Genomic DNA, 125,517 nt, shown 5'->3' on the forward strand with positions numbered 1-125,517 from the left:
CTATATGGTGCAAGGAAGCCTGAGGCTTACGCTGCACCAGCCAAAAAGAAGAAATTTCCCAGTTACCCTGAGAGAGAGAGAGAGAGAGAGAGAGAGAGAGAGAGAGAGAGAGAGAGAGAGAGAGAGAGAGTAAAAGGGAATCACAAAGAAAGAGAATAATGATGATATTCAGCTCAGGACCCTTGGTGTGCCAAACCCATATTACCAGATGTAAGCCCCTGGGGTTAAACATCGATAAGCCAAAACATTACGACCAGCGAGTCGTTATGAAAATCGAAGCAACTGCAGCTGAACTACGGCGCGTGCGCGGGTTAGGAGACGGTAGAAAAAACAGCTGATACTAAGCTCCATTAATCAGTGTTACTCTTGTTCTTCAGTTGGGAAAGGTAGCGGACTTAAGCGAGTTTAACAAAGGCCAAATTGCATAACTAAACTATTATATTTAGGCCACCCGAATAATTAAATTAATCTGTCGTGCTGTGTCTATGTCTGTTAATGGCGTGTATTCTCTGATCGATTTGCCCGTTTTGCTGGACGAAAAACCCCAGTTTTTGGTGGAAAAACCTTGTTATCTATGCCTGATACTGACTAACTCAGCCACGGAGTGAAAAACCCATTAAAGTCCTCGCGTCATCGACGGGATTCAAACCCGAGCCTTTTCACTGTGCTCCACGCGCAGACGGGTCAGAGAATAACTTTTTTTTTTTTTTTTTTATGTTCTTGAGTCAGGGCGGCACCTATAGGCAAATGCCCATCTCCACCTTGAACACCTGCGACAGCACAAATCCTCTGCGAAACGGCCTGAAACAAGTGTCAGACCTCTTCGAACTAACGAGCTGCCAACACGTGAGCAGCTCGCTAGTTCTGAGGGCACTCTCCCACCAAAGAGAGTCGAAAGCGCCCTCAAAATCCACGAAACCTATCAATACGTACTTACATGGAGAGTCAGAAATATAATTTAACACTGTGATAATTGCATCCTCTGTCGAATGCCCCTTCTTAAAGCCATGCTGGCAATCAAAACAGAGGTGGTTTTCCATGAACATATTAGTGATTCTAGCGGACAAAAGTGGCTCAAATAGTTTTCCCATGTTGGCCAAAAGAGAAATGGGTCTATAAGACCTGGGATTTGTTTTGGGTTTACCCGGTTCATGGAAAATCTTCAAAAATGCTTGTTTCCAAATTCTGAGGAAAGTGTCCTCCAGTAAACACTGGTTAAAGAAGCACTGCAGGATCATCTAGACAAGACTTCAATTATAGCTCGGACACAGCATGGTTTTGTTAAGGGAAAGCCTGACCAATTTGATTGGATACTATGATGGAGTCACAAAAGAACTGGATGCAGGGAATAACTTTGATATTATAACTTTGATATCTTAGAAAGTATCTTTTGATACTGTTGCACATGGAAGACTGCTGCACAAACTGGAGCAGTGTGGCATTGGAGGCAAATTGCTGCTATGGATAAAGGGGTGGTTGAGGGGGAGAAGACAGAGAGTGGTAATCAATGGACACTGCTCATCCTGGACTAATGTTATTAGTGGAGTCCCTCAGGGTTCAGTGTTGGGTCCATTATTGTTTTCTGTATTTATAAATAATATTGATGATGGTATATCAAGCTTAATGTCCAAGTTTGCAGACGATACAAAGATTGGCAGGGTTGTTAAGGACACTACTGACGCTATGCTGCTGCAACAGGATCTGGAAAGGTTGAGCAGTTGGGCTGAGTGGTGGCAAATGAAGTTTAACATTGACAAATGTAAAGTACTACATATGGGAAACAGCAACCTCAGAGCAACGTATCAACTCTATGGTACTGCACTGACAGTGATAGAGAATGAAAAGGACCTGGGGGTAATTGTGTAGGCAGATATGAAGTTCTCTGAGCAGTGCAGACGGGCTGCAAGAGTAGCTCATGGTGTCTTGTCAATGATATACAGGAATTTTTCTAGCAGGGATAAGGAGGTGATTCTTCCCTTGTATAAGGCAATGGTCAGGCCACACCTTGAGTACTGTATACAGGTCTGGAGGCCTCATTTCAAGAAGGATGTAGAGCTGCTGGAACGAGTACAGAGAAGGGCAACAAGATTAGTGAATGAAACAAAGGGTTGCTCTTATGAAGAAAGGCTTAAGTTTTGCAAATTACAGTGTCTGGAGACTAGGCACCGGCGAGGTGATCTGGTAGAGGTGTATAAAGCCTTGAATGGTTTGAGCATGCTCAATGCTGATGGGATTCTTCCTCTTGCTCAGAATAATCACCTGAGAGGGCACTAAATTCAAATTGAGGAAAGGCAGACGTAGGATAGATGTGCAGAAATTTGCCTTTAGCCAGCGGGTAGTTGGTTGGTAGAACAGACTTCCATCTCTTGTGGAAGTTGATAGCCTAAATAAATTTAAGGCTCAGCTGGACAGGTATTTCGAACGAACGGAGGGGTCAAGTGGAAGTGTTTTTTATTTTTTTATTTTTTTTATTTTGGCTGATGCGTCTTGCATCATATGCCTCTACTAATGCGCCTCTACTAATGCTAATGCTAATGCTAACACTTGTACAGATTAAGTAACACATTTGGAAAGAGTTCAAAAAATTTGACTATAATTTGATTTTCTATTAAATCTTCTCCAGGGAATTTTTTCGAATTTAATTTTGAAATTGCAGCTCCTAACTCAACCATGTTGAAAAGCTCAATGTCCGTGGATCCAGTATATCTCTCATAATGTTTAGGTGGTCATAATGTTTTGGCTCATCGGTGTATATGGTGGAACTGCAGTAATTTATCTAATCTTTCCTTAAATTGATTGTTCCAATTATTCATCAATCAATCAATTACTCTACTTTCTCAATCAATCAATTCAATAAATTACTCAACATTCTCATAACCAAACAATTCTCTCTGGCTTTCAGCCAGAGAATTAATTGGGTAACGAGAAAGATAATAATGAGTATCCGTATCTCCCTTACTCAGGATGGCACATCGTTGTTTAGATGATTCTTTGAAATGGCGAGACGTTCGATGACTTGGATCCAAGCGGTCGCAGGAGGAGGTGGTATGTTGGCTTAATGTGAAACGCAGTGTCGTCTCGGCACTATGGAAGCAGTTCTGAAAACTGTGCGCTGTGGGCTACTCTACCAGTTATCAAAGAGAAGGGTTGCCACCTGCATTGGCTTCACAACCCTGAGAACACCAGTAAAATCTGAGACACAACGGCTTACTGCATACCTACAACAAACGTGGTCGGCATCGACAAAACGGGCAGTGACACAGAAATTCTTCCCCGAAATTCAACAAGTTTACCCACGTTCTCCGGCCTGGTTTTCGTCTGGCCTCCATAAGATGTTTCTCATCACTGGACACAGTTCCTTCAGAAGAAAGCTCTACGACTTTGGCATCTCTCAGACTCCACGTTGTTCCTGTGGACAGGATGAAACTTGAGACCACATTACCCACGACTGTTCCTTATATGAGGATCTGCGACGCATATTAATTACGAAAATACACTTCTTGCCAAGAAACCAAGAACATCAGATTATACAGAATGAAGACCACTACTGTGCATTTAACCAATTTGCACAGGATCTCTTCGCAAGGCAGAGAGTCCTTCCACTCCCTTGAGAATCATAGACATCACAACCACGGACCGAATATGACACTTGCATAAACCAAGAGAACGGATCGTTTGACCTACTACATTTGGGAAATGATCTTGAGGTCTTTCTCAATGCAGTCTTTGTATAATGTGACCCATTGAGATGACGACACGACCATACTAACTACTGTGGACTTAACTGGTTTGAACGCAAACCTGGATGGGTCTCCGCTCCCATGCATGACCACTATTATTTTTTTAGGCCAATCGAATAATTAAATTCATTTGCCGTGCTGTGTGTCATATATCTGTTAATTGCATGTGTTCTATGGGCGATTTGTCTGTTTCGCTGGATGAAAAACCCCAGATTCTGTGGGAAAAACCTTGCTATCTGCGCCTGAGACCAACTAACTCAGCTACGGAGTGAAAAAAGCCCATTAAAGTTCCTCGCGTCATCGACGGGATTCGAACCCGGGCTTTTCCACCCGGTGTGGGGAGGACAGTGACGATACCACTGTGCTACCCACGCAGCCATGCATGACCACTTTCAACCTAAACTGAGACACCTTATCTGTGATTTTCCTGGATTTGACCAACCTCCACAAGACGTTCTGCAGCTTGCTACCTACACGCCATTTTGGCGATCTGGGCCGGGTGCCTTGCCTGGTCTCTTTCTTTCCTTCTTCCCTGTGAGGTGGCAGATGGGGGACGTTTTTTCGTCTCCTCTCCTCCTCGCCGCCCTTTTTCTTCTCCTGGTGGGGAATGGGCCTGCTCCACTGACCTCCTTGGGGGTACCTTCTCTATTTCCTCCATATTTCTGTCTTCCCCCCCGTCTTATGTCACCCCCTACTCTGTCTAAACCAACAGGGGAGGCCCCACACTTCAAAAATTAAAACATCAAAATGAAATGCTTGACATTTCAGCACTAATAATTTTCAGTGTACAAACTTCACAGCATGCTATCTTCTCTTTTTTTTTTTTAGGAAACTAGGTGGCAGAACCTGCCAGAGTAAAAATTTAAAACTGGTGTACCTGGTCAACCTCTAAGAGGTTCAGTAAATGTTGGGCCGCATCAGGGGCTCAGCAGCGAACATGCCTAAAGAATACACACCACAAGATCCACACACTTTTAAATCTCTGGCCTTTATAGCGTACCGTATCACATTGACAATGAAAACTACACGGAGATGGGAGAAACCCCTTGTGCCGTTTGACGCTAAACAAAGGTGACCAGATCCTTAGTATTCCAATGCTGGCCATCGATTTTAACTCCCCCAAAACCAATATATGCATACATTATATTTTTTAAATATTTTTTGTATATAAAGAATATTCACATACAAAATATAAATTAAAATATCATACCGGGTGCTTATAAAATAAGTTTCCCTATTCAAAAGACCCTAGTGTCAAAACGGTTAGGGATAGCGCTGTGAAAATCGATGGGTCTCCGCTCATTTAGGATATGGGGAAGCGATCTGCAGAAATTAGCTCAAATTTCCGCCACCAGGAGAGACATTGGCACTGTAAACATTAGATGGAATATTTAACTTAGGATTAGATTTTAATATCAGAACTTAGAAATCTACAGATATTGTTCTATGTGCTTTCCTTCACCTGAGATGACATTCTGAAAACGGAGGATTGCGTGCGACACAGTTTCGCGTAGCATCTCATTGGGGATGTCGGCTACATGCTGTTTAATGCTTGCTTTCAAATCGACAAGCGTCTGTATGCCTCCACGGTAAACTCTGTCTTTCAGGTATCCCCATAGCCAGAAATCACAGGGACTGAGAGAGCTAATGATCGGGCTGGCCAGAACTGCCGAAAGTCTCTAGAAATGATGCGATCATTTCCGAATATTAAACAGAGCAGTTCCTTCACTTGTCACGCACGTAGGGATGGGCACCATCTTACATGAACACTACGGTCTCCAAGCATTGACTTTCTTGCAGAGCGGGACTAATGTGATCCCTTAGAAGAGCGCAGTACCATGCACTAGTTACTGTGCACCTTATAGGGCCATGAGGTGTAGACTCTTCAAAAAAAAAGGTCCGATATAAACTCTGCTGTGAATCCACACCATACTGCAACATATGGACTTTGTAGTGCTCTTCATGCGCAACAGATGGACGAGAAGTTCCCCGTATTCAGCAGTTTTGTGCAATTACAGCCCCATGAAGAGTGAAATGTGCCTCACCAGACCACAAGATCATTCGAGCTCATATATTGTCAAGTTCCATACGAGCCAGATATCGTACAGCAAAGTCTATTCGTTGTTGCTGATCACAAGACTCTTGTACTACGTGAATCTTGTACGGGAACCAGCATATATTATTCGAAGCACTTTAGACCAAGGAAGGTTCAAGTGTCTTGACACACCTGTGGCAGGCACTACTGACTGTTAGTGTTTCGCATTCTGACCATTGCAACCGCCACTTCATCCATTACCTCCGTCCCGATACGTGGTCGTCCCCTGCCTTGAATTACACCTAACTTCCCGGTGGCTTCAAATTTCGTTATTAGTTTTCGAAGGTCCTTTAGGCAAACCTTTAAGTTTCCGATATTTATGTAGTGCTGCATTAGCGTAACTATTATTCTGGTAGAACAGTTTTCCTAAACGAGAATGTTCCTTTTGTGTAAGAGTCATAATGGTTATTGATGGTGGCATTGGCCTTTCTGCTTTTATCTAACAGGATGTCATTTGCGTAAGCAAATGACATCCTGTTAGATAAAGCGGTCATCACTGATCGGGCGCATAGATTTTGGGACCGCAAGTGGCTCGAGAGCTTGCGAATTAGTTCTACCGAGAAAAATATAAATAGAGATAGGGGCACACGCATTCATCCCCTCTTTGAGGCGGTAATCCTTGGAGGGGATGAACGTTTTTGCCTGAAACGCTCCCGAGCCACTTCCGGTTCTGACGGGAACAGTACACGTCCACGTGAGATGCACCGTGAACCTGCTGGTATTTAATGATGCACCGCAGAACAGAAATTACACTGTTGAGAAAGAAGGCAGAAGCCTTTGAAAGCTTCAGTTAGTATTTTAGCGATTTTAACCAGTATATTTTATTGCATTTTAAATTCGGCATTTTATTATTATCCTGTATATCACAGTTGTTTTAATTTATTTTAAAATTACTATTAGTAATATTGTTTGTAAATAATTTATTGTAAATATTAAATATTTTAAAAAATTTTGGTTTCTTCTTTCGTTTTATTCCATGGTTGGTGGAAAACACTAAAAAAAAAAAAATCACAGTATGAGTATACCCAACCCCAGAGGCCTATTTGAAGGATTTGCGTAAGCAGCCTGCCTTGAAGTGAATGACAACTTTCACATATGTGCAGCGCCGTTTTACCCCTGGTGGCGGAAAATTGAACTATTTTTTTTTTTCCTTTCTATAAACACCCATTCCCATACCCTAAATGACATACCAACCGATTTTCACAGTGGTAACTCTATCCGTTTTGACACTAGGGTCTCCTAAATAGGGAAACTTATTTTATAACCACCCAGTATTTGTTTTACTTCACAGAAATACCTATATTATTTAGGTATTTTAGGTAATGAAATAACAATTAGGTTATTTAGGTAATGAAATAACAATCAGAATAGTTAATTCTTTTTGAATTAAATACTAGGGGGCTTTGCTCGCCCACCCCCGGCGCTCACTTTTCTACGTAAAATGTAGAGGTTATACAGAGTATGACAAATCTTTTCTAAGTAAAATACACACCTGTCGATACGCCCTGATCGATTTCTAATCAGGAAATGAACTATGTAATTATTTACATGTGCATTTGTAGTGCTCGGCATTATCAAGGTCGAATAAATATCACTATGTAATTATTTACCTTTGTTTACCTAGGTCACTTAGGAAAAAGGCTTTTGCTTTGGGTTCCATAATGCATGAGGAATATTATTGCATCCGAAAGAGCAGGACTGAAATGCTTAAATATTTACAAACTATACAAATATTTAAAATATTTACAAATACTGTATACAATATTCATTAATATACAAAAAACATTACAATGGAACATCAAACTGTTAGACAGGCAAGCATGTGCACAAGGTTGGTGAACGTTATGGAGGCAGTTATCAATAGTTAATTGCATTTGTAGTGACGTAATTGCCTTGTCCTCTTCTCCCATTGGCTAGAATAAATATCGCTAGGAGGAAAACGTTTTTAATGTATAGAGAAATATTTTTCCGTGGAGTGAATTTTTCTTAATCATTTAATATTTGCTATTTCTTCGTAAAATTCTTCACAAGAATTAGCAAAATTGCACTTAACTAAGTTTTGTAGTATTGCTTTCACAGTTTCTACGGCCAGTTGTGTTTTTTTTCTGACAGCCACAACTTATTTACTAACGAAAAAGCTCTTTCCGTTGCACCACTGGTTCCAGGAAAACAGAATGCAAATCTAATTTATCTTTTTAAATGCCTGCATGGTATGTCACTTGTGTCAAAATGTTTAAATAATTCGACTCACCTGATATCTGTTGGCATTCTTTCGCTCATTCCATTCTTTTATTTCATATAACAAAGATGCAGAATAAAATGAAAAATGCAAAATCGTGATTCATGATATAAGTATGGAAAAAACAACAAAATCATGGCTCGTGATATAAGTATACATACTACATGTCCAATCCGGGACAATTTGCAATGCGGGGGGAAAATGACTTAAATACGAGACTGTCCCGCATAATCCGGGACGTCTGATCACTTCACCCTATACACACTTTACACTTATGGAATCAGTTTCAGGAGACAGGAACCATTACAAGGAGGGGTGGTCAAGGCCGTCCGAAAGCAACATCAACCAGAACAGACCGCTTTCTGGCTTTAACATCAAAACAGAACCCTAATATATCCTGTCATCAACTGTCTCTTGAGGTTGCTGCGGTCACAGGTAAAATATATCCAACTGGACTGTTTTAAGAAGGCTTAAAACAGTCCACTTAAAACAGTCCAGCTTAAAACTGGTGCCACGAACGTGTGACTTTGAGTTCTGACAAATGGGGTACAGTTCTGCTCTCTGCGTCCCGTTTTAGCTCACAAACAGATTTAGACGTTATTTCATCGGAAGACAACGAGGAATGCGGTACCATCTTTCCAACATCAGAGAAAGGGACACTTAGGATACGTGGAGGCAGTGTTCTCAAGTGCGGCGGAATAATGATCTATGGCCGCATCCCTCTTCAGGTTTTTGATAAGGGCCCGTAACTACGCAGTAGTACCGAGAACAGACCCTCATGCTCTCTGTACTCTGTTCTCTGTAACACTGCGCAGAACCCTGTGTGCAACTTTTTAAGAGCGCAGTTGGCCCAGGATTCTTCATGCACGACAATGTCAGAGCACATAGAGCCCAAGTAGTGGAGGTTTATCTTTAACCTGAAGATATTCAACTACTGCCGTGGCTAGCATGATCTCAGACTTAAATCCGATCGAACGTATGTAGCACGCCGTTGGGTGTCACATTGGACGCTGATAGCCAACTCTTCGATTACTTGATATGCTAAGGTGGTGGTGGTGGCGGAAGAATGGGATTTTAGCCACAGAATCTTACAAACACCATTACATGGAGTATGGTTCACCGTTGTCAGGCCTGTTTAGCCGTTGGAGGGAATCATTATAAATTACTGGAATATGTTACCTACATGAGTAGTAAAGGCTGACAGTTTGGGGGAATTCAAAGGTCAGCTGGATAATTACCTATGGGAGGAGGGAAACGCATAGGTTGTCTATTTCCCTTTCCTTTATTAATTATTTATTTTTTCAAATTTTCTTATTATTATTTTATTCTTTTTTTTTAGTCTGGTGCAGCATAAGCCATAAGCTTCCTTGCACCATGCGGCCATTGCTAATAATGGTCATGTGACCGTTTTTTCCAGCATCTTGTATCGACTTCTGTAATGTGACCTTTTTTTGGTAATTCTTATGCAACTCCTATAAATGTTCCTTATACCTGTCCGAAGTTTCTAGCTGTCTCGTTATTTCATCGTTATTCTACGGTACACCACCATACCAAATTTTGCCCGCTTCATCCCAAGCTGCACGAATTACTACACGTTTTCTACATATTCTATTAAATTTGTCAAGCAGAGTGTAGCAGGACCTTTTCCACGAATTACAGCCGGCACACATCGTGGTATGAATTCCACTACGAGTCTGCAGAAGACTAGCTCAACATTTGACTATTCTTCATGCAGTATACAGTGGCGGAGGACAAAAAAACTGCATCACCTTAAAAAAAGTAACATTTGTAGTGAAACGTATAAGGTATTGTTTGATTACCCTCATTTTGTTTGTCGCAAAGCAAAGGTATTGCGTCAGATAAAGCTTCTATTGCATCAGACAGTAATTACAAGGTATTGCACCAGCCGTTTCTATAAATACAGCGTTGGAAGGGTACACAAGCTCATTAGTATCCTGTTTTGCTGAGGTGTAAGCATGGCTCCATATGTTCAACTGATTAGTCAGTTGACACCAAGAAAAATAAGTGTAGCTGTTGCTCTGTCCAAGAAAGGGCTTTCTATGCATGCTATCGCTAATAAAATAGGCTGCCGCCAGCCAACAGTATCCCGGGTGCCGAAATTAAAGCGTGAAACCGGTGATGTGAAGAGAACACCTGGATCAGGCCGTTAGAGTGACTACGCCTTCCCAGGATCGATATTGAAACGGCTATGCTTTCGTAATCACCATGCTAGTACTCCTGATCTAATACTGGACTTTGAGTTGGCCTCTGGTGTTGAAACAAGGGCACGAACGATCCAAAGACGGCTTTCGGAATGTGGTCTGCATGCTTATCGGCCCAAGAAGAAGCCTTTGTTGACCCAATAAATGAGGAAGAAGCGACGTGCTTTGGCTAATCGCATGTTTCATGGACAAAAGAGCAATGGGACACCGTCATCTTTTCTGACGAATCGAAATTCAACTTACACGTGTGTGTGTGTGTGTGTGTGTGTGTGTGTGTGTGTGTGTGTGTGTGTGTGTGTGTGTGTGTGTGTGTGTGTGTGTGTGTGTTATGTCTTACGCAAGGCGGCCCCTAAACGTTAGTTCATCTCCGCCATGGTTCTCTGTGATGATATACAAGACTCTGTACAAGGGCCAGACATGAGTGTAGCGTTATGTTTGCATAGTGTGTGTGTGTGTGTGTGTGTGTGTGTGTGTGTGTGTGTGTGTGTGTGTGTGTGTGTGTGTGTGTGTGTTGTTGTTGTGTCGTCTAGCTGTTTCTGGCAGCTTTGTTACCAGAAAGCAGCGATCACCAGGAAAACTGCTTCCCAGAACCCGTCCACGCCACGAAGAGGCGGGCCCAACTATACACGTACTAAATTAGATAGTATGAATCAGAGCTGTACTACTCAATATGTTCTACGTTGATAATAATATTATTATTTTACTAACACGTACTAAATGTAATATTTCCAGCACCAGGAGGAATAAGCGCAAGTCCTATGGGAGCAGCAGTCTTCTATAATCACGTACGGTGTTGAATACCACAAAGAATCCCGCATCCACTGGAGAAAGTGTAATAGCAATGGATGCCAGCAGTTCCCGTACCCAAGAAGCCGAAATCAATCTGGGTACAAGCAGTTTAAAATCCCGTCTCTAATAAACTGGAGACCAGCGAATCCTGGCCCCTAAGGGACTAAGCATAAAAAAAAACTGTTCCCAAGGGACTAGCATAATAACAATTTTAGGAAAAAATTTAAAAAAAATAATAAATTCAATTAGATTAAATGTTAAAATAATAATTATTATTAAAGAAAAAGAAATTTATTTTTATTTTTTTTTATTAATAACAAGATACACAACAGGTAACCATTAACAGTGTATCTGAGATCAGAACAATAAACATAATAACAATAATATGAAATCCAACAGGAAGATAAACATTGATATAGATTCAAATATTAAAATCATATGTACAAAAGAGGATTGCATTAAAAACGCAGGTGGTAGATGACTCATCAACCGGTGCAATACCACCACTTTGCTTATTGGAGGCTTGAAGTGGTGAAACCCATGTTTAGTCTTTAGAGCAAAGTTTCCGGCCAATCCCCCCCCCCCCATACTTCTCTTTCAACCCAACCCATGCACGGAACAAAGTACTATAGGTTTTGATACCTTTCGTGTTTGGGGTTTTCATAAAAAAAAAAAAAAAAAAGTTAAGTTACCGGTAAAACAAGTAATAATTAATCAGTTAGAGAATAAAAAAATAATAAAACACATAATACTAATAAACTACAATAATTAGATCAGAGCTAGTCATTTTGCAGTTTAAGAGAAGAGGCAAACTTGTGGATGGAGTTCATCAGTGATTGGAAGTTGTCAAAGAAGTCAATGAGAGAGTCATTTGCTGATACTGTTCAGTGGACTGAACTTCATAAAGTCCGTTGTGGCAGAATCAAGGCGAAACGGTGTAAGGTTCCTGACTTGTCTACAAGGAGCACTGAAGTTGATTTTGCTAAGGATATCAGATACTTCATAAATTCCAGTGATTACTTTGGCTAGAAGGGTGATGTCAGCAGTAACCCTTCTGGTGCACAGAGGCCTCAGATGAAAGTAATCACACAGCGATTCATAATACACTGAGTGATAGAATAGAGGATTGCGGTACGTAAGGTAACGAACAAAATTTTTTTGGACTGCTTCAATTTTGTTAGTTAAAGTCTTTGTGTGAGGATTCCAGATGGGTAAACTGAATTCAAGGATTGGCAGAACAATAGTTTTATAAAGGATAATCGCATATCTGGAGTTTTTGAACTTGTATGTGTTCCGTTTGATGAATCCCAGTGTTTTGAATGCTTTGCTGGTGATTTTAAGGACCTGAGCATCGAATTTAGCACTGCTGGAGAAGAGAATCCCCAAGTCGTTAACTTGGTCACACCTTTCGATGATCACAGAGTTAATACTGTACTCCGTATTTATTAGTTGTGGAGATCTGTCGGAGGAGAAAGAGATTACTTTGCACTTCGACGGGGTTAGCAGACAAGCCATTCAGAGATAGCCACAGAGAGACTTTATTGAGAGCACATTGAAGCTGTTGAGAATCGGTAATCTCCTTCACTGCTGAGTAGATCTTAAGATCATCTGCATAGAGAGCAACTTGAACATTGGAAGTGTAGATGAAAGAAGGAAGATCATTTACGAAAACAATGAAGAGAAGAGGACCTAAGGGGGAGCCTTGTGGTACTCCACTTAGTGGTATAAAATAGTCTGAGTTCACTTGATTGATGATAACACTCAAGGAACGATGCGTAATATAGCTGCGTAGCCATGAGAGCAAAGGGTCACGGATATCACATAGCTTAAGTTTTTCCAGAAGTTGTTCGTGCGGGACTTTATCAAATGCCTTAGATATGTCTGTGTAGACTGCATCAAATTGAAGGTGGTTATCAAGAGCTTCAGAGGTGTATTGCCAGAAAGGAAGTAAATTTGTGACTACTGACTTACCACCGCAGAAACCATGTTGATTCTGATCAATGAAAGGCCTAAAGAATTCGAAGAGATGTTTGTGTACTGCTGTGTCGAAGAGTTTAGCCAGGCTGTTTTGCAAGGTTATGGGTCTGTAATCGGTTACATCATTTTTATCACCTTTTTTGAAAATAGGAACTATATTGACCTGCTTAAAGTGCTTAGGACACTTCCTCAGCCTGAGAGACAAGTTGAAGATGCGCAGTATGAGGGGTTTTAAGGTAGTGACAGTCATTTTCCAAAATAAGCCTGGAATGTCATCTGGGTCTCTAGTATAGTCATTTCTCATGCTTTTTAATGCCGAATTTAAATCTTCATCAGTGAAAAAGAGGTTAATGAGGATATCATCTTTAACAGGTGTGAAGTCAGGAAATGAGGCAGGTCTCAATGTATCATTTGTTTGAATTCTGGAAAAATGTTTGGCAAACTCTTGAGCAATACTGAATTCGTCCGATAAGAGAATTCCATCTGCGTTATGGAGTTGTAACTTTCTACTGGTTATATTCTTATGCTTCATGTAATTCCAGAATGGTTTGATATCTCTGTGAGTAAGCAGACTATCCTGAACTGACTCTGTATACATATTGTAAGAGTTTAATATGAGCGTTTTCACTTCTTTGCGGAGTTGGCTGAATATTTCATAGTATTGACTGTCACCTGATAGCTTATACGTTTATAGAATTCTTTGGATTTAATTTTATGTATTAGTTCCTGTTATACCAGTGCGAGTAGGTAGAGCGTGCGGTCAGATGGGATTGAGGAACAATGTCAGATATAACTGAGTGGACACAGTTGATCAGGTTGCTGGTGAGCACATCGATGTCATCCATAGCGTCAGAGAGCTGCTTGTCTAAGTCTAAATAAAATAATGAAAAAAAAAAAAAAATAGCTTTGTTGAGTACAGAAGTCAACTCAGTAATCTGCGTTGTCTGTTGAAAACGTGTGTAGCAAATTCCTGTAGAGCTGAGAAGGCATTTTGATTCGCAATATCTTTCACTTCCAGGAGAGAAATTATGCACTGTACTAGATAATGTTTGTCTTAAATCTTGGGAAACTGGGCAGAAGAATAAGACATGACTCCAGTTTTCGGAGGCGCCGCAGAAACAGGTATCTGATGTTGCTAGGTTGAATTGAAGAAGACGACCGTTCAAAGATGGCCACTTAGAACGTATGATGTAAGAAGGCTTGGGTAGAACCAAAACTGATTACTTTTTGAGGCAGTGAATTCAATATCAGGTATAAAACATCTGGTCACTGCTCCTTTGGTCGAGGAATTCCATCTCACTTGCCATCTTTTATGAAGCTCAGTCCAACATTTCGCTTTTTCATTCTTTGGATCGACAGTGGGACCATAGGTCAAATCGGAAAAAGTTAGAGGATATCCTTTACGAATACAGTATAGTAAATAAAGTCTTTGTACGTAAGATACAGATCCAGAGGTAATAAGTCTGAGATGGCTTGCAAAGATGAGGTTGAAACTGTTCTTTCAGGAGAGCTAGCAAAAAGGTCTGTTGGACACCGTCTAGTTTGGTTTGAACTGTAATAAGTTTGGTTCTGTAAAACCGCTGGCTGCATATGTAACGATTGGCATAAACACTGTGTTGTATAGAATTCTGAGGGTTCCCTTTTTTAAACCCCAGTCCTACCGAGAGATTTTGAATAACATGGCCATAAAGTTTTCACTTTTTTTGGAAAGATTCTGGATGTGTGGTAAGAATGACAATTTTTTATGAAATAATACCAAGATGCTTATGAGTGGTGACAAGTGGCAGAGATACTCCATTAAACTTGACAACTGGAGGTCTATTTAGGTCTAGTTTTCCATGAAGTATCATCATCTTGGTGTTAGATGGTGACACTCTTAATTTATTTTTCAGAGTTCAATCCAGCAAGTTATCGAGTACAGAGTTAGCCCGTTGTTCCAATTGGGATCTGGAGTTACCATGTATTAAGATGGAGAGATCGTCAGCAAAGGCAATCATTTGCGCATCGGCCATGTCGGAGGGAGAAGACAGCCAATCATCAAGGACGAGGTTCCACACAAGGGGGGCCAAGAATGAAACCCCGGGGACACCCTTGGGAAACAGCTTTAGATATCGATTAATGCAGTCAGGCGTACCATCCTGACTGCATAACACTGACTGTAAAGTTCTCCGCCGGTCAGATGGTCTAGGGATGCATAACAAGCAAAGGGGTGCGGCGAATTAAGTTTATTAATGGAACGGTGAATGCAGAAACCTACACTGCTACCTTGGGGGAGTGCCTGAAACCAGGGCCATACTTATAAATAGGCGCATGAGGCGCTAGCCTCGGGCCTCACGATAGAGGGGCGGACCTCGCAAGACCTTCGTATTCTAAAATTTTAAAGCGATTTCTTATTTTAACGCCCTGATCTAAACTAGGGCCCACTTGTACCTACCATATAAACAGAGACAGGTGGAATTTACTGAAAATGTGGATGACTTATTTCTCTGAAAGAACGGATTAATTTCCAGAATAAAGAAAAATCACTCTCCTAATTCTGTAATAGTGTGTAACAGTAGAACACAGGTTGACCACAGCGTATTATCTGCGTCTGGAATACGCCTTAATCTTTTCCACTGGCTATGAAAACAAGAAAGCAGTTGACCAGAGCGACGTCTCGGTATAGAATGTGGGAGAGGCGGTTGTAAATGTGTTACGAACACCACTAAATTGTGGAATGTTAATCCTTTTAGCTCTTAATTCGTGATTTCTACAGCAGCATCTCTATTGTCTAAAGGCCAGAGGTGCGAACAATGCGTACCCAGGTCTCTCGAAATCCGTTCGTTATATAGAAATTTTATTCGTTCTACAGAAACTATTTTAATTGGACCACCCATGGATTTGAGAATCTATATAAGTAGAGACATGAAATACAAATGCACAGTTAATAATGACATAGGTCATTTCCTGATTAGATATTGATCAGTGCGTTTCGACCGGTGTCTTTTACGTACAAACGATTTGACTTACTCCATCATACCTCTACATTTTACGTAGAAACGCGTGCGCAGGGGTTGTCGAGCAAAGCGAGCAAGGGACGAACCCCGATAGTAATATAATTAATAATGGATTAAGATCTACATTTCCCAATGTTGAAACAATATTAAAAATATTTTTCACAATGCCGGTTGGTAAAGCAAGCGGAGAACGGTTATTTTCTGTTCTCAAACGAGTAAAAAACTATTTGAGGAATAGTTTAATTCAAGATAAAATGAGCAATTTGTCAGTTATTTATTGAATCTGAACTAGTAAATAGCATTAATTACAATGATTTAATAGATATTTTTGCCAAAAGATTTAATAGATATTTTTGCCAAGGTGAAAAATATTTATGCAAATAAATTGTATGAACTCATAATTTAGCCATTGCATTGCTATTTTATAATGTACCTGTTATTATTTACTGCTGACAAACAAGATGTGAATGTTTTTATAATATTTTTGGTGTTGTTTTTGTAATAAAATTAGTAATTACACTAATTTGTCGTACTTATTTGTATTATACTTTATTGTTGTAAGAATAAGTTCTCCCCCCCCCCCTTAGCTCAGTTCGGACGGTGCAGGCAGCCCGGGATGGTTCGATTCCGGTGGTGGGTCCAAATTTATGGTGTTCACACAGCATCGTGATGTGAAATGAGGAGCTACTTGTGAAAGGGAAGTGGACGCTGGTCACGAAACATGGCGATGGACGTTGATTCGCTGACCGCGTGATGACCCGCAAAAGCCGCGTGGCTGATCATCATACCCTCACGGGCTGTTGCGACACGGTTTAGTTCAGTGCTCTTCTTTATATTTCGCAGTATTACAATGTTTGTGTTTAAACAGATCGGTATCGGCCCACCCACCGAAGAGAAGCCAACAAGCTTTGAAACGGTGCCGTCTGGGTGGTGGTATCCGCTGGGAATAAATAACAGTAGTCTTCTCCACTGGTAAAGTGTTATTTATTCGAGGTAGTACAATACCATGACAACTCGTTGTGAAGGCATTCACAATATGAGATATAACCAAAACGATGTCAATTTAATTAATTAATTTAACTACTTTGGTAGATGGCTACATTAAAATGATGCTTTTGCACTAACCTACATGATGTCAGGTTTTTATGGGCCTTTTTCACGACCTGGTTGAGTTAGTCCCTCTCAGGACTTACACACAGACTATAACACATATACAGACTAAGTATATACACAGTTCTATATATACGTATATACCAAGATAAACGTAAGCAAAATAATAGACAACATAAAAGGCCCAGTTATCACTAATGTTAACAGGAACCTATCTCTTCTCATAAGGGAACAACATAAAAGGTAAGGGCAACAAAATAGTTTTTACACTACAATCTTAATAGATCGCTAAGTTTATACAATTATATAACTTTTTCCCTTGTAGTCATGTAACAAAGCAGTGTCCCACATGATCACTTAACATAATACAAAGTACTTTATAGCAGTAAATCGTTCCTCCGCAGCAGAAACAGAAGAAGGAGAGTGGTACAATAGAACTCATACCAAGTGTAGTATTTAAACAGAAGTTTAAATAGTATCAGATAATGCAATCATTTTTAATGATGATGAAGCAGATGCAGCAGTGGTCGATGAAACCATAGTTGCAGTAACAGCTGAAGCTGTCAATTGTTGAAATGTTCACAGGAAAAGAATTTGTATTATTTAAGTTTGAATTCAGAGATAGTCTTCGAGCAAAGACATCATGTGCAAATAGTTGGAGTGCGTGAAAAGAGTTAACATTTGTACTAAGAGGGTCTCTTGACCAGGAGAGAAATTTTCAACAGAATGAGATAAGCCATCTCTTATATAATTGCACAGTTGACACTCATAGAGGACGTGTTCTGATTTTCAATTCTATCACAAGAACAGAGATCAGTTTGAGATAACCTAAATTTGTATAATTTCTCATTTAAAAATTCGTGTCTCGTTAATAAAAAAGAAGTGTGCAGATCCATAGAGAACTAGGTTTTAAATTTTCTTATTTGACATGAAGTAACGTTAGGAAAAAAATTATTTAGTAACAATACCCAGAGATGTGGTGTCCCAACGTCTTTTCCATGTTTAATAGTTCGTTCCAACACGTAGCTCTTTCATGTTTAACGTATGTTTAAGTATTGATGGTGATATTCAAAAAACTCAGTTGGAATCTATCTCTTAATACACCTGTACAGTATATTAGGTGTAAGTTAAGTCCAAGGGCAACGTGCCAGCGATAACCTGTAACGCCATTATAACCTGTTACAGCGATAACCTGTAACGCCAACGATAACCTGTAACATACTTTAAGCATAATTCTCTGTAAATTAGCTAATTTAGCTTGAAATTTACATCTTCTTGCCCTGTAGAACCATGCGCCAGTGGTATAAGTTGCCATAGCAAGGAAGATAACCTTGTAGTTATCCTGCATGGTCCGATGCGAAAGATCACAGTCAGTTCTGGAGATATTCACATGGTAAAGTTTCTAATTTTAGCAGTAACATGAGTAAAGTGTGAGAAGAAATTTAATCTACAGGCCACAATCACACCCAAATAATTTTAGTCTTCGAAACACCGATGGATAGTTTGTTGTAAAGAGTCTAACCATAAATATCTGCAAGAACAGTGTTAGCAGATACTCCAATAGCTGCAGGATAAACACCACTAATCAAAATGGTTAGGTCACTGGCATAGGCAATTATTTTGGTGTTGTCAAAAGATATGTAAATTCACTCCTGAAATGTTCCAAATGAGGGACTCAGGTTATACCCCTGGAGACACCCTCAATACACCTGTCTGGACATATGAAAGAATTTTGATTTCACAAGTACACGTCGGTTGTTGAAGTAACTTTTGAAGAGAAGATAAAGTTGTTAAGGACAGTGGGCGCTTTTCCACCAAAGGGAATCAAAAGCGCCCTCGAAGTCAACAAAGATATCGAGAGCATATTTAGATGACGAATTTTCTATATAAGAAACAAAGTCAACCAAGGCATCCTCGCAGGACCTGTCTGCCGAAAAACCATATTGATTGGAAGACGATAAATTCTGCGTCTTATGACTCTAAGATATCCACAAGACGCAGAGCCATGAATCGTTCTAACAGTTTTCCCTAGACTTGCCAGAAGGCGATGGGTTTGTAGGACTTTGGTTCCAAAGCTGGTTTGTCAGGTGTTTTTAATCAGTATTAGTAAAGTTTTTTTCTATAAGTCTGGGAAAAGGTCCTCTTTCAAACGTTTATTATAACGATTTATCAATACTGACTTTCTACAATAAGTACAATACAGTTGTACTACTGTCCAATAAGTCATAAATGAAGTTTCTGTTGTAATGCTGCCTATTTTGTTGTGGAAGAGTGTTTGTTGACAATTCTGAATTCTGTTCACATGAAACCTGTGAAAGGACAAAAATTTTGCTTACAGAAAAATTTGGCTTTCTATAATGCATTCGATATCGTGAACAAGATTAGGTTCGTTTATATTCTTATCCATTGTTTTTATTATTATTATTATTATTATTATTATTATTTACAATGCATTTTAAGTGAGACGACATTAATCAAGACCTTTCTGTACTGCAGTCTGCTGGTTTTCCTTGTGATTTAATCTGGAGTTTCAGCCTTTGCAAATGCAAATCGTCTTGTAAACGCGCACACACGAGCACAGATAATACATTAGCTGCTTAGCATAACAAAAATTATGATACGTTGTAAAATCAACAACACCAGCAAAGGAATAGGGAGCTGGTAAATCAACAATCAGTCGAACATCGGGCCGAAATCGGCTATCCAAACAAATCTATTATTCAACCATTCAATCTCCATTTAATTCTGATAATCAACTTCTTATTGTTCTAAATGTAAAAATAAAGCGAATTATCTAAATCGGTAATTCAGATTATTACCGATTTAGATAATCTAAAATTTTCTATGCTATTACGCACAAAACTAAATTTATGCTACTACTGTGTAATGAATACAGTGTACCTTCATATAGGAAAAAGTTGAAAAGAACTTACATGGTATATTTAAACAAATAAATAAACACGTTTAACTAAATTAATCACCCTTAAACAATCCTGTATTATGAATACTACAAAAAACCAAGCAGTACTTTTAATTCATTGGATTTTCCGCCATGTTAATTTTATATTTATAAAATATGCATTGAATTCTTTAATAACTTATGATTAACACTTTGTTCATAGTAGTCTATTATTTCTAGAAGTCAATAAAAAGGAAAGCCGGAAACAGCAAAAAATAAGGCGCTTGATCGAATCTTCAAGATTAACTGGTCAAGCAAGCTTCGATAAAGCATTTTTCAAGGTCAGTCCTTTCCCTCATCCCTTTTTTCCAAGATTGATGGTTATGGTTACCGTGTTAAAGCTCGTTGATTTATCGAAACGATGCGAATGAATGAATGAATGATGAATGGCTTTGTCAAAAAAAAAAGGGGGGGAGGAAGAAAAGAAGAAAACAGTCCTGATCACGTCCTATTAGAGGAGAGCAGAAAAAAAATCATTAAGAACTTTCTGAAAACTGAACACCACTTAAGCTTATTTACAAATAAAACCATGGAAATGCTGCGATAGTCTGTGGCGTGCAGGATTTGGAATGGAGGTTAGATTTTAAAATGAATTTTACTGAAGGAGATCATAAATACCGCTATTCGATATTTTTTTTAACTAGCAGAGTAATTTTTAAAAAATTTCATCCTTTCATTTTTGATTTCTTTAAATTCACGGTCAGGAATTTTCTAAGGGGAGGGATTTAAAATCCTTAATGATGATATTTTTAGATAACTTTATTAGAACTATATAAAACAGAATTAAGAACAAATTCTTAATTGTATTTTAGAAAAGATAACAATTAATTATATATTAAAAGAATTAATTGTAATTCTTTAATAATTTTATTAGAAGACCTAAATTATAACTTATTTTTTTCTCAAAATTTTGTTAACACGTCAGAAAACAAAATTTAGACGTACCTATAACTAAACTTAAATAAGGCACAAAATGAAGTTTCGAATTGAACAAAAACAATTAATAAATACCAAATAAACTGTATCGAAATAATCAAAACCATAGTTTACGTACAGCAGCAATTATCCCTCATACTATATATATTATCCACATAATCTTTAATGCAATGTTTCTTGCGATACAAAGCCCTCGTAGGTAAACAGTTAGTATAATCACTGTCCTCTCAACACCGGGCGGAAAACACCTGAATTCGAATCCGTCAATGACGCAAGAAATTTTGATGGGCCCTTTTCATAAAGTGACTGAGTTAGTCGGTTTCAGACGGAGTAGCATGGTTTTTTCTGCCAGAAACTCGAGTTTTTTGTTTAGCAAACAGAAAATTGACCACAGAACAGATGCAATTCACAGACATATTATTATATACAGAACAATATGGTATAAGTTACTGATGCGCCAAAAAGCCATACAACAATGTTGCATGCAAAACTATACAAGAAACACTGCATTAGTTAAAGATTTTTTTAGTGTTTTCCTGTGTATTTAAAGACTTGAAGATTTTAATGGAGGGAACCTCCCTCCCCCTCCCATAATCTGGCTACTGATGAGAATTTTAAGGTTCACTAAACACTAAGACTACCATTAGGGTCGTCGAGAGAGCTAACCCGGACCCTGATGCAAGTGTATGACGGGCCATCCCCTTTGTGTTTGCTGTATATATTTATGTGTGCGTGTGTGTCCACATATACATGTGAGAGTTAAAAAGCAACAAGTTAATACTGCGTTTTCAAGAACCAGTTGTCCATCTCTTTCTCTCTCTCTCTCTTTAAGGATGGGGCGATCATTGAATTATGATCGCCCCATCCGTAAAGAACTATGCTGCATAGCTCAGAGTATAAAAAGCCAAACAGTTTCATATGCTAGAGTAGTGGTAATTTGCATTTGGTCGTGCATTTTACCACTTTTCTGCACGTCCCAAATTACGAATGTCTCTACTACGTTAACATACCTTAATAGTTTTTCTATGAATAGAGGTTATTTGTAGGTACGCATTTGTCCGGATATTAATGGTATGCTGCTGTATGCTTTCAAAGGGCAACCAACATAAAATTACAAGTTAAAAACTAACTACCCTTCACAGATCCATGCTCCTCGTCTTACTTTGCCCCTGCACGGCTACTTTTCCTTTCTGCACTGCAGGTCATAGGAAGAGTTGATGTTGTTGTAGTAGTTGTAGTTTTAGGCGCATCAGCAAATTAGGTCATATTGCTCCATATGGTACATAACGTAAATTGCATATATTTTGCAGTCGATTTGTTGCTTGCTGGACGAAAAACCCCAGTTTCCGGGAGAAAGAAACATGCTACCCTCGCCTGAGACTGACTAACTCAGCCACATTTTGTAAAAGGTCCATAAAAATTCCTCCCGTCATTCACGGGATTCGAACTCTGGTATTTTCCAAAAATGTGGGGAGGACGGTGGTTATGCCAACTGTGTTACCCACGAGGGCCATAGGAAGAGTTCTTCCCTTCGATCTCCAGTTTGTCTATAAGGCACTATGCTATAGCACTAAACACTGTATTTCTTAAGAAATCATAGGTATAACAACAGATACTGAAGCTCACATAAAACAAGAAAAAATCAGTTAATGAAAAGAATTAAGGAATACATGTATTTCGCAAACACGATGGTTTAGTGGCCATACAGCACCATCACAACTGTTTTAACTCTCGACGTCACCTTTGCCACGAAAAAGGATATCAAAAAATGATTTACTTCCAGTCTTTATTATTCGTATTTATTAACAGGATATATTTCTCTAAACCTACTGTAAGCTCGGGCTTACCAAAAAAAAAAAAGGGGGGGGGGGGAATTCTGATTATACTTATCTTATAAAATATTGGATACTATTCCTGAATATAGTTTAGCTATATTCAGCAATCATTTAATTAAACACGCCAACAATTTGAATAAAATAAAAACGGGTAATTAATCGTCTAAGAAGGTGCGTAAAGGAAAGGAGAAATTCCCAGAAAAGAAAGAGAACTTTGACTCAGAGTAGGTCAAGACCGTTTTCCTCGAAAAAGGATTAGAGAAAAATAAGGGGGAAAAAAGGGAACGGTATAGAGATATATAAGGAGAAGGGCACGAATTTGAGGTTTCTTTTGCCTTTTTCGTTGTGTAGCGGTATCATGTGGTATGTAGAGAAGGAGTTGTGTATAGGGTTGTACGTGTGGAAGTTTTTGTGGAGTAATGGCATAAAATGTGAGGAAGGGAAATAAAGCCGAAGGTTGCTGGAGAAAAGGTTTTCGAGGAAAGGGAAAATAGGATCCTGTAACATCAGAGGCAAGCGATGGGCCCTTAAATATCCAGGACAGGTTAATTGGAGAGATTAAATTTTAGCAAGTTGATCAGGAAAGTAAATATACCAATTTTCCCCGCTCTAAACTTATTTGCACGAGAAAGATTTAGTATCATCTGGAAGTCCCTGAAGGCATTCAGCGTTCCTGAGAAGTAATATGTGTTTCATAAGACTATTGTAAAGGATAAAATATTAACTGCTGTGTGTGTGTGTGTGTGTGTGTGTGTGTGTGTGTGTGTGTGTGTGTGTGTGTGTGTGTGTGTGTGTGTGTGTGTGAGAGAGAGAGAGAGAGAGAGAGAGAGAGAGAGAGAGAGAGAGAGAGAGAGAGAGAGAGATGCTTAATATTGAGATTGTAGGTGTTTTTTCCCGGAAAATGTTCTTTGATATTAACGTGTGTCGGGAGTAAATTTGTCTTCACTCTACTCTATTCCAAAGGGACACAGAATCTTTTCAGCAGTCAGGGGCCCTAACAGAATTAAATTAAAGTAGGACAGTAGACATCACACGGTAGTACTTGTGTGAATTGTTATCGGTAAACCTAAAGTTGGCTTTAATCAGCCAGTACAAACGTAGCTACACTATACCAATTCCGCTTTGTTAATCCTAATTTATTTTCTTGTGAACTAGATGAAAACTGAACACATATACTTTATAAATGCCGTACACATGCCGACTTAAAAACCATGCTAGAGTCTGGCTTTATTGCTTTTGCACATAAAGGAAGGATCAGGTACGAAAACTTTACTAAAAATGTAAAAAATAGAATAAAGAGAAAAATAATTAATATTCCGTTGTAAATGCTTTCTTTGATTCATACTTTTCTTCATTTGAATATTCAGTACACCTGTAAAAAGAATAGCTGCAAGTTCTATTTTATTTTAATGTAGTATAATATAATTTATTAGTGATTTATATTGTTAAAAAAACTAGAATCAAGAAGGAAGCAACTGCCAGCAATTTCTTTGAATGCGTCTCACTCTGGAAACAATATCCTTTGTCTCTAAAACGTCTAATGATACTACTGACAACCAACAGGGTGGCAAATTTTATCCATACTTATTTATCAACCATTATAACTGTCATCTTCTAAATAATATAGGCCCTTGAATAACGCTATCCTGACCCAAGTTTAGTACAAATTTGTTTTATTTATCACAGCTATTGGTTATTCTGGACTGGATTCTTGCTGAACTTTTCCTACATCTTTGATGTACCCGTGATTGGAATTTATTTTTAAACAACTTGATTTATTCATCTGACAGGATTACTGTTTTTGATTACCTCCCATTCTTTTCCACCAAACAAGTAGAAATATTATATGTGATGATTGCAAATCTTAATAAAGAAACCTAAAACTAGATTTTGGATCTGCTTATTTGGAGGTAGCAATCCACAGCTACTGGAACAACAGAAAGCATGCACGAGTTGTGTTTTTAAAATCAAAACAATGTGTTCACATATTTCATTGAAGATTTTCCAATTCAAATTGAACATTATATCATGCCCGTCATAAACAAAATAACATGTTTCTTCGGCTGGGGTCTCATGATAATGTGCAAAAGAATGGTTAAAAGTAATGACAGACGCAATTTTCAGTGAAAACAAATTGCAATTTTAAATGCAGCTGCAATCAACCACTGAATTACACTTTTAATCAACCCTAAGGTGATTAATGTTTCCGTCTGCCCAAAAATCTCTGTGAAGTGCCCGCTCTTATCCCGATAGAAAAGGGACAATTACCTTTTAAATTACTGCCTTCGAAATTTAAAGATAAATACATTAATCACTGACTGAGGGTTACCTGATTACGGCTTTAGTTTATTCATGGGGTAACCTTCGATTCACCCCCTGATAGAATTTAATTCGTGTTCGTGAAGCTGTTCATGTCTTTATTAAAATACACTGATGGTCACCATTGCTTTGACATTTAATCTATAAAATAAACGAACTGCAAACTTTGTGTGAGAATTCTTCACAAGTTAAACAGAACACAGTAATGGAACTACTCTTCACGATAGTTCAGTATATAAGGCGTGGCTATTAAATAACGAGACTGCTGCAATAAAATAAATATAATGAAATATTTCGTACCTTACAAGTTATCTATCCAATTGAAAATAATTGCCTTGGGCTTGCACACACTGTTCCACACTTTTTTCCCAAGCACAGAAACATTTCTGGAAGTCATGTTCTGTAAGCGCTTTTAACACTTCGTCGTGTAGTTTTGAATATCTTCAATGGACTGAAAGTGGGTTCCCAGTTTTTTGGCCACACGAGCATCCAACTATCCTTCCACAATTCAGCTTCATTCGATTTTTTTTTTTTAACGCAGCGTTGTCAGAACTTCAATGTAGCATATTTGATTGTCAGTCTTATTTGGTGGGACGTATTCAGCCATAACAATTTCTTTAATATCGAAGAAAACAAGAAGCATGGTTTTAATTTTTAATTTTGACATTGCTTTTGTTTCAGTCTGCGGGATTATTTTGTGTTCCACCGCACTGACTGTCTTAGTTTCTGGATCGTACTGGAAACAGTCAACTTTCGTAGCAAATAATTACAGTACTGAGAAAGTTTGGATCATCAGTTTTTTCAAAAGATCTTCACAAACTTGGAGCCTTCTCATTCTTTGTCTTCATTTGGCACCACCTTGGCATACATTTTTCTCATGCCTAAATTTTCAATTAAATTGTGTTTAACTGTTTCTTTGTTCGTACTGAGTTCTGACAACCATTCTAATGCTTAAACGACGATCAATTCTAATCAATGTCCTTACCCGGTGTTCGCATTTTCATCAGTTTTCACGGATACCAGACGGCCTGGTCGTTCATTTTCTTCCACATTCTCTCTTCCTTCTAAAAATCTTTTATGCCATTCAAACATACGCGAGCTCTTGACATAGTATCTTCCCCATAAAATTGATGTGACAATCCATAACTTTCAGTTGGTGTTTTCTTTACATTTTGTTAAAAATTTGGGTTTGATTCGGTATTAGATTCTTTTGTCTGTCATTTTCCCGACAAATTGCAAAAACAGAAGGTAATGAAAACCTGTCTCACTGCAAAGCGAATGAGTGTGTTGAAATATGACTTGGGAAGACAACTAGGGAAAGGTTCAAGGTCAGTTATATGCTTTTGTTTCACAGGTGGCGCTTGGTGTGTAATGGTTACGTGCCCAGTCTTGTTACTTAATGGCCACACCTCGCACTAAAACTTTGTTTCCATTAACGCAAACATTAAAATTTTGATAAATTGATATAATTTCGTTGGCATGAACGCTTTCCACTGATGGTGCAAACACACAACGCCTATCATCAAAACTTATCATATGCGATAATATTACTATAAGGCAGGCGCATGCTGTATGGGCTTGTAGAAGCCTACTCTTATATTTTGGATGAGGTGGCAAGCCTATTATTATAATATAATAGGCCTGGCACCAACCATCCTCCATCGTCCAAAATATTATTTTGGATGATGTTCCAAGCCATTGTTAAGGCAATATCACATGTGATCAACAGTGGTCTCAGTTAGCGAGACCGCTGTTATACCGCAAATCTAGGTGACAATGAGATCAGCTACTGTTCATACTTCATATTCGGATCAGTCGCCAGGACAGGTGCATCTATTGATGAATTCGGAATGAGTTTTCGAAGGGAAATTCTTCCTCAGGGTGAAAAAAATTCTATAGCAGCATACAGAATATGTCAAACAGTTATGGCTTACTCCCTTCTCATATTAATCCTTCCTCTCTCCTCCCCCAGGGGTAAAAAAAAGTACGGATTCAACACTGCATACACAACTTGCGGGTCTCATGCATTCCTTCATCTTTTTATGCTGACCGATACTGGTTGTAAATATGTGATGGTTAACTGAGAAAATAAAACGTATATTGTTAGAACGTTGTTGAACGTTGTTTATAAGGATAGCCATATAAAATAACAGTATGATTATAAATAGACCCAGTGTAAATCACATAATTAAAGTAATACGCAAAATTTTGTCTTTTAATACCCTGACATTTCAGTTTTAGGCTTACCTAAACAGGGTAATTATCGAGTGCCAGACAGTTTTTTATACAAGAATCCCATATGCTTCCAAGTTGTTCAGAAGGTGCTCAAAATGTTATTACCTTTGTTATTACAAAATGTTATTAGGGCAGATATTACTAAGATATTACTATAACGGCGGCCACGATGAGCCGATTCATCTTGGGTCCCGAATGGAGGTAGAAATACGAGCTAGAATAAATGAATTTATAATTCATTTTAAGAATATGACATTATCATCCAAATCAATTATTACAAAAGCCTTTTTTTTTTATAAAACCATCTTCTCGTAGATAATAGTTAATAATAATTATTTCTTATGGTTTAATTATATTATAATTAATTGAAAAATATTAATTAACCAATATTATTATAAATTCATAATTTTTAAAAAAACAAAGGCGCATTTCTGATATTTAGCCACAGGTGTCAGATGCATAGTTACGCTTCTGCTGTAGCTTTTTCGTTGTGGTTTTTCGAATACTGGCACAGAGACCAAGATATAGCTTTGAATCACTTAACCTACTGACATCTGTATTCTAAAAGGAAATTTGTCTGAAGAAAGTAAAGTGGTAACCGAGAAATTTTCTTTGCCTCCACGCGAAACGAACTGAGTTGAGAATTTAGACCCTTTTTAATCAACACATCGTGGATCTTTGAATATTAGATAAAGTCGCAACGGAGTGGACTGAATATATCTGCCGTTAATTTTAAATCGCATTATATTGACATGATTGTATGCATACCAGATTGCTTTTAAATATAGCAAAAGAACGTAATGATATATATCCTTAAAATCTGTTAATGTGCATTAATACGTCACATAGCTCGAAGAAATAACTCGCATCTAAGAAAGTTTAACTTCCACCAAATGCAAACCAAATAGGGTGCCATTATATCATCCCCACCTCACCTCGAAGGAAGCAACATCATATTGATAACAAATATTATTGCAAAAGTTGTGTGTAATTTAGTTGTAGAATTTTTGTTTTCTTTATCTCCCTTCTTATTTTAGGGCATCAGAGTTTTCAACTGTTTTTGAACAGTGAGAAAATGAAGTAGAGCGAAATTTTTAAAATGGATAGTCACGGGGAAAAAAATCAAGTAAAAAATTCCGAGCAACGAGACTCACTGTCTGTCGGGGGGAAAGGTGGCGGACAAGCTGTCTAGACAAGTATGGGTGTGTGTGTGTGTGTGTGTGTGGTTGTTGCCTCGCCGACAAGATCAAATCGCTTTCCGTTGGTCGTTGGAGTACAATGCCGCTGACTTCTGCCTTTATAACCGTTGCCAACTTCGCAAACGACTCTATGTGTTCTTAACCCACTTTCACCCTTCATGGCAATTCTAATGCTTGTGGCCAAGCACGGAGAAAGAAAGAGGTTAATCAATTAGAGGAGCAAGCGTTTGCCTCCACCAGCGCTTTAGCACTATAAGAGGAATGAAAGGTAACGCGCCTCTTTAGACGCATTCACAAGCTTTTGTTGCATAATTCCTTTCTTTTCTTTTTTTTAATTCTACGCAAGAAGATCCCATTATCCATCGGAAGCAAACTTTTCAAACGATCTCCGACAACTTCAGAAGTGCTTAAATTAAGCGCCTGACTGATTCTCTGGATGTGCTGAATTTCAGTTCTGCAGGTGATGTAGACTCGTCCTGAAGAAGGAAAAGGAAGCAGAAACAAAAAAACAAAAAACTGGTTCAAGATCTGGGAGAAATTTCTCCATTCTTACGTTAGGAGCAGCATCGCAGGCATCGGCGTTGACCTCACGTGTATTCAAAGACTGCCTTGTCATGCAGTTAATGGAAAGTTGGGTGCAAGTCAACAGACGACTGCGGATGAAGAAGTAAGGTGAGTCTACAGAAGAAAAAAGAAATAAGCATACACAAAAGGTGAACGGCCTTCGGCCTTTCTTCCTGACGGATTAGTTACACACGCACACCGTTGTCCAGAAGCGTGAGGTTCACAGCAAACCTCCTAATGCATACAACGAAGTCAACATGAGATATCTATATTAGGGAGAAAAGGTGTGATTTACAAGACATACTAGTTCCTTAGAATGGCAATAAACTTTAATGCAAATCACCATCTGGAAGGTGGAATTATAATACAAACCACGTGACTAAAATTTAGTTAAGTACCTAATTTAAATTAAATTATTATAGCTCATAGCAGGATCCTCATAATGACATCAATGATTTGCATTTTGCTGTATATCCTTGGAACTGTTGGTCAAAGTGTTGCTTTTGAACCGAATCAAAAAGGTAAGTAAATAATTAAATTCTTTTAAAATATCGCATGAGTTACTTTCTCCGTTAATTATTTCACAGTAAAGCTTAGAAAGCAATGATACAATATATGGACATTATCTATAATTCTGGTTTGAACATCCTATAAAAGGGTCTCTTCGAAAAAAATTCTGTCAGTACTGTATTATTTCTGATGACAGAAACAATCAATATTTGATAAGAAAACCAGTTCATATTTTATAATGTCGAAACGAGTTTAAGTAACATTTGTCTCCAAATCCGGGTGTAAGCACCACTACAGTGTTGTCCAACTCTTACTTTGATTGAGATAATGAGTTGCTAAGCCTTCCACAATATTGAAGTTTGAAGGGAATTTTTTTACTGGTAACCGAAAAAATATATTAATGATTGATTACCATAATACTACATTAATAAGCTACACCGGGAGTGAAATAATTAACAAGGTGTTCCTGACTGATTATTCTTGTTTTAATGGATTGCATCCTTTCTGGAGCAATATGGCCTAAGATACTGATGAGCCGTAAAACCACCACTACCACAGCGTCCTCACGGGCCTTAAAAAAAAAAAAAAGTTCCCATTTTACTCCTCTTGCTAATACACTTGACCTACTAGGCTCTGAATTCGAACACGTGACTCCCGATTTAAATGTAAGTTGCAATAGCATTAATGCGTTGAAGTGGATTAATTACTTAATGAATTGGCAATTAATTGGCGATTAATTACTTAATGAATTGGCAATTAATTGGCGATTAATTAGTTAACGAATTGGCAATTTAAATCAATTTCAGTTTTTATTCACTCAGGTGTCGGGCGCATTGAATAATTCAATGCGCCCGACTGTACATTGAATAATTCAATGGTATAAATTCTTTATAGTCCGGTAGTGATATAACAAATATCATGTATATCGATTTTTAAAAAATCTACTTTATATAGAATTTATACCATTGAATTATTCAATGTACAGTATTATTGTGAGTACTTGGCTTACATAATTATAACTCCAGAAAATTCTTATTTACTTCGATCGAGATTTATGGAAACATAACAACTATTAAAAAAAATTGGAATATAAATAATTTATTTCTTTTAATACACTTAATGGATATGTTTGATTACTAGAATAAGTTAACTACAATAGGTTACATGTACTTAAAAGCTAAGTTTTCCAATATGCAGTATTTAGACTTTCAAGCTAAACGTAGCTATGGCAGCTTCATATATTGGAAGAAGAGGAAAAATAAAAATAAAATAAAATAAATAAATAAAAATAAATAATAAGAACGAGTGGAATTCAGCGAGTGGGCGGAACCTTCGAGTAGAAGAGTTACAATACTTTTAAATACCTTTTTATAATTTTAATTACCAAAGACCTATTATAATATAATTCGAAATTCAGCAACTGGAAACGCGCACTCAAAACGAAGTTTCTCACAACTCAAGAAGCAAACAAGCCCTTCCGAAGCGTCATTCTGTCCATATATACCTCGAACAGGGTGTTTCAATTAAAAGGCATCGGTCTAATTGGGCCTGAAATTTTTGAATTTGATATTAAAATTGGACTAAATATTACCGTTTCAATTTTGCGGTTTCTAAATTTAAAATATTGTCTAAGCAGCAGCTTTTTTCATGATAGGAAAGTTGTTCCCTGCCTCAGTTTAGTCGAAAAAAACGAGTAGTTTGACTATCAGTGTATTTCTGAAAGGAAGAAAAACGATTTTATTTGAATAAAAATAAACATAACGGTTACAGAGTGAAAAAACGAGACATATAACTGTCCTCATGCATAGCGAACATCACCTACAGTTGTTGGTCGTAGGTGAACAATCCAGGTTTCCCCTTGCCCTTCAAATAAAATAGGTTTATGTTCGTTTCAGAAGTACACAGATGACGTCTTTTTAAGATTAAACTGAGGGAAACAACTTTCCTATAGAGAAAAAAAAAATAATAATAAGAAAATACATAATTATACAAAATTAAAATTTAGAAATCGTAAAATCTGAACGGTAATATTTAGTCCAATTTTAATATCAAATTTAAAAAAATACAAAAAGAGGTCAAGACAACAAATAGCCTACACATAAAAATAAGCGAGTATACCCCGGTGCCTTTTAACTGAAACATCTTATATACGTTTATTGCAATCGGCAGTAATACTAATAAAAATATTACAATGATCATTAATGCAAGTCCATAACAACACTAAAGCTGGGTGTTCACTGTGAAAATCAGTTCAAGAATTTAGGTATATTTCGAAATAAATATTAACAGACAAAGTGTAACGGGAATTTCAATGAAAAAAAAAAAGGGTGGTAAGCGATTTAAACAAAAAAAAATTCTATATTTTCAAACCATCGGTCACTCACCTTAGCCATTATAATATGACACTGTCATACAAAATAGGCTAAGATGGTACGATGTAGAACATGCGACATACACTGTTTGTTTTGTTTTCTAGGTTAGGGTGTTGCTAAATATATACACTTTGGGTGTCTTCGGATCGGTTTTCTTACAAGACAGATCTTTCATGCTAATGCACTTGCGCTTCTCAACCTTCCTAATAACAAGGCTCATCTAGACTTCAAGAAATTTCTTACCGTCCGTCTATAAATCATATTTATAATAATTGAATTGTATACTTATATTTTTATCGTTAATAGGTCTATTCATTGAAATATTTTAATCAGCCTTAAATCACCTGGAATTCCTTGAAGTTCATAATTGCTGCTGTCCACAGGCTAAGAAAATGATAGATTAGACTGCACTTGAAGTTAATGAAATTCCAAATCTATTGAAAGAGTTCATACTACTGTTAATAATATAATAGAAAGCAATATAAATTTATTTTGTCATAATAATAATAATCTTTGTTAAAACAAAACTATAATACATATTGCTTCCTATTAGCATCTAGAAGTATCTTACGAACTACAGTATTTCACATTTACATTCACTGAAGGAGAATTAAAATATTTTCATGCTTAGTAGTATTTCATTTAACATTGAACTAAATCAAATTTGAGATTGCTCTCACGGTCTATTGTGGGTTCTCTATGCATACACTCATTTCATATAGGATGTTTTCCAAGTCTAAAATGAAATTGAAAAACAAAGTACGGCACAGATTAACAGCTGGATATGCAGAAGCAATTCGATTCCGGGCATTTCGATAGGGAATCAGATTTTGCTTCCCCATACTTTTGAGATACCCAGCTCATTGCACGAAGAAATGGAGAAATGGCATTTGACGAATTTTCTGTACATTGGATAATATATGGTCATGTGAAGCAGAGAATTGGTTGCGTAAAGAAATTTCATTCTGTTCTTTCTAAACTAGATCTGATTTTCAGTTAATATATAAAAGCTTACATTTTAAGATAAACGTACATAATTATATAAATTCTCCAGAATATTTCTTTTTCTGTATTTTAAATTACTGCTAAGCAGATTTTCAAAATCACTGCTCATCAGTTATTTAACAACAGAAATATCAATAAGCTATCGGAGATATGGTTAAGTCTAGGGCAAAAGTGGAAAGAGACTATGTCCGACATGTACAATGGCGATCAGAGATTTAATTCATTGGGTCATACATTTAACTGAAATTAAATTAAGCAGCATTATCTTAAGAAATGCGATCACAGTTTTGCGATGTGGAGCGAACGGCTTATGAGGAGAATAATCCATCAATCCCGCCCTTTCAAAGTTTTAAAAATACAGAAAAAAAAATATCCTTCAGAATTTGCATCATTATATAATATCAACTATTATTAGTTGATATTACTTGGTGAATTTTGATTTAACTGAGAGCACTGATGGCAAAACTTTGAAGTAGGGAGAAAAATATTAAATCTTACCGTAAGTTGGCATGACATTGCGTGTCAAGTGTCAAAGCAACTAAGACTTAAAAAAAAAAAAAAATTCAAATTATTTTATTAGAGTCACCCAGAATTCCTTCAATATACCTATTTATATAATGTGTCTGTAAATTGCGTGTGTTCTCTTGTCGATATGCCTGTTTTTCTGGACGAAAAATCCCAGTTTCTGGGGGCAAAACCTTGCTATCTACGCCTGAGACCGACTAACTCAGCCACGGAGTGAAAAAAGCCCATTAAAGTTCCTTGCATCATCGACGGGATTCGAACACGGACCTTTTCCACCCGGTTGTTGTTTGTTTGGTTTTTAGGAGCATTAGCAATTAAGGCCATATTGCTCCGGGATATGCGGTGGTCATTCTCTGACCTTTCCACATCCTCCGTATTTGGTGGTGACGGGCTCGAACTCCGGTATAATCAAGAAGCGTGTGCTATGCACTGCTGCTCCTTCCCACCTGGCTACGGAGGCGTCTTTTCCACCCGGTGTGGGGAGGACGGTGACGATACCACTGTGCTACCCAGCACAGACCAGCAACTAAGACTATGAGGCGTCAGTATATTGCGAATACAAATGTGCATATTCTACAGTCCGTTTTACCCTTCACTGGATGAAAAACTCTGCAACCTTCGTTGATGCATGGTTTCTCCAGAAAATTCGCTACGTTGTGAAAAAAGCCCCCCCTCCCCAAATCCCTCGAGTTACTGATGGATTCGAACACGGGCCTTTCCACGTAAAGTGAGACGATAATGATTATAACTACTGTACAACCCACAAGGGCAGATGACATTGGTATGTGTAAGATCACATGCCATTGTCATCTACCTTTGTATTAATAGGCAAGTAGTCGAAACAGTACTAGCATTCAGAAAAGTTGCACCCCTGGTTAGCACTGGCGTTAGGAAGAGCTGCATCTCATGGCTTTGAACTCATAATTTCTATTGGAAGTGCTTCCATATCAGAAATAATATATAAACAAGCAATTTTAAAACAAACAAAGCCTGTATTGCATTCCTCCATATAATTTTTGACCTTTACCACATGAAAGTGTGGCAAACTTCATCTGTAAACTGCGTGTTATAAGACCGGGATTTTGTTTATGGGACGAAAATTCCAAAATTCAACAAAAGTGTGTTTTTTTTTTTTTTTTTGCGGAACGTTTACATCCAAGGCATATAAAGACTTTTAAGCCCAAATACAAACAACAAAATGTCGTCCCTTCCCACCACATGAAAAGGTCCCAAGTAATGTGGCATTCATTTTTTCGCTGCCCCGTATGTAAAGGCCCATTTGATACTATTCAGGTTGTTATCCTGTGAACTGAGCATGAAAGATTCCAGCATAGCACAGCCACGCTAACGCCTCCCGAACCTGGCTTGAGACTGCTTGGATTAGTTCCTTGCGCTAATGAGGAGATTCACTTGGACCCTTCCAAACAAGCGATGATCAAGGTATCCACTCAGTGGGAGGCCTGGGAATCATTAAATGCAATGAAGAAATCATATCGTATTATGTAACATAATTATACGTATCATGGTTTCGTATGAAATCATTAGTTTTCATTTCGAAAATTTTCTGTACCTGATATTTGCAAGTCGCTTTGTAGTAATTTGTGATTAGCAGGAGCAGTGATGTACTCAGTATGGCAGAGAAAATCAACACACCGAAAAAATAAATAATTAGTCCAAATCCAGGGGATTGCAGGCCATATATACATACATTTAAGATTCCATTAAGGCTAAAGGCCACTCCCTAGGCCGCAGCCTATCCGTGGCTATCAACTGCAATGTTGTGCTGTTAACTGAATCGGAGTTTACAATAGATTGATATAGACAATGAAAAGAGCTCAATACATAATTTCTTGTCTTATTTTTGTTTTTGAACTTTCAATTTGGCCACTAGGCCCCCGAATGAGGAAAATCAACTTTATACTTCCCATTTATAAATCTTAATCAGGTGGGTTCCCGTCCCTTCTACAAGGAGGCAGGCCACCGCATCTCGCATTAGTGTTTTCCGTCTTCTAAATACTTCACTCACGAAGTCATTAAATTATGCAAATAGGCGACGATCTGTGAACAGAATCCAGAGTTGCTCTTTCTCTAAAATATCAACTGATCTTTCCAATTTGTATCTTACATCCAAATAATAATGACAATCCAGCATAATATGTTCAGATGTTTCCGGTTCACCACAGACACATGACCCCTGCTCACGTAATCTTAACAATGACAATTTATATGCCAATCCATGTCCAGTAATGACGCTTGTGGCATGTAAACCAATGTTTATTGTGCACTGGTTGGAGACTTCTTGGTGAGCTGATCTGCATATTGTGTTGCTGAAAAAATGGAGTGAATTACGGAGAGACGGGGAAATCGAAATGGATAATTTTACGAAACGAACGTTCATTAAAAAACTGTCTAGTTTTGAATAATCAAGTTATGTACGTGGTGACATTATCGATGCCTGTGATGAATCAGAACGTTTGTGATGCCTGTGATGAATCAGACAGTGTTGATGCCTGTGATGAATCAGAACAATATGCTCCAGTCCATAGCGAGCCCTGATTACACCTCGATTGAATAATTCCTTTGACGAAATTCAAACGTAGACCTCTCCAAAACAGTGGCAGATTCATCACACACTCACGGTGGATGGGGCTAAGGTAACCAGGCCATAAAGTTTCCCTATATCGTGTCTGCAAATAAGTACACACGCTTTGAGTGACCGTTGTTGAAGACCGCGTGCTGTTTGTTATATTCTATCCTGTAAAGTCCTCTGACTGTGTGGATGTGCCGGAGTATAACAGAAAATTTTAAACGCTGCCCTTGCCAAGTGGTCGGACGCCAGAGTGAAAAGCACACATGATTTGAGTGACAAAGGTGACTACTAAATAAGCCTGCATGACTACTAAATAATGGTGCTGTTTCTTATATTCTTTCTCTCTCTCTATCTTGTAAACTCCTCTGACCACATGAACAGAAAATTTATTTTGTATTATATATTTTTTAAATTTGTGTATATTCTGCTGTGTCTGTCTCTTTTGCAGAGTGAATTTCAGAGAAAAAATAGCGTACTTTATGGAGCTAGGTGTGCCGCAAACTATTTAAAAAAATTAAAAAAACAAGCAAATTTTCTAACGTTCTGCCCACTCCGTCCACTCAGCCCATCTGTACTTCATATAAGGAAGCGAACTGGTTCTTATTTACAGAGTCGTATTAATGGGTCACGAAGGCTAACATTCACCAGATGAAGAATATTAAAGAAGTTGAAGGCATATTTAAAAAAAAAAATGTTTTCTTTAATAGGGCTCAAGTCGATGGTTTATGAAGCTACTTGCTCCGTACAGTGAGCTAATAATCTTAGTAATACTTTCAGCAAAGCATGCAGACTCCAACAACAGTCTGGAAAAATACTCCCTGTTTAACAGCATATGTCATATTATGGTGTTTCATATATCATTCACTGCAGCTCAATTCTTTGTGCTTGTTAGATGAGGAGATTTGTACACACAAATCTCCTCTTCACAGTATACCTATTTCGCTAAGCCGCAGAAATCCTTGTACCTTTATATACAGGGGTTTTTATGGCTTAGCTGAAAAAAGATGTGCGCAAGCAAAGAACGAGGGGCGTTTGAAAGTTCGCGTCCCATGAAAGGGTAGTGGTACAGTATTTAAAATTTTTGTAATTAATGTAAAATAGTAACCCATTAAGTTTCATGTAGTTTCAACGATGGCACTTTTTAATTACAAGTCCTGAAGTGAACAAAGTTTGTGAATGAGGAAAGATGAATAAAATCAGTCACCGTGCAGTCATCCAATATTTGAGGGAAAAGGGACTAATGCCAAAGGTAATTCAGATGATAAGGTTACAATACTGGAGAGGATGTCCCTTCCTATTCCATGGTTAGGAAGTGAGCAGCAGAATTTAAATGAGGGAGGGAGAGCCTCGAAGATTATCCGCGCTGTGGAATACCTACAGCGTCCATCACTACAGAAGTTGTTCACAGTATGCATGATCTTGTGATGAGTGATCGACGAGTAACAGTTCAGTACATTGCCAGCGTCTTGGGTATCTCATCTGGTTTGTACGATATCAATAACAGAGGTTCTCAATATGAAAAAAGGTTTCGGCACGATGGGTCCCAAAGTTGTTGATAGCACATCAAAAATGCACAACAATTGTCAAGTTTGCATTGTTTACAAGCAGATCCAGCAAACTTCCTTGCAAAGTCTACAGAGTAGAAAGACAGCTGTTCTCCTCCCCCAAAGAAAACCAAATCGATTCCTACTCCTAGCAAGGTAAAGTGTAAACTGTGTTTAAGGTCTAACGGCACCAGGGGTTCCCCCATCTCCGCGTAGTCTACATTGTCGTGTGTTACAGAACACTGTAAAGGCCAGAGATTTAAAAGTGTATGGATATTGTTGGGTGTAGTGTCGTGTACCGTTGTTCATCTGGCCATTTAGCCGCTAGACCCCTACTGAGGCCCACACTAAGCCCCGTGGCAGGTACACCAGTAATTTTAAATAAGTACTCTGGCAAGTCCTGCCACCTAATTTCCCGGGATTTCAGTGGCCAGGACCTTAAAAAGAAGGGGGGCGCTAGAGGTTGGGTCAGGTCAAAGGAGTTTTAAGTTATACAGTGTGAAATTAAGAATTTTGGGTGTAGGGCTAGGATAATTTTGACATGGGATAAACACTAGTTGGAAAGCTAGAGGGGGAGGGGGAGACTGAAGGCTGGGAGACAGAAGTATAGGGTCGATAGAGTAGGTGACCCCAAAATCAGTGAGGCAGGCGCGTGCCACACCAGAAGAAAAGAAGGGCGGCGGGGGAGGAGGAATCAAGGGGACTACCATCCCCCGCTAGGGGAAAAGGGGAGAAACAGGGCCGTGCAAGGGAGCACGGGTTCAGGATCGCCACGTGGCATTGGCAGCAGTGCTGCGTCCCTAGCATTGCTGGGGTAATGGCATCAGCTTTTGGGATGCTGATGGAGTGATGCTGCTAGCGGATTATCTTCAGAAAGGCCAGAAGTCACAGGGGTATATTACGCAGACTTTGTGAAGCGTTTGAAATAAATAAATAAATTTTCTGTTTATACTCCGGGAAGACCAAACGGTCAGAGGAGTTCACAAGATAGACAGATTACAAGAAACAGCACCGTATTCAGCAGTCACGGGCTTGAACTCCGGTCACTCAAGGCAAGTGTACTTATGCACCTGCGCTCCTGACCACTAGGCTACGGCGGCCTCTCTTTGCATGAAATCGTTAAAAACAAACGGCCAGGGAAACTCAGCAAAGGAATCCTTTTCCACAGGCCAACCCGCCTTCTCACAAGCCTACCATCGCCATGGCTGCAGTGCATGCCATGGCGATGGTAGGTTTGAAATGCGGTTTGAAATATTGGACCATCCCTTACATTCCCGCATCTAGCACACTTTCATCTGTTTCCTAATTTGAAAATATAGCTGGCTGGCATTCATTTTGCCACGGACAGTGACATTATTATTGCAATCGATGCATTCCTGGAGGCCGAAGAGAAAACTTTCTTCGCAGTTAGAATCAACGCATTGCAGGACTGGTGGCAAAGGTGTATTCACTCCAAAGGAGACTACTATGTTGAAAAGTAATGTTACCACGACTCCTCAAATAAACCCTTCATACTCAGGCCACGAACTTTTCAAGCGCCTCTCGGGAGAAGTTTTTCAGACTTGTTACACCTGAGGGCAACTTTCGAGGGGAATATTGTTATGAACTTTAGCTTACCTAAAAGCTTTTTCATAATCTTGTGAATTCTTTATGATGTTTAAGTTAACCCATGTGCTGTGCCAGCTACGTTAGTCTAGAGCAGGGTTTCTTAACTTTTCGTATAGCCACCTCCCTTTAAATTTTTCCCTATCATTTTGTTCCCTGTTTTCTAGTTTAAAAATTCTAAAGAAAAGACGTGGTTAGAAAATTCAAAAAAAATTTTGGTACCGCGCATTTCCACAACTTTAAAATGAAGAAGTCACCATTTTGAAATATGCAACAAAAATTGCAATAAATATACAAAAAAAAAAAAAAAAAAAGCTAGTGTATTTTTGGAGGACCTCTCACATCTCCTGCTGAGGCCACCAAGGAGGGATTTTTAATCAAAGAAAAGAGCCTCCTTGGTTGAAAATCGCTGGCCTCGGGGAGCACGAATCCCATCAATGATAGGAGAAGCCCCTGTCGGTGGTGAGTTAATTTTAGAAGATGTAGGAGGAGCACGGATTCTCCTTTCGGGAAATTCCTTTTTTTTAGTCCACAAAACAGTTTATACCAATCTTAGGAATACGCAGCTTATACGAGATGCGAGACTTTGCTCGCATCTCGTAATATCTTTAACAGATATTTAAAGCAAAGCTATGAAACTAAGGAGAGATCCTGGTAGAGGTATATAAGGCTTGAAGAGAATCAGTAAAATGAATGAGTGAGATATATTTTCAGTGATAGAAGAGAGAAGATCCAGGGACACAAATACATAATTTTGGGGAGTAATAGAAGATTGAATCTCATGAAGTTTACTTTCGGGGAGAGTACTGTAGATCACTGGAATGAATTGGCTGCCACAGTGGTCGAGGTTGATAGTTTGGTTAATTTGAAAGCGAACTTGGATAGCCACTTTCTGGCAACGAGGAAGATAAGAATGATAAAATTATTTTAATTTTATTTTTTGGCACATGCAGAAAAAGATTACACATCTACTTTCAATGAATATCACATTCGATGGCACAACATTTTTGCTGGATAATGTTTTCTACAAGAGAGGTAGATGCACGGTGTTGGGCGCTAACTGAATTGAAAAAAAAAAAAAAAAAAAAAAAAAAGGAGAAAGAAAAACGACTGTTGTCTCAGTGCGATTCAAAAATGACCGCAAAGTACAAATGACTTTTTAATTGGCTTATGAGTACACCATTAGACTAACTTTCATCCTGCCTTTCTAACAAGGCAATTGTTTCGTCCTCCTAGAGTGCAAGATAATTTTAATCTGTCCCCAACAGATTCATCTACGTCGCTATATTATTTCTGCGTGTTAATTGGCCGCTATGTAACTGTATGCTTCATATGATACTGCATATCTCCCGAAGTGCAAGGAACTTGCTCACGAACATCCGTAGTGATGATGTTTGCTGAAGGTCAGCCCCCACGCACTGATTTACGGCGCCTAATTACATTTATGACTCGTCTAAAACTTTATGGAGTGCATATATACTGTATCGTCTGCTACATCACGTTCCGTGGGCGAATAATTGTGCACTTGAGTACGTCGACCCTGAATTCTAGACAAGGTGAATCAGTAGCGCCGTCTACATTGAGTGCAACAGCCATTATTTTCACAAAGAAGTTAAAAGTACCTGTCTATTTCTTCAACATTTCGCAGAGCAGCTAAAGAGACAAAGATGGATTTATATACAGTACATAAACCTGCCTCTGTTTGTGCACATAAACTTTTCTGTTTCACGACATTAGATGTAGTTTTGAGCATTATCTTTAAGGTAAGATTTATAGACAAGTTATTATCGCTATCTAGTTATGGTGGCTATTCACTGCTTGAAAATGTTGTAGCCATAATATGGCATATAAAAAAAAACTCATTCAATTCGACTGGATAAGTCATAAAAAAAAAAAAAAAACCGAACTAACTGGATGCCAAAATTATAATTTTCAATTTTGTTTGGAAACGAATATAAAGAACAACTAGACTGCTTATGGGTGTAAATTATGGACGATTTCTCTTAGAGATATATTCTAGTAAATAACAATGTCTAGAAAAATAATAATAAACAAATTTACTGCTTATATTCCGGGATGGTTACATAGGCTCAGTGGTGTTTACAAGACAGACAGAATAAAAGAACAGCACCGTATTTAGCAGTTGTGCGAGCTAGAACCATGGTCAACTCAAACGAGTGTATTCCTATGCCATAGCATTTTTAGTCTCCATGGTGAGATGGAGGAACACAGATTGAAATTAAGAAAAGATAACTGCAAAATTTCATGACAGAAAAATTGATCTTATCCGAAGAATAATGGGATGATGGAATAAACATAGCAAAAAAGGTTCGCCATCCCTGCTCTGCACAATTTGGGCCAATTACTTTACCTCTAGCTAATGTACAAGCTTGTTATTAAGATGCAAGATATTTCATCAGCCGCACTGCAAAGTATCACTAAATTTATCTAAACGGATTCATGCCAATTACTTGTGCGACAACCTGGTTTAAAAACAAAAAAAAAAAAAAAAAAAGAGAAAAGAAATAGAGCTTATGACAAATTCAGTGTACGCACGGTACACACGAGGATGCCACATTATTATCAGGAAATTTAGCGTTTCCCTGTTTAACGGTTTGGAAACCCAGCAGGAGAACCCCAAAAGCAGGATTTCCAACGGTACCTTGGGATCCAAGTTCATGATTGCCTTTCGCCCCAATTTTCGTTATCGCTATGTTATAACCATTTGACGAACGTTTTGAACTTCCTTCTGTGTCGGACCCGGGCGCTTCGTCTTCAGTGCAACTTCCTTTTGAACCGTTCTGTCCGAAAATGGAGAACGTAAATTAAAGTTTTTTAAGAAATACTGTTGAAGCCTATAATATTCTAGTAGCGTGGTCGAGTTAAAAAACCTGGAAGGCCAGATTTTGTTGTTTTAGATTTTGTGCCAAGGAAACGTAAGGATATAGCGCATCAGTAATTGTGACTGTTAAATGGCATGTCAAATTACATTTCCTTGTTTTGCAGTGAACCCCCAATTTATGAGATTCTTCCATTTGACAGGACTTGGTCTTTGTTTCTGAGTAATAGCCATACACCTAAGATTCATCACCAGGTAATGAAAGAAACGAAGAGTGGGTCAGCAGCAACAGCGGCGCATTGGCAAAGATCCTGACATATAAGAACCAACAGCTCTCCGTGATCATCAGTGAGGATGCGAAGTGATGATCACGGAGATCATCAGTGAGGATGCGAAGTGCAAACGTGGCTGAAACGCAATGCATTCCCAATTCTTGTGTTAAAATTGATTTACATGTTCCATAAGAAATACCAATTTCATTAGCAACTTTGGGGACAATTAAACGTCTATCACTCATGATCAGATCAGATCATGAACACCAGCGATTGAATCATTAGATTGTCTGGTTGAAGGGTAGCCAGAGCGAAGATCTTCGACAGAGAAGAGTCCTCTTTAAATATTGCGACTCATTGAAAAGTTTTCGAACGACACACAGCATCATCTCCAGAAGCTGTTTTTAACATTTTGTGGTGGTGGGGGGAGGGGGTCTGTTGCACTTATACTTAATTTAAAACAAAATTTGATGCAAATTCGCTACCAGTAAAATCATTCATTTTAAAATATGAAACAAAAAAAAACACCTTCTGTTCATTGTACTAATGCATATAAACTGGACTGACTGCATATAAAAACACCTTCTGCAAAAAAAAAAACACCTTCTGTTCATTGTACTAATGCATATAAACTGGACTGACTGCATATAAACGGGCGATAAGTGCGCTACGAAGTCGAAATGGTTCACTGAATATGTGGCAATAAGTAGAAACTCACTACGATTTCAAGATGCACACCTAAACTTTCTATCACACCTTGTATATGTATGTTTTGAATGACCTTTTTGTATAATAAATGTTTTGTTATTTTATTTTGTGTGTCAGTCTCAATTGCACTTGAGATATACACAGTTATATATATGAAAATAATCCTCAACTCTCGGCTCTTCTGATTACTGTGAATTATAACGTATCGGCCAGGCTGCATTGTGGGTTTAGTGCTTTGAGTAAAGTTGTTGTTCACTAAAGTTGCCAATATCTCTTTGTATACACCCGTTATCTTAGTACTACCCGAGAACTATATACCAAAGTAACGGGTGTATAGGAAAGATAAAGCGTGAAAGAATAAAAAAAAAGGGTATAAGAAAATAATAATATAGAATTATAATAAGCCTTTCATTTATATCTTCCACAACCTCAGCGGATTTTGGAAAATCCAGACGAGTCGTAGTAAAGAGCACAGAAAGGTTATTAATGTAGCATCCAACCACCGTCCCATGTTGAATGTCAGTAAGTTTCGATCCACGACCCATATTGGCTTACAAAGCACTGCTTCTGCATAAGCAGACCCACGAGATTTATACCCGTATGACTGAGGTGGTAAGCACGCGAGTGGCACTTTTGGCACAGTACACAATATTCGTGAACTGGGTGTCAAAATACTTTTGGCCATAGAGTTTATACATATGTATGCATGCAAGTGGGGAGAAATACAGCTTCCCCTGAGAATTATTAATCCAGTTTTGCTTCAAAAGCTCTTGAGAATGTCCATTCCGTCAATGATAGAATTCAAATAATGATCCCTCGGGTTTGCGTGTTAAACTCCACTTTAGAGGCCCTGTAATTAATTTTGACTATTTTTGCATGAAACTCAATTTGTTCAAAATAATTTTAGCAATTGAAATGGTGATATTACTTTTAACTGCTCCAAGTAATATTACAAATTGAATAAAGTTTGACCTAATGATAAATCAAAGATTTATTATTTTTTTTTTCACAGGTGATATCCTTTCAAGGCTGCGCCGCTACGAAACAGTCGTGCCGACCCTGGTTGACCATGAAGGCCGATTTCAAAGTTACGACGTCACTTACAACGGTCTGTTGATGACGCCACAGAGAAGCAAAAGGGCTACGAGTGCCTTACCACCTGCCTCTCGGACATTACTGACTCACGTCTACTACAAGGTGAATGCGGAAGGCAAAGACTTTCACCTGAATCTCACCTACAACACGAGACTACTCTCGGCCCACTACACTCTGCAGCTATGGGGACACGACGTCAGAAAGAGGAGACGATCTCACGCCACTCGTTACTGTCACTTTCACGGATATGTAACAAGTGACCCGAGGTCAACTGCGGCATTAAGCAACTGTCACGGATTGGTGAGTACTCAAGCGTAAGGTGATAGTTTTTGTAGCTGGACTTGTTTGGTTGACCACTGCTACCATTACAACTATAAAAATCTCTCTCTCTTTGAATACTATAAGCATGGAACACTATTTTACGCTGGACATGTACACAGTGCTCCAATTAAATAACGAGACTGCGTGCGCTCTGCTTTTAACGTAAGAGGCCAAAATAGTACATAATTAGATCCGCTAGAGTGTGCACTTTCCAACGAGTGCAAGTTGAAACTTGTCCGGTCAGTAGTTCGTGATTTATGACGTAAAGAGTAATAGTAGTTTTGTGCATGTCGTCAGAAAATTGAAAATGGAGCAAAGAGCAGTTATCAAATTTTAATGTAAATTGGGAAAAAGTGCTACAGAAACTTTTGACGATTCAAAAAAAGTTTATGCTCATAAATGTTTGTCTCGACCAAGAGCGTTTGAATGGTTTCTCGTTTTAGTAAAGGACGTGAGTCGTTAGGGGATGATCCCCGACCTGGCCACACCAATGCACCCGCACATTCTGCCGTCAACATCAAGAAAATTTTGGCAAAAAAATCGACTCCAGTCATGGAACACCCCACATATTCACCGGGTTTGGCTCCTGTAGATTACTTTTCGTTCCCCAAAATGAAAACAGACATTAAAGGAATGGGATACGGGACGATAGAGGATATCCAGGCTTCAGCGACCGACTAGCTGAAAGCAGTACCAGAAGTGTTTTCAAAACTTGTATAAAAGATATAAAGTGTGTACACATCGGAGGATCACTTCAAAAATAACCTTACTTTGCCGTTAGTGTTATCATTTTTTTCTGTAGTAGCCTCAGTCTCGTTATTTAATTGGCACACTGTGCATCATTGCTAATGATGGGGCTATTAAAAAGCCCTTTTAATATAATCTATTTACTCTCCCATTATAACTGCAAGGGCTAAAGCCTATTTGCAATTATAGTAGGAGAATTACAATTTATATTTACAATTTAATTTTACAAAAGGTTTTAAATGTAAAGCTGGGATGAACAAAAATCAATCCTAACTGAAAAATTGCTTATTTAATTTTGGTCAGTCTTTCTTTCTTCATTCATTTATGATTCATAGCTAGCATTCATAACCGGACATCGTAATGCAGATGAAACAATTTGATAGCCGGGATACTCAGAATCGTTAAGCGTTCCAAGTTTTTAAAATGAAGAGTGCAGAAGTGCCTCTCCGACATCCCAATTCGAACATCACGCTTTCCAACACTAATTAAGAGCCAGATTTATGGGTGTCTAAAGTGCGTCTCTCAACTTTATCGCGTGGCACGAGCAAAGACCTCAACAAGTTTTCAGTGTAAATCGTTATGATGTCTCTTGATATATTATTATTATTATACACTACTTTAACCTCCGGACAGGCAGTTAACCTTCCTTAATCGTATAATTATCATGTACAAGCGTTCCTATCTGATAAAATTAGCTGAATCGTAAACCGACCGCATTTCACTGTGTTGATCCCAGCGTTCTACGAATACTAAAAAGTCTTTTTAATGTTCAAGCTTTGTGCGAACTACTTCTTTGAAGAGTGGGATTCCCAGAATGCCACGAAAGCACACCATACAACACTCACTTTAAAATCTCTGGCCTTCCCAGTGAACTGGTACACCAATAATGAAAGCAACGCGGTGATGGGGGTAACCCCTGGTGCCGCTAGACATTAATACACTTTACACTTACCATACAACACTAACAACCGCAAATGGACATCTGGTGAGAAGCACTGATTACAAAGCAGAAATACGCCATCTTTTTATGTTTCGAGTCATTCAAAAACAGTGAAGCCTCTCCAAAACAACCACTTACGGTTCCACATATATTTGGCATTTTATAGAGGCAGTCGCTTTGCAGAAATATAATAATAATAATAGGCACCATGGCCCAATGGTTAAGACACTAGACTGCCAACCTGAAGGATCTGAGTGCGAGACCCGCTTTTGCGGAAACGAACGCGTCACCATTACGCTGGTAGACCGGCATAATAAAAATAGTAATAAATTACAATAACAATAACCAGGGGGCTTCGTCCCCTGCTCGCTTTGCTCGCCAACCCCGCACACGCTTTTCTGCTTAATATGTAGAGGTATGACGGAGTAAGTCAAATCTTTTCTACGTAAAAAACACACATGTCGAAACTCACCGTTCGATATTTACAGAGTTTGCGCAATCTGTCTTCACTGCTAGACGGGTTAGGCACCCAAACACCACCCATTGAAGATCAAAGTAAGAAATTTTCTGGATATGACAGTCCTCTCAGGAGAAGGAAAAAAAAAAAAAAAAAAAAACACTCCTTTCTTCCTTTGTCCCAGGAGTGACAAAACCTACACCAGCACAGCTCAGCTGCTGCCTTTAGGCCTCCCTAGCCACACTCCCTTGCGTGGTCCTTTGCCTCCACTCCCTGGCGGGAGGGGGAGTTCATCCTGGTGTCCTCCCCCCTCGCCACCCCTCTTTTTCACTCTGGTGGGGCATGGGCCTGCTCCACTGACTTGGGGTCATCTTCCCTATGGACCCCGTATCTCTGTCTTTTCCCCCCAGTCTTCAGTCTCCCTCCTCTTCTCTAACTTACAACTAGTGTCTGAATCAACTCCAAATTGTTTGAGCCCTACATCCAAAAACTTAACAACATCAAATCGCCCAACTAGTACTCCCTTTGTTTTGGCTGGCTGACCCCTATCTATAGCGTGTTTTTTTTTTTTTTTTAGGTCCTTGCCACTGAAATCTCAGGAAATTAGGTGGCAGGACCTGCCAGAGTAAATAACTAAGTAGTGTACTTGGTCTACCTCCACGGGGCGGAGTGGGGCAACGTTGGGTCCCATTAGGGGCCCAGCGGCTAAATGACCAGATGAACAACGGTACACGACACTACACAAATACAAAATCCATATACTCTTAAACCTCTGGCATTAACAGTGTTCTGTTTCACACCCACAATGTATAGCACGCGGAGATGGGGGAAACCCCTGGTGCCGTTTGACACTAAACACACTCTACACTACGTTCGATATCTAATCTAATATATAAAAGAAATTGGAAAGTGTAAGAAAAAACTATAAAAAGTAAGATTGCGTGAACGTTGAGTGAATAAGAGTTATTATTAATTGCATGTTCTATCTTAACTTCTTCACTGGACAGACTGATGGCTATGCAGACAATCAAGGGCCTCATGGTCTCCCACCCTTTGGACCAGGATGGGCGACCTGTACCAGTGGTCCCCTTACAGTTCCCCCTTTTAAATCAGGTGAGTGCCTCAACACTGCCCCCTCTGTTTCTACCCCTTTTATCCCACCCTCTCTCCATTATCTCCTTTCGAATAACTTTTTTTTTCTTTTTCTTTTGGGGCTCTCCTTGGATGCCTAGGCTACCCCAAGGTTCATCCCGCCAGAGCTTTCTTCTCTCCTAATGTGTCCTGGCCCACCTTCCCGTGGCAGTGACGGAAACTGGGGTTGTTAGTGTCTCCACAGCCCCAGGCTAAGTGGCCAGAGGAACAACACAACCCACACTAATACTTGTTACACAGTAAAAATGCGGAGTTGGGAGAGACCACCGGTGCCGCCAGACAAAAAACTGTCACTGTGATCGGCATCTAATCAGGAAATGACCTATTTAATTATTTAACTGTGCATTTGTAGTGCGCGGCATTTTCAAGGTCGAATAAATATCACTATGTAATTATTTCCTGTGTTTACATTGGTCACTTAGGAAAAGGCCTTTTGCTCGGGTTTTATAATGCATGAGGAATATTGTTGCATCCGAAAGAGTAGGACTAAAATATTTCACTAAAATATTTACAAAGTATACAAATATTTAAAAAATACTAAACTTCAGTATTTACAAATACTGTATACAATATTAATTAATATACAAAAAAACCTTGCAATGGAACATCAAATGTTACACAGGGAAGCACGTGCACGAGGTTGGTGAACATTATGGAGGCAGTTGTCAATAATTAATTGTATTTGTAGTGACGTAATTGCCTCGCCCTCTTCTCCCATTGGCTCGAATAAATATCACTAGGAGGAAAAGTTTTTTAATGTATAGGGAGATAATAATAATAATAATAATAATAATAATGAAAGAAGGAAAAGGCTACCTATCTGATTGACATAGCAGTACCCAACGCTAGCGACCTGCAGAAAAACCCATGGGAAAAAAATCAAGAAGTACACAAACCTAGGATAGGAGATGAAAGAGATGTGGCATATGCAACAAGTAACGACCATCGCGATCATTGTGCTAACCACCGGTATGGTGCCAGAATCCCTACATAACAGCCTAGCAGCCCTAGGTCTCCCAGAGAACACCTACAAGGAACTCCAGAAAGTAGCACTCCTGAACACCTGTACAAACAACCACTCTGTAGTTTGTTGTTTAGTAGCATTAGCAACTAAGGCCATATTGCTCCGGGGATATGCGGTGTTCATTTCCTGACCTTTCCGCATCCGTATTTGGTGGTAACGGGCTCGAACCCCGGTCTAATCAAGAAGCGTGTGCTACGCACTGCTGCTCCTGCCCACCTGGCTACGGAGACGCCAACAACCACTCTGTGTACTTGGTATTATTATATTATTGTTATATTAGGGTCATCCGTAATTTAATACATCTACCCGTATTTGTGTCTATAAATTGCGTGTGTTCTCTGGTCGATTTGTCTCTTTTGCTGGATGAAAAAAACCCGTTTCTGGGAGAAAACCTTGCTTACTACGCCTAAGACCGATTAACTCAGCCAGGGAGTGAAAAAAGCCCATTAAAGTTCCTTGCGTCATCGACGGGATTCGAACCCGGGCCTTTTCCACCCGGTGTGGGGAGGACGGTGACGATATCACTGTACTACACGCGAAGACTCTGTGTACTTGGTAGTAATACGTGGAACCCCAAATCATGGAGAAATATTATAAAGGGTAATAATAATAATAATAATAATAATAAAGAAAACCATCGCGAAAGTCGCTTCAGCGGAAAAACCTACCCCAAAGCCAAAATGACGGCTGGGTAAGATAGTGGCGCCATCTGATGTCGCTCCCAAGAACTAACAAGTACACTGGATGTAAGCCAAAGCTAAACAGGTCCACCTCCATAGATGGATGATGATGCCAAAGAGAAGTAATAATTGCACTGCAACGAGTGTGTGGCAGGATAAAGTCATTCGCGTTCAGGCCTTAGGCAGAGGGATCGGTTCGAAAAGTGGAAGACAGTGGAGGAAGTCTTCGTCGTCTTCCCTATTGATCCCATATTTCGGTCTCCCTTCCCCCTACTCTACCTATATCGCTAGCGAAAAGCGAATGCCCCACACAACGAAAAATTTAAAATGTCAAACTCGACACACTTGCAACCTCTTTCGGCCTAACTAGATTCTAGCCTTTATTCCCCTTTATTTATTTATTTTTTTATATATAGGTCCTAGTCACTGAAATCTCAGGAAATTAGGTGGCAGGACCTGCCAGAGTACTTATCTAAAAATACTGGTGTACCTGGTCTGCCTCCACGGGGAAAAGTGTGGGCAACGTTGGGCCTCAGTAGGGGTCCAGCGACTAAGCAGCCAGATGAACAACAGAACACAACACTACACATGTACAAAATCCATACACTTTTAAATCTCTGGCCTTTACAGTGTTCTGTAACACACGACAATGTAGACTAAGCGGAGATGTGGGAAACCCCTGGTGCCGTTAGACACTAAATACAATTTACACTTTTTTTTTTTTACCACAAAGGAAGGGCAATTGCGCTAGTGACCACCCAGGAAGGAAGAAAACGAGAACGCATGAAGTGGAGCATCGAAATGAGTACGCTCACCATGGGAACATACTAAGAAATAACCAAGCTAGAGACCGATTTGATAATGTACAGGTTGAAACTACATACCAAGTGGTTGGAATGATTCCCGGATATTCAAATCACCCAACAGAGAAGGAAGGACCATCCTCACGAAGAACCTGATAGCTCCTGCAATCTTGGAAAAAATCAAGCACGATGTGAGCGACCAATTACACAGAACAAAAAATATGCACAGCGTCGAACCAGAGGAGGAAAAGCAAGAAGAAATATACAACCCAGAGCAGCTAAAGTGGAAAGAGAGGTCATCATATGCAGAATAGAAGACGAGTGGAAGAAGACCCTAACGCAATTCGAGGGAATGGCCCCACAAAGAAGTGATGCCGAAGCCGAGACCCAATAGAATCCTGTAGAGTCACAGAGCACCTCAATCGGCAAATAATACCACATTACCTTGAGAGCAATGGTGAAACACTGGAGGCCATCCGTACAGCCATATACTGTGCTGCCATAGCAGCCACTAGAATAAATGAAAGAAAAACCAGAGACGAACAGCAGAAGAAACGAAAAAAGCACGGAACCGTCAGCTTGGGAAAGAACACTTCTGCAGACGAAGTGTTCCTCACGAAGAACCTGATAGCTCCTGCAATCTTGGAAAAAATCAAGCACGATGTGAGCGACCAATTACACAGAACAAAAAATATGCACAGCGTCGAACCAGAGGAGGAAAAGCAAGAAGAAATATACAACCCAGAGCAGCTAAAGTGGAAAGAGAGGTCATCATATGCAGAATAGAAGACGAGTGGAAGAAGACCCTAACGCAATTCGAGGGAATGGCCCCACAAAGAAGTGATGCCGAAGCCGAGACCCAATAGAATCCTGTAGAGTCACAGAGCACCTCAATCGGCAAATAATACCACATTACCTTTAGAGCAATGGTGAAACACTGGAGGCCATCCGTACAGCCATATACTGTGCTGCCATAGCAGCCACTAGAATAAATGAAAGAAAAACCAGAGACGAACAGCAGAAGAAACGAAAAAAGCACGGAACCGTCAGCTTGGGAAAGAACACTTCTGCAGACGACTGAAGAATTAAGAGTCAAGATAGGCCAATTGATCCAGTACCTACAACTCCTTAATAGGGATAAGAAGTTAATTGGAAAAGTGAAGAGCATCCTCAAGAAAGACAGTATCCACAGCAAACAGGAGACCAAAAAATCAGAGAACAGGAGAATACTTAGACACACTGAAGCAGAACCTCTTCGCACTCGGCAAGAGACTACGCCGATACAAAGAGAACTTACAGAGAAAAATAAATAACCGAATCATCGATGACAACTAAACAGCCTTCTACAGGAATATCGGACAAGACGGGAAAGACAGAAACGGACCACCTGAGCAGAAGACGATCGAGGAGTTTTGGGGAAACATATGAAGCAGTGAAGAACGACATAACAGCCGAGCCCCCTGGATATAACTAGAACGGAAGAAACCCAAGGACGTAGAAGAGATGAGAGAATGAGAAATTAGGGTGGAAGAAGTAAAACAGTCGATCAGGAAGTCCTACAAATGGTGAATCCAAGGAATAGATAACGTCCACAACTCCTGGTACAAGAAGCTCACTTGCACACACACCTAGCAGAGCAGTTCACCCGAAAGATAAGTTACCCAAAGACATTCCTAGAGTTTCTTAATCAAAGAATCACATATCTGAAGAATCAAGAACAAGATACAAGAAATCTGGCCAAATACAGGCCGATCACATGTCTCCAAGATCCTGTCAAGATCCTGACCAGCTGTATAATCAAGAAGATATTAGACCACTTGGAGAGTCAGAACATAATGGCCGAACAGAAAAAAGGATGAGCGTTTGAGCAAAGGATGAGCAATTAACCACTGATGACAGGGTTACAGAGCAAGACTACAAGAAGTATCGGAACCTGTACATGGCCTACATCGATTACCGCAAGGCCTTTGACTTTGTGTCTCATAGGTCGCTATTAGAAATGCTGAAAATCTACAAAGTCGTTTCGAGAATAAACTTCCTAGAAGCAACCATGGCGAAATGGTGTACCACCAAGGTCGAGAACATCACAACCACACTGATCCTCATCAGGAGAGGAATCTTTCAGTGAGATGACCTGAGACCACAGTGGTTCTGTCTAGCACTCAATCCGCAATCTATAAACTTCAGCTTCACTAAGTACGGATATACCCTCAAAGAAGTATACTGAGTGGACAGAAATCATGAGATACCTACCTAGTAATGGATAGGCCAACTTTTCGTCCGGATAAGGGCAGTCACACGGCGAGCAATTAAGTCCACCACTAGTTCACAAGAGCGTTCCACAGGTATTTCCATCCATGCTTGCTGCACCACTGTCCATAATTCCGTCGCATTCATGGATGGAGGATCTATATCTCGAACGGACGTTTCCGCAGCATCCCAAAGATGTTCCACAGGATTCAAGTCCGATGAACGAGGAGGCCATTCTATGGTGGTAAAATTTGGGGAATGCTCTTCGAACCATGTTATAGTCAGCACGACTCTGTAGGGAGGCGCATTGTCCTGCTGGAAGAGTCCATTGCCCTGTGGGCACGATGACCATGAAGGGATGCAGATGGTCTGCAAGGATGAACACGTAACTTGGACCGTTCAGAGAGATGCCAACATGTGCCAGTTGAACACGCCCCAGACAATTACCGACCGTCCACCTGCCTGTGCCTGAACAGTTCCTTGTTGTCATGATGGGTGCATAGCTTCGTGCGGTGTTCGCCAGATACGCACTCTCCCGTCCGATCGAAATAACTGGAAACGGGACTCATCGGACCAGGAGACCCATATCCAATCGTCCAAGGTCCAGCGCCGGTGTTCTTTCGCTCAGTTGAGGCATGATAAATCACCCAGAGACAATGGTGGGTCGGCGGCTCCCATAACCTATTGCGGCTAATGATTGCCTGATGGTCTTGGTGGAGACATTTCTGGCATCTCCCTCGTTCAAGTCGGGGTTATTTTTGCCACTGTCGCTCTCCGGTTGGCTGAAACAATGCGAAACCGACGTCGTGTTAATCCGGAAATGGCGCATTCCCGATACACTCTTGATACTGTCGAACGAGGACAGTGAAATTTTTGTATCACCTCCGCGATAGAGTGACCCATGCGTCGGGCACCCACTATCGTCCCTCTTTCAAAGTCGGTTAACTCACTATGTTTATCTATACTGACATCGAATTACCGTCTACGTGAATGCAGTGATGCAGTGTACCTATATACCTGCCAAGCGGTGGATTCGTCCACTAGCGAGAGGGGTGACAGCGTCGCGTTGCCCAGGAACCTCATGAATTCTGTCCTTTCAGTGTAAGCAGAAACCTGTACACCATCTCCCTCTTTATGTACCTGGATAACATCAAGTTCTAAGTGACAACCGAGAAGCAACTCCAGCAGCTACTCCAGATTACCGAAGGATTCAGCAATGACATTAGGATGGAATTCGGAGTAGACATGTGCAATACCCACAGATTGCATCATGGAAAATTAGTCGGCCGAAACTTCCAGGTGTAGACAGGTAAAGAGATTGAAGCCGTGACAGCGGGAGAGACTACAAATACCTGGGGATGATGCAGACTCAGCTTTTACAGCACAAAGAGATCAAGGTCTGCCTAACTGATAAATGTCATTAGAGACTCGGAAGCCTACTTAAACAAAGCTGAAAGAAGGGAACACATAACCACCTGTGCAGTCCCAGTGCTAACACTCCTTGGGGATCATAGATTGGCTAACACCGACCTGGAGGATATCATGAGAAAGACAAGGACAATGATGACCAAGAGCTGCCAACACCAAGCGCAGTCAGCCGTGGAGAGACTGACAATAGCTCGGAAAGGGGCCTGGGAATTTGGGATTATATTCGATCCCAAGAGCTTCGATTTCACCAACAAGTTGAGAATGTACCCAGTAAGATAAGGTCACATTGGCGTATTAAACAGCACATTTTCATGTCTCAGAGCAAAATCACATTTCAATACATTTATCGGTATATTCAACAAGTCCTTACTTATCTGGAAAAAATCTTAGTATCAGATACTCCCCCCCCCCCCCAATTACAACCACGATTATTAAATCTAATGATTACTTGTTTCTTCGATGAATTATGTACAAACTCTAGCAACTCACCATTATGTTCCGCAATGGCCAACCAGATAGGCTTCTGGACAATATTTAACACGATTTTTGCTTAATGACTTAGAGCAACACTAAAAATGATGGTAGGAGACATTATTACGACTAATTTTTTGGAAGAATTTCAATGGAGGATTCCTCTTCGGGACCACTTTTCTCTGCAGTCTGTTGCACGCAGATAGGCTGTCCGATTTCTGCCAATGTAATCTGATATTCAAGGTCTAAAATCTAGATGTAGACTATCGGGCATTCATTTATGACTGTGCCTACAGAAAACACATAATCCCTCCACTGTTTTTTTTAAAACGTGAACCCCTTGAGAGCTTTCGAGTGTAGAGAAGGTGATGAGAATATGCTAAACTGAATTGTACTTCAGTGTAGTAACCTGAACAGGTTTGATGATCCTCCTCTTTGCATTCTCATTGTACTTATATGAATATTGAATATTCATTTCTATTAGTTTTGTCTTAACAATTAGCTTTGTCTTTTAACTTACTGTATATAAAATAGTATTATCCATCTATGTAAAAAACCTGACAATTTCAATGTTAGGGATATTGAAATAGATACAGGTATTTCTCCTTTCTACTGCTATAAAGAAGTTAATAATCATGATATTAAGATATTTCATAATGAATTCCTTCTGTTCCAGCACGGTATGTTTGTATCTGATGGTAAGGAATATCTCATTGAACCCTACTGGAAGCACAAACCTGAAAGTAAGGAGGGTCAATTGCACATCGTCTACCAAAGAAATTCGCTCAAGTTAGCAGCAGACAAAGAACCACCATGTGGTGTTCAAGGTGAGTGTCATTACTAACCTTAATAGTTGTTCTTCAGCAAACTCTTGTGTAGAGTACATTTGGCTCATGAAGGTAATTAGAAAAAGGATTGATTGTATAAAAAATTAAGCCAAAACTTAACATCATAACAGAATATTATCAATGTTTAGGTACACCGGAAATCGTTTTTCTGCCAAAATCCCTCCAGAAGCTAACACGACAGAAAAGATCCTTCAGTATTGAGAGATATGTTGAAACGTTGGTTGTAGCAGATACCAAAATGGTTGGCCATTATGGGAAAGACACTGAACCATATGTCCTAACCCTTATGAATATTGTAAGTATTCTTTGCTGGGCTTAAAGTTCTTGTTTATAAATAAAAAAAACAAACAAATTGAGAAACTTGAAACTTAGGAAATATTAATGAACAGTATTAACAGTAGGATTTCGTCTGTTTGTTTTATTAGAGTAAACGAGAGCAAAGAATAATTTTTTACCTGAAACTATTTTTTGATCTCTCATATGATGCGAAATTACCACAAGATATCGCAATACTGCACTACAAATGCAGGACCTATTCAAAATAATTTTTAAAATTTTTAGCTAAGAAAATTTGAATTTTAAATTAAATTAAAATTTTTAACTATAATTTTTAAATTGTAGTTAACCATGTAATTACTCATGTCACTCTTTATTCCCCCTTTGTGAATTAGGAATACATCCACACATCTCTAGTCCAATTCACAGGGACTTCCCTTGAGTCCAAGAATACTCTCATAATGATGGCTACGGGTTTTCTTATTTCCTCTGCTGCCTCCCTTAACAAAATTGAATAGATCACATCCATCCAAAGTGCCTTTGTTACATTTAACTTCAGAAATTTCTCTTCCACTTTCCTCTCAGTTATTACAGAATCATTTAGCTCCATGGTAGAGATTGATAAACTTTTGGCATCCACTCCCCTAAAAAATACCCATGTGTAAATGTAGATGCAAAATACTTATTCAGCTTGTCAGCAACCCGAGCAGGATCATTGAACCATGGATATCAAGTGGACCAATCCGATTCATTCCCCTACCTTCTAGTGTTTACAAAAGAAAATAAGTCTTTGCTATTTTTCTTTGCATCCTTTCCCTAAGATTCCTCACAATCTGCCTTAGCTTGCCTAACATCCTTTGTGTTAAAAGGTTAACAGATTCACATCTTAATGTAGTATTTAAATCTTATTCTGTCTTTTTTATCCGAGTAGTTGAAGCAGAGCAAAACAGAATTGATATTTCCTTTGCGATGTTCCTTTCTGTAGTTGAAGTAAGTTGCCAGCTTCAGATAGCTCTTCACTCTATATAACTTGCACTGACAGTATTTTATTGGGTCTATGGATCGATGTTTAGATTGGTATATAATACAGCTCTGGAGATGGTGAATTGGTTGCCCATGACTCTATTCATCCAGTACTCGAATGAGCAAACCTGTTTATGTACGACAGCGGGGAAGAAGATCAAATTTGAGAAGCGTGAAGTGGCACTGGATGTAGGCATTATCGAACGTAATTCACGATTACTTCCACGTTGAGTATCCCCTTCAGCACTCGTTGGATCGTCCACATTGCAGTGTAGGTTTTCATTTTTCTGGTGGAGAAATGACTGTGAAAGGTGACTCCTCCACTGTTACTCCACACCCTATGCCAAGCCGAGGTCGGAGTGGGGCTTCACTTTCTTATTCTGCTATCAGGCCTTTGATATTCTTATCTTTTCGGAAAAAGTGATTTTTATAATTTGATTTTTTCATATAATTTTTGTCAAATCACTTTTTTAAAAAGTGATTTGACAAGAGGCTATTAATTAGGGCAGAAACTCATTGATTTACGAGATGAGTATGTGCAGGGTCTTCCGATATTATATACAACACTGATGTGCACTGATACCAGCGACATTTATATTAAACTCTAGTGATGTGTTAATACATTTCATTTTTGAGAGGCATCGGTCATTGGGGCTCTAGGCATATGCATAATACACCTATGCGTAAATGCGCTGCTGCGTAATACAAGATTATGCAACGATGAAACTTAGGAAGCTAATTTTTTTTACAAAATAAGCGTTCTTCTTGAGCTATACTTTTATTTTAAGTGTCTGGAGGCATAAACTAATGGTTTAGTAAAGTATAAATTAAACAAAATATTCTTGCGTATTTCTCCCACAACCGGAAATATTAAGAAGTCAATCTACACTGATATCAACAATCGCATTTATTTTTGAGAATCGAAGCAAAATAAGTGATATTTCTCTCATTATAAGATGCTTTGCAGGAGTATTTTGTCTTTTAAATCTTGCTGACCGCAGAAACTGCATGGACAATGTCTTAATTCTAACAATAGGACAATCTTGACTTTGCAACGAGTTTCCCTGGCACTACACTATTTTCAAACAGATGGCCTTTCAAAAGGTTAATCGGCCATTTATTTAAATGAGATTGCTATGACGGCTTCCGCAGAAGACGAAGAAAGTTCTAGGGGGAACATTAAAATCGACAAGTAGAACGCAGAAAACATCTGAAAGGGTTCGAGAGTTAATTCATTAAGATGGGCATCTGATTATTTATTTAAGAATTGTGCGAAAAGTTGAATCTTTCCTTCTGAAGCTGCCTATGCATATTAACTGAAGACCCGAACAAGAACGTGCATGTGATGCCAAATCTCTGTCAAATAGGCTAAGGTGATCCAAATTACCTTGTCAAAGTCGATGAAATTCTGAGGCACATCACGAAAAGAAAACCAATGGGAAGTCGCCACATCCGGGAACAAACCAGAAAAATCGCCATCTGGGAGAAAACACAGTGAGAAAGGACATAACGGAGACTGGCTGCTTCGTCATGACAGTGCGCCGGTTCACACCGCCGAGTATTTGTGACAGTTTCTGACTAAAAGAACCTGAAGTCGCAGGGAGCAAGATCCGAATAAAAAATTCGGATCTTGTGGAGAATCAGCAAAATTCGGATATGTGGAGAATCAGCAAAATTAAGAGGCGATACTTGACAGCATGACGAGGGGGGGAAGAGAAGAATTTAAAACATGCTTCCAGGGGTGGCGGAGTTTGAAGGGGATATGAAGCAAAATTAGGTAACTTAAAGGAATCGCTGTTTTTCAATACATTCTCATAACTTCTGGGCAGCACCTAATATGAAAGCTACAGAAGTGCTCATACTTTGAACAGAGCAATGTACATCTAGTAAGTACGAGTAATTTAGCTGGAAAACTATGAACAAAATTTTAAACCAATATAATAAGCAATTTGCATCAAAATTTTAAGCTGAAAGCTTTGTTTTTCTTTTGTCTCCCTCGAGGCCAGGTTGCTAAATTGTACAAAGACTCCAGTATTGGAAATGCTGTGAACATCGTTGTGACACGCCTTGTGCTGATTACAGAAAAAGAAGTAAGTATACCCTTTTTTCCCTCTCCTTTTTTTTTTTAACAGGCAAGCACGAGTTCAAACGTGTAATATATTAATAATTTAATTAAGTCATTAAATTAACATTATTAGTGTTACCATCTGTGAACAAGGACGTCGAAAGCCATCACCGACCCAAAGGCAAACAGCCTCACTGGGCCCGTCATTCCCTATCAGATTCGAGAGCCCTCCCTGTCAACAGATAACCGCCATGTATGTTGTCTGGACTCGAGGCAGCTGACCCGCCTGTCGCTCTCCCCCCAACGCTTCTGTTTGTGAGATAACCAAACTGACTGAAATGAGGCAATTAGGAAATGAATTATTACAATTCTCTTTCTTTCACAATAGTTTTGTGGGGCCGGCTTTCTGAACAGTTAGTCCTAACACCCGATTGAACAGTGAGGTTAGGATTGCGTGTTCGGAGTTAGGAGTGACCGTTAATCCTGACTTTGATACTTATACGTGGTCTTAGCTTTCAGCCGTTGGGTTTGCTATAAGACTGGACCACCTTGCCATTTAAAACTTCTACTGCGTCATGTTGCCATTTAAAAGCTGCCGTATCCGGGGGACAGCTCTCAGAGAAAGTAAAATGGATGTAGACTTTTTTCAAGCTTGGAAAGAAAGGAAGACAAAATGAGCAGTGAGATCTTTGGATGTTTGAGGAATAGCATTTTTGTGTTTGCATTCGGGCAAACAAGTCTTAAAATTCCGCTCAACAAATCACTGGAGTGATTTGTTATCAATCTGAAACTTTTACACCTCACTGAATGTCCTTTAAAATTTGATATGCAAATTTTAAAGGACAAATTTTTTAAGGACAAATTTTAAATCTTACAAGATCTGCAGTGATGATCTTTTCAATGAAGCCTAACCAGCTACATCTAGTCATGCTTAGCAACACTTTAATCCCGAGGATCTACCACTACACAGATCTGGGAGTTACAAAGACATCTTGAAGCCCTTCACGTCAGAATGTACGGTAAGAGCGAAACAATCTTTACTTCAGGACCGAAACCCTGCAGCTTCCTTAAAATACATTTATACATTTATAGCATACGTTTATAGCATTATAGCAGTGTTCACTCCTCAATCAGAAGTATGCTTCGTATGTTTCAGAGATTTGGTCTTCAGCTTCTTCATCAACAGCATTCAGTCAGATGAATATTGGATGATCAGGTGGCTTTCGCAATATAACTTGACAAATGACATATACAGTACCCCTATTTACAGCCTTAAATACCGTATTACCTTAAATTGCCGTATATAGCCTTAAACTTTTTTTTTTCCTCGCTTTTTCCCATTATATATGGGGTCAGCGTTTTTATTGTTTTGACATGCAAATTTTACGGCCGGATGCCCTTCCTGACGCCAACCCTCACCCTTTATCCGGGCTGGGGATATGCGGTGGTCATTCCCTGACCTTCCGCATTTTGTGGTCACGGGCTCGAACCCCGGTCTAATCAAGAAGCGTGTGCTACACACTACTGCTCCTGCCCACCTGACTACGGAGTCTCCACTTTATAGCAGCCTTAAACTACACAACTATAAAAGGAAAAGTTGAAGAAAGACTGACCACTATCATGAAACCTATTACATTTCTGGGATATGTGTTACTGCTCTAGCGTTTGACATTAAACCTTCAGAACCCTTCTCCCACTCTCTAACAACTGCAAAAGTCTCCATCTAGCTGACCGTTTTATCCCAACCGGCACGCTTCAGACAGTCCAGAATCTTAATGCAGATTTAACCGTAATAAGAAGTATAGCAAACAAATCATTGCAAGTATACAACCATTGTGGATTTGAGGTTTTGGACGAAGTGACGATCATTGGAGAATCATTTAAAAAATATTCGTTATCCTGTTGTTAATTTATTTCGAACTCCTTTGTACATTTTACATTATCTTTTATTATGTATGTGGTAATTTAATTTAACTATTAATCTTTAATTTATTTGTTAATCTCTCTAGCTAAATCAGGTAAAAAGAAAGTTCAATTTTTTAACTTTGTAACCTTTAATCATCAGCACAGATACATCAGCCTCAGAGAATCAAGAGTGTGAGAAAATGAAATCAGGATTAATCGACGGAAAAGCGAGATTAACGTTAATCAACCAGTTAATCAACTAATTAATCTTTAATTTATTTGTTAATCTCTCTAGCTAAATTATGTAAAAAGAAAGTTCAATTTTTTAACTTTGTAACCTTTAATCGCCTAAGAGAATCAAGAGTGTGACAAAATGAAATCAGGATTAATCGACGGAAAACCGAGATTAACGTTAATCAACCAGTGAAAACTTGGGAAATCATCTACGCATTCACGACCGACAGCCTTCAGACCAAAATTCACACACAGTCAAGACAAAATTTGCCAACCCAAAACGTTGGCTAAAATGGCTGCTCATCCACATCTATAGCTAGCTTATACAGAGGACCCCTTCCATGGGCAATTCCTGTGGAACATCAACTACTTGATATTCCTTGCGCATCGCCTAAATGGAGAAGACGTAACTTCTTCTGAACAGATCAGCCGAGAAAAACGGCGATAAATAGGACAGACTTGTCAAAGTAAGAGACAAGCAGATTGCTCCAAACATCACACTGAGCGATATAGCCTAAATTATTTAATAAAAAAAAAAAAACCAATCATGTTGGGGCCACCTGAGAACCAATTCATTATCCCACGTGTAATATGTCCATATTGTCTGTGTGCTATGGTCATTTTGCCTGTTTTCTGGACGAGAAACTTCAGCTTCCGGGGTGGGAACCTTGATATCAACGCCTGAGACCATCTAACTCAGCCACGGAGTGAAAAAGCTCATAAGAGTTCCTTGAGTCATAACGGGATTCGAACTCGGGCCTTTTCCAGCTGTATGGGGAGGACGGTGACTATCAACCAGGAACAAAATCTCAAAGTAACTGCACGGCAGCTGATAAAGAGACATAACGATTCGCATTTTAAAACAGAACGTCAATCGCCCCATTTCCGCTTCATCACGTGTACGTCACTGTAAATTCCCAAAGAAAGCAATGCCTTAAAACAATCCCTTGCGGGACTCACAATGCCCATGCGACATCGGAGAAGCATAAAACAGCCCTAATATAAATCAACCATAGGTTTATTTATATTAGGTCTGGTTTTTGAAAGTATAGTGCATTTTCATGTTCTCGACACGATTCACTAGTCTAAATTCGCACGTTGGCGGGCAGAGTGACCTAACCAGAATTTATCCTTTGCATAGTTTGCTCGTTCCTAACGTTCTGAAATATCACCAGGTGATAGCTGCACTGGTGAGGCACAACTTGTTGCACAGTAAGTTCTCCGGCCCTACAGGTTCTTGCAGATGTCCTCCCCCTTGACTTGGAGGTTATCCGTCGAGGATTGCACTACTGCCTGTCGCGGGGAATCCCAGCTACCATCTTTGGACATACCATCGACACCCGCACTGACTGCAAGCAAGAAAAGAAAAAACTAGCTGCCATGCTACTACAAATCTGGCAGACAAGATGGGAGGAGACGGACAAGGGCCTGATAACTAAGAAATTCATCCCGGATGTCAAACTAGTTTATCCAAAGTCGCCGCCTTGGTTCTCTCCTGGCCTTTACTGTACATATATTATAACTGGACACGGTTCTATAAATCATAAGTTGACTACCTTGGGAATCATCAATAACCCCTACTGTACATGTGGAGAAATTGAAGATTGGGACCATCTTCTTTATAACTGCCCAATTTATAACGATCTTCGAGGAACACTGTACACCAGGCTACAACACATACCTCAAGGACAGGAGCACCTGCTAATTTCTGAAGAACAATATTATAAATCATTAACTGAGTACGCACAGAACCTCTTTTCTAGGCGCAGGACTCTACAACCAACTCAAGCCAGGGATAGAAACCTGTAAAGGACTTACTCAAACTTGAAATAAAAAATCTGTACTTGACTGTTTTACCAGCATCGACTTGCTAACCCTGGAACATCCAAAGTAGGATTACCTGCTAACTTTCCATATGGTTTGGTAGGCTCCAGTGGTCTTGACCACTCCACCGCAAAATATAAGTCACACTCAGCACTCTCGCTGAGTGGTTTTTCTACCCTTCTGGAGTTATCCCCTCCCCTTTTCTCCTGGTGGGGCATATGCTCCACTGTCAATTTACGGGATGCCCTTACCTACATCCCCTTACTCTTACTTTCATCCCCCATCTTCTTCCATACACCCTGTATTGCCGCACTCTACCTTATATTTTATTTATTTTTATTATTTATTTTATTTTATTTTTTATTTATTTTATTTTATTTTTTATTTATTTTATTTTATTTTATTATATATTTTTTTATTATTATTATTATTTTCTATTATTATTATTATCATCGGTTTTTTTATTATTATTATTATTTTAAATTTAATTTAATTTTTTTTATTTATTTATTATTTTATTTATTTATTTTTTTTAATTTTATTTATTTATTTTTTATTATTTTTTTATTATTATTATTATTTTTATTATTATTATTATTTTTTTAATTGGTCTCCGTTCAGAAAGCTCAGGCGACCCTGACGGAGACCTGCCAGAGAATAATGGGCAGCCTGGCTACCTCCTAGTGGTGTGTGCGGGCAACGTGGGGTTCCACCAGGGGCCCTGCGGCCAAATGCCAGGACACACAACAGAACCCAACACAAAACTACACATTCAACACACTACACTTTTTTCTGGCATTTACAGTGTTCTGTATTTCTTCACAGTGTACATATGGCGCAGATGTGGGAAACCACAGGTGGCGCTCGACCCTAACACTATGCACACTATGCACACTATGGTGAGGCACAACTGAAGAAATGCCAATGTGGATCACCTCGAGGGCTGGAATATAAAAAACAAGCAATATAATAACCTCAATCAGCGGCACGAATCTCATGGCAAAACGATACTCTACTACCATGTGCGAAGCGTACGCTATAACTTAGAACCACATGAGCAGGTTCTTCTGTTCCAGACAGCAGTCTGCGCGGGTGGCACAGTGTTATCGTCACCGTCCTCCCCACACCGGGTGGTAAAAGACCGGGTTCGAATCCCGTCGATGACGTGAGGAACTTTAGTAGGCTCTTTTCACTCCGTGGCTGAGTTAATCGGTCTCAGGCGTAGATAGTAAGGTACCCCCCCCCCCATAAACTGGTTTTTTTTTTCATCCGGCAAACAGGCAAATCGACCAGAGAACACATACAATTTACAGACAGACCAAATAAATATGGGTAGATGTAATCATTTACAGGGGACCCTAATATCATAATTTTTGTTCCAGACAGATTTTTGTACCACAGAAACATGGCTAAAGTCTGAACAAGAATTTATCATCTGTAGGGGACAGTTATAGGGATTTATTCACGTACAGAAACGGAATCATGGGTGGTGGAGCGGCTGTTTTTAAAAAAGAGTCACTGGTTGAATTTGTATACACCACTTCAAGACAGATAAATATTCGCGGCTCTATTCGCAACGATTAAGCTGAATTCCTTACTAATTGACATACTTACGCTCCCCTCTCCCGCATGAGGAAAGTAACTGCGCAGCTGACAATCTCAAAGATAATTGAATCCATTGTAATGAAGTAGCTATTTAACTTTATGAAGCTTAATTTGTCAGATTACTCTCACGGATTTATCAAAGGTCGTTCTACCTGCACAGATATGATTTCGCTTGTTTCGAATATATCACAGGCGCTTGACGAAGGAGAATAAGTCGACTCCATCTTCCTTGATTTAAGCAAAGCCTTCGACAAGGTAGTCTATCAGAGACTAATCAATAAACTGCATCGCTATGGTCTCAGAGGACAGGCACTAAATTGGATTGCAAAAAATTTGGAAGGTAGAGAAATGTCAGTGACATTTAAAGGTAAAATCTCATATCCTTTCAAGACTGAAATTGGTGTCCCACAGGGTTCATCCTTAGGCCCGCTTTTATTTCTTATCTACATCAACGACTTGCCAAGTACCCCTGGAGACTAAAAAAATCAAAATCGACATATTTGCCGACGACATAAAAATTTATAAAGCAATTCGCAGTACCAATGACTGCATCATCCTAAATGAAGTTCTTCAACGAGTTATTCAGTGGCTGAAGGAGAATAAAATGGTAGTCAATGAAAATAAGCGTGAGCTGATGAGCTTTGCTAATGCACACAAGAAAAACAAACTTAATTTTTCTTATTGTATCAACAACAAGGCAATCAAAAAAGTCAGTACAGCCAAAAATTTAGGTATCTTTATTAAAGAATCATTTTCCTTTGATGTCCATGTCTCAAACATTGTAAAGCCAGCTAGCAAAACACTAGGTTTCCTGAAAATAATTAACAGAGACTTCAATCAATTTGCACTTTTCATCTTTCTCTACAAAATCTATGTTAGGCCAGCCCTAGAATTTGCCTCACAGATCTGGTCCACACATGCAGCTTACCAAAAATTAGAAATTGAAAATATTCAAAAAAGAGCAATACAGTACGTTTGCTTTAAAAGTGGCCTTGAATACAATGAGAAATCCTACCAAGAGTGATGAGTAGTCTTTGGACTGGAAACGCTGGAAGAAAGAAGAGATAAAACCGACTTACTCCTTCTTAACCAGCTGAATTGGCCTCATCTCGTCTCACAAATAAATTTCAACACACCGACAAGAGCTTTAAGAAACCATCCTATGCGAGAACAAATTATGGCTACAACTTTTATAACAGGACTGCAAGATCACTCAAAAAAGCAAATATGGAGATATTTGACACCCCTGGACATTTGAAAAGGCAACTGAAATTGCTAACCTCATCCGTTATCTGAACCTTAAAATTGACTCTTCTTGCAAGTTCTAAGGCTGTGATTGTGAATGTGTGTGAAGAAATACCAGAGCTCTACCTTACCCCTACCTGTTCATTTAAATCTGACCGATCCGTCCTATTTTTATCTATTTAGCTTTATTTTTATTTTCAATTTACTGTTTTGAGTTCTCTTTATGTACATTTACTTTTCGCTTTACTTTGGAAATGCATACTCCAAGCTTCTGCTTTGAAGCTGTGTAATAATGCTTTGTAGCTGCACCCTCAGGCACGTTTGATTGCTGTTTTGTAGCTGTTAACAACAACAACAACAACAATAATAATTGATTGGATAATTAATCCATCATTCCTTTGCACATTATATGTGGGGATTTCAATTTACCCTCAAATCTACATAAACTACAAGAGAGGCTATTGAGGTCCACTGTCCATACGATTACAACCTATCAGTGTGGGACCAACAAGAGGAATGAACAGGCTTTGCTTGATTCTGACATCAACAAAACTGCATGATTGATACATATCCCACAGGAAATCATATTCACATCTGATCGTGATCTAATCTTCCTGTTTCTTCCAGTCTCTGTCCCAAATTTTGATGTCTCAACTGCTATGAAAACAATAACTGTAGTCTCTCCCAAAATTCTCAATACTGATAGGTGTATCAGTAAGCATAGCTTGGAATTTATTGCAACAGTGTGGCAAAGATCTTGCAGTCGACCTTATAACGAGAGGTCGTAACTCCAGTGCATCCTTTCTGTGCCTCAAAATCTGTCACCTTGTCACCAAGATCTACTGTAGGTGGACCGCAGCTGAAGATCTATTCCAACCAAAAACAAGCTTTCCACCGTAGATCCAGAGAGTTCCATAAGCAAATGAACTCTCTGGATCTACGCTATGACGCACAACTTAGACCATATTGCGCCATATATCTTATGTCTGTAAGTTGCGCGTGTTCGGCGGTTGATTTACTTGTTTCTGAGAGAAAAAACCATGCTATCCTCGCTTGAGACCGACTAACTCAGCTACGTTGAAGAAAAAAATCTATAAAAATTCCTCACATTGATGGGATGCGAACTCAGGTCTTTTAAAGCCAGTGTGGGGAGAATAGTAATTATATGAACTGTGCTATACGCATGGACGACCAGTCACATAATCCTGGTCTTATGAATGGATGAACATTATAAGCAGATCTTCAGAAAATCCCAAACAACGGAGAACCATCCCCCGAGATACATTCCATTGATATACGAAGACAATTAATTGAACAATAAACTAAATCAGTGCATCATCAACAGCAGATGTGTACGGAGTGCACCACACTTTATAGCGAAATCCCTCAGCCCCATGTCAGTTGATCCATTGTTTCATATTTTTAACACAATCCTCTTGAAGCAGTCTTTCCGTGCAGCATGGAATAAATATTCCATATGGCCTCCTCCGAAGAAGGAATCTCAATCAAACACTAGGGACCCATCTCCTCAGCATCCGCGCTGCTCAAATTCTTAGAGAAAGCCATCCTGCCTGCGCTGACGGACCATGTTCTCTCATAAAGATCGGAAATGCCAGTATTCGCTGTCTCCCCGGTCAGCGCAGATGTGAGAAATCACAGGTGGCGCCTGACCCTAATACTATGTCTCCCCGGTCTATCTTTACAAACTTGATGGCAATGACAAACTTTGCTCTTAAGGCATAGGATGCGAAAGCCGATTAGTCCCTACTACATAGACCTTGAAATTGCTTTCGAGAGTGAGAACGTTGGAACACTCCTAAAGATCTACGTGAAAATGCACTGATTTTCCTGAAGTCTCTGCTCACTGAACAGAGACTTCATGAAGAAACGGAATATGTACTAATTTTCTTTCATTTTATTATTTTATTTATTTCATTTATTATTTATATTCATTATTGTTATGCTTTGTGTTATTATATTATTTTTATATCACTAAATCATCTTATTTTTAATCTTTTGTATTGTTTTATTCACGCAATTTATAATAAATTCTAAAGCTGCTGTTATTTTATGAATTTGTCACCCTCAACGACGTAAGTCCACTGTCCTTGTAGGCTGTGGTTCGTTCTACTCCTCTTTTTCATTCTGATTTTTTTTTTCCTGATGTAAAACACCTAGCCACTGACCGTGAGGGACTTTATTGCCCCGTATTGGGTTACAAGTTCACTATCATGCAATTTTAAGAGTAATTAATTAATTTTTCGGTATATTAAATATTAATCACGATTAACATTTAATATGCTACTTCCAGCAAAACCTAAATATTAGTCATCATGCCGGAAAATCTCTGAACAGTTTCTGCAAATGGCAAGAATCGATAATTCCTACGAAAGATTCTGCAAAGAACACAGGTATCGCTCATCACGACACTGCAGTTTTGCTGACGAGGTAAGATATCAAATGAAACGCTACACTGCATTTTGTAATCGGTGATGCCAATGCAATTGATCCATTCATCGATATTCCCTTGCTTGAATCAAAAATTCACACTTATCTTTGGCTATACTGGCTGTGTTTGAATCCACTGGACAGAAAAAAATATGTAAACCTTGCTTTAACAATTATGTTTCTATGATGGTTCCAGCAATAAGCCGAATTACTGCTGGAAACATCTTGAACTGGAAACATTGTTGCAAACTATACTTGAAAATTAGGTCAAAGAGCATTAATCGGGAACAGATAATGAAAAGATTGTGAATCCTTGTTTACCCTAACCAGCATGTCTCTTTCCTTCCCCTCCTCTTTCTCTTCTCCCTTTCCCACTATTCCTCTTACCCCCTTTTCCCCATTCCCCTTACCACCCCCTTTCATTCTATCCTTTGTCGTTCTGTTAACATGCATACCAGTCGCCATTTTAAGGAAACTGCTGCGCCATTTTAATTCATTCATTTTTATTGTACAGAATTTAGTGTATATTTTATAATATGTTATGCTAGCATATTATTACATTTTTTACTTAATTTCCGTACAGATTTTGAATTTAATAAAGCACTGTTTTACTTAGTTATAGTCTGTCCGTACAATAATTGTTAACATAATTTGTAGCATGGCTGTTCCAGAGAAACTTATTTTGTCGAAGTTCTGTATATAAACAAAATCATAAAAAAAGTTGTATACATTTAAATATATAAGAAAATTTATTATATTTAATCAATTAAAGTAAATAAAAAGAGGATGCAAGAAAAACTGTTTCAGAATCAGAGTTGCGCGCCATTGGCCTAATGCTAACATTTTATAAGAAATTTTTGAAATTTTGTCATCAAATGAAATTTTGAATATTTTTAAATGAAATCCATACATGATGGATTCATAAATCTCACATTTCTACGTGAGTAGAGAGGTCGACTAGAATAATCTCAGAAGTTAACTTCTAAATTGAGATTATAACTCCGTTCAATTTTGGCCCAAAATATCAAGCGTCATAAATTTACATAATATCCTAAATTCGTAATGCTTAAGTATTATTAAATATCACTTAATACATCATACGAAGTACTATAGCTGTATAATAAAAGCAAACGAAGTTATCATACGACATCTCATACTGCGAATCGCTTTTTTTTGAAACTCCTTGTGAAAAAATGACACTTTGTATAAATGATGCCTTTTGCGCAAACTTTGCTTATATTATACGATACCTTTGAAAATTTAATGAAATTTAAACAGGATAAAATACAGACAATTATTATATTAATTACTGTTTGGCAACTGTTTCTCATTTCAGGTATGACATTTGCTTTGACAGAGAGGAGCCATGTGACACACTTGGTAAACACTTTCATAATTCTAAACAGATAATACAAGTAGAATATTCGTAGCAGAGTCAGAAAGTTTCGGAACTTTTGAAAAAGCTGCCGAAGAATTTCAGTGCTCATCTTCATGTCTGCACACCAGGGGCATGTACGGATATATGTAGTCAATGATTTGTTTGGTTGTTTTTAGTTTTATATTACATCAGCATCTCAGGACAGACATGTTGCATCGCCACTGCATTACATCTATCAAGAATGTGTTCACTGGACGATGTGCATGTCATGCGAGAAAAAAATTTGGAATACTCAAGAGGGAATCCTAGAATACTACGGTTTACTTCTGCCTGAGATAAAACAACTACATCTCCGGTTGAAGAGACCGTTAAGAATTTCTCTGGTCTCCAACAGAAATTTGAACCCATACCTCTCCAAACGAGAGATAAGTGGCATAACCATTATAACCATCACGGATGACGATTGATTTGGCGTGTGCACTGAGTCAGTTTGTGGAGGCACAGGCAGATAGAGGTGTGCGTGAAAATGAACGAACGAAAAGCATCATGGATTTCCAAGAGGGCAACACGTACATCACTAGGTTTCATCACCAGTAATGACCAAATTCTGAGGGATTTGGTCATCATCCACTATGTCGATCAGATTCTCGCGAAGACAGAAAACAGGTCATTGTCTTCGCGAATAATGGCGTCTGGAACGCACAGTGCGAAAAAAAAGTGACACCGAAAGAGAAATACACACACACGTCTATCCTTTCCAGGCTCCATTAACTGACAGAACAGATATGATAGAACCAACCACTAACCATTCATATTTTTGAAAATTTCTACGCATGAGTACAATCACAGAACCCATCGGCGACCATTTCAACAGTTCTTAAACTTTTTGAAAGTACACTGCATTTTAATGTTCTCATATTCCATATTATTTTATTTAAAATAGTATTCATTTTAAAAAATTTAAACGGGCTTAGCTATTTATTAAAGCGAATTTTGTATTGTCTTAGGGCTAGCTCAAGTATCGGGCATGTGTGATCCCAAAAGAAGCTGCAGCATCACTCAGGATATTGGGCTTGCTTCAGGATTCACAATCGCCCACGAATTAGGACACACGTATGTATGGTTATTTCGTCTGCTCATTGGTATTTAGTATCCAAAATAATTTATTCATAACAATTTATTAATTCATAACTTATTTTGAATAACAATTTATTCATAATATCTTTTATTTCAAAGAAGTCAGAATAATAAAGAATGATTCTTAATTAATTATATTAGAAATAGTGACATTGACACAGAAAACAAAACAAAAGAAAAATAAAATAAATAAAATAATAAAAGAAAAAAAGAAAAAACAAAACAAAACAGGGAAATTAAAACATCCCAGAAATTACAAACTGTGTCTGCAGCACGAAATTAAAAGATTTGTCTTGAAAAATTGCTTGATCGGGTACAAAATGTGTGGGGAGTGGAATTGTCTTACCATCAAATATTTTAATAAAATTTGTCAGAAATTTAAGAAAAGTCCAAACCCGGCAAGCCCTAAAAATGCAAACATTTTTAGAGCTTACCGGGCCAGAAAGCCGGAAGCACGGTGCAGTCGCACCATTAGAGCAGCTAGCAAGCGAAAACTTCACGCAGTTTTTAAAAGAAATAAATTTTCTGTTTTATACTCCGGGACGACCACGCGGTCAGAGGAGTTCACAACATTGGGAGCGAATGCAAGAAATAAGAACGTGTTTAACAGTCACGTGGGCTTGAATCACTGTCACTCAAACTGCGTGTATTTATGCACCCTCGCGCATAAATACACGCGCACCTGCGACCGACTGACGAGAAGCATAATCTCTCCCCCTCCCCTTCATTTTCCACCTTTATCTTCCGTACACACTGCATTCAACATAATGAAAATCTTACATTTTCTTCTCTTATCTATGGATGTATCATGTCTCAGACACTCCCATTATATCAGCATAAGCTGACCAGAAGCTAGAATTCGTTCATATTGTACTACGCTCCCGGCAGATTAAATTTTGTTCGATTTCTGCTTACTACTCTGAGTTCCCCCCACCTGGACGTGGCTGATGTCAACTGGTGATTTGAACATCTATTTTATTACCTTTTCCACTGAATATGATAATTCGAGGTTACACGCAAGTACTCTTAGTGATGGTAGTACTTTCCCACGTAACTAACCTAATCAGAAGTTCTCTGAAGCCACAAAGCCTTTTCTATGGCATTAGCAAAGACCCCTGCATTTCCTTTGTTCAAATGAATTCTATCTTTTGAAAACAAATTCCATCTAGCAACTAGGGCTAGCCATAATGAGAAAAAATTATGCCCACCAGCCTTGCAAAGTCCCTCAGGTCAAGAGCTAATCGTTGAAGCAGTCGCTTTATAATTCGTTCTCTCGCATCCGGGCAGGATTGGAGACACAATACCATTTTGACCTATTGCGCGGCATTTATAAGCATGACCTTATACGTATTTAGCGACCAAGTCCTCAGTTCGGTTTTGCTTTAAAATCATTAGTTCCAAGTGCAGGGTTCGGAATGGACCTGAGAGCTCCAGAACGCTATTCTGGTGCTCTCATTCATCACGGGCATCTTATAATATCACGAACATATTTATTTTTATTAAAAATAAGATATTTCATTATCGAGATTTTCATTTCATAAAATTTTCCATTTTAAGCCCTATCCATTCAAGCACCCTTCAGCCTCCCCTTCCCTAATGTCAACCATTGAGGAACGTCACTAATTCCTGTATCTGAAAGACGCATCCTGGTTCTCTTCTGTCTGTCAATTATTGCATTAGAAAAGACCGCTGCAATATTTCCCATTTCCCTAACAATCGAATCTCCAGTTGAAATTATTTCATTTGGAACCAAAGCAGTGGGCGCTTGTAGTGCATCTCCCGGCGGAATCATTCAGCAGAGCTCCACATGGCACAGTGCTGGAAGCTCGAAAGCCTGAATAACTTTCATAATACCACTTAACTCATATTAAGAAAGTATTTTCTGAATTTGTTTAGAATTCAATATGTAGTTAAATCAGTCTGTTTTTAAATATAAAATGAGATGGTAATCCATGATTTCTGTTTAGCAGTTTCGGAATGCAACACGATGGTACGGGAAATGAGTGTGAACTCAAGATAAGTCAACCAGGACACATAATGACCAATCAACTCTCAAGGCTAGCGCATCCTATCACTTGGTCTCATTGCAGTCGTCAGTACATCACAGATTTCCTCGAGTAGGTAACCTTTATGTTGTCATGTAATTATACTGTACTTTACAGTACAATGCCTTTATTATAAAGAACAATAAAAATGTGTTTCTTTGTTCTAGGGAAAACCTTAATAGCAGTAGCGAAAAAAGCATATTCTTGGCTAATTCAAAAATTTCCATTTACTCTGAGTCATGCAGTGCTACTGTGAATCTCTGACAAATAGCGTATTCGACCTGAAATGTAACGTACTCTGTACATTACTGCATCATAATCATCATCATCAATCAGAGTACAAATATAAGGACTTACACTTTAATATAAAATAATAGTAAATGTCTAAATTACTGTCTGTTTTCTTATGTAATGACAAATATCCCTAAACATCATAATAAATAAATAAATAATCGAAATAAGCTTTAGCATGATTCGACAGAAGGAGGCGGATTCAAAACTGGAATTTATTCAGTTCAGTTTAAAAAAAAAATAAAAATCTACTGCAATTTATTTTATCATTCAACCCAGGTACACGAACTAGACTGCCTACACCGGCATTAAAATATCACAAATGAAATTGTTACCACTCAATCGCAACCATTCCAATTATTCTCAGATGACTAACTTGAATTGCTAACTTTTAATCTGTGACATTTTGCCTAACCACTGAAGTCAAACTAAACTATTATTATTTCAAGCTCAGGTCAAGGAAACTGTTTAAGGAACGTGCCTCTGCTGACTGACTTCAATTATCTAGAGTTATTACCAGGTCAGCAATACACCGCAGATGAGCAGTGCAAGTCCCACTACGGTCCAAAGTCATCCAGTTGCAGTGAATCATCGCTGGTAGGTGAAATTTTATTAGTAGGTATTACGAATTGTACTGATTATTAAAATATAGTTATAATTTGAAAACCACATCAGTGGTCATTAAATCTGGATATTACTTTTTAAGTTATAATACACTCAAGGGTATTACGGTAGTAGATCGAATGGTGCAACTTATAGATTGTTTCTCTGACTAATTATTATATATTAAAAGTTACTATATATTAACTCTTACCTTGCAAACAGAAGTAATGTTTTTCATTCACAGAATCCGTGTCGTGCATTGTGGTGCGTAAAACTGAATGGTCAATGCATTACTACTCGAATCCCGATGTTGGATGGAACAGCCTGTAATACAAGCGAAATTACTCAAGGGGTAAGAAAAACTCTCTCTCTCTCATTAGATCTATTTTATTGTTGTGACTTTGCCTGCAACGGACTCAACCCCTGTATATTATTTAATTTTTTTTCCAGTGGTGTTTTAATGGAATATGTGCGTCAGTTGCGGCAAAGCCTGAGCCCATGGAAGGTGGATGGGGTGAGTGGTCGGAGTGGGGACGTTGTTCTCGCACATGTGGAGGCGGTGTTGAATACAGTAAAAGAGAATGCGACAATCCCAGGTAACTAAGCAATAATGCTCTGTAGATTGTTAAATTTTTTTTGTATTTGAATTTGTTTTCAATATAATGAATATCATAAAAATTATTCAATAAAATACAAATAAAATAAAATACAATAAAGTACAAATAGCAAAAGTAATCTGTATATGTCAGTGGTGCCAAACCTACGGTCCGAGGGCCGGATACGGCCGCAGAACAATTTTTATACGGCCCGCGAGGAAAGTGGACTAAAACAGCATTTCAGAGAGTTGTGTAATAGCGTGTACAGGCATGCAAGCGTCGAGGTCGACTGTATCAAAGGTTTACATGTAGTCCAGTGCAGTCATATGTACACTAAATACTTATTTGAAGATTAAATGCACAAGGCATAATATGATATTGGTTTAAATTAACTATATAATATCGGTGTAGATACACCATAGTTTACCAATAAATTAAACTACTTACGTAGTGTGAAAGGCATCGTTTTTAATTGTATCTCATATTGTGGCTACCTTCACAACGAGATAGCTAGTATTGCACAACTTCGAATAAGTAACGCTATTTATTCTCAGTGGATACCACCACCCAGATGGCACCGTTTCAAAGCTGTTAGCCTATCATCGGTGGGTGGGCAGGGACCCAGATAATGCAAATATGCCATCACAGTGGCGAAGTGGTTTCACAATATGAGAGATTTATGGGTAAACTATGGTGTATCTACACTGATATTATATATACTAAATACTTATGAACATATGGCCCCCTGTACGGGAAAAGGTTGGTATATGTAATGCTTCAATTTACATCTGTTTGTCTGATGTTCCCGTCTGCTGCAATATTCGCCAGAAATATAGGAATAAAATATCGACTTTTCGTAATTTTTTTAATTTAAATTATTATCTGAATGCTGTTGGCTCTTCTGTTATGCTAAATTCATTATGCTCTTTATCCGGAATGCTAAGATATAAATAGATATTTTTACTGAAGTTTAATAAGCCCATAGTATTCTCAGTATCGTGAGCAAGTGCTATAAACAAATATTAATAAGAACCCATTCATACTAGTTATGAATCTGCGAAAATTATAATTTACATGGAACACATGGAAGTATTCCAGAGAGAGAAGAAGTAGCAGGATGAAAAGGAAAACCAATTTGAACAGTGTAGCCTGAAGTTCAACGTTAAAAGTGTTTTCTAATTGTGCCAAGTATTCTAATAAATTTAAATAAAAATTGGGACACTATACTCGTAGATGCCAATTTCGAAGAACGATCAAGGAAATATCTACATAAAACGCACGAAGCTGAAACCAAATGCTTATATGAAATGTTGTGAACAAGGGAGGATCACTGATTAAAATGTCCTGTTTATAAGACAGGAATTTTAGAGAGGTTTTAGAAACATCACCCAAGATGTGAGAACAGTGTTCTAAAATACAGTAGTTTCCACAGGACTGACATAAATGTTTTGAAGAAAACTAGCATCGGGAGTTCTCTTTTCGAACATCAAGGAAACTAAACTTGTAATATGCTAAGAAACAACTAGAGCCCCGACAGGCAACCTTAATCCCCTCCACTCAATAATACAAAATCAAATCCTATTTTCAGGGAGAAACCATGGAAAGGTGAAGAAGCTAACGTGCAATTGAATTTTCTTTTCTTTTTTTTTTTTTTTTTTCTTGGACAAATAAGCATATTGCAAAGAGACGTAATACAGACATAGGGACAAAAAAGCTGCACTTAATGTGTGTGGTTTTAAACAATTTCTGAGCGTAAATATACCGATTTTTAATTCCAAAACTCGGAAGCTTTAAATTCGATTTAGGTACAAAGGAATTAATTTTTTTTTCCACCACAGTACACACGATTAAATTAGATCTTTATTAACTTTGCGTAACAAGCCAAAGTTTCGGAAGTTTTTTAGATATTCTGAGAACAGAATTGCGCTTGGAAAACAATTCTGCAAGATCACGAACAGAATGACTTCACAATATGATTTAAAGACAAGCATCAGAGATTTTTTATTTCTTTTAGTTGGCACAAATGTTTTTAATAACTCTTCTTAATCCTGCAGCGGTCGCGCCTCTAATTGTTACAAACACGGGGTGCTACAACTTAGAGTTAAATTTTCTTTTTAATTTCTGGAAAAGTTTACGTGTTTTTCCTTTGTTTTTTTTTCTAAATTCAGATCAGCAAGTATACCTGTTTTCTGCTGGCGATAGCTAAACAATTTCCCGTTATTAGCCAATTAACGATAAAAGTATAACAGATGAGGACAAATGGGCCTGTTGAACTGGGATCCATGGTGAAAGAAGATTAAGTGTTAACCAGTTAACACTTAATCTTCTTTCAGTATAACAGATAGTGGTAGGCAAAAGCTTCCACTTCAAATTAGGAGTGTTATTTTATACATTTTTTTTTTTAAATTGGAAAGCCACCTCGTCTCAGCCCAGCTCAGAAGTGAACGGAGAGAAAAGTATTGGTGCCACTTAAGTACTAGAATTGAGAATTGTGTAGAATGGAATTGCCTCATCTGACGGGAAAAAAATAAGTGGAATTCGATTTAAATAGGCTAATGAATACGTAAACTAGTTTAGCAATTGGAATTGTGTTACTGTCCCTAATTAGCCGGAGTTTAACTGTATATAGGTTCTGACTGCGAGCATTACAAATGTGAAAAAATGTGAACAGTGTATTCGAGACAGGAATTCTCGTGGTGTGCGAATTTATTTTAAAGAGTGCGGCGAACTCACTCGCTGCACTATTGTATTCTGGTCCCTAATCACTGGCAGTGTTTTACAAGTTTAGAAAAATGACAGAGTGCAGTGGTAATAATCGAATATTATACATAAAGATAACTATTATAATGATGTATAGGGTGTATATAAATTATTCACCTGATTATGAAGCTCGATTAGCATTTTATTGTAATAGGTATTGCAAGGCGGTTTGCTGCACTTAATAAAGTAACTCAAAGAATTTCTTATCACAACTTCTTATTATACAACCGCACTTCAGTAAACCTCCACATGACCATCTTTGGTAGCACATAGAATGTCAAGGCGGAACCCGATTTTATTCCAAGTGTTTTTAAGCATCTCTTGGGAAATTAAAGTCAGTGCCTATTTAATCCGGTCTTTTAACTCTGTAACATCGATAACGTTTTTGCATACACTTTGTCCTTTACGTAACCTCTTACAAATAAATTCATAGGTAATATCAGGGGAACGAGGAAGCCATGGAAAGGGACCATCCCGGCCGATCCTTGGGTTAGGAAATTTTTTATTGAGGAAATCGCGCACATGCAAGCTCCAGTGTGGTAGTTCTCCAACTTGCTGATAGTACCTGTGTGGCTGCATATCTTCCAGCTGAGGTGCAGCATACAATTCGAGCATGTCTAGGTAATTTGCGGAGTTCACAGTGTTTTCGTGGAAGAAAAATGGTCCAATAACCAAGCTAAAGGACAGTGTCAATCACACGTTTACCTTGAGACTATCACGCTCGTGTTCACGAACCGAGTGGGAATTTTTGATCTCCATATGCAGCAAACAGATGGATTGTCGCTTTATCACTAAAAACGACATTTTCCAGAAAGTGCCCATCTTCGTCTATAGAGTTGAGAATCTGAACAGCGAATTCCTCTCGTTGTGGTTTGTCGCAAGGCTTAATTTCCTGGACGATTTGCACTTTGTAACCATAAATTTTCAATCTCTTGCGAACTACCCGTGCAATGTTGGTCGCGGTATTTGTATTTGCAAGCTTTCCCGGCGGATAGGCTTTTGTAGGACTTCGGGTAAACACTTCCTGAATTTCCGAAACTTTATCGGTCAATACAGTAGGCCTACCTGCTTCTTTCTGGTGCAGCACACTGCCGGTTTCTATAAACTGTTTTAACCATCGCCTCATTGATTGTTCCGTAGGCGGATCTTTCTGGAATACCGTTGAAAATGTGTCTTTACAGTCATTGGAGATTTGGGATCCCACAGCCAGAACACTCACATTGCTTTCTCCTGCGTTGTCGCCATTTTAATGCTGTACTGTCGTAATTCTTGTTTGGATGACGGCTGCAACCGCATCAGACAAAACGGGGCGAATTGATGCTCCATCTGTATCCACATTAATCTCTGGCCCGAGGAGAGCACCCCGACTCCTATCTCCCTCTGCGTCTTTCGTTGTCAAGCATTGATTCCCTGAAGAATATGTTTCCAGCCAATTGTCTTCGGATCTTCAATAAATTTATTATCCACCCTGATAGGTTCTGTGGAGACAAGCCCTACAGGAAGGAAATCCTCAAGAACTGCTCCCAGATCATAAATCTATGATACTCACCTGCTCCTGGACACGACTGACTTTCTTTTTTTTTAACTTGCCTATTTGTATTTGACAAAGACTTTTTGTCTTCATGCAAGTATATTACTGTATTTTTTGTATATTATTGTATATTTTGTATATTTAATCCTGTAAATGTCTCGGGTCGAGCACGCATGTACTCTTGTTTATTGTACATGTGTTCCTCGCACCTTAGTCTGTAAATATTCACACCCTTCTGACACAGAGCCGTCCCGGGGTGACCCAAGGTTTCTTGGGAAATAAACTGATTTTAATAATAATAATAATAATAATAATAATAATAATTGAGTTCCTTTGATAACTGCAGCAAGCCATTTTTAGATACCTATTACAATAAAATTTTAATCGAACTTTTCATAAAATCAGGTGAATAATTTATAGACATCCTGTATTTTAGGATTATTACCAACAGAAGTTCAACATATTTTTTTATACACTTTATAAAATACAGGATGTATTTTATGTTTTATATAAAACATAGATATATATATATATATATATTTTATATATATATAGAGAACAGTTTTATATAAAAACTGTTCTCCGATGCCATGAGGCGTCTGTATATTATGTCCCTGAATTGCGATATTATTGTTTTATGCTTGTCGGTTTTCCCGTTTGTTGGATTAAAAAAAAGTTTCCATGAGATAATATGATACATCCTCCATGACAGTATAGTGGTTTCGTCACTGGTTTGGAGAGATCTGGGTTCAATCATACACAATGGCGCAGTTTTTTTTTTCTGAAAAATCCAACCACCAAAGGTATTAGAACTTATAATACATAGTACGGTGCATAGGTTGAAGATTGAGAAAACTGAAGACAGTTGTTGACATTAGACTTCTTGAATTTCTGTAGATTGTAGTTTTAAGGAAATACATATAAAAGAAAGTTATTCTAGAACACAGAAGTTCAAGAGTTAAATGAGGAATAAGAAAAGTTGGTTCTGTGAGTTTGAAGTCTGACAATAAATGGATGCTGACTGACTGCTGCTTTGTGTTCAGACTGGTTTGGAAGAGAGTGGGGGAAATTACAGATGCCAATTCAGAAGAACAGTGCCCATAGAAGTAACTACAGAAAAGGCATGCAGGAGAACCAGAACATCTATGATACAGAGAGTGGACAGACTTTGTAAGAGGCGAGTCATTAACTAACCTAACTACCCTCTTATGACTTGAGTCTAAAAGCCTGAGAGAGGTTTTGGGGGACACCATCCCACATGTGAGAACAATATTCCATAGTAGGCGAATTTGAGATCTGTACAGAGTGAGTAGTTGTTTTAGAGAGCGAAAACGAAATTCAGTTTTTTAGATGCAGAGAAAGCAATATTTGTGATGTGCCTATGCCAAAAGAGATTAAAAGTTGGAGTAATCCCTTAAAGAAATGAGATCTTGTCTAGAAATCTGAGGGTCATCGAACATAAACATAGGAGCAGTAGAATATACAAGAGGGAAAAGAGCGGGAAAAAGAACTAAACTTTCGGGAAAACCAACGTTAGTGGAGAAGTTGAGAGGATAGACCCCCCATCTACGATCACCCGCACAGAGTCGGAAACCCATAAGACAGGATCTTGTTTAGAAGTCCTTTATGCCAAACACGATAAAAAGCCTTATAAATGTCAAGAGCATCTGCTTAAGATTCACCAAACTTTTCCATCGAATCTATCCATAAATGTATAACATAAGATAATATATCACAGTAAATTGACACTGACGAAATCCATATTGCTGATCATTGATAAAATGGAAGGTTTCGAGATAATTTAGGAGTTGGAGGTTAATGGATTTCTCCATTACTCTGAAACGAGTAAAGGTAAGCGCAGTGGAACGATAATTGGTGGGAGGAATTTGTCGCTCTTTTTAGGAACTGGCTAGATATTAGTAAATTTCCAAACAGAAAGAAAAATGCTGGCGGAATAAGAAAGTGTATAAAGGTGGCACAGGACACGAGCAAGCTCAGGAGCACAGGTTTTGAGAACAAGCGGAGAAATGCCATCAGGACCTGGAGCTTTCATGGCATCAAGGTTGCTCAAATTTCTTCTGACATATTTTTGACGGAAGACTACAGGGGACATTGAGTGGAGTATAGTGGGAATGGTAGGAGGTGATTTACCAAGATCGTCAATTCAAGAGTTAGATGAAAAGTAGGATACTAATGTGCCGGCTTTAGCTGAAGAGGCACCAGAACCATCACGTTTTAAGAGAGAGAGGTGGAAGTATAGATGGACAAAAGTTACGGCCCATACCTTTGGCTAGAGATCAGATTTCTCGACTACCGTTTTGACAAGAAGCAAGTTTTCTATTCATAGCCTGTTCAGAATCTAGTTTGGATCGACTAATAACGGTTTTGAATTGTTGCGAGCTTTAGTGTAGGCGAAAATGAACCTGAAGAATTGAGATGCAAGCCAATTGCGATATTCAACATTCTTATCTTGAACCGCCTTAGCAAATTTACTGGAAAACCAGATTTTAAAGCGGAGTGTGGAATAAAGTATTTCATTCCTATAACAATAATTTAACTGACATGATCTGAGCATGCGTTGACATCAGAAGATTTAAAGCAGTAATTCAACCAAGGAAAAGAAGAACAGAAATCTCGCAGATCATCGCACTTCGCATTTTGTAATGCCGAACAACGCGAGGCTGAGAATGGTCATAAGAGAAAGGCTGCACTGGAAAAGATACCATTACTAAGTTGTGATCCGAGGTGCCTAGGGAAGCAATCGGCTCGACTGTGAACTTTTGGAGATTGTGAGAAAAAGATCAAGAGTATAGGATGTGTGGTTAAGATTTTTTAGTGTTCTGGTAGTTAAATGAAAAATATGTGTGAGGTCATTAACAATGTTTTTGCAATGAGATCATTGCAAAACCCCAGCATCTTGATCAGTTGGGTCCGTGGGAATAGAAAATTGAAGCCAGCTGCAGTTTTGAAAATTAAAATTGCCAAGATCAGTGACCTCACTATTAGGAAGGCTGGACCGAAAAAGTCGAGTTACAAAGAAAGGAAGTCTAGAAAAGAGTTCCAAGTGAAATCGATAGAGGCAACAGATGAATTTGACAGAATGGGTTAAAGTTTTTAAGCTAGAGAAGATTCCAATTTAGTAAGTCTTTGACATGGAATATCAGATCGGATGTATGTACAAGTACCACCTTTCAAGCGAAGAAATGAGAGCGTGAATAATTAAGACAACTGAGATAAGTAGTGGTTGAAGCAACCGATAATTGGGATTCTGTCAGAAAAATAAGTGAGCTTGGTAGACTAGATGGAAATCATGAATATTGGAACTGAGACCACGTATATATGTGAAATGAATGAGGAAGTTTTGCGAGGTTTAGACCTTTTCGCAGATAAGTTTGCTCTATTAGCTTGGCTATTCACGACTCATTCATAAGATAAAGTAAAAATAGAGGAGGGGGCATGTAGGAAGTAACGATATTTTTGAATATGGCGTACACACAGCAAAAATATGCATGGCTTCTTGACATAATGTGGCTTCAACAATGTCCTCTGCATACACACTACTCGGATTCCCTTCGGTCACTGTTTGGTAGAGTGTGTAGAGTGTAGAGTGTTTAGTGTCAAACGGCACCAGGGATTTCCCCCATCTCCGCGTAGTATACATTGTGGGTGTGAACAGAACATTGTCAATGCCAGAGGTTTAATGGTGTATGGATTTTGTATATGTGTAGTCTAGTGTCGTGTACCGTTGTTCCTCTGGTCATTTAGCCTCTGGGCCTCTAATGGGACCCAACGTTGTCTACACTTTGCCCCGTGGAGGCAGACCAGGTGCACCAGTATTATAGTTGTTTACTCTGGCAGGTTCTGCCACCTAATTTCCTGAGTTTCAGTGGCTAGGATCTAAAAAAAAAAAAAAAAAAAAAAAAAAAGGGGGGGGGGGAGAATTGGGTCAGACTAGCGTTCAAACCAACTAGGGGTTGGTTTGAATGCTAGTCATGAAAATTTTTAAGAGAGGAGAGAGCAGGGGGGAGACTGAAGGCTGAAGGGAAACAGACAGAAAATGGGGTCAATAGAGAAGGCGACCCCAAGGTATCAGTGCGGCAGGCCCATGCCCCACCAGAGGGAAGGAGGAATCAGCGTGGGAGAGACAAAGAGACCATCAGCTCCCCCCGCTAGGAGGAATGGGGAAGAAAGGACCACGCAAGGGAGCATGGTTCTGAGAGCCAAGATGGTCTTGAACAGCAAAGCTGTGACGAGTCTTCTTAGGAGTACCCGTTCAGTGAGTCCAATCCGGTCTAAGAAATGTCACTCATGGGGACGGTGTCCCATCTTTCAGTTTGTCCTAATTGCGGTCTGAGTTTGTGGTTGCACTTGGGACGCATGTCCCGTCCAATTGGCACTTAAAATGTGGAGGGTACGTTCAGTGAGTCTGGTACAGTTTTGGTGGTCACTCTTGGCCTGATATCCTGTTCTTTGTGGTGACGATGAGGTAGTGATTGGTTGGTTTGCAGTTTGTTGTTACAGCCTGGTTCTTCCAAGGTGTGTGATTTCCTTGCAGCAGGTTGACCTGGGCTTAAGGTTATATCAAAGGCGGATCCAGTAGGTTAGGATCGGCAGGTGGGGGAAGTGTCCGGCGTCTGGCAAACATCTTTTGGGCAAAGTCAGAAAAGGCTCTGTAGGCGATTTCATCCTCCAGTAGGTAATGCTTCTGATTTGTAGGTATAAAATAAGTTGGGTGATAAGTAGACCACAGAGATCCTCGTATAACTCGCAGTCGTACATAAGATGGTGCTAGGACTCCAGGGAGCCGCAGGCACATCTTGGGTTATCAATAATTCCCAGTATATTTAGTTTTCAGTGGATTTCTCCGTGCCCTGTGAGGAGTTAGGTCGTATATAAGCCTGAGGAGAACCTGAGGAAATGTAGTGTGTACACTTGGCAGGAACTTTTGTGTAATTTCTTCCTTTGTGGAATCTGTCCAGCGTTGTTGCCAGCTGGTCATCAGATGGGTTTGTAGTCTCCTTCTCTCCATGGATCAGTTATTGGCAGGATCTCTGATAAAATTCATGAATGTAGTGCTGGTCCCACGGTTCAGATGGTAGAACATACCCACACGGGGAAACTTCTATGTCTAAGGGATAGAGCCCCCGTAATCACCTGAAGCGCATGAGTTTACACCGTGTTACAGGTACGTGTTATGGTCAAAGGGATCGGTCTTTGGATTATGTCCAGTCTTCTCCGGTTCACTGCTGTTGAGGGTTTACGGTACCAGGCACCTGAGGCATATATGATGACCGGAATGAATATTGCCTTGTAGAAAAGCGCAAGGGTGCGCCTCCTCACTCCCCAGTCCCGACGAGGGACCCAGGCGACCATTGTTGTGTGTTTTTTTTATTTTTGCAAGGATGTTCTTAAGATGAGGGACAAATGATAGGTTTCTATCCAGGATGACGCCTAGGTATTTCAACTGTTTTCAGCCTGATCGTCCTGTCATAAATTTTTATTTGTGGTGGTCTTGTCGGAGTTAGATAGCCTTTTAATAATATGTACTGGGTTTTGGTCGGAAAGATGATTAATTTGTGCTTCTCAGCCCATATCAGGAGGGTTCCTAGAGCTCTGTTAGCGAGGTTCTCCACCTGAGCCCTGGAGTTGGCGGCGAGGATCAAAGCGAGATCATCCGCATAGGCCTGCGAATGGATGTTTCCAAAGTCCAAGCGAAGAAACTCGTCGAGGACGCAATTCCAAAAAAGTGGACTAAGCACAGAGACCTGCGGACAGCCACGATAAATTTGGCATTCCACCCTGCAGTAGGGGGCTTGTTCTGTGATTTTTCCGTTATTCAGATAGCTCCGGAGGCAGGCGAAGAGGTTACCTGGCAGGTTCGCTTTTCTCAGTCGTGCGAGGACGCTCGGCCACCATAAGGTGTCCAACGCCCCCGCGAAATCGACCGAGATGACCAAAAGCTATTTCTGATCGCACTTTTCGGCCAGGCCTAGGATATTCTCCAATGCGTGGACGGTGGAACCAAACCAATTGGTTTGGTGCATGGAATTGCGCCCGGGTGTAGTGTGCCTCAGTTCTTTCTCTAAACATCTGTTTCATCACCTTGATCAGGACAGAGTGGAGTGCAATCGGACGATAGGAGTCCGGTAGGTGTTCGGTTTTGATGGGTTTTTTTAATGACAGAGTAGACGCAGCGAGATTATACATTGGTTTATCCGGATGCCTCCTAGAGAATTATCAGTGGTTTCGGTCCGGTGTACTATCTAGCGGCCGGCCTGCGAAAAGCGTTTTAGAGCTGTACTCTCGAAATATAAGGAAGACTGTATCTCGCTTGATGGCCATCATAATCTCAAAAGACATCAGCCATACGTCGTGATGGAAGAGACGGGGATTTCCGAGGAAATCCCAGACTTGAAGTCTCAAATAAGCAAAGTGGAGGAATTTTACTGGTTAATGAGAGTCACATACTTCCTAGTTTTGAATGGTGACACGGGGAGGATTCTTCTGTGTTATGTGGACACTACACCTGGATCCCTTCTTACGTTGGTTGACACATGGGTGCTCGCCTCCAATATATTAGTTGCAGTCTTTCAAGACTTGCACATATGGGAGGGGGATATGGCCAGGGTTGCTAACAGTTCCAACATCTTGAAAGTGTAAGCAGATGATCTGGTTGTTGCAAAACAACCTGATTTCACCGAAATTAGGTCTACTTGACTCATGAGTGAGTCAAGCGGACCGATTGTAACCGTATGCAATTTTGAAGTTGCTGATGCGATAGAACCTAACTACAGTATAGAACAAATAATTTCATACAACCCTCGTTCGAGGCCAACTTACTCTGGTATGGCGTGAAATATTCCATAAGGTTCCAGCTGGACGGAGCTTATGGACTTTTCACCTATCAAACCCATAAGGTGGGGAAGACGATGGTTACAGGCCATTATATTGTATTAAAAAAGCAAATAAAGATGCACCTGTATAAATGTCGCAAGTTTATATTGGTTAAGACAAGTAATAGTTATACAGTATTAGTTAAACAGATAATACTAGTTTAATACATTGCTAATTTTTATTTATTTATTTATTTTTTTGCAATGAAAGTTCAGTAAACAGTTTTGACAAATATTATATAAATATAAAAATTCAACGATCAATTTATGGTCAGACGTAGAATATCAGATTTAAGAAATTTGTTTGTAAATATAGACAGCTCATGAACTTCTTTTATATATCTAAACAGACCTAGTAATGGAGGACGATACTGCATTGGGGAAAGGAAGAGGTTTCGCTCGTGTAGCATTGAGGCAAGTATATCTCTGGGCAATTATCCTTGACAAAGAATAGTGGCTATTCAATTTTAATTTTATGTTTATTCTTATGTAAATCATGGCGATAGCTGGGATAATTTATTTAATAATATTACGTATATAACGAGACTCTTTGTAGGTGTATCTTAAGCATTAAGTTAGTAGTAAGATGGAAGTCTGTTATTGAGGACTCAAAAAGATTTACTTCAACTTGAATTGTTAATAATATACAAGGGATTACATGAAACTTTAAGGCATAAAGTAACAGACAGAAATGAATTACAGTATTTAAACTGAAAATGCTAATAAAAATTACAAAATGAGCATTGTTATATGTCAAACAGCATTCTATGACGTGCGTTGAGTGTGAAAAAAAAAAAAAAAAAAAAAACTGTTTTGAGAGAGGAAAAAAAAAAAAAAAAAGACTAGTTTAAAATAAAACACAGTGTGAAATATTACACTTCAACTGAGAACTACTATAATTACAATATAGTAATATAATTATTACATATAAATTACGATGCCCATTTTTGTAATGCTACGGGAATCCCAATAAGTAAAAACAAAAAATGGCAAAAATATTAAACTGATTAAAAAAGGCGAAAGAAAAATAGTAGTAACGCCCAGCGCTGCTGAAATAATTAATTTAAAATTTTGCTGGTTACAGAGATGCCGGGTCCACCGGAACCATCTGAATAAGCCGAGGTCGAAACTGTGACACATCCCACATAAAATAAACAGAATAGGAGAACGGAAGTATAGAACCCCTGAAATCTTTAGTAGCTTCTTTATTTGATTCAGAATTGTCCTCGGTTATTGTCTTTTTTTTTTGCTTTCTAAATTTAATATATCTCTTCATGGTCTCTACACTTCCGTCCTCTTATGTATCTTCACAGTTGTGTGTGTGTCTGTGTGTGCGCGCGCGCGCATGCTGTATACGAGAAAGAGAGAATACAATCATCATTAATATTACTCAATCCATTTAAAGCCTTAAGAAAAAAATAGATGATTTTTCTTAAGGCTTTAAAATTTTTAATCAGGTCTCGTGGGAAGACCTGATTAAACATTTTAATCAGGTCTCCCCAGAGTTTATAATTTCCAAGAGCTGCAGAAGCAGAATAGCGTTGCAGAACTGAAGTCTTTGGTTAAGAGTACCCATTGGTGTTCTTGACGAATCTGGCTGCTCTTCTCTGCACCTGCTGCAAGAGATCCGCATCTTTCTTAAAATGAGGCTTCCAGACATGTATGCGATACTCAAGATGCGGCCTAACGACTGCCTTATAACATGGGCTAATCACCTCCTTGTCCCTGCTGGTAAAGTTCCTGTATATTATTGATAGAACCCTATGGGCTGTTCTAGCTGTCTGTTTATACTGCTCAGAGAATTATCAGATTGTACAATTACCATTAGGTCTCTTTCGCTTTCTACCACCTTGAACGTGGTGCCACCGAATTGGTACACGTATAATAATAATAATAAAATTCTTTATTCATAGAAATGTAGGACACGATTCCCACTACGGGAAACCAGAGGAATCTCACAATTAACTGTACACATTATATTCAGTACATAGAAAATTACGTGGGTCCACAAATTCATAAAATACACAGAAAGTGCTAACAGATTACATACAGCTTACATTGCATGATATAGTCTTTATACAGAGCTTACATTGCATTATATAGTTATTATACAGAGCTTATATTGCATTATATAGATTTTGCAGTCATTATATACAAGCTGCAACACATTAAGACAGTCTGGTCTGGACACTTTCACTGGGAGTTATTCCGCTGACAATTGCAGGAATGCTGACTGCACTTCACTATGGATTTGAGCTTTTCTTCTCTTTAGGCAGAATCTCTGGACCACACATCCAAATCAATGTTTGCGGACTTTGCGTTTCTTCTTCAAGTTCTCGCCCACAGGTAGGTTCAGGGCTCCACTCGTGCTTTCCCCTTTTAATTCCTGCATAATTTCCTCTTCCCATCCAATCCATCATTAAAATTCGCCTTCTCCCAACAGCTCTCTTCTCACCCAGCTTCTCCTTTATCACTTTCTTCAGCATGCTTTCTCTTCTGAAAACTTGTCCTATAAAGTTCTTTTGTCTTCTTCTTAGTTCTTTTACTAAAGTTCTCTCTTCTCCTAATTTCCTTAAAACTTCTTCATTACTCACTCTGTCCACCCATTTCACCCTTTCCATTCTCCTACACAAGCACATCTTTAAAGCTTCTAGCCGTCTGATCTCCTCTCTTTCCAGTGTCAATGTCTCTGAGCCATAAAGTACAACAGTCCATATTAATGTTTTTACCATTTGCTTTCTTAATTCCTTCTTGAAACTTCTCAATAGTTCTTTTCTATTACTAAATGCCTCTTTGCCCATTGCAATTCTTGTTTTTATTTCCTCCAGGCTTTTCCCATTTTCTGTCATTATGCTTCCCAAGTATCTGTATTGTCCATCTGTTCCAATCTTATTCCATTTAACGTTACATTGATTTTTCTTCCTGGCCTAACTGACGGTAAACTTTGCGTTTGCCGATGTTAAACCTCAACTGTCTTCTCAAAGCAACTGCCTAATTTTTTTGGTGTTGCATAATATAGCTTGATTCCTATCATTAACCATCTTACCAACCTTTTGTTTCATCAGCACACTTAGACAATAAGTTTGATATACCTTCGTCAATATCATTAATAAATACCGTAAATAGTAAGGGATCCAGCACTGAACCCTGAGATTCCACTAATAACATCAGTGGAGTCCCCTCTGTATGTATGTTTACTTACAGTTATATATAACTGTAAATAAAGAATGGAAAGAAATGGAGTGAAAAATAAAAATATTAGGTAATATGGATCAGGGCCACTGCTTAGGCAAATTACCCCTAAGACCATAATGTATAAATACAGTAGACTTTCAGAATAGCGGCACCTTCGGGGATTCAAGGTGCCGTTATTTCGATTTTTCCGTTATCTAGAAAGTTTTATTTTTAATATATTTAATGCAGAATAATGAGGCTAAATGAGAAACAGAGATATTAATAATGCAATTTTATTAATTGCACATAAAAAACATAAACATATTGACGATCCAATGTTATATTCTGCCATTAATACACTCCTGCTTATGCCCCACGTTCCCGTTCTATTTTTTTTAATTATATCAAGTTTCGTCTTCGCGGTAGCACAGTGGTATCGTCACCGTCCTCCCTACACCGGTGAAAAAGGCCCGGGTTCGAATCTCACGAGGACACGAGGAACCTTTATGGGCTTTTTTCACACTGTGGCTGAGTTAGTCTGTCTCAGGCGTAGATGGCAAGGTTTTTCCACCAGTAACTGGGGTTTTTTCGTCCAGCAAAACAGGCAAATCGACCATAGAACATACGCAATTTACAGACACAAATACGGGTAAATATATTTAATTACGAGCAACCCTAAAATAATAATTTTTTTTTTTAACCCGTCAGTCTTCACAAATATAGTACTTTACTTTGTATTTTATGTCCTGTTTGTCATTTATATTAGACAATATCTTAAACTGAAACGGATTTTCGAAATTGGTGCTGCAAAAAGAAAAAAAGCAAAGCATTAAGAAGAAATGATTACACAGCTTCCAAAAGTTACAACCTTCTTTACTAAAACAGGTTTCGATCCAGTTACCGCAACCAACAGTAATGATTGTCCTTCAGCTTCAAAGAAAAAAACTCCATCGACGGGTTTCATTAACGTGGTGATGGAGCATAGTTTCCAGTAGCTCTTTTAATACATAGGGTAATGAATGCGACAAAGAGAGACCCAGAAAAAAATTAAAACAAAATTTAAACTGAATAGGAGCACATCTGGAAATTCGCCCGGGGGACCCGAGAGTACTTAAAACAACCCTGGTCGTCATGCAAATCGAAGCAACTGCAGGTGAACTACAGCGCGTGCACAGGTCGGGACACGGTATAAAAAACACCTGATACTGAGCTCCGTTAATCAGTGCTACTCTTGTTCTTCGCCTGGGAAAGACATCGGACTTAAGCGAGTTTGACAAAGGCCAAATTGTAATGGCCAGACGACTGGGTCAGCGCATATCCGAAACGGCACGGCTGGTGGGATGCTCACGGTCAGCCGTCGTTAGTACCTACAGAAAGTGGTCCGAGGAGGGAAAACCCATGAACGGCCGGCGAGATGGTGGACGACCACGGCTCATAGATGATCGAGGTGAGCGAAGGCTCTTCTGGATGGTACGTGGCAACAGAAAGGCGACTGTGCCGCAACTTGCCGGTAATTGGAATGCTGGTGACTGAAGTAATGTGTTACAACACACAGTACATCGAATCCTGGTGAAAATGGGGGCTGCGTAGCCAAAGGCTGCTCCGAGTGCCCATGCTAATCAAGGTTAACCAGCGACAGCGCCTACAATGGGCACGCGAGCATCGAAATTGGACCTTGAGTGATTGGAAGAAGGTCATCTGGTCCGATGAATCACGCTTCCTGTTGCACCATGTGGACGGCCGGGTACGTGTGCGTTGCTTACCTGGGGAAGTGATGGCGCCTGGATGCACCGTGGGACGAAAACAAGCCGGTTGCGGTGTCATGCTTTGGGCGATGTTCTGCTGGGATACTCTGGGTCCAATTATCCATGTGCCGGGCTCTCTGACGTCTACCACCTACCTAAACATCATTGCTGACCAGGTACACCCTTTAATGGCAAGACTTCCAGGTGTCACTCTGGTCCCCAAATTCCCCAGACATCAATCCCATCGAATATCTGTGGTTTGTGTTGGAACAGCAACTCTAATCTGCGGCGTCTCAACCACGGATCTGCTGGTTACGTGTTGGTACCAGTAGCCGAGTGGTCAGGATCGGGAGTGCAGTAGCACACGCTCTTTGAGTAGACCGAGGTTCAAGCCCCTGACTGCTGAATACGGTCGATCTGCCAACCCGCACTGGACCAGCGTGGCAGATTATGGTCCATTTCCCTCAGCATGAATTGTTGAGGAGGCTTCCATCCTGCAGTGGGTTGATAATGGCTGCACTTTAACTTTTTTTTACCAGATACCACAAGACACATTTAGAAATAAAATAAAATAAATAAATAAATCTTGTAGCGTCCATGCCTCGTGGAGGACCAACATCATATTAGGTAGGTGGTCATAATGTTTTGGCTAATCGATGTATATGAATTAACCTTCAGGGTATCCTAATGTAATAGTTTGGATTATATCGAGTTTTTCATTAAGCTTTAATGTTGTTCTTCTGTTCTTCTCAGTATGAGGTTTATTAACTTTAAGGAGCCATAGTGAGGGTTTTTTTAATTTAAAATGAATATAAAACAGCGATATAATCCGTGATATCAGTACAGAATTCACTTTCAAAATGGCGAACATAAACAAATATAATAATCGCGTGACTTGTTTTCTTTTTTCGGCGCTGCAAGACATCTGCTCTGTATGTAAACATCCGATCTCAATGTGCCGTTAGCTCGATTGCTCCATTCTTTGGGGTACCGTTATTTCGACGGTCTACTGTAGCGATATATTGAAAGTGTAAACGAGAAGATTGTTGCTATCGAATCTACGGTATACACAAGTAGGTAGTAAGTTAGAAATCAAGAATTAAAAGAAATGAAGTAACACAACTATAAAAAAAAAACAAAAAAAAAACTAGAAGAAATGAGGTAAAAATGAAATAAAATAGAATAAAGTAAAAGCAACTAAAATAATATAAAATAAGATACACATTTCCGTATGACTCATAATTTCTATGTCTTTGTCAGAGGTCATCCACTGAAATGATGAGAAAGAAGGCAATATGTAGGCCTCTGTTTCTGATATGGTCTCACAAGACGTGTTCCTGAGCATACAGGTCATGCTGGAAACAGAGGCCCACATATTGTCCTCTTTTTCGTAATTTCAGTGGATGACCTCTGGCGAAGACATTGAAATTATGAGTTATACGGCAATATGTTATCTTATTTTGTTTTATATTATTTTAGTTGCTTTCCCTTTATTCTATTTTATTCCGTTATTACCTCATTTCTTAATTATATCTTCTAGTTCTTTATAGTTGTGTGTTACCCCCTCTCTCTCCCTATAGATATAGACAGGTCCGACGAGAGGGGGGAGGAAGCCGAGACAAATTCCCGGGGAACGTGCAGCCTGAAGGGCCCGGGTCTGGATTCTTTTTTTTTTTTTTTTTACAAATCACTATCCAATTTTATTATTTGTGATTTTGTTGCATAATTTCTTTAATCTCTTTGTCGGTAATCGTAATACGTAGTAATACTTGTAATAACAGTGTTTATAGGTTCGGGCCCCAAACCCGATATGACTGCACACTTTGTTTATGTATTTTGGCTGTTATCAGTATTTTCGGCCCCTTTGTGGCGTTTCTGTCGATAGCTTGCGCGCTGCGTGCACATATTGCACAAGCCACCCATTACGTTGAATTCGTGCGTGTTAGTTGAGTCAGTCACTCAACTAACAAACTAAGGTAGTGCAATTTTGTTTTATTTTATGTCGGTGAACGCATATCCTCGTCACTCGTGTCGTGAATGAAATTGTTGAAAGTATATTTTCTTTTTCTATCTGATTTTCATATTTTTGTCAAAGGTAAACTTATAAATATGCGCTATTATAATTTTTATTAAAATTATTTTCATAATATATTTTAAACCTTTATTTATATATTTTACATTGTAAAAATATATATAATATATAAATATATAATATATAAATATATTATATATTTAAAATATTTAATATATTTATATATTATATATTTTAAACCTTGGTTCTGTGTTTGTTCTTGTTCAACCCTTCATTATGAATTACCATCATTCATTATGAATTACCACCGAAGCACGGTCTTACAAGCTCGAAATACTACCTCGACATCGAAGTGGCAAATCTTTCTAGTCTTCTGACAGATTTGAAAAAGATTAGGAAGAGTTGGGAGGTAATCCTAAACGAATGCAAGCTCGTAGCTATAAATTTAAGTATGCAGGCTGAATTACCAGATCGACGACAAAGGAAGAGGAAAAGAAATGCTGAAGAATGGACAATAACACCAACTGAAGTATTCAAGCTTAATATTCTTTTAGACAGTGTTATTGGTAACATGACAACTCGATTTGATGCAGCGATAGAAATAAACAGTGTGCCGTGATTTTTCAAAAGTAATAGAGTTATTTACAAGTTGTAAGGCTCGCAAAGCACCTTTGCGATTTAGTCTAAATCCGAGACTCAAGCTGTGATTTTTTGACTTTGTCAGCTGGTATATAGCATGATAGTTTATCAAGATTAACCTTATTATACGAGTGGAAATTCTTTGTTAACAACTATTATTTTGTATTTACCCAATATTGTATCACTATTATTCGATTTTCGTATTATTATATTACAGAAAAAATTAAGAACAATTTCTATCTACACGCAGGTTTTTTTTTTTTTTTTTTCTGTCATCGGGCCCGGAATTATTGTTTTCCCGGGGCCCGGACCAGCTCTCGGCGGCCCTGTAATCCAAACTTCTTTGTTTTTAATCCGACATTTCTAGAATATGTGGTTTGAATTCACATGGTTTTTCTGTATATGTGAAATTCAAAATTCTGTTCATCAATTAAAGTAAAAGATAAACTAAGGCGCATTTAGGGCTAGAGCCTCAAGCTGCGAACAAATTTAGACTATGTATATAAAGTGCTTAGCATCATAATACACAGCCATTTCTGTATAAACAGAAAATTTTTAAGGTGGCATCGTTTTAGGTTATATCTCATATTGTGAATACCTTCACAACGAGTTGCCATGATATTGCACTACTTCGAATAAGTAACGCTTCACCTAAGGAGAAGACTAGTGTTACTTATTCTCAGATAGGTACCACCACCCAGACAGCACTGTTTCAGGGCTATTTGATGTATGTATGTGAATATCTACTCGAATATCCACTTGTCCCTATTAGACTTAGAAAAGCAAAAAAGGTAGAGGGAAAGTTATAGTAGGAGTGGAAGAGGAAAAGAAACAGTTGTAGAAGAATGAAAGGGACAGTAACTCCTTCAACTCACACCACTCATAAACTCCTCGAATAGGCAACGCTTCCCCAGTGGAGAAGGCTGTTGTTACCTATTCTCGGAAACTCCGGACATCATCAAGCTCCCCCTAGCAGCACTGTTTCAGGGCTATTTGGCCCTTCGTCAGTGAGTGGGTAGGTACCCAAGTGATGCAATGATGGCAAAAACAGTTATGAAGTATAACTCCACAATATGAGAGATGCCTGATGGTGTATGATGTATTTAGACTAAGGCGCATTTAGGGCTAGAGCCTCAAGCTGCGAACAAATTTAGACTATGTATATAAAGTGCTTAGCATCATAATACACAGCCATTTCTGTATAAACAGAAAATTTTTAAGGTGGCATCGTTTTGGCAACTCGTTGTGAAGGTATTCACAATATGAGATATAACCTAAAACGATGCCACCTTAAAAATTTTCTGTTTATACAGAAATGGCTGTGTATTATGATGCTAAGCACTTTATATACATAGTCTAAATTTGTTCGCAGCTTGAGGCTCTAGCCCTAAATGCGCCTTAGTCTAAATACATCATACACCATCAGGCATCTCTCATATTGTGGAGTTATACTTCATAACTGTTTTTGCCATCATTGCATCACTTGGGTACCTACCCACTCACTGACGAAGGGCCAAATAGCCCTGAAACAGTGCTGCTGGGGGGAGCTCGATGATGTCCGGAGTTTCCGAGAATAGGTAACAACAGCCTTCTCCACTGGGGAAGCGTTGCCTATTCGAGGAGTTTATGAGTTTTTGAGTGGTGTGAGTTGAAGGAGTTACTGTCCCTTTCATTCTTCTACACTGTTTCTTTTCCTCTTCCACTCCTACTATAACTTTCCCTCTACCTTTTTTGCTTTTCTAAGTCTAATAGGGACAAGTGGATATTCGAGTAGATATTCACATACATACATCAAATAGCCCTGAAACAGTGCTGCTAGGGGGAGCTTGATGATGTCCGGAGTTTCCGAGAATAGGTAACAACAGCCTTCTCCACTGGGGAAGCGTTGCCTATTCGAGGAGTTTATGAGTTTTTGAGTGGTGTGAGTTGAAGGAGTTACTGTCCCTTTCATTCTTCTACACTGTTTCTTTTCCTCTTCCACTCCTACTATAACTTTCCCTCTACCTTTTTTGCTTTTCTAAGTCTAATAGGGACAAGTGGATATTCGAGTAGATATTCACATACATACATCAAATAGCCCTGAAACAGTGCTGTCTGGGTGGTGGTACCTATCTGAGAATAAGTAACACTAGTCTTCTCCTTAGGTGAAGCGTTACTTATTCGAAGTAGTGCAATATCATGGCAACTCGTTGTGAAGGTATTCACAATATGAGATATAACCTAAAACGATGCCATCTTAAAAATTTTCTGTTTATACAGAAATGGCTGTGTATTATGATGCTAAGCACTTTATATACATAGTAAAAGATAAATTAATATATATCTTTTACTTTAATTTTACTTTTACTTTAAAAAAATCAAGATATATATATATATATATATATATATATATATCTTGATTTTTTTACTTGAATAGTTTTTGTGATAATAACAAACTATATATAGAGAAAATTCTTTTGTAGTAGATTAATATATCGTTATACATAACCATTTCACGTTGACTTGTGGTGCCATCTAATGGTACAGGTAAGAAATGAAAGGTTTATATCGGATCGATATAAAGGAATTTTCTGTGAATACGGTAAAAAAATAAAGAACTGTGAAAGTTGTATTGTACATATCCAAATAAAAGAAGATTTATTAATAATTTCGGAGCAGCAGCTGATCTTCCGTTTTTTTTTTTTTTTTTTTTTAAATTTTATTGAAAGGAAGGAACGTTCTCTACTTAAATCTAAAGTCGATTATCGCGGAAGTGGGTGGGAGGACGTGAAGCTGTTTCTGCCAAATGATGTAATCTTTTGCTTCTTTAACCAGAAAATTAAAATTTTCGGCTGAATGTCAGTCACAGTGTTTCCCATTTAGTAAAATAGTGGTTTTTGTTTATTTGTTTAGCATTTGTGGCTATAATGCTCCAAGTCAAAAAAAAAAAAAAAATATATATATATATATATAAAAATATATATAGTGGTTACAAATACTGTACAAATATGCCGAATGAAATAAAAAAAGGCAAAAAGATCAAAGTGAATACAAGGACTTAATGAATATTGAAACTGACCTTGAAAGAGTGTCAGCTGATGCGCGGTATAGGAAGCAAATCGCATTGTGGTTCGCTCAGGCTACTGTTGCCTAATTACTGCTCTGAACGCATAGCCATTCCATCATCAAATCACGATCATTAAGAAGATATGCAGCATATTGACTCATGTGAATTGGTGTGTGTAAACATTATTACAGTAGACTGTCGAAATAACGGCACCCCAAATAACGGACCATTCGAGCTAACGGCCCATTGAGATCGGATGTTTACATACAACGCAGATGTTTTGCAGTTCCGAAAAAAGAAAACGGCAAGTCACATGATTACTGTATTTGTTTACGTTCGCTATTTTGAAAGTGAAATCTGTACTGATATTATTATTATTATAATTATTATTATTATTAATAGCTACATGGTGCAAGGAAGCCTGAGGCTTATGCTGCACCAGCCAAAAAAAAAAAAAAAAAAATCCTGAGTTACCCTGAGAGAGAGAGAGAGAGTCGAAGGGAATCACCAAGAAATATAAATAAATAATAAAATAAATAAAATAAAATTTAAAAAAATAATAATAAATAAAAAATAAAAATAAATAAATAAATAAATAAAATTAAAAAAAAAAAAAAAAAAAAAAGGAAGAAAGCACTTAATTTTGTCTGCAGGCCGAGGAAAATTTCGTTTCTTGAGGATTTGAGTTTATGTATTATTAAAGGAGATCTAACCAGCTATGCATCAGCAGGACCGTTGTGCTGCATCCTGTTGAGATCTGTCGACACTGAACGCCTTCAAAGAAATACGCCTTAAGCGAAAGTCTGAAGATTCTGAAATGACTCCGAGCTTTGAAGCAGAGACGACTCCTGTCCTGATTGAAAATTAGTAAGTGCTTGAAGAGGAAGTCTGAGATCGTCATACAGGGAGCAATGAAACAAGATGTGATCCCAACTATCTGGCGATCCACACGAACAGAGATCTGTTTGTGATAAACTGAACCTAAGAAGACTCTGGTTCATCGATCCATGTCCTGTCAACAGGTACGACGTGAATATGTCCATACAGAACCACAATCGAACACGTTTATCAAGGAGAAATGAAACTTGTGGTATAAATTTTCTCGTTGTTGCACCAACGGGAGCTGTATCCCATCGAGACTGCCAAATGTTTACTAACTCGTTCCACAGTCTCCTTCTTTCTCTTTTAGCATCATCTTGAAGGTTGATGGTTATTCCAAGAAATTCGGTCTCAATCTGCCTTTTCAGTCTGTATAAAAAGCCTCTATAAGTAACTTGCAAGTCTAAAGGTAATGTTCCGGCTAGTACTTGCAGAGCTTGCGTCGAGACTGTCCTGCATGCCTTAACTAAACACCGCAAAATGGTTCTCTGCAATGAGGCGAGTTTTGTAATGAAGTGTTTGAGCCGTGCCCTGTGAAACCATGCACCGGCAGCATACGTGATTAGAGGGAGGAAAACTGCATTGTAATAAATCCTTAAAGTTTTTCTGGAGAGCCCCCATTCAACACGGGACACCCTAACAATTGCACCAGTAAATCTACGTATTTTAGATGATAAGTTTGTCAAATGAGGAATAAAATTGAGACTGGAATCAATTACCACTCCTAGAACCTTGTACTCTTTAACTATGGGGAGACGAATGTTGTTGATCTTGACCAACGGAGGACGAGTGATATCCAACTTTGATCCAAGAATCATCATCTTTGTTTTTGACAAGCTGATTTTAAGCTTATTGGCCACAGTCCAATCGTAGAGATCCCGGAGAACAAAATTTGCGGTATTTTCAAGATCGGCCCTAGAGTTACCATTTACCAAGATGGTGAGATCGTCTGCATACGCTATTATTTTGACGTTACCGAAAGATCGGGAGAGCCACTGCTGCAGCACCATGTTCCATGTAAAAGGACCCAATATAGAGCCTTGTGGGCACCCTCTAGATACTGATCTTGATACTTGGCTATGTTTAGCCTTGACTATTATGGTTCTATTGGCAAAGTAATTGCGGATTAAAAGGTAAAGGTGGTTGGAGCACCTAGCCGATCGCAGACGCTCCAGGACGCTCTCCCACCAAAGGGAGTCGAAGGCACCCTCGAAGTCGATGAAAACGGCCAGGGTATATTTATGTACCGAGTTTTGAACTGAAGAGACAAAGTCCACAAGAGCATCCTCGCAGGAACGTCCGGGACAGAACCCATATTGACTTCTTGAAAGCAGATCCTGTTCTACCAGTAGGGTATTCAATCTAATGGCCATTAGTCGCTCTAGCAATTTACCCAAGTTAGCCAGCAGAGCGATCGGCCTGTACGATCTAGCCGCTCCAGGAGGCTTATCTGGCTTTCTGATCAACTTAACTAGAGCGACCTTCCAAATTTCCGGAAAAGTTTCTTCCTGAAGGCATCTGTTGAATAAGTTTAGAAGAACGTAAGGTTTTAATTTCAAGACTCTGATGATAAAAATGTTTTCTATAAGATCTAGGCACTTCTGAACATTAACTTTATGGGAGACAGCCTGCAGTTCATCCAACGTAAAAGGTTCGGTGGTTGTTGAGGACACATAAAATTCATTGTCTGATCGGATTTTAGAATGAATAGGTAAGTCTGAGGTAGGATCATCCAACGGAAAAAGAGCATCTAAGATTGCATTTGTAGAATCATGCCAGTTCAGTGTTTCCACGGAGTCTGCCACAATTGAGCCAAATATGTTAGAACTAGAGGTTTTTCCTCTTACAATCTTGTATAGAAGACCCCAAGGGTTAGCATTTCCAGAGGTGTGAACGAAATTCATCCACGTTTCACGCTTTCGAGAGGCAATGGCCTTCACGTAGCTTTTCCTCAATGAAGAATACTGCTGGTAAAAACGATTAACGTCGGCTTGGGGCCAGTCTCTATGCCTTTGGTAGTACCTACGGGCTCGATGAACTTCCCTTCTTAACTGCGATAACTCCTGCGTCCACCATGAGCACGTCTTCTGGTTTACCCTCTTTTTCCTAGAAGACTTATATGACGCTTTTATTATAGCATTTTGAATATAGATCACTTGATGAGAAATAGGTGAGGTTTCAAAAGAAGCAAGTTTCTGTAAGTCAAGGTCCAGAAGAATGGAAGAGTCAAAAGCATTCCAGTCAATGTTTCTGATGGAAAATCTTATTAATTCTGGCTGTGAGAAAGTGTGTGAAGATGGTACGGTAGAAACAGGGGAAAGCATATAATAGATGACTCTATGGTCACAGGTGCACCAGTCCGTATACACGGTCCAGTCAGTAAGCCGCAAATCGAAGTGAGAGTTTGTCATCGTTATATCTATATTAGATTCTCCTACATAACTTGAGAAAGTATGAGGGTGATAGGCTTGTTGTGAATTGAAACACAATGATTAATTATGAACTCCTCCAAGAGAAGGCCACGTGCATCTGTAGAAGAGCTGTGCCAAAAGTTTGATTTTGCGTTGAGAATCATCAAGAAAGAGAAGAACGATGATATCCAGCTCAGGGCCCTGAGTGTGCCAAGCCCATACTCACCAGATGTGAGCCCCTATCACGGATTATACCGCTGTTTTAGATTTATTTTTAATTAAAAATCCGTCGTTATGGTTCCTAAAGTTAATAAACCTCATACAGAGAAGAAAAGGAGAACAATATAAAAGCTTAGTGACAAACTTGATATAATCCATTAATAGCGTCACCCGGAAAGTTATTTCATCTGCCCATGTGTATTGTGTCTGTAAATTGCGCGTTCTCTGGTCGATTTGCCTTAGTTTCTTGGGGGACACTTTGCTATTCACGCCTGAGACCGACTAACTCAGCCACGGAGTGAAAAAAGCTGATAAATGTTCCTCGCGTCATCCGAACCTGGGCCTTTTTCACCAGGTGTCGGGAGGACGGTGACGATACCACTGTGCCACCCGCGCAAACTAAACTTGATATAATAAAGAAAATAGAACAGGGAGTAAGTATGAGTGTATTAATCGCAGAATATAACATTGTATCGTCAACATGTTTATGTGTTTTTTGTGCAATTAATAAAATTTCATTCTTAATCTCTCTATTTTTTTTATTTAGCCTCATTTTTTTTATTAAAAATAAAACTTTCTAGATAACGGAAAAATCGAAATAACGGTACCTTGAATTCCCGAAAGTCCCTTTATTCTGAAATTCTACTGTAGTTTGTAAACTTCTAGTTAATTGTAAAAATTATGCAAACTTTCTAGTGCATGTCAATCCCCTGGCATCTACCGCCGTGAGGGGAATTTTTCTCTTACAAGTGTATATTTATCTTCTTATTTTTGTAGGGCAAATAAAAATTTATTTATTTATTTATTTAGTTTCAAATGAAAAAATTACCGCTGTGGTTCGTCTATAAGAACTCGACTCAACAGAAAATCGGGTATAGTTATTATTTTTTCGTTTGTTTTTTTCGTCTTCATGTACTAACTCGCCTTCTCTGAATGGATTTTCATTGAATTTTATATTTGGGCATTTCAAAAAGAATTGTAGAGCCACCCCAAATTTCATTAAAATCAAACTAATAGAAATCTAACAATTATTATTGTTTTCATCGTCCATTCGCTCTCATGCAACAACTCGTCTTCTAATGGATACATTTTTATGAAATTTTTTTTATTTCCTCTTTAGAACGATTTGTAGAGACTTAACCAAATTTTATTAAAATTGGCCCGAAAAAATCTGGCAAATTATTATTTTTTTATTTTCAAACATATCACATAGGATATATAACCTTTTACTGTAGCTGTAGAACAGGATATTATATTTATTGCCATGTGCTGGTTAGAGGAATGAGAATGAATGAGCAATGTGGCTGGTGCAGAAACGAAATTTTCTTCGTTCACATGTAAGTCTTTGCTTTTTGCTCATTTTTTGTTATAAATCATAAATTATTATTATTTGCTAATGCACCTGAAATGTAACGCACTGCGAACATTTACTGACTTTTTCAGGCCATCAGCAATATTATTATAACCATTATAATAGGAATATTATTAGTATTATGTAATTGATGGATTTTCGTATTTAACAGAAATGAAGATAACTAAAATTAAATTCTGTTTCAGAAAACGCACAATTCATTGTAAGAAACTGGTCTTGGGGCCCCCAGCCCACTTGCCCTGGCAACCCATGTGGCCCTGTGTGATATCTATGAACAAAAAATAAATAATAATTTCCGAATTTCTGTTTGTGCGATTTGAATGAAATTTGTGATGGCTTTATAAATATTTTTTAAGGAGCTAAATATAAAATTTAATAAAAATCCTTCTATTTGGGGTTGAGATTTTTCGTGAGACGGATGGTGAAAACAGTTGAGGCTTCAGGCATTGTGAACACGCCTGCTCTGAAAGATTACTCATTTAAGAAAGATTGAAACAGACGATTATGAAGACAATTTGGTTTCTCCCAGAAACTAGAAATCCTCGAAGGGCTTCTCCACCGGCCTTATGGTTAAATGAGAGCTAGCGATGTTAGAGTGAATGGGTGAAAGATTGTTCACACACGTTCAGTTCATCTCTATATTAGTCATAAATAAACATACTAATAAACTTTTGGTATACTGCCTGTAATAAATTTGATTTTGATTATGGAAATTATAACAAAATATATATACACAGACTATCCATATATATTACTATAACACGTATTACAATTAAGATGGATTACTTCAAATTCATATGATTGCTTGTTTCGATTGAAAATAATTTTTTCTGTTGACTCTTTGCATTTTCGACCGTAGGACTGCCTAAAGGGTGCTGAAGACTTTCGAACACTGCAGTGTGCAGAGTTTAACACGTTAGAATTTCGTGGCAAGCACTATGAGTGGATCCCTTATACAGAAGGTATTTTCAACAGACTTACGCTTTAGTAGATTTTCTTTGTTTTTTTCTTTTTTTATCCAACGCGGTGTATTAGGCACCATCTCGTTTTTTTCTCTATAGAAAACAGTAATTAGTTAAATTAAACCAGCAATGTATTTACTTTTAATTCCGACCTGTACTTTTTATGTTTAGGACAGGTGAAACCTTGTTCATTGTATTGCCAAGCTATTGGTTATAACTTCTACGTAGAAAGAAAAGTCAAGGTGGTGGATGGAACCCGCTGCTTTCCGGACAGCTTAGATATATGCGTTAATGGACAATGCATGGTAAGTATTACATTTAAAAGTTAAATTTAAACCTCCAAGGGCTTATAATTCATTCTGGAGTACTGGTGATTCAGATAAAAAAAAGATTTATGAGTTATTATAGTAGACTGTGTTTTTACATATTTCAAAACACAATTATAACATTCAGTCATCTCGAACAGCTAAAAATGACAGCATGGCTGTAAGAAACAATACTATGAGTCAGAACTGCGAACGATGGTAACCTGATCACATTTCATTTATAATTTTTTTTTTTTTTTGGTAGTTGTTGGCGCATCGGCTTCTGTGGCCATAATGCACCTCCCGAAGTTTTTGCCTTTTACTCTGATCCAAGCCCGAGGCGGGATTCGAACCCGCGACCTTTGGGATGTACGTGCGGGGAGACAGAAAGCTGGAATCACATAGTGTACGAGTGCCCACAATATGAAGACCTCAGAGGGGTACTTATAACAAAAATAAGATACCTACCAAAGGGATTGGAATCCCATTTCATAGATACTGAGGATGAATATAGAGCATTATCCCAGTTCGCACAAGACCTCTTCATCAGGAGAAGGACATTAATCACCATCTACAATGACTGACATCAAGTACTACTATTGAGACACCAGCCAGCACAATGTAAAGGCTGCAACTAAAGATGAGTGACACAAGCACAAGGACGGAGCTTGCCCCATGAGTAAAGAAACTTGAAACAATAGCTGCCAATAGCCATATGGCGATCTGAAGAGGGCACTCTAGCCCCCTTCACCTTTAAACCTACTTCCTTGGGGGGAGGGGGGACATTTTCGTCCTCCTCTCCTCTCCACCCTATATCTTCTACTCTGGTGGGACATGGGCATGTCCCACTGAAAACTGGGGCTACCTACTCTATTGGCCCTATACGCTAGCGAAAGCCCTACCCAAAAACTTAACATATCTAAATTACCTTACGCCCATAACTTGGCCTAGCAAAACTAAGCGATTCTACCCCTACGTCGACGCGTTTCTGTCTTTCTTTTTTTATTTTTTTTAATTTATTTATTTATTTTTATTTATTTTTTTTTTAAGGTCCTAGCCGCCGAAATCTCAGGAAATTAAGTGGCAGGACCTGCCAGAGTGAAACAGACTACTGGGTTCCTGGTCTGCCTCCACGGGGCGTAAGTGGGGCAACGTTGGGCCTCAATAGGGGCCCAGCGGCTAAATGACCAGATGAACAACGGTACAAGGCATCACACATATACAAAGTCCATACACTTTTAAATCTCTGGCTTTTCCAGTCAACTGGTTCACCCACAATGTAAACTACGCGGAGATGGGGGGAACCCCTTGTGCCGTTTGACCCTAAACACACTTACACTTACACTTACACTTACCTTTGGGTTGCCAGGCAGGCAGGCACTTTACCCACGTGGCTAGCCCGGTCAGCTTTCATTTATACAATCCTCTGAAAGATTGTTTCCTTGACTTGGCTCTGCCCATAGACACTTTATCTACGTTTTACTATTTTCTTCAACTCTAAATTAAACAATTTTTAATTCAAATTTATTTTGTCCAATTTATACTTTATCACTCTGTAACCAGTACAGTGGTTACTAGACCCTAGATGGAAGGAAACAACAAACTTCAATTCAACTCAGTTTCCCTCCATTCTATTTATCTTCCCGCTAACAGGCCACCCTATCTAGTTAGTACTGTAATGACTGCATACATCAATTATGCTGAAATGAAATTTACAAACACTAACTTAATACATACCTTAAACACTTAAGTTCAATAATGTTTTTCGTCTTGGAAACGCTTTATTAGCAAAAGTTTTGAACTTCATATAGTTCTCTCTATCGATTAAGATTAATGGTAACTTCGTATTATCATGTCTTCATACAAACAAAAAAGTTTCATTCTCTAGTTCAAATAGCTCTCATAGTGCAGACTTGTTTCTTGCTCTCCACAAGTTTTTTTTTTTTTTGAAAACCCCAAACACGAGAGGTATTAGAACCTATTGTGCTTAGTACCATGCATGGGCTGAAGGTTAAGAAGATGAAAGAAACTTGTTGACATTAGACTTGAATTTCTGTAGATCGTAATTTTCAGGAAATACGCACGATAAAAGGTTTTTCCAGAAAACAAACGAAGTTGAATGAATAAATGAGGAAGAAGAAAAGTTGGTTCTGTGAGTTTGAAGTTGGACAGTAAAAGGATGTTGACTGGTTGCGCCACGTGTTCGGACTGCTTTTGAAGAGAGAGCGGGAATTATAGAAGCAAATTCAGAAAAAAAGTGCCCATGGACGTATCTATAGAAAAGGCATGCAGCAGAAATAAAACGTTTGAGACAGAGCATGGAGGGACTCTGTTGGAGATGAATCATTAATTAACCTGACTTCCCTCTTTTGAATGGAATCTAAAACCCTGAGAGAAGTTTTGGGATCACCGCCCCAGATGTGGAAGCAATAGTTCATGGTAGGGCGGATTCGAGAATTGTACAGATCGAGTAGCTGTTTAGAAGAAAAGTAACGCGAAAGCGAAAGAGAAAACCCAGTTTCTTAGATGCAGAAGAAACAATATTTGTAATGTGCTTATTCCAAGGGAGAGAGATTACAAGGCAGGGTAATCCCCAATAGAGATATATGAACTTGCCTAGAAATCAGAGTGTCATCGAAGATAAGCATAGGAGTAGAAGAATCCTATTTGCGGGATATAAGACAGGTCTGAGTTTTAGAAGGATTGAAATCAATTAAGTTATCTTTGCCCTGCTGGAGAGTCACCTGCAGATCAGCATTTAAGGAATTGGTAGTGGATATTCGAGAAGTTGAAGTACCAAGTCAGAATCGACCTGCCCCAGTCTGAACAGGTTCACTCGAAAACCACAACCAGTAAGAACAGTTTTGCTGTATCCGCAGTCTATCCACTTCTTTTGTTTATTTATGTCCACCTTAGGAAGGAACTGAAATGTGACCGTTCCTTTATCACTTCCTTGCCACCTCATTCCCTAGTAATTTAATCATTTTTAATCATATCAGTATTTATCTGTTGCTGATTTCCGACCATTCATCCCTCACATTCAGTCTGTATAATTCTCTTAACAGGGTATGTGAATCCTCTCTCTATAACCTCAAGGTGATAGGAACCACTCCCGCTAATACAGTTCTCTTTAATTTACGCGAGGGTTACGTTCCAGAAAGTCTCTCACAATTTAAATTCAACCGTAATGTGGATAATCACCAAAAAATGCGATAATAGGCCTATGAGAGTAACACTCGCATCTAGCTAAGTTACCCCTACCGGTACATACCATTCGTTTTCTTTGGTTGGAAGACTGGGCACTCTAAAGAAAATGAAGAGCAACCAAAGAGATTCATTCATCTTTATTGATTTACTTATTTTTATTAGTATTATTATTATTTTTTTTTGTACAGTAAGAAAAAGTATGTTCACTGTAAGCAATATATACAGTACAATACAAACATAATTGAGAGGAAATAGAGAGAGGGATTGGGGTGGAGGGTGGCCTTACGCAGATTGATGAGAGGGATCGTCATGGTCAAATTCCATTCCCTCGGATTTGGACCAGATAAGTGGGGATGTGGATGTTATGCTAACCCGGGAGGTGGATAGTTTCACTTGACTGCTCCCTTGAGCGTTTGAAAAAGGAATCCAGAGTTTGTTGCTTTGCACGTTGTCTCTTCTCACGCAACAACTCATAGTAGCAACCGAGTTCTAGCGTAAATTTACGTGGTATTTTAGAACTTCCTTCAAGATTAGGGTTTTCGTCAGCTATAGATTTAGGCCTCCATAAATCTCTTTCAATATCTCTTTCACTGACAGGCTCGTTCTTCTTTAACTTCTGGGCTTCCGCTCGCTGCTGCAGTGCAAACCTATGCCACGAACTTTGAATACAGTTATGTGGAACTTCACGACATGCAGCATCAATGAATTTTAAAGCATCTTTTATATTGAAGGCTTGTTGTTTGTTGCTTGTTGTTTGTTTGTTTTTTGTTAGTTGTTGGCGCATCGGCTTCTGTGGCCATAATGCACCTCCCAAAGTTTTTGCATTTTACATCCAAGCCCGTGGCGGGATTCGAACCCGCGACCTTTGGGTAAAGGCTTGCTAATATTGTTGCACGCTCATCTGTTCGTGGTGGTCTTGTCAACCAGATCAGCCAGAATGCGCTTTAAATACTGAGCCTTAAAATATTTAATCACATGTTGGTCCATAGGCTGGAGGATTGAGGTTGTATTTGCCAAAAAAAATAAAAAAATAAAAAATAATCTTGAAAATTGGAACAGACATCAACAATACTGGGTGGATGGCTTGTGGCATTATCAAGAAGTAAGATGTTGAACGGAGTTCCTTCTGCCTTGCAGAAGGAACTCCGTTCAACTTCTGATTATCGTCGTAACTGAGATCAAAGATAACTTCTGAAAAGAATTATAGCAGTCATTACTGTAAATGCCAGAAATATTATGCGCAGTATTGTGTTGGGCTCTGTTGTGTTCTGGCATTTGGCCGCAGGGCCCCTTGGTGGGACCCCACGTTGTCTACCGCAAGGAGATAGCCAGGCTGCCCATTGTATATTGTTTTCACTAGTACTTCCTTTTAGGTGTACATTTCCTTTGTACATCATATGCCACGCTCTGTAGAATGCTCCAGTGAAGTCCAGTTCGATCGCCAACACACTTCCCCTCATAATCTTTCACCTTCCACAAAATCTCTTAAGGCATCGTGTGTTCCTTTTACATATCCATACCATATCTCACTATTAGGTCCTTTCATGTTATAATCGAAGTTAAAGAAGAAAAGCTACCACATTCAGGTACTTAATGACGTACATGAATAAGATTATCAAAAGCGAGTTACAATGTGTGACGATTTGGCTGAACAATTCAGAATGCGAATTTAATGGAACCTTTTTCAGTGATGAAGCATATTACCACACGTGTGTAAAGGTTAGTCGACATAGCTGTTCGTCAGCCATATTTCGGCTGACGAATAGTTGATTTTTATCAATGCGAAAGTGATTCACTTAAATGTTTGGCTGAATATGACAAAATCTAAGGTTTATGGTCCCTTTTTCTTTTTTTTTTGCCGCTACAATTACAGAGCCTATTTATCTGCATATACTTCAGCAACATCTAGGACCGAATCTCAACTCAGATAGAATTTCGAACACCGTTATATTTCAACAAGATGGGGCACCTTGTCATTATGCGAACATCGTTCGTGAGTACTTGAATGAACTATTTTCAAATCAGTAGGGTGGATGTGGTAGCAACAGCCCCTGGGTAACTCGAGCTTTCTACCTATTGCCCTTGAATTTATTTGCAAGGGGTTTTATCACATCAAATGTCTATCAAACAATGGTTACAGATCTGCAAGGTTTATAAGCTTTCTATTGTAGCGGCAGTTACAAAAAACGAATTCCAAGGTGCTTTACTAGGACGAATTCTGCTGCGGAAAGATTTGAGCTCAGCAGAGATACTGAGGGTGCTTATGTAGAATACTGCTTAAGTTTTACCACATTTATGATTCATATTACATTATTATTATTATTGAATTTTTCCCATTTTTGCTTCGTTTTCAATAAAATAGATAAAGACTTTATGGACACCTGTATTATAATCATGAGGGCATGCCTCTTTCAAATGCATAATTCAGAAATTTCATAAGGAGCGTAATCGTATTTGACAGCTAAACTCTCACAACGAGCTCTTGTGCAATTTACATGGCTTTGCAGTAATAAATGCCACTCTTCTAAAAGAGCAGGAGAAGGAGGTCAAAGCGCCCAATTCGATTACAGTAAGCGTCCCGGACCTGTTCAATCGGATTCCGATCCGAAGATCTGGCAGGTCACTCGGTCAGTAGATTATCTTCATTTTGAGGTAATCTGTCGACCAGCTGAGCCCTATGCAGAAGGGCATTATCGCCTGCCCATTAAATTAATAAAGAGCCTTGGTATCACTGAAAAGCTTCAAATAATCAAGGATCGCTTTCCTATACTTCTGGGCAGTCAATATGCCTCTCCAAAACGTATGGAGATCGATGCGGTTATTCATCACGATGTCTTCACAACCCATCAGACCACCCCCTTCTAGCATATATGAAAGAGATCTTTAAAGTGTTAATTTTTCCCTGATGTTAAGGGACGAGATCACGTTCATTACTCCCGTCTTCAAGATGAAACACATCGACAGTCACTTTTAAGGCTGAATCTCGACCCATTGGCCTTGCTGAGACGGTGTGTTGCTGCTCTGTGATCAGTTGCAGATTCAAAATTTGAATTGGTACCAGTGCAGATTCAAAATTCTTTGGTCTTTAGGATTACAACCACCACATTGTGCCTAAATGTTTTAATAATGAAATTATCAAAAATCAAATATTATTTTCAGATTTCTTTCGACTTTAAACAAGTTTTACCCATGACACTGGAAAATAATATATAATTGTTTCACACTAACGTAATATTTCATACTATTTTTTATAATTATATTTTAGCACGTTGGCTGCGATCGCAAAATTGGGTCAAAAATAATGGAAGATAAATGCCGAATATGTGGAGGAGATGATAGTACTTGTTACAAACAGCGTGGTTCTGTTAATGTGCCAATGGACAATAAAGTCAACTGTAAGTTAGTTTTAATTGTTATATGCGTCAATAAACATAATTTTGAATTAAAGATATTGTCCTTATTTTTTATAAAGATTATTAAAACCTGTTGTAGGTATATTACACTACACTACACCATTCACGTTGAAATCAAAAATCCTTAAGAACATAGCAACGCTATGCCTCAAAGTTCTCTCTCTCTCTCTCTGGTTTAGTCGGTCTCATGAGTAGACAGCAAGGTTTTCCCCCTGGAAAAATTCGGGTTTTTTGTTCAGCAATACAGACAAATCGACCAGAGAACACACGCAATTTATAGACGTATGACAAACGGCACGGAAGATGAATATTCGGGTAGCATAATGTTTTTTTTTTTTTTTTTATGGCCATGACTCGGAAATAAAGGCCCAGTCCAAATATGAAGATATGCTTATCCTATTTTTTGATTCACATCATTGTTCATTATGAATGTGTCTCACATGATAAAACACTGAACCAAGAATACTAGAAAGCAGTTCTGCAGCAATGCGAGTGCACGATGTTGTTCAGAGAAAACGGTCGGAAAAGCGAGCTTCAGAGAATTGGCCTTTGCGTCAGGGCAACGCCCCTGCACGCTAGTCGCGTTCCATTCAAGAATTTCTTGCGAACAACTCAATCACTGTGGCCTCTCATCTGATAATCTCAACTCAATCAAGTGGCCATACTCACTGGATATGGCTCCCTGTTTTCTTTTTCTTCTTTTGTTTATTTGAAAGTTCACACCTTGAAAGGTCAAAGATTTGCAACGACTGAGGAAATTATTCGGAACGCACACGGGAACTATTAGCAGTTCCAAAAGAAGCCTACCAGGAATGTTTCCAGAAGATTTGGGAATTCGGTGCATAAAGTGTTAAGGAGTCTATTTCAAAGGCAACCCGTCCGAATAACAAGTAAGGTCATCCTTTTCGAAATATTAGTTTTGTCCTCAGAATTCTTATTTTATTTTTTGGCCAGTGCAATAAGGCCGATGGCTAATACCAATGCTAACTTTTTTAATCACACCTGATGCTGTTGACGTATTTCTTTTATTCTTTAAAATTTTCTCTCTTCAAAAACTCTCATTATCTCTGTTCACATGCCGTACGGTTATTGTTTTACTTAGTTGCTTTATAAACTGGAGTAATGAAATCAGTTATGGGTGCAAAGATACATTGCTATATGGGGAAATTCTAATTCAATATGTTGCAAGAGCGCAGAAGTGGGAATCTACATTGTGATTTGGTTGAGGTACTTCAGGTTTGGAAATGGTTAAGGTATGTTAAATGCTGAGGTATCCTTTCTCTTAAGATACACTCAACTAGGTTTAAACTACGAAAGAATAATCGATAAATAGATTTTATAAACGAGTAATTAATAGCTTGTTTTATAAACGAGTAATTAGCAGAAACCTAGTAGGAACTTAAAAACCATGAAAATACTATAATGATTTCTATTTGTATTCCAGCCTACGCAGAAGTTGTGCGAATTCCCAAAGGTTCGGTTAATATCCTCATAAAAGAAAAAGAAAATTCACGAAATTTCTTAGGTAAGGACTGTAATATTCAGCTCGCTTTTTAATATACCAAAATTCCTAATCAACTGTAATTTAGAATTCACATTGGTTGGTAGCATCTATCAGTGCAATACGAGCACAGTATACATTTTACATTTTAATAGAGAATATCAATGGGTAAATTGAAATGCAGAAAATGTAACATAATGGAATTATTATCAGAATACTTAGAATGGTTTCGAATATTTATAATACTAGAATCGAATCATTATCTGATTATTGGAATTCTTTGTATACAGTAGTAGTAGTAGTAGTAGTGGCATGTGATGCAAGAAAGCAAGTGTATGAGCTTATGCAGCATCAGCCAAAAAAAAAAAAAAAAAAAAAAATCACACCATTCCCTCCAAATGCCTGTCCAGTTCCTCCTTAAATTTATTTAACCTGTCAACTTCCACAACGACAGATTGAAGTTTGTTCCAGCAATTAACCACCCGCTGGCTAAAGGCAAATTTCCGCACATCTATTCTACATCTGTCTTTTCTTAATTTGAATTTATGCCCCCTTAGGTTCGTAATCTGAACAAGTGGAAGGATCTCATCAGAATTCAGCGTGCTCAACCCATTCAAGGCCTTATATACCTCAATCAGATCACCGCGCAAGTGCCTAGTCTCCAGCCCCTGCAATTTGCAGAACTTAAGCCTCTCTTGATAAGAGGATCCCTTCATTCCCCTCACCAATCTTGTTGCCCTTCTCTGTACACGCTCAAGTAAATCTACATCCTTCCTAAAATGAGGCCTCCAGACCTGTACGCAGTACTCAAGGCGTGGCCTGACCATTGCCTTATACAGAGGGACAATTACCTCCTTCTCCCTACTAGCAAAATTCCTATATATCATTGACAAAACCCCATGACCTACTCTGGCAGCCTGTCTGCATTGCTCAGAAAACTTCATATCTGACTGCACAATTACTCCCAGGTCTTTTTCATTTTCTACCACATTAGTGTAGTACCACACAGTTGGTACGTTTCTCTGGGGTTACTTCTACCCATATGTAGTACTTTGCATTTGTCAAGGTTAAACTTCAGTTGCCACTTCTTAGCCCATCTGCCCAAATTATCTAGATCCTGTTGCAGTAGCACACTGCCATTACTGTCATTAACAACCCTGCCAACCTTTGTATCATCTGCAAACTTCGGCATTAAGCCTGATATACCATCATCAATATCATTGATAAATATACAAAACAACAGTGGACCTAACACCGAACCCTGTGGGACTCCACTAATAACATTAGTCCACGAAGAGCAGCACCCATTGATTACCACCCAGTAATTATAATTTAAAGTTCCTTATAATTTTTAGCAAATTAACGAAACACAATTTTACACGCCTATTTTTTGGGTAAATTAATTTTAATTTATAAGAACATGGAAGTGTACATATATCACTTAGGCACTTTACCAAATATAAAATCAGTAAACCTATTCTCAACTAGTCCAACGTTTTGAAACATCCTTTTGCTTAGTTTTCAAGATGTTGTTGTTGTTATTTTGTTTTTAGGAGCATTAACAACTAAGGCCATGTTGCTCCGGGGATATGCGGTGGTCATTCCCTGACCTTTCCGCATCCTCCGTATTTGGTGGTGACGGGCTCGAACCCCGGTCTAATCAAGAAGCGTGTGCTACGCACTTCTGCTGCTGCCCACCTGGCTACGGAGGCGCCGTTTTCAAGATGCGCATGATCACCATAGCCAGTAATGTAATTAACAGATTCACTAGTTGTAGTTAAAGATTGTTTAACTATTTAGTTGTCGCTTTTTTTTAGCTGACTTAAGATTAAGTAGTTCGATTTTAGATTTAGAAAAGTGTTATATGTACATAATATACGTGCTCTATGCAAGTGTATATAAGTAATATATGCACACGTTACAGTAAACTAAAATTAATTTACCAAAACCTTTATATTAAATATAACTACGTAACTAACTAACTTTGCCACACAGTTTAACACTTAAAATTTTCCCTATTTTAAAAGATTTTCCCGTATTATTTTTTTAATAAGTCAAAACTAATTTTTTATCAGCTCTTCAAACGTTGGATGGGAAGTATCATATCAATGGCAAGTGGATGATCAACTGGCCTACAACTCACGAGGTGGCTGGGACCAGATTCCATTATATGCGTCCAGCTCACGATCATCAGTTTCTAAGAGCTCTAGGTCCGCTTTTGGAGGATATCAAAGTGATGGTAATAATATTTATTTGAAGTACATATTAATCTCTAATGATTTACTGCAGCAATCATTTTTAGATTGTGATAGCACTCTCTTAATGCTGATTTAAATAGCGGACAGTCTATCTCGATAGTTATTAACAAGGAATATTGTACAGGTTATTTTCAATATTTAATTACACAAGGCAACAAGTATTTTTCATTGGAAAAAAAATGTATATAAATATATAACATAAAGTTCCTATCACTAAAAGCCTAAGCAAGAATGCGACAATAAAATTCAACAGAATCCGAAATAAAACAAAACATAATTCACAGAATAAAAGACAATACAATTCAACAATAAAATTAAGTAGGTTTAATGGAGTATGAGAGATGCTTCTAACATCAGCAGTTTCAGAAAGACCCTGGTAAAAGGTTTGTAACTGATGCTCATTTATTAAAATTATTTATCAAGTGTTACAACACTATATTTCTTGATGGATATCACAGGCGAAAAAAAAAACGTCTCATTTAAATACATGGATAGTGTATAAGTTTATAATTTTAATATTAATCGTATAATTTTATTTATTCGCAGATATTGCTCCAGGAACCGAATAAGGGAATCCAGTATGAATTTAACGTGCCGATATTGGAAACGGAAGATATTGTAACCACGGGCTTCAGATGGGTCCATGATAGTTGGTCAAATTGCTCAGTTCCCTGTGGTAAAGGTTTGTACTATCTTAATTCTTTCATCGTGTTCAATTAGCTCTTCAGCAGTGTCACACTGGAAAATACAGCTGGTTTCTAATAAGCATTTTGAATGAGAAATTTTTATGGGCTGTAAAAATCATTCAGAATCGGTCTCAGGCGAGGTAGCATGGTTTTCCTCCTGGAAATTTGGGTTTTTCGTCCAGCAAACAGAAAATGGAGCACAGAATACATGCAATTTATAGACAGTATACACAGAGCAATATAGCCTTAGTCGCTGATGTTCCTAAAACCCCATTATAACAACAATCCGTTCCAAGCAGCTCGACAGAAAAAAAAACACGAAAATTTCGCATTTTCGTGTTTTTTTCGCCCTCAATCAACTATCGCCCTCCATCGTCTAATCCCATTATGATGGGATGAGACGATGGAGGACGATAGTTGATGGTTGTTCAATAGGAACAAAATTTATCACTCTCTCTCTCTCTCTCTCTCTCTCTCTCTCTCTCTCTCTCAAATATAGCTCTTAGAGCAGATATATTTAAGAAAACAAAAATCTTGTATTTTATGATTTTAGGTGTGTCCAAGGCAAAGGTTGTCTGTGTACGAGAAGATGACAAGACTCACGTACGCAACAGTTACTGCCGATGGTTGCCAAAACCTGCACATATGACCAGAGTGTGCAACTTGGGACCGTGCTTGCCTGCGTAAGTGGTCTGTTACAAATGTTAAAAATTGCATGTACCTTGAGCTACGTTTACGTCTAAATACGACTGCCAGAACTTGAATCGGCACAAAACACGCAACGTACATAAATGTATGAACCTGTTAAGGTTACAAATACAAACCTCTGATTAAAACAAAAATATTCAAGAGATAATGACAATGGACAAAGAAAGTTTCCCGTTTTGAAGTGCATGCAGGCCTACATTACTTTTAGTGAAATCGCATAAAGGAAAACGTAGAAATGGCGAATATAAATACAGTATCAGCCTCCCCAATTACCCGGAATCTATGGATAATAAGAAGTGCTGCTTGCAAGAGTTTTCCGATTGCATGAGCATTAAATAAAATAAATACATATAATTTTATTGTAAGCAAACGTTATGAGTACAACAGCACTTAACATGCCGTGGAGGATAAGCAGGCTGTAGGTGTCAACAACATAAAATGGAATGCTGTGATGTGAAGTTAAACTTCTTTTTCACGCAAATGCGTACATTTTGCTTTTTGTGTCTTAATTTTAAAATAACACTTCTTTTCTTATCGATGAAAACTTATCAGCGTTACACTTTTATATCATAAACTGTTAAAGAGCGACGTCCAACTGCTTCACGAGTATATTACGATATATTCCTTTTTATAGTCTACGAATATCCAGTTAGTTTTAAGGCTAAAACAACAAGTCTAGTTTTTCACGAACTTTTTGATTTTTTTACGGATATCATAGGGAATGGTACGCACAAAAATTCATATATAAAAACATTTGCTCAAGTAACCAATATTTTAATAGCAGCGGTCAAGCAAGAAGAGCAGACTTCAGTCTATTCCTCTACTGATATAAAGTAAACAGTAAATACAGTATTTTCAACTTCCAAAAAACAAAAAAAAAAAAGAGTGTAATTCAAGTTAGTTTTTTTTTTTTTAATACAACTTGTTGTCTTATTAAATTTAAATGCGAAGTCCAAGGGCGTCCCACACATGTTCGATCAGATTAATTCTGATGATCATGCTAGCCACAGCAGTCGTTGGATATCTTCAGTTTCAAGATGTTGGCGTTGTCGTCCATAAAAATAAAATCTGGGCCAACCGCACCCCTAAAAAGTCGCACATAATGTTCGAGGATCTGTTCTCGATACCTCTGCACAGTTACGGTACCCTATCAAAAACATGAAGAGGGATGCAGCCATTGATCATTATTCCGCTCACACAAGAACAACGCCTCCACTGTAAGTGTCCCATTCTCTGATGTTGGAGGGATGGTAGCGCATTCTTCGTTGTCTCCAGATGAAATAATGTCCAGTTCAGAGAACGGAACTGTACCCCATCTGTCAGGTCTCCAAGTTACATGATCATGGCACCAGTTTCGAAGAGCTCCGCGGTGGTTTGGGGTTAACGGGATACAAACCACTGCTTTCCCTGCGAAGAGTCCACTTGATTTGAGCCATCTCAAAACAGAGCGGTTAGAAATGCTTAACCTCAAGCTGCAACCTCAAGAGGCAGTTGATGCCGGTCATGATAGGATTCCGTCTTGCTGTTAGAGCTAGATAGCGGTCTGTTCTTGATGACATAACCCTCCTGCGACCTTGGCCAGCTCTTCTTGTAATGGTTTTTGTAATGGTTCCCCATGAAACTGCTTCCATAGTGGGAAGACGACACTGCGTGACACATTAAGCCAGCGTGTCACCTCCGCCTGCGACTGCCCGGCTTCAAGTCCAACGGCCCGCCATATCAAACAACCATCTAAACCAAGATGACTTGCCATATTGAGTACTGAGATATGGCTAGCCCACTGAGAAAGCCAAAAACCGGGAATGAAATGATGTGGTCGCAACTCGTGTTTTTAGAGGCATGGCTAATATGCATAATGTGCGGCTCTGTAAGATCGCTTTCTATTGGATACTAGGAATTTGCATGCCAGGATGCCTATTATATCAAATATTCGCCTTCGGCAACTGTTCACAATAAAATATTCATGAAAAACATATCTTGTTCTGTTAATTTTGTTGAGCAGTGTAATATAATTTTTCAAAGGTGTCGGTTTCATAAGCTTTCTGGGTGGATGGATGGATGCCGGATAGCTGAGCTTTTACTGCAAATACAAATATTTTCAAGTCAAAGTTCATAAAAACAAGCAAATTTATTCACAATCCAGCAAACATGCAATGGTATTAGATACAAATATCATGAATATTATTAAAAAGAAAATTTTATGAAAATGGTTAGAATTTAAAATAAAATTGAAAACAGAGAGTTCATATCAATTAGTAAACGAATAACATGTTAATGTGATTTAGTGAACTTTTACAGTAAATATATATTTGCACTTTTGTACCACGATTGCTGGAAACACATACGAAGCGAAACATAAACGTGGGTTTTGTTCTGTAAAACAATTGTTAAATTTATAAACTACTTCTCGTGGACTTGGTAAAATCACCATATTCAACCCGTATCTAGAAATATTAACGCGGGCAGCAGCATCTCATACTATTTGTATGAGCTAAAATATTGTGACTTATCAATCCGACATGCAAAATCGTATACAAGTTCTGACACATGTATCCAGGTGTAAACGTAGTTTCAGAATTAATATATTGTGCACATTATTCGTAATTATAATTAATTGTAATTTCATATTAATGGAAATGTAGTAGTTGCAGGTTCTTGGAGAAAATTCCCGAATTATTCATCTATGAGTGTAGTATTTTAAGGTATGAAACTAATTAGTCTTCATAGGATTGATATTTTTGTTCCCAAAAATTCGTTCAGGAATCTGACTCTTAGTGGGCTAAAGTAACCATTATTTTATTTTTTTTTAAATCTATTCTTAACCTATTAAATTCGATCAAGAGTAACCAAAGGTATTTATCCTCTCAATGTTTACATTATTATTCATATGCCATTATATTTTGTTCAAATTTGTAAGTAGTTGCATATTATTGATTATGGTACATTCTTATTTATGTTAATTCTTATTTCGTATTCTGCATTCAGGTCAACTAGTGTTTAAGCACATTACAGTGCTTATTCCAAATAAATAAATAAATAAATGCCCACAGCCTAGGTTCCAGACTAACAGCATAGGAATCTGGTATGTTTACCATGCACTGCCACCTGTTGAAATTCGGAAAGGCGGATCCTGGTGGTTGAGTGGCCCAACGTCAAAACACTTTAGCCACTGTTTCAGCAAGACGAGAGGTCCTGGGAATACTCACCCAGGATCAACTGGTTGGTGGATTCGCCTGAATGCAGAATACGAAATAATAAGGTAGGACGCCAGCTCTACCCAAGTGCTTGGGTAGAGCTGGCGTCCTTTTGGGCTCAGTGGTGGAACGACAGTCAGAACACTGAATCAAATAAAAATTCATATGAACCTTCATAATGTAAATACTTCTCCTGGGATTCCTATAAGGTCCTTTCTAGAAAATCATGCCAATGACGCTGACAATATCAACTCAGCAGAGAGACCTAGAACTGAAGACATAATATCACGTCCAACACACAGATGCCTGATAGCAAATTCCACTGGTGGAAAGTCCACTGGTAAAATGTCACTCTTTTTCATACAGAAGGGACATCAAGCTCACCAAAACAAGTTCAACAGTTTCGTTCTGGCGACATCCTCTTTGAGACCAGAAACGGTAAACTCAGAACAGCAACTCGGAGCCACATCCATTGGGGGAAATATCGAGTGTAGTAAAACGCTAGAAGATGCCAAATTCATTCCGATACGTGATCACGTAATGGAATCTTCTCAAAGTGGTTGAGGAGTATATCTGTTCCGAAATAAAAATCCAAGGAGTGATAGTTACAAAACGAATATTCGTATGTAGGGATAGGAACCTACTCCCCACTAGACGACCACATCATTCCTATTTTTAACTCCTAATTCGATCCAAGATAGCTAGCTATCTTAACTGCCCAGTATGTTCATACGTATCAAATCCTTTAAGGTCCTTTAAGTGCCAGAAATATGGACACTTACAATTGGCTTGTCACAGTGCCCTTGCATGCAGCCGGTGTTATGCCAAGTACCGTGAAATCAGAGTCTGTTCAGCTCCAAACCCGACACGTATTTACTGGAAAGGAGAACACCCTGCATACTCTCGAGCATGAAGAAGTGGACGGAAGAAAAAGAAATTCTGAGACTTAAGACAGAACTGAACATATACCAGGAAGCAAGAAAAGCAGCGAAACCAGTAAATAGCACCTGAACGAGCACCGTATTTAGCAGTACGTTAGCTTCAACCATGGTGAGACAATAACCGTAAATGACTCTTTTAATGATATAGTCATTTCTGTTTGCGTCCCAATGGAACACTTCTTTGCAGCTCGTTCAAAATATATTGGCTTAGTAGAAAGATCAGTGGTAGAAAGCGTAAGGGATGGCATATAGAAGATGCTTTCTCCCACATTTAGAAGGGAGAAGTTATTATCAGTGAGCATTACATTGTCTGCCACTGATCTTTCTAACCAGTCAATATACACTGAGTGATCACTGCATTATGACCACCTACCTAATGCTTCGTAGGTCCTCCTTTTGCCCTCAATATAGCAGCTATCCGTCGTGGCATTGATTCAACAAGATGTCGGAAGCGTTCGGGAGGTATGGCCAACCAAGCTGTGTAATGCGGTCGGCAATGCAGGTATGGAGGTGATTGGTGTATCGAGACGCCTGATATACCTTTCCATAGTGTCCCACAAGTGCTCTATGGGATTAATATCGGGGGAAGTTCGGAGGCCAATCGATATGTAAGGTGTAAAGTGTATTTAGGGTCATATGGCACCAGGGGTTTTCCCCATCTCCGCGTTGTTTACATTGTGATGGGTTTGCCAGTTTCCTGGAAATGCCAGAGATTTAAAAGTGTGTGGATATTGTTCATGTGTAGTGTCGTGTACCGTTGTTCATCTGGTCATTTAGCCGCTAGACCCCTACTGAGGCCCAACGTTGCCCAACTTTCGCCCCGTGGAGGCAGACCAGGTACACCAGTATTATAATTATTTACTCTGGCAGGTTCTGCCACCTAATTTCCTGAGATTCCAGTGGTTAGGACCTAAAAAAAAAAAAAAAAAAAAAAAAAAAAAGTGCACATATACATACATACAAAGCATATACATACACATCAATTGGTATAGGTTAGTTCGCGTGGTGAAGGCGCCAGAATGAGAAGCCGAGAGTTTTGGGCGAAATTTATTTTGATGGTTAACTTTGGATTGTGTGGGACTTTCGCTTGCGTATAGTTAGAGTGGGGGGGAGGGAGACTGAAGATTGGGGGGATATAGTCAGAAATAAGGAGCCGATAGGGAAGGTAGCTCCAGCTTGCAGTGGGGCATGCCCATGCTCCACCAGAAAAAAGAGAAGGATGGTGGGGGTTGCAGGAGACCGCAAGCGTCTCCCTCCCCCACTGGGGAAGGGGAGTAATAGTGGGCCAGACAAGGGAGCTGACCCAGATCGCCAATAGGGCGTGAACGCTTGTGGTTGCGAAGTGATCGTCTATCATTAGTGGCCTACCATCCAGGGCTAATGGATGTTCAGGCTTTCTTGTCAGATCCCTACAACGACTGTGCAGGTTCTTATTCATCTTTTGGTGAGAGTCGCTCATGGGACTGAGTCCCGTCCGTGTGTCAGTTGAGAAAGATTTTCATCAGGGTTGAAGGTTCAATCAAGTCCATTTGGTGTCTGTGCAGCGCGACAGCTGCTTGGTCGTTAGTCTTTATAGATTGGACAACGCCCCAGCTGTGGGTTAAAAAAGTCATATGTTTGTGGGATGTGTTCTTGTCATAGTGGCGGTCTTTACATGTTTATTTCTGTGCTTTGGCCCCAACCTGGGTGTGTAGAGTCATTTGCACGTTATAGGTTGGACTTGTCTTTGGTAGTCGTGGTTTCTCCGTGGGCCCTATGGCCTGTCCCGGAGTGAAAGTCGGGATGTTTGGATTCAGTCACAATAGGGAAATAGGGATTCTGGTGTGCTGGTTATTCCGCAGGTACAAGCAGTGAACTATGTTGGTTCTGGTTGCTCAGGGTTTGCCGTCTGGTGTAGAGGCTCTGGGCAAATTTAGAGAATAGCTTGTAATTTGCTTCATTCTCCAGTAGATAATGCTCCTGGTTTTTGGGGTTGAATTGTATCTGTGTGATCAGGTATCCACGTAGATCTTCATAGTGCTCACATTCATGCATTATGTGGTCCCATGTCTCCAGGGAGCCGCACGCACACATGGGATTATCTGTGATGCCAAGGAGGCCAATAGATATGCTGCAAGTCAGAACTGTGTTCCTCAAACTGTTCCTACAACAAGTGCCCGATGGCTCGGCGCATTGTCATCATGGAAGACACCATCGCCATTCGGGAATAAGTGTAACATAGCGGGGTGTACGCAGTCAGCAAGCAGTTGACGATAGCGGAGACCACTGATACGTTGTTCCACATGCATGAGGGTTTCAAATTCCTGCCAGTGAAACATGTCCCACACCATACAGCCGCATCCACCGGCCTGCACTTTTGATACCATGCATGATGGATCAAGAGCCACATGTTGACGCCAAATCCGTACACGACCATCCACGGTGTGGATTAAATAACGTGACTTATCCGACCATCACACCTTCTTCTAGTCTTCTAACGTCCAATTTGCATGCTCTTTGCACCAGGGGAATCTTTTACGCCGATGAACGTTGGTTAGGAGACAATGCCGTAGTGGTCGTCTGCTGGTATAGCCCATACGTGCGAGCGTGCGACGTATGGTCATGCCAAATATTATTCCTGGTTGGCCCATGTTGTATTGGGTAGTCAACTCTTCAACATTGCTGCGCCTGTTCGCCTGTACGAGTCGTCGGATCCGGCGCTGCCTCTAACATCAACCTTTCGCTGACCTTTGCAGTTTTGCCGTCAGGTGGTTGTTTGACCATTTTGACGCCAGGACTGGCGTCAAAATGGTCAAACACTACGGCGGCTCTCGAACACCCCACCAGTTCAGCCGTTTGGAAAATCGAGGCACCAGCTCGTCGAGCATCCACAATCTGTCCTTTATCAAAGTCCGATAAATCCTTCCTTTTACCCATCATACTCGGAAATTTTACTACCTACTGAACCACTGACACCTTATCTATGCTACGTAGGTCGACTAACTCCGCACTCTCGTACCTCACGTGGTCAACGGGTCGCATTCAGTTTTCATAGGTGTGGTCATAATTCAGTGCTCACTCAATTGATGTTGAAAGGGATGCAAAAAAGTGTTCTATTGCGATGCGAACACAAATGGCTACACTAATAAAAGAGTCATTTATACCTATTGTCTGACCGTGGTTCAAGCCCGCGTACTGCTAAATATCGTGCTTTTTTTTGTATCCTTCTCTATCCCGCGTACTGCTAAATATCGTGCTTTTTTTGTATCCTTCTCTATCTTGTGAACTCCTGTGATAATGTGGTTGTCCCGGAGCATAAAAAGAAAATTTATTATTATGTTTTTATTTACTGAGTTCTCAAAAATCCGCACACCAGCACAAATAATTCAGTGAGCTGTCACACTAATATCAGTACCTCCTAATGCTCCACCACTACCAAAATCCAGTGGTAAAGAAAAACCACAAAAACCTCAAGCAAAACGGTTACAAGGGAAAAAAATGGATATAGAAGCTAGGGAAGTATCTGACGAATCAGTCTTGGAACTCTTTGCAAAGGAAAAAATAGACACAGGACAGCGTCCATATTTCTCCAAAAAATATGAATCCAAGACTAATTAAAATAAATCCTCGGTGTTCGGAAGCGGACCGATGAATCCATCGAGTCAAAATAATGGCTAAATTCCTGCATTGGAATTATCGTGGATTCCAGAAAAATAGAGATGACATCAAGATACAGTATAACTGAAGGCAAATGAGGACACTTTCTTGCAAAATATTACTATCACCCGTAAAGACAGAACTGGGGGCGAACCTGCCCATGCAGGAGTTATTCTTGTGGGCAACCAGACCTCTTTTCCGGCTCTGTGTTCACAACAAGCATAGAGGCACTAACAGTGTGCACTGTCTAGTTTTCCACCTGGGACAGACATATCCCAAACAGGTCTTGATGATCTTATTATGATGCAATTGTCCTTCTTCTTGATTTTAATGGACATAACATCCTGTGGGGCAGTGCTGACATATGGCAAGGGATAGAGCATATGCTCATGATAACACTGGTGAACACGTAAAATGTTACGAAGAAAACATCCCAATCTTGACTAATTTCATGCTGCTGAACACGAAAATCACATTAAAATTTGTCAAGTGTCTCTTTTTCGAATTACAGTTGGGATCTCAAATTAGTGAGTTACTCTAAATTATCAACTACGGCTCTCGGCAAAACTCATAGAAACACCGCAGTTTCAATACCATCGCGCTCTTATAATGTGATCGGTAAATTGTCGCTTTGCTCTGCATCACATGATAAGTTGTTGTCGCCTCGAACGCGTCTTCAACTCTGTTGCAGTAATCCTCGAACACGGCTAGCCACTGGATGATTTGTTCTCGGTTAATGGTTGTTCTCTGTGAGATTCCTACTTTTGGCGCAGTACTTGTGTCTTGTAAGATTAATATGCTCCGTTTGCGTGAATAGTCCGGATGACTTCTGTTACGTATGTGGAGAAGTCACGTTAGCTTCAAGAAAGCGTCCCTTAACTCGAGCCATAAAAAAGGTCTACCTCTTGTACTTTGGGTGTAAAGTAGACGACCAGGACAAGAACTGGGCTCCACACCTATGCTGCACTATCTGTTCATCAAAACTCAACGCGTGGGTGAATCGAAAGGAAAGTTTTATGCCTTTCGCAGTGCCCATGATATGGAGGGAGCCAACAAATTGCGTCACAGACTCTCACTTCTGTATGGTGCCTCCTAAAAGGGATGACAATGAAGGAAAACTGGGCAGTAACGTACTCAAATATGGCATCTGCAATTCGTTCCGTGTTGCACAACGAATTGCGGATGTACTACCTATTCCTGAACCACCTGACCGTTTTTCTGTACCCTCTCATGAAGATGAAGACATTGATGAACATCAACTTAATATACACGAAGAAGTATAGCAGCCGTCTACGTCAAGGGATCCACCATTTTGTCCAAACCATTATTCTTCTGAACCACATAAAATCACAGAAAGTGAGCTTAATGACATCAGGGATCTCGAACTGCCAAAGAATAAGGCAGAGCTTTTGGCCTCGAGGCTGCAACAGTGGAATCTTCTAGATCAGTGCAACTCAAAGTGAGGTCCGCGGACTGGTGCCGGTCCGCGAATTGTTTGTTACCGGCTCGCGACGAACTAGAAATACAAATTGGAAATGCGAATTTCCAATTCGTCGTGGACGTTACCGATTCGCGACGATTTGTATTCTACAAAAGTTTTGCCTCGAGGCTGCAACATAAACAAAAAAAAAAAAAAAATCATCCCTTACGAATATCACTATATGTATTTAGCGATATGAAATATATTTAAATTATTTTACTTACATTTTTACAACAAATAATTGTTGAGAATTTTGAAATTTAATCTTTTAATTTCCGCCTATCCTCTCCATCGTAGGCCGGTGCGTGATTTTCCAAGAAACAATAACTCCGTTTATCAGAGGAGCCGATAACTAATTTACTTTTGTCAGTTCCAACAATAGCGCTGTCCTCCTTCCCCTCTTACAATAGTTTGGCAATACGAAAACACAATAGGCTACCATACCCCTGTTTCAGTTATTCGTTTGCAGTTGTTTTATATTTTATAATGGGGAGTACGCAATTGATGTTAAATTTGACAAGGGATAAGTAGGTAGAAAAAGGTTAAGAACCACTGTTCTAGATCATTCTGTGCAAGTGACAACATCTTGTACTCGAAATAAAGACTATGATAAATTCTATCAAACAGAAGGTGAACTCACTGTAAGGATAATGATCATGAGGCACATTCCCGAAGAATGGAGACTATTTATAAACGCTTCTAAAGTTAGCCTTAAGGCTGTGTTATTACACAATGGAAATATGCTGCCTTCAATACCTCTTGCGTATGCCGTCCACAAAAAAGAAACATATTCAAACATGGAGAACATCCTCTTAAGTGTATGTACACTATCAGAAGTATGAGTGGCAGATATGTGATGATTTAAAGGTAATCGCCATTTTATTAATACTACAAAAGGGTTACACTAACTATTGTTACTTTATCTGCGAGTGGAACAGTCGTAGCAAGGATATGCACTACAAAAAGAGGAGTTGGCCTCAACGAAAATCATTAACACCTGGAATGAAGAAGTAGCATTTGAACCTCTGGTAGATCCAAATAAAAAGTTTTGTTTCCACTACTCCACATCAAACTGGAGTTCATGAAAAATTTTGTGAAAGCTTTGGAAGTGAACGGTCCTGCATTCACATACTTGCAAGATAATTTCCCAAGACTTAATACAGAGAAGATTAAGGCAGGCATTTTCATTGGTCCACAAATAAGGTAACTTTTTCAAAGACGAACAGTTCGAATGTGTCCATAGTGATAGCGAGAAATCAGCGTGGAAAGCCTTTCGAAATGTTTCGACTAGTTTTTTAGGAAATGTTACGACTACAGGCAGCTTGTGGAATATCTCATTACTTCTTACGAAAAACTGGGGTGCAAGATGTCATTGAAGATGCATTTCTTGCACTCACACCTGGATTTCTTCCCGTTAAACTGTAGTGCCGTCAGCGACGAACATGGTGAGCACTTCCATCAAGACATCGCAGCGATGAAACAAAGATACAAAAGCAAATGGAGTGCCGTCATGTTAGCCGATTATTGTTGGATGGTGAAAAGGGATACTCCCGAAGCTGAATACAAGCGAAAGGCGAAAAGGTCCCATGTTTGATACAGGTATGTTCGTAGCTACAGCTTACTGTCATTATAAATAAAAAATGTCTTGTATAAATATTAAAAAAAAAACGACTTTTTTTCGGAAACAAGAGTCAATCTGCCATTTTAAGCACAATTTCTGTGTTTAGAACCCCAAAAATATATAAAGTAAACTTACTTTCATGCCCGTAACAAGATATGACCCAAAATTTATTGTTCAGTGTCCACATTTAGAAGCTCCTCTAAATGTGAGAGCAAACACCTTCCATATGCCAAATCTTACGTTGTCTACGACCTGATCTTTCTATCTGCTATCCCTTCTACTTTCGCTTACAAAGTAAGTGATCACTCTGGTAACTTCTTTAGTATTTAGAAGTAAACGACCTCATTACTAGATAGAGTGTGTCTTCCGAAGGAACAGGTCCACTTTGTATCATTTAATTTGATTGGAAACATCCGAGATTTCCTCAAAGGAGAGCAGCTGGTGTCCGTGTTCGATATGGGAAAAAGCGTATGACACAACTTGGAGATATGGTATTTTAAAATACCTTTATAGCCCAGGACTTAGAGGTCTGCTCCTTGTTTTTATCCCATCGATCTTTCAAAATTCTTGTAGGATCCATCATCTCTAGGTTATTTTGCCAAGAAGTTGAAAGACTTTAAGGATCAGCTTTAAGTGTCACACATTTTGTAAAGTGAATTCATCACAGAACTTCCTCCAACTGTACCCAGTACCCTCTATGTTGATGACGTTGGTATATTTGCCCAGGCATGAAGCATGAGCGAAAAACAACTGAAACAAGCCGCTGATCGCCTGGACGCCTCGACAAAGCTAATGGTTTCAGGTTCTCCCCGGAGAACACCGTTTATG

At 38.9% G+C, this 125,517-nt stretch overlaps 1 protein-coding gene across 1 annotated transcript; it reads left to right on the plus strand.

The window, feature by feature from the left end:
- Nucleotides 1–29,657: 29,657 nt before the first annotated feature.
- On the plus strand, nucleotides 29,658–116,818 carry LOC150078967 (A disintegrin and metalloproteinase with thrombospondin motifs 6-like). The gene is made up of 20 exons (XM_090382904.1): nucleotides 29,658–29,736; nucleotides 44,198–44,580; nucleotides 55,230–55,380; nucleotides 55,530–55,696; nucleotides 58,707–58,790; nucleotides 67,890–68,026; nucleotides 69,363–69,406; nucleotides 70,412–70,517; nucleotides 72,512–72,658; nucleotides 72,754–72,838; nucleotides 73,931–74,076; nucleotides 85,611–85,674; nucleotides 101,637–101,739; nucleotides 101,911–102,044; nucleotides 108,517–108,646; nucleotides 110,109–110,189; nucleotides 112,241–112,404; nucleotides 112,970–113,105; nucleotides 113,663–113,792; nucleotides 116,803–116,818. The coding sequence occupies exons 1-20, from the start codon at nucleotides 29,658–29,660 to the stop codon at nucleotides 116,816–116,818; spliced, it is 2,487 nt and encodes an 828-aa protein (XP_090239030.1).
- Nucleotides 116,819–125,517: the final 8,699 nt, after the last annotated feature.

The sequence above is a fragment of the Mastigoproctus giganteus genome, chromosome 10 (assembly GCF_048544385.1).
Source record: "Mastigoproctus giganteus isolate SK-2022 chromosome 10, ASM4854438v1, whole genome shotgun sequence".
NCBI classification, from domain to species: domain Eukaryota; kingdom Metazoa; phylum Arthropoda; class Arachnida; order Uropygi; family Thelyphonidae; genus Mastigoproctus; species Mastigoproctus giganteus.

What these genes read in the sequence shown, in the direction of transcription:
- LOC150078967 (XM_090382904.1), top strand. Translation starts at nt 29,658, where the DNA reads ATGACATCAATGATTTGCATTTTGCTGTATATCCTTGGAACTGTTGGT. An exon ending in GGAGCCATGTGACACACTTG is followed by an intron (nt 69,407 to 70,411) that starts GTAAACACTTTC and finishes GTATTGTCTTAG; the next exon opens with GGCTAGCTCAAGTATCGGGC. An exon ending in AGAGAATGCGACAATCCCAG is followed by an intron (nt 74,077 to 85,610) that starts GTAACTAAGCAA and finishes ATATCTAAACAG; the next exon opens with ACCTAGTAATGGAGGACGAT.